The sequence below is a fragment of the Mesoplodon bidens genome (assembly GCF_964165515.1).
Source record: "Mesoplodon bidens genome assembly, chromosome: 5".
NCBI classification, from domain to species: domain Eukaryota; kingdom Metazoa; phylum Chordata; class Mammalia; order Artiodactyla; family Ziphiidae; genus Mesoplodon; species Mesoplodon bidens.
The window spans coordinates 144,909,946-145,054,124 of record NC_138161.1 but is presented as its reverse complement, the minus strand read 5'-3'; the positions used below and the strand labels follow the sequence as shown (position 1 = coordinate 145,054,124).

General features: G+C 39.6%; 1 protein-coding gene and 1 pseudogene across 3 annotated transcripts; both read right to left on the bottom strand.

Moving 5' to 3' along the window:
- Positions 1-36,604: 36,604 nt before the first annotated feature.
- On the bottom strand, positions 36,605-42,228 carry LOC308617344 (annotated as a pseudogene). The gene is made up of 3 exons (XR_014017880.1): positions 42,119-42,228; positions 41,208-41,258; positions 36,605-39,767 (listed from the first exon to the last, which is right to left on the bottom strand). The product of XR_014017880.1 is annotated as an uncharacterized misc_RNA (transcript).
- A 1,026-nt stretch (positions 42,229-43,254) lies between these two features.
- On the bottom strand, positions 43,255-133,805 carry RYK (receptor like tyrosine kinase). 2 transcript variants are annotated; one of them, XM_081234374.1, is made up of 15 exons: positions 133,400-133,805; positions 103,488-103,609; positions 92,528-92,627; positions 90,656-90,790; positions 87,415-87,468; positions 83,597-83,741; positions 77,728-77,828; positions 74,436-74,570; positions 73,068-73,154; positions 67,683-67,752; positions 61,895-62,027; positions 60,815-60,924; positions 60,495-60,654; positions 44,836-44,972; positions 43,255-43,687 (listed from the first exon to the last, which is right to left on the bottom strand). In XM_081234374.1, the coding sequence occupies exons 1-15, from the start codon at positions 133,626-133,628 to the stop codon at positions 43,576-43,578; spliced, it is 1,830 nt and encodes a 609-aa protein (XP_081090500.1). In that variant the 5' UTR covers positions 133,629-133,805; the 3' UTR covers positions 43,255-43,575. The 2 variants fall into 2 exon arrangements, with proteins under 2 accessions (XP_081090500.1, XP_081090501.1); XM_081234375.1 differs by having other exon boundaries at positions 74,436-74,561; positions 133,400-133,802.
- Between the last annotated feature and the right edge of the window lie 10,374 nt (positions 133,806-144,179).

Here is a 144,179-nt window from a genome sequence, read left to right as displayed (position 1 = left end):
TACAGAATCTACAATCTGTAGAATCTATCATCTATATTATTTCTGGGTCAGTTTCTAATGATTGATTCTTCTCTTCATTATGGATCATACATTTCTGCTTCATTGGATGTCTGGCAATCTTTGAATGTATGCCAGACATTTAAAATTTTACCTTGTTGTGTGCTATTTGTTTCCATATTCCTATAAATATGCTTGACTCTTGTTATGGGACATGATTAAGTTACTTAGATCCAGTTTAATTCTTTCAGATATTGCTTTTAAGCTTTTTTAGATAGGGCCAGAGTAGTGTTTAACTTAGTAGAGGGGCTAAATTTTCCCCACTACTGAGGCAAACTCACCTCATAACTTGTGAATTATGTACTTTTCCTCTGGATGTTGAAAACAGACATATGTCTGTCCCTGTGTGAGCTACAGGGATTTTTCCTCTGATCCTTTTTGGGCAATACTTTCTCCAGCCTTGTGAAATTTTCTCATATTCACGCACTGGCCAGTACTCAGGTGAATACTGCAGGAACCTTCTACAGATTTCTAGACTTCTCTCTCTGTGCAAGTCCTCCTCTCTGATGATTTGCCCTGCAAACTCAAACCACCTGGGTCTTCCAAATCCAACTTTTCAACCTAAGGAGACCACTAAGCTCTCCCTGGTTTCCTTTCTAAGAATTAAGCTGGGACCATCATAGGGTTCACATTTTCTTCCCATTTTTCAAGAATCACTGTTCTTCATTGCCTAATATCTAATGTCTTAACAATACTGTTTCATATATTTGTCCTGATTTTTAGTTATTTTGGGTGGAAGTAAATCTGGTCCATTAATCCATCTTGGTCAGGCTTGGAAGTTGTAAATGTTCACCTTTTGATAGTGAACATGTTTAGTCCATTGTGCTTGTTTCCTTGAAACTTGCTGCAAATACCTTGGCTGCTGACAGATGAGAGATGATCCCAGGATGTTCTGTACATGGAGGAATGTGGGGTCCAGGCTCACCTGTCACTGCACTGCCACTGCCATTCTGGTGATTGTTTTAAGTATTGAACAGTTAGAGCCAGTTTTTGTCCAGGCTGTTGTAGCTTACAAAATTTAATTCCTTCAAACACTGGGTTGCTAATCTACTTGCTTTCAGTTCCATTTATTAATCATAACTAGGGTTTTTTCCTGGTCATAGTTCTCAAATCCTGAAGTGCTTTCCCACCCCTCTCCCTTGCCTCTCTCTCAATGTAAAGGCAGCTACCTTGAGCCTATCCAGCTTGAACAAAAAAGACCAAAATTTAAAATTTTCCCTGAGGGCTTTATTCAACTGATAAGTTTTACTGAGCCTTTATTGCTCAAAGCTTTAAAAATACTATCTCTTACTATTTGGGGCTTCAAATTACTTGTCTTTCCCTCCTTTCAAGGTGCCAAATTTCTGGAATCTCCCAATTTCCTTTCATTTCAACATTTACACTGGCTGAGTCTTTCCTGAATGCACATCATCCTTGTAATACCCTGCCATCAAGGCCAATAATATCCACACATATTAATACTCTACTTCCCATCTTTTTCCTTGGTACTGATGAGTCATTAAGCATGGGATCTTCCTCTCACATTTCAAAAAATGATGATTTTATGAAATGTTTTTTCTCTAACAACATGGATCTCTATTTCTCCAGCCCCCGGCATAGCTTCCTCACTGCTTACCACCTACTGCTATGCTAATGTCACATACTGTAGGATTTAATTTCAGCAAGACTCCACTTCCTTTACCAACTTCTGTATCAGTCAGAATGGACTGACAACTATAACAAAACTAAATCTCAGTGGATTAATACAAAGACTTTTTCCTCCCTCATACAAACAAAGTGAATGTTCCTGGTTGGCTGTCCCTTCCATCTTATGGATCCTCCATCGTCTTGCAGCCTTCTTCTGGGTCCTTTGTATTCAGATAGCTGCCTTATAGATAATGAGAGCAGCCAAGAACCTCATGGTATATCGTAGGAGCTGGGCCAAGAAGTTGAATTCCATTGATCAGAACTAATTACATGGCCCCATCCAGAGGCAGGGGACACTGGGATATGTAGTCTTCCCGTGTGCCTACAAGAAAAAGTAAATGACTTCACAGCACTGTCCAAGTGCTTACCTTTACACCCACTCATCTACCATGAACACACCACGAACAAAATGAGAATATCAACAAAGAGAAAGAAAGTATTCAAAAAAAAAAAAAGAAACAGAAATTCTTGAACTGAAAAATACATTAACTGAACTGAAAACTAATGAGGGGTTCAACAGCAGACTTGATCAGGCAGAAAAAAAATCAGCTTGAAGAAAGGTCATTTAAAATCATCAAGTCAGAGGAGCAAAGGGAAAAAACTGAATGAAGAAAAATGAAGAGAGCTAAGGAACTTATGGGACACTATCAAATGGACCAAAATACACATTGTGAGAATCCCAGAGGGAAAAGACAAAGAGAAAGGGGCAGAGAGTTTACTTGAAGAAATAATAACTAAAAATTTCCCAACTCTAAGGAAAGAAATGGACACACAGATTCAAGAAACTCAAAAAACTCCAAAGAGAACCACAATGTGACATTATAATCAAACTGTCTAATGTCAAAGACACAGAGAGAATCTTAGATGCAGCAAAAGAGAATCACAAACAAGGGAACCTCCATAAGATTTTCAGTGAATTTCTCAACAGAAACTTTGCAGGTCAAAATGAAGTGGGATGATATATTCAAATTGCTGAAAGAAAAAACTGTTGGCTAAGGATACTATATCTGGCAAAACTGTCCTTCAAAAAATGAAGGAGAAATTAAGACTTTCCCAGATGAACAGAAGCTGAGAGAGCTTATTACCACTAGACCTGCTCCAGAAGAAATGCTAAAGAGAGTTCTTCAAGTTGAAATGAAAGAATGTTAGCAACATGAAGCCATTTTAAAATATAATAATCTTGCCTTTGCACAGCAAAGGAAACCATCAGCAAAATGAAAAGACAACCTAAAGAATAGGAGAAAATATTTGCTAATGATATGACCAATAAGCAGTTAATATCCAAAATATATAAACAGCTCATACAACTCAATATCAAAAAAATCCAAACAACCAGATTAAAAAATGGGCAGAAGACCAAAGAATGAGAGATGGTCAACAGGTACATGAAAAGATGTTCAACATCGTTAATCATCAGAGAAATGCAAATCAAAACTACAATGTGATATCACCTCACACCTGTCTACTTGATAGCTATCATCAAAAAGACCACAGACAACAAATGTTGGCAAGGTTGTGGAGAAAAGGGAAACAAATGTTCATAGCAGCATTATTCACAGTTGCCAAGATATGGAAACAACCTTAAGTGTCCATCAACAGATGAATGGATAAAGAAGATGTGGTATGTATATATACAATAGAATACTACTCAGCCATAAAAAGAATGAAAATTTGCCATTTGTAACAACATGGATGGACTGGGAGTGCATTATGCTAAGTGAAATAAGTCAGACGGAGAAAGACAAATACTGTATAATATCACTTATATGTGGAACCTAAAAAATACAACAAACTAGTGAATATAATAAAAAAGAATCAGACTCACATATATAGAGACCAAACTAGTGCTTATCAGTAGGGAGAGGGAAAGGGGAGGGGCAAGATAGAGGAGGGGGACTAAGAGGTACAAACTATTATTCATAAAATAAATAAGCTACAAGGATACATTATATAACACAGGGGATATAGTCAATATTTTATAATAACTATTAATGGAGTATAAACTTTAAAAATTATGAATCACTATACTGTACATCTGTAACTTATATAATACTGTAGTTCAACTGTATCTCAATTTTTTAAGTAAAAAAAGAAAGAAAAATGTAAAAAAAAATAATGATATCCAGTAATAGTAAATACATGAATAAATATAGTAACCTTGATGCATGGAACTTATATACACATGTGACAAAAAGCATTTTTTAAACCAGAAAACCTATGTTATGGGAATACAATGTAATTTGAGACATCAATAATATAAAATAGAGGAAGTGGAGAGCTGTAATGGAATAGAGATTTTTGTATGCAACTGAAGTAAAATTGTTATCAGTTTAAAATAGAATGTTATAGTTTTAGGAGGTTTTATGCAAAATTGCAATGGCATCCACAAAGAAAACATCCATAGAACATACACAAAGGGAAATGAGAAAGGAACCAAAGTATATTACTACAAGAGAAAAATAAAGAAATACAAAGGAAGAAAAGAAAGGAAGGACAAAAAAGCTACAAGACATACAGAAAACAGTTAACAAAATGGTAACAGTAAGTCCGTCCCTCTCATTAGTTACTTTAAATGTAAATAGTTAAACTCAACCAAAAGACATAGATTGGCTGAATGGATTTTAAAAACAAAATCAACAAAAGGGTGTCTCTAAGTGACTTACTTTAGATCTCAGGACACATTATAGGATGAAGGTGAAAGGTTGGAAAGATATTCTACAAATGGTAACCAAAAGACAGGAGGAGTACTAATATCAAAAATAAAAATATACTTTAAATCAAAAACTGTTACAAGAGATAATTCACCAAGAAGATATAACAATTATAAATATTTATGCACCAAACCTCAGAGCTCCTAAATATATGAAACAAACTGCAGAGTTGAAGGGAGAAATAGACAGCAACACGATAATAGCTGGAGACTTCAACACCCCTATTTTCAATAATGAATAGAACAAACAGACAGAAGATCAATAAGAAAACAGAGAACCTGAACTTGAACAATATAGCAATTGGACCTAATAGAGCACTCCACCTAATAACAACAGAATATACTTTCTTCTCAAGTGCACTTGGAACATTCTCTATGACAGACCATGTGTCAGGCCATAAAACAAGTCTTAACAAATTCAAGATTGAAATTATACAAAGTATCTTTTCTGATTACAAATGGAATGAAATTGGAAATCAAAAGCACATGGGAAACAGAAAAATTCATGAATATGTGAAAATTAAACAGCACACCCTTAAACTACCAATGCATCAAAGAATAAATCACAAGATAAATTAGAAATGAAAATTAAAATACAATATACCAGCACTTATGGGATACAATGAAAGCAGTGTTAGGAGGGAATTTTATAGCTGTAAATGTGTATATTAAAAAAGATCTCAATTTAACATCTTAAATTTACACCTACAGAAACTAGGGGTAAAAAACTAAACCCAAAGCTAGCAGAAGCAAGGAAATACAAAGATGAGAGAAGAGATAAATGAAATCGAGAATATAAAAACAATAGCAAAAAATCAATAAAATTGAGATAAATTTTTGAAAGATTGATAAAATTGACAAAATCTTAGCTAGATTAACTAAGAATAAAAGAGAACACTCAAGTAACTAAAATCAGAAATGAAAGAGGAGATATTACAAATGATGCCACAGAAATGAAAACAATTCATTTTTTATATAAAAAAAGAATACTATGAACAATTGTATACATAACTTGGAAGAAATGGATTAATTTCTTGAAACGCACAACATACCAAGTCTGAATCATGAAGAAGCAGAAAATTTGAGCAGACTAATAATGAGTAAGGAGATTGAATAAGTAATCAAAAAGCTGCCATTGCTGAGAAGAGGGAGAGGGTGTACCTATATGTAATGAAACCAGCTCAGACCTGACCCTCAGGGCTCCTCCTCCAGCATCTTGGGATCTGACACTGACCCAATAGGGCAGTGACAGACACTGAGAATAGGAGAACTAGACACTGATTCATATCTGGCTCTGGCTTTAGCCCCTCCATCTCCAGCCCCACCTCCCGCCATCACACTCTTTGACTTCAGACACAAAGCTATAAAACAACGGAACAGAATAGAGAGCCCATAAATAAATCCAAGCACTTATGGTCAATTAATCTATGACAAAGGAGGAAAGAATATACAATAGAGAAAAGACAGTCTCTTCAATAAGTGGTGCTGGGAAAACTGGACAGCTACATGTAAAAGAAAGAAATGAGAAAATTTTCTCATACCACATATAAAAATAAACTCAAAATGGATTAAAGATCTAAATGTAAGATCAGAAACCATAAAAATTCTAGAAGAAAACACAGGCAGAACACGCTTTGACATAGATTGTAGCAATATATTTTTGGATCTGTCTCCTCAGGCAAAGGAAACAAAAGAAAAAATGAACAAATGGGACCTAATTAAACTTAAAAGCTTTTGTACAGCAAAGGAAACCATCAACAAAATGAAAAGACAATCTACTGAAGGGGAGAAAATATTTGAAAATGATACGTCTGATAGGGGTTAATCCAAAATATATGAACAGCTTGTATAACTCAATATCAAAAAAACACCAAACAACCCCATTAAAAATTGAGCAGAAGACCTGAATAGACATTTTTCCAAAGAAGACAGACAGACGGTCAACAGGCATGTGAAAAGATGCTCAACATGGCTAATCACCATAGAAATGAAAATCAAAACCACAGTGTGATATCACCTCACACCTGTCTATTTGATGGCTGTCATCAAAAAGACCACATATAACAAATGTTGGCAAGGATGTGGAGGAAAAGGAACCCTAGTACACTGTTGGTGGGAAGGTTAATTGGTGTAGCTGCTATGGAAAACTGTATGCAGATTCCTCAAAAACGAAAAATAGAACTACCATATGACCAAGCAATTCCACTCAGGGATATATCCGAAGAAAATGAAAACACTAATTCAAAGAGACACATGCACCCCAATGTTTATAGCAGCTTATTTACCAGATCCAAGATAAGGAAGAAACCTAAGTGTCCATCAACAGAAGAATGGATACAGAAGAAGATATATATATTCCAATATATACATATATATGTATTCCATATGTATATATGTATATATCAGAATACTACTCAACCATAATAAAGAAAGTTTTGCTTTTTGCAACATGGAGGCTATTATGCTTAGTGAAATAAGTCAGGTGGAGAAAGACAATACCATACAATTTAACTTATATATGTAATATAAAAAATAAACAAATACATAAATATACTGAAACAGAAATAGATTCACAGATATAGCAAACAAACTAATAGTTACCAGTGGGAGAGGAAAGTAGGGAGAGAGAAGATAGGGGAAGGGAAATATGAGGTATAAACTACTAGGTATAAATAAGTTACAAGGATATATTGTACAACACGGGGAATATAGCCAATATTTTATAAAACCATTAAATGGAGTTTAATCTATAAAAATACTGAATCACTATGCTATACACCTGAAAATAATATAGTACTGTAAATCAACTATACTTCAATAAAAAAAGAAAATTAAGAAAACAAATCCATTTACAATGGCATCAAAAAGAATCATATCTAGTAATAAACCTAACCAGAGGGATGAAAGATTTGTACACTGTAAACTACAAAACATTGTGAAAAAAATTAAAAGAAGATACAAGTAAATGGAAAGGCATCCCATGTTCATGGATTGGAAATTGTTAAAATGTTTGTACTACTTAAAGTGATCTACAGATTCAAAATGATCACTATCAAATCTCAGTGACATTCTTTGTAGACTTAGAAAAATACATCCTAAAATTCATATGGTACCCCAAGAGACCCTGAAGAGCCAAACAATTTTGAAAAAGAGAAACAAATTTGGAGGTCTCATACTTCCTGATTTCAAAACATATTACAAAGGTAGACTAATCAAAACAGTGATATTGGCACAAAGACCAATACATAAATCAATGAATAGAATAGAAATCCCAGAAATAAATACTCACATATATGGTCAAGTTATCTTCAACAAGAATGTCAAGACCAGTGAGTAAGGAAAGTATAGTCTTTTCAACAGATAATAGCAGGAAAACTGAATATCCCCATACAAAAGAATGAAGTTGAACCCTTACTTTACACCATATACAAAAATTTACTCAAAGTGGATGAAAGACCTAAGTGTAAGACTTAAAGCTATAAAAGTCTCAGAAGAAAACATTAGGGAAAATCTTTATGATATTGGGCTGAATGTTTTCTTAGATATGACACCAAAAGCATAGGCAACAAAAGCAAAAATAGACATATGGGATTACCTCAAGGTTTAAAACTTTGGTGCATCAAAGAACATAATCAACAGAGTAAAAAGAGAACATAAAGAATGGAAGAAAACATTTGCAAGTCATATATATGATGAGGGTCTAGTGTTCAGAATATAAAAAGAAGTCCTACAACTCAACAAGAAAAAAATATAATGACCCAATTAAAAACGGGCAAAGAATTTGAATAGACATTTCTCCAAAGATGATATAACATGGCCAAAAGGATATGAAAAGATGCTCAACATCATTAATCATCATAAAAATGCAAAGCAAAACCACAGTGAAATACCACCTCAGAGCCATTAGGATGACAATTACTAAAAAAAAGAAAGAAGTAGAAAATAACAAGTATTAGCAAGGATGCATAGAAATTGGCACCCTTGTGCACCGTTAGTGGATTTGTAAAGTGGTATAACTGCTATGGAAAACAGTATGAAGTTTCTTCAAAAAATTAAAAATAGAACTGCCATACGATCTAGCAATCCCACTTCTGGGTATATATCCAAAATAATTGAAACCAGGGTGTTGAAGAGATTTTTTCACACCCATGTTTATAGAAGCACTATTCACAATAGTCAAGAAGTGGAAGCAATCCACATGTCCATTGATGGATGAATGGGAAAACAAAGTGTGGTGCATACATACAATATTATTCAGCCTTAAAAAGGAAGAAAGTCCTGTCAACATGTACAACATGGGTGAATCTTGAGGACATTATGCTAAGTGAAATAAGTCATCACAAAAAGACAAATACTGTATGATTCCACTTATATGAGGTATCTAAATTAGTCAAATTTATAGAAAAAAAAAGTAGAGTGGTGGTTACTAAAGGCTGAAGAGAGAGGGATAGAGGAGTTGTTTAATGGGTATAGAGTTTCAGATTTGCAACATGATAAAATTCTGGAGATCTATTTCACAATATGTTAATATACTTAACAGTACTGAAATGTACACTTAAAAATGGTTAAGAGGGCAAATTTTACGTTAAGTGGGTCTTTTAAAACCACTATTTAAAAAATGTGTGTAGGAATAAATAAAAATGAGACCACTAAATTTCAAACCCTGTGATTTGTAGCCAAACACACACTCAGAGAAAAACTTATAGCCTTAAATGCATTTATTAGAAAGGAAGGCTAAAAATTAATGAGGGCTTCCCTGGCGGTGCAGTGGTTGAGAGTCCACCTGCTGATGCAGGGGATGCGGGTTCATGCCCCAGTCCGGGAAGATCCCACATGCTGCAGAGCGGCTGGGCCCATGAGCCATGGCCGCTGAGCCTGCGTGTCCGGAGCCTGTGCTCCACAAGGGGAGAGGCCACAACAGTGAGAGGCCCACGTAACACACACACAAAAAAATAAAAAAAATTAAAAAAAATTAATGAAATAAGTTTTAAACTCAATAAATTCAACAAACAAACATATTAAAAACTATAGACCAAAGATAATACAAGAAACATGTCAAAGTCAATAAAAACAGAAAATAAAAATAAAAATTTTAAAAGAAGTGATCAATACAACTAAAAACTGGTTATTTGAAAACTTCAATAAAAAAGACAAATCTTTGGCAAGTGTGATCAAGAGAAAAAAATGACAAAAAAAAGTAAAAAAAAAAAAAACCCCAATATCGAGAACATGAAATAAGACATAATTTTTGGAGAAGAATATTTTTCAATTATGAAAGAATTTCCATATACCATATATTCTTTTCTCACAGGTTCTTACAAAATATTGGGTATAGTTCCCTGTGGTATACAATAGGTCATTGTTTGTTATCCATTTTATATATAATAGTGTGTATATGTTAATCCCAAACTCCTAATTTACCCCTCCCTCCTCTTTCCCCATTGGTAATCATAAATTTGTTTTCTATGTCTGTGGGTCTGTTTCTGTTTTGTATGTAAGTTCATTTGTATCATTTTTTTGTTTTAGATTCTGCATATAAGCAATATCATATGATATTTGTCTTTCTCTGTCTGGCTCAATTCACTTAGTATGATAACCTCTAGGTCTATCCATGTTGCTGCAAATGGCATTATTTCATTCTTTTTTATAGCTGAGTAATATTCCATTGTATACCACACCTTCTTTATCCATTCCTCTGTCGATAGACATTTAGGTTGCTTCCATGTCTTGGCTATTGTAAATAGTGCTGCAATGAACTTTGGGTGCATGTATCTTTTAGGATTATGATTTTCTCCAGATATACGCCCAGGTGTGGGATTGCAGGATCATATGGTAGCTCTATTTTAGTTTTTTAAGCAACCTCCATACTGTTCTCCATAGTGGCTGTACCGATTTACATTGCCATCAACAGTATAGGAGGGTTCCTTTTTCTCTACATCCTCTCCAGTATTTATTATTTGTAGACCTTTTGATGATGGCCATTCTGACCAGTGTGGCCACTGTAGTTTTGATTTGCATTTCTCTAATAATTAGCGATGTTGAGCATATTTTCATGTATCTCTTGGCCATCTATATGTCTTCTTTGGAGAAATGTCTATTTAGATCTTCTGCCCATTTTTTATTAGATTTTTGTTTGTTTTTTTTTTCTTTTTGCGGTATGCGGGCCTCTCACTCTTGTGGCCTCTCCCGTTGCAGAGCACAGGCTCCGGATGCGCAGGCCCAGCGGCCATGGCTCACGGGCCCAGCCGCTCCGCGGCATATGGGATCCTCCCAGACCGGGGCACGAACCCGTATCCCCTGCATCGGCAGGCGGACTCTCAACCACTGCGCCACCAGGGAGGCCCTAGATTTTTGTTTTTAATATTGAGCTGTATGAGTTGTTTGTACACTTTGGAGTTTAATTCCTCATCAGTCTCATCGTTGGCAAATATTTTCTCCCGTTCTATATGTTATCTTTTCATTTTGTTTATGGCTTCCTTTGCTGTGCAAAAGCTTTTAAGTTTAATTAGGCCCCATTTGTTTAATTTTGTTTTTATTTTCATTACTCTAGAAGATGGATCCAAAAGATACTGCTGCGATTTATGTCAAAGAGTGCTCTGACTATGTTTTCTTCTAGGAGTTATATAGTATCTGGTCTTCCATTTAGGTCTTTAATCCATTTTGAGTTTATTTTTGTGTGTGGTGTTAGAGAATGTTCTAATTTCATTCTTTTACATGTAGCTGTCCAGTTTTCCCAGCACCACTTATTGAAGAGACTGTCTTTTCTCTATTGTATACTCTCGCCTCCTTTGTCATAGATTAATTGACCATAGAGAGGTGCATGGGTTTATTTCTGGGGGAAACCTGAATTTATGGATGAGTTTCTTGGAAAATATTTGAGTGAGGATTACACAATATATATAATTGTCAAAATTCATTAAAATAAACACTTCAGACTTGTGCATTTTGTTGCATATAAATTATAACTTAATTTTAAACATAAATAATAAAACTTGTTTATCCTTCAATGATTTCCCTCTACATAAAGCACTAGGATCATATACTGTGCACAGGAAATCTATCAGACTTTCAAAGAACAGATGACAATAGCTATGAGCCTAAAAACTTGTAGACAGTTTCTCAATATAACTCTGAAACCAAAAAGTGGCAAGTGTAGTACAATGAAATGAGAGTATAGAATAGTTGCACTTATAAAGTTACATTTAACTTTTATAATTATTAGAAAATCAAATCTGGATCATATCAAAAGAACAATATGTTATAACCAAATAGAGTTACCTCAGAAATATACAGGTGGTTCAACATTAGATAATTTAAAAATAAACTTACTATATTAACAGATTAAGAAGAAAGGGAAAATGACCTTCTTAATTGATGCTATAAAAGCATTCTTTTAAAGTATCTCTCAGAAAGCTACAGAAGACATCAGAGTAAGTGAGGAAACACTGGAAGTATTTTCATTAATGTAAAATAACAAGGCAACTGCAAATATTGAAGATTGTCCTAAAGGCTTTTTCCAAGGGAGAAAAATACAAATAACATATAAACCCAGAAAAAATATAAACAGACAAAATTGTCTAACTGTTGGTAATATAATCAAATACAAAGAAAATTTTATAACATACCAATTGATAAATTGTCAGAACAAGTAAGAGAGTATAGCAAGTAACTTTCTTTTACCAGCAAAAATCATTTTAAAACTATAATAGAAAAATTCCCATTCATTTTTTCAAAAATCTGTAAAACTTCTATTTCTACTTTTCTAATGTGTAATAATAATAATAATAATTTTGAATTGTGAAAGACATATGAAGCAAATTATAAAATTTTGGAAGACATACAAATAATAGATTATAGTTGGAAAATATACTGTGATAGTGGATGGGATGACTGTTAACATGTCAGTTCACTAAGATGTAATTATTAACTGCAATTACAATAGAAACATTTAAAGGGATTTTATGAGAGATTCCAAAATTCATCTGAAAGAGAGAATCTCAAGAATATAGAAGATGATTTGAAAAGACAATAAAAAAGTGATAAGTGAGGAATGTGGCCTTTAATATAACAAAGCATACTGAAAAGCTATAATAATTATAACTGTATGGTGTTGATTCAGGTATAAACAAGTAGATAATTAAACAGAATAGAGAATACAGAATGAAACCTATGGATGCATAGGAATTAAATATATTGAAAGTTGCATTGCAAAAGAGTTTTTGAAAGTATAGACTATTCAATCAACAATTTGGAAACAATTAACTATATAATGTGGAAGTGGAAACAAAGTTGCCTTATCCCTTCACAAATATGAACTCATCTATAAAAGTACTAGGAGAAAATTTAGGCTAATATGTTTATTATAATTAGCAGATAAGAAGGAGTTCTTAAGACATAATTTTTAATTGCAAATGGAAAAAAACTAACGAATTTGATTATATAAAAACAAAGGAGAAAAAATTAGTGATAGACTGGGAGAAGATGTTTTCATAAAACATATCAGCTAATAAATAATATCCAGAATATATAATGAACTATAGTGAAAAGAAGAGACAAAAGAGACAAGCCACCTGTCTAGAAAAAGGGCAAAGGCTATAAATTGACAATTTCCAGGAAAGGATATACGGATGGGCCTAAAACTTTAAGGGAAGGACCCTTACTCTTTTATCAGAGTTATCTGTAGTCAAAAGAGCACCCCAAGAGAGTGAGGCAAACCCACTTTGCTGTTTTTTTCCCTCTATCTTTCTGCCACTTGGCCCAAGACGTGGGTGCAATTGTGGGAAGTGGGGTAACTAGAGCTCCAGCTTTAGTTTTCTAGCCAGAGGACCACAATGGGGAGCCACAGGGAAATAAAAAGTATGCGGGAGTTTGCAGAGAAGAGGGAGCTTGGTAGAACAAACCCATGAACTTGTTTATGAAATCCTGGGCTCACCTCTGAATTGTGCATGCATAGATCTAATTCTATACAGCATACCAAGGGTTTTGAGAACTAAACTAAGAGATAGACTGCTTTCCAGGACCCAGACTGACCACTAGGTGGCATACATGCAGGACAGATCTGAATAGCACTGCAAAGGCTTGAAAATCGAACTTATTTAAAACCACAAATGACAGAAGGCTGATTGGAGTTTGCAGCCAGAACTGAAGCGAGTCGACTGCCTCTACAAACAAAATTTCAACATTTTATATAGAATTTAAACAAGACCCAGTATCCCATAACATAATAAGCACAATGGCCAGGATGCAATCCAAAATTACCTGGCATACAAAAAACTAGGAAAACCTCAACTCTCATGGGAATAGACAATCAACAGATGCGAACATCAACATGACATTAATATTGGGATTATCTGATAAAGACTTTAAAGCAGCTCTTATAAAATAAGGATGAAACTGTTAAAATGAATGGAAAGATAGAAAGTCTCAACAAAGAAATAGAAGCTATAAGAAGAACCATGTGGAAATTTTAGAACTAATACAATAACTGAAACAAAAACCTCATTGGATGGACTTTTAGTAATAGAATGGAGATGACAGAGGAAAAAGTTGTGAATCTGAAGATAGATCAGAAGAAATTATCCAATCTAAACAACAGAGAGAAAAAGATTGGGGAAAACAAATGGACAGAGCCTAAGAAGCCTGTGGGACAATATGAAACTGTCAAACTTTTTTGTCAACACAGTTGCAGAAGGAGAAGAGAAAAAGTGTAGTGTAGAAAAAAAAATACATGAAGAAAAAAGGCTAAAAAACTTCCCAAATTTGGTGAAAAATATAAGCTTATAGAGTCAAGAAGTTAAATTAACCCCAAAGATAATAAACCCAGAGAAATTCATGCTAGACACTTCATAATTAAACTGCTGAAAAATAAAGAGAAGGGAAAAAATCTTGAAAGCAGGAATAATAATAAAAAAAAAAATGATGCATCGTTTATTCTAGAAGAACAAAGAGTCAAATGACTATGGATTTCTTATCAGAAACCGAAGAGGCCAGAAGGAAGTGGAACAACAGTTTGAAAGTGCTGGGGAAAGAAAAAAGTGTTCTGATTATGGTAGGTGGTTATAAAAATCTATACCTGTTTCAAAACTCATAGAACTATACACTAAAAACAGTCAAATTTTCATATGTTAAACAACAAAAACAAGTTGCAAAAAAAAATTACAGTTCAGGAGTAGACTTCATCAATTAAATCTTACTTCTACACAGAAGTAGTTTCTTTGCAGCTTCTTCATTTGCACTCTCAGCTACGCAGATGGTTAAAGTTACCAAGTGTGTTAGATGTTCTTAAAGCCACTAAAACAGCCTCTGCTTGCATTACAGTTAGGCACTTCTGCAGAATTTTTAGCTTTTTTTCTTAAGGTCTTCACATCACACTAAGGCTTTGTCTTTAATTATAAGAAAGCTTGCCTCTCATGGCTTCAAAACACTAACATGCTGGAGAAAATCACATGCAAATTAGCAGAGTTTCTGAGTTATGCTGACATCATTGTTTATCAATCATGTGTGAGCTAATCATTAAAGAAACATTGTAATGGAACAGACTGTATTTGATAACAATGGGAAAACATTACACGAAGTTAAAGTGTTCTAAGGTCATTTTTGCCCAAGAGGTAAGTAAAGGTATTGACTAATACTGATCTTTGGTAAATCAAAGATGAATGTTATAATTTTCTGAGTAAATACTAAAATAATGAAAATAGAGTGTATACTTAGTGTACTTAGAAGCTAATTGAGGGGAAATGAAATTATTAAAATAAATACCTACTCAAAAATAAGAAAAGAGAGAAAAGTATGAGACTTATGAGACAAACAGTAATCACATGGATTTGAATTAAATTGAAATATACTAGTAATTAATTATCTAACTACATAAAATCAAAACAAAAGTGATGTTATTTACAAGCTATATGTTATAAAGAAGCAGCAAGGTAAAAAGGAGGAAGGAAATATATCATGTAAATATTAACTAAAAGAAAGCTGGCTTAGTCAATTTAACATACCTCTATCTGTAACTGATAGAAAAAGTATACTAAAATCAGCAATATTTTTAGCTCATTTGAGCAATGCTATTAAGAAACTTGACCTACAGACACATTGTTGCACTGGACAACGTATAGATACATGTTCATTGCAAGCACATGTGGAGCATTTAGAAAAATTTACCATAAAGCTATAAAACAAATTTGAAAAGAATGAAAACACATAGAGCATGTTCTGTGACCACTATGCCATTACTGTAGAAACTGACAACAACAAAAAAGATAACTAGAAAATTTTTGTATATTTTGATATTAGTGAATACACTCCTAAATAACCAGTGGGTTAAGGAATCATAATGGAAATCAGAAGGTATTTTGAACTGAATAATAATTAAAATGGTAAATAACAAAACTCATGTGATCCAGGGACTTCCCTGGTGGTGCAGTGGTTGGGAATCTGCCTGCCAATGCAGGGTACATGAGTTTGATCCCTGGTCCAGGAAAATCCCACATGCCACACATCAACTAAGCCCATGTGCCACAACTGCTGAGCCTGCGCTCTAGAGCCCACGAGCCACAACTACTGAAGCCCACACGTCTACAGCCCGTGCTCCACAACAAGAGAAGCCACTGCAATGAGAAGCCCACACACCACAATGAAGAATAACTCCCGCTCGCTGCAACTAGAGAAAGCCCACCCACAGCAATAAAAACCCAACGCAGGGCTTCCCTGGTGGCGCAGTGGTTGAGAGTCCGCCTGCCGATGCAGGAGACACGGGTTCGTGCCCCGGTCCGGGAAGATCCCACATGCCGCGGAGCTGCTGGGCCCGTGAGCCATGGCCGCTGAGCCTGTGCGTCCAGAGCCTGTGCTCCACAACGGGAGAGTCCACAACAGTGAGAGGCCCGCGTACCACAAAAAAAAAAAAAGAAAGAAAGAAAAAAGAAAAAAAAAAACCCAACGCAGCCAAAAACATATTTTAAAAAAACTCATGTGATCCAGCTGAAGCAGTATTTAGAAGAAAAGGTAGTGGCTGCAATGCATATATTAGAAAAGAAAAAAAACACTTAAATATTTGAATGTAGAGAAAGTGCAAAACAAATCCAAATAAATCAGAGGAATAAAGGAATTTATGAAATAGAGATGCAATAGAGAGGATCAGCAAAGTTAGAAGTTTATTATTTGAAAAGATTTTGAAAATTGAACTCTGATAAGACCTGTCATTAAAAGAAGAAGGCACAGTATCCAATATCATGATTTAAAAAAGTGAAATAACTACAACACCATGGACATTAAAAGTATAACAAAATAATTTTTAAATATTATGTATAAATTTGAAATTTATAAGGAAGTTGCTAGGGAAAATATAACTCAAGGATGATAGAAAACTAAATATTCATAGGCTTCCAAAGAAATTGAATCAGTAGTCAAAGATCTTGTCACAAAGAGAACTCCAGATCCAAGTCACTTCAACAGTGTCCACAATTAATCAAGAAATAAATAATTGCAACCATACATGAACTCTCCCAGGGAATAGAAAAGAAGGAATATCCCCAATCCATTTTTCTTTTTGGGCGTTGGCATCAAAATCCTGATGCCATAATCTGACAAAGAAAGTATAAGAACAGAAAATTAGAAACTATTATCACTCATGAACATAGATTTTAGAAATCATTTTTTAAAATGCTATTATATCAGATACTGTACAGCAAGATATAAAAAGAATGCTACATCATCATTAAGTTGCATCATTCAAGTAATACAAGATTAGTATATTATTAGAAAATCAATCAGTTTGCCACATAACAGATTAAAGACTGTGAGGTCCATCAATACATTTTGTATTGTGTTGTTGTGATGGTTGCACAACAGTATAAGGTATTAGAATTAATAAGAGAGTTTAGTGCATTTGCTGGGTACAAATTCAATATAAAAAATCAATTATATTCCTTCAGCAAGGTTACTGGATACAACATCAACATACAAGAATCAACTGTATTTCTATATACTTGCAATAAACAATCTGAAAATGAAATTAAGAAAATTCAATATACAATACCATCAGAAAGAATAAATACTTAGGAATAAAGATACTTAAGAATAAATTTGACAAAATAAGTGCAAGACTTGTACACAGAAAACTACAAAACACTGTTGAAAGAAATTAAAGAAGCTTTGGAAAGTCATCCCATGTTCATGTATTGGAAGACTTATTGTTCAGATGGCAATACTCCCTAAATTGACCTACAGATTCAAAGCAATCCTAATCAAAATCCTAGCTGGGGTTTTTTCTTTCTTTTTTTTTTCAGAAATGACAAGCTGGTCCTAAAATTCATGTGGAAATATAAGGGACCCAGAATATCGAAAACAATCTCAAAAAAGAAGAACAAAGTTGGAGGACTTAAACTTTCTGATTCCAAAACTTACTACAAAGGTACAGTAATCAAGACAGTGTGGTGCTGGCATAAGGATAGGCATATGGATCAATGGAATAGACTTGAGAGTCCGAAATAAACCCTAACACTTATAGTCTCTACATATTTACCTATTCTGGACATTTCATATAAATGAAATCATATAACATGTGGTCTTCTGTGACTGGCTCCTGTCACTTAGCACAATGTTTTCATGGTTCATACTTGTTGTAGCATATATCAGTATTGCATTCCTTTTCATAGCTGAATAATATTTTGTTGTATGGATATACCACATTTTGTTTATCCAGTCATCATATGATGGACATTTGGGTTATTTGCACTTTGGGATATTATGTAGAGAGTTTAGAAGTCATCACCCTCATTCTCGCACAAGAAAAAAGCTAAATGAACTGGAAATCAACAACTCTTTTTAGATCCACAGAGAATTGACATCATAGGGCAACCTGTTTCCCTGAAAACTAGAGAAACAGATGGATACAGAGAACCATATCTTACCAGGAGAATCCCAGGACCAGAAGCTTGCAGCTGGAGCCAGTACTGATAGGAACACAAACTATAATTGACAAATTGCTGGAAGCTCAGCATAGACAAGCTTGAGAGCAAAAAACTCTGGAGGGGACAGTTGTGGGGATTCCCAACACTTTAATTACTTCCAGGAGCCCCTCTGCATCTCATGTGAAGATTGGAGGAGGTTCCCCTTTTGCTTCTGGCAGAGGAGGGAGAAAGTAACCAATTTAGAATATGCCCAGAGCTCCCTGTTCTCCTTAACACTGCCTGCCCTCAAGAGAAACTATTTTACCATAGCCTGACTGACTTGAGTTTTGCCCAAGACAAACCACCCTGAGGAAAGGAAAATATTCAACTCCAGTCCCCTATAGCCTTCTGTCTCACTTAAGGGGTGAGGGAGCTGAGAAGCACTTATGATGCTCAGGGACACAGACCTACTAAAAGATTGAGATCCAGTCATAGTACTATAGAGTGCGTCCCCTTCCCCACACCTCACCTACACATCTTCAGAACTCCTGTACAACAACAGGGGATTACTCATAGCTAAAAGGTTGCAAACCTCAGGTCCTATTTAAGAAGGAGTCTCTCAGGAAACTTAATGACAACAGGGCAGACAAAAACAAGAACACTAAAAGAAATTTTAGCCTCTGACACCACAGCTACAGCAAGTAGTAAACACATCCTAATTCCTAGATGGATAAATATAAACCCTCACACTAATGCCCTATTGATTCATTTTACACAATATATCATGTCCAGCTTTCAACAAAAAATTCCAAGGCATGCTAAAAGGCAAACAACAACAACAAACAAAACACCCAATCTGAAGAGACAAAGTATCAGAACCAGACTCAAATATGGCAGAGATTTTGGAATTATCAGACTAGGAATTTAAAATAACTATGATTAATACACTGGGGGCTTTAATGGGAAAAAAAATGGACAGCATATAGAAACATGGGTAGTGTAATCAGAGAGATAAAAACTCTGAGGTAGAATCAAAAGGAAATGCTAGAAATGAAAAACACTCTTAACAGAAATGAAAAATGCCTTTGATGGGCTTGTCAGTAGATTGGACATGACAGAGGAAAGAATTAATGAGCTTGAAAATATGTGAATATAAACTTCCTAATAAAGCAACTATACACCAATAAAAATTAATTTAAAAAAGAAACTTCCTAAATTGAAAAGCAAAGAGAAAAAGAAGGAAGGAAGGAAAGAAGGAAGGAAGGGAGGGAGGAAGGAAAGGAGGGAGGGAGGTAAGGAGAGAGAGAGAGAAAGAAAGACAGAAAGAAAGAAAAATAAGGGGTAAATTCATTAATCATTGTAATGAATTTACCCCTTACTTTGAACAAGGGGGACTACAGAGAGTATAAGCAGAAAATGCCCTTATTCCTGCCCCTGGGAAAATTTCCAGCAGGTTCCATGGCGTTCTGATCACTCTTGAATAATAAAAATCTTCCAGTCTCAAGAATCCTATAATTAATATGACTAGTCCAGTGCAACAGTCAAATCCTTCTCTCTTCACTGTCAGCTTCTCCTGCACTGCCTGGCAAACATTGCTGGTCTGGAAGTGCTTGTGGAATGGATTCTCTGAGCCTCAGTTTCCTGATCTGTAAGATAGAGGTATTTTACACTGCATTGCTTACCTCTCAGGGTTGAGGTGTACAATAAGGAGAATACAGTGGCAGAGCATGTCACTTCCTGAATGTGTGACCCTCTGGTGTGTCTCTAGGGCTCTGCATACATGCTCTTTCTGGCCAGGAAGACTCCTCCCAAATCCGCTTCTCCTGGCCAGCTCCACTCTTCCTCAAAACTTGGCTCCTGGGAAGCCTTCCTGACGCCCCCGGCTGAATTTGGGGCCCCTCCCTCACATTGCCCTCTCTTGGAGATTGACTGCACTGTTTGTGCTTGTGTGTTCTTACTGTCCTCTAAGACCCACCGGCACAGTCTGCAGTGGTGTTTGTTGAATAAACAGAAAGAGAGCAGAAGGGAGGAGTGTCATAGTCCTTGAGAAGCGGCGACGAGAACTTAGCAATGTGAGGTTGGTATTATTGGCAATAAATGAGAGAGGGGAGAGGCAGGCGAGGAACGAAAGCAAGAAGAGGGGAGAGGCGGGGTGGGAGAGAAAGCAGAGTGAGGACCAGAGACAGAACAGCTACCCAACTCACAGGCTTCTTGTGAGAGTGCAGGGGGCAAAGGGAGTGGGGCCAGCTCTTCCCAGTCTCCTACAGAGCAGCTGGAGGAAAGAGGAGGGAGCAGGGTTAGGAGGCTGGGCAGCTTCTCTCTCCCTGCTCCCCGCTCTCCCTCTTGTTCACTGTGGCCCAGCCCTTCTGTGGGTGGCCTATAGGCAGGTGGGGGGGATTTAGAATAAGACTGTCTACAAAGAAGTTCTCCCAATTTCTTCTCCCTTGCTCTTCCCTTGTTTTTTTTCGTTTTTTTTTTTTTTTGCGGTACGCGGGCCTCTCACTGTTGCGGCCTCTCCCGTTGCGGAGCACAGGCTCCGGACGCACAGGCTCAGCGGCCATGGCTCACAGGCCCAGCCGCGCCGCGGCATGTGGGATCCTCCCGGACCGGGGCATGAACCCGTGTCCCCTGCATCGGCAGGCGGACCCTCAACCACTGCGCCACCAGGGAAGCCCCCTTGTATTCTCGAAATGGAACATTCCTTGGACATTTTCTTTATAAGTTCTGCATGTGGTGGTCTGTCTCAGACTTGGTGGAATCTGATTGTCTATCCCATCGGTGACTCAGACAAAGTGAAGAGTCCCATTTTAACATTGCTTACGCTAGTTTAAAAAACGGCAAAAGGAAATAAAACGTACAGCACTAAGAATGGGAGAGGAGGCCACCAGAAGCATTTGAAGAAAATCACAGGGGACCATCCTGATGGGCAGAGCAGAGGAAGCAGCCACAGAGGTAGATGCCTAGCAAGTAAGAACCACTGCTCACGGGGACCTGGGAAGACTCTGTTGTCAGAAGGTACGGGCACAGAGGGCGGGAGACAGTGGGGAGGAGAAATCGTGGCGAGTCTTAGGCCCACCTGGAAAGAACTGCGTCCAAGAGAACGTCCACCTAAGCTTGCCGCTGTCTTGAGTAGGCACAACAGTAGGCCAAGATGACACCCACCCAGGCCAAACCAGAGGGTGCCCTATAAAAGAAACTAGACGGGATTTGGGGGGAAGCCTGGGGTTCCTCGGGCCAGTGCTGCCATCCCAAGAAAAGACTTCCCCATTTTGGTGGGGTGGGGGGGCTGGAAGAGAAGTAGTCCTGGTCATGACCTCTAAATGGAATCTTGCCAGTCAACCTGTTCAAGACTCCAACTTGGAGGAGAGGGCTGTTGAAAAAATAGATCCTATGCTGGTAGAGAAGACCAATAAGAGCCACCTATATTAAAACACAAATCCTTCATTCACAGATATAAATGGATAGCCAAGGATCCCCAGATCTTTGAGTAAAACCAACAACCCATAAAAAAGAACCAAGATAAACAAACAGAGCTATGAACCCAGGAGAAACGGGGATACTGTGGGGAATAGGAAATAACATTTAAAAAGATCTACTTAGTATCCTCAGTGAGGTTTTAGGAGGTTTTTCTTCCATAGACAAAGGAAAAAATCATCCAAAAAGAGAAAATTGAAAACAATAAAAATGTCCATGAAAGTTAAAAATGTAATTGTTAAACTAAAAAAATGCAAAGTGTAAGTAATACCTGAGAACAGTAGTTCTCAAAATGTGATAACCAGCCACCAGCACCAGTATCACCAGGGAACTTTTTAACATGAAAGTTTCTGGGTTCCAGTCCAGACTTACTAAATCAGAAACTGGGGGTGGGGCTCAGCAATCTGTGTTTTCACAAGCCTTCCAGGAGATTGGGGTGCACCTCAAGTTTGATAACCACTGAGACCTAAAACATAGAACAAAAAGATAAAGAGGTGAGAAACATGAGAGAAAAATTAAAAGATCTAGAGAATCAATGCAGGAAGAGTTAATAGAAAGGGAAAACAGACTTCTGGGGAGTACACAATCAAATACATAATTTCAGAAAATGTCCTCGAACTACAGAAAGATACAAATCTTTAGATTTAAGAGTTTCCAGGGTTTTATCCCCTCAGAATTGCTGGGAAGTTTAGAGCTAGTACATGTAAAGAATCTGTAAAGAATCATGTAAAGAATCTCATAGCACAAAGCAAACACTCAGTAACTGTTACTCCCTTCTCACTCCTTGGGTGCTTGGCATGTACCCTTCCAGACCTCTCTCTAGACCTTTATAGAGTCCTGCTTGTAGTTTATTTTTTTCATAAAGTTCATCTTACTGTACATAGTGTTTTGCAACTTTGTTTTTTGCATTTAACAAACAGGATGTTCTCCCAGGTCATTTTCTCCAGATTTACTTTAATTACTAGGCAGTATCCATACTTCACCTGCCTCTTGTTGATAAGTTTGTGTCTATTTTTGCTACAGTTATAAATAATGCTCTACTAAGTTTCAGGTCTACCAACAGTACGTGAAGGTACCGAATTCCTTCACCATCAACACTTGATATTAAAAGTGAGTTTAATTTTTGATAAATGTTATTAAAAAGAAAAGATCCCCTTGCTGCATTTCACTGCATCTCCCTGACTTCAGAGGTGATGACCTCTTTCTTGTGTTTGTTGAACATATTTATGTTCGCCTCCGTAAATTTTACATTCATATCCTTTGTCTAGTTTTTTTCATATCAGGTTATTTATCTTTTACTTATTGTTTTATATGTTCTGAAAATTAATTTTTTCCATTGTATATTTAACACATTTAAATTTGTAGCATAAGGTTGTTTAATATTAATTTTTGAGAAGGTTGTAAGATGACTTTCTAATTTAATTTTTCTCCAAATAGATAATTTTTCAAAACCAGCATTTGAATAGTTTTCTTTTCTTCTTTCTTCCCTCCTTCCTTCCTGCTTTCCTTCCCTTCCTCCCTCCCTCCCTCCCTTCTTCTCTTCCTTCCCTCCCTCCTTCCTTCCTTCCTCCCTCCCTTCCTTCATTTCCTTCTTTCTTTTTTGGCATTTATACTGCTTGATGTTCTCTGAGCTCCTTCCTAGATCTGTGGCTTGTCTGACACTAACTTAGAAAAATTTCCAGTAATTACTGTCTCAAGCGTTTCTATGTTCCTTTCTTTCTTCTCCTTCTGGTACTCCCATTACATGTATGCTACACATTTTGTGTTGTCTCACAGACCTTGAATATTCTGCTCTGTTTTGATTGTTTGTTTTGTCTTTTAGTCTTTGTTCTATTTGCTTTTCAGTTTTGGAGGTTTGTATTGAGATATCTTCTAGCTCAGATTCTTTCCTCAGCTGTTCCTGTCTACTAATAAACTCATCAAAGGAATTCTTCATTTCTGTCATGCTTCTGATCTCTAGCATTTCTTCCTCTGCTTACACTGCTCATCTGTTTTTGCATGCTGACTACTCTATCCATTAGTGCCCTTAGCATATTAATCACAGTTGTTTTAAATTTGTGGTCTGATAATTCCAATATCCCTCCCACGTCCAGTTCTGATGTTTGCACTGTCTTTTCAAATTGTTTTTTGCCTTTTAATACACCTTGTAATTTTTCTCTTGAAATACCCAGCTCTAGTCAGCTCTAGCCTTCCACCTGGCAGAAGGGAAATTCCCAACTCTAGCCCCCTCTAGCCATTCTGTCCCACTGGAATTCCTCCCAAGTTCATTTAAAAAGTGCTCATTTATAACTGAATTGAACCTATTAGCTAATTTGGGAAGAACTGACATGTTTATAATTTCGCATCTCTGTATCCAGGAACATGTCTGACATCTCCATTAATTCAGGGTTCCTTTTTAAAAAGTTCAATAACTTCAGTAATGTTTGATAGGTTTTTATATGTCTCTCACATTTTTTGACCTGTTTATTCCTAAGCATATTATATAGTTTTTTGTTTTTTGTTTTTTTTTTTGCGGTACGCGGGCCTCTCACTGTTGCGGCCTCTCCCGTTGCGGAGCACAGGCTCCGGACGCGCAGGCCCAGCGGCCATGGCTCACGGGCCCAGCCGCTCCGCGGCATGTGGGATCCTCCCGGACCGGGGCACGAACCCGTGTCCCCTGCATCGGCAGGCGGACTCTCAACCACTGCGCCACCAGGGAAGCCCTATATAGTTGTTTTTAAAGTTATTTTTTATAAAATCCTTTAAAAAAAATCAGGTACCCTTATTGGGTATTGTTGGCTTCTTGGAATGCTAATGGTTTTAGTAAGTTATTCTTTACTAGGCCTCTTTCCTTTGTTTTTTGTTGTTTTTGCTTTTTTATTAGTTCCAATAGTTTGTCTGATAGCTTTATTAGTTTTAATTGTCAGTTGAGTCTCCTGCATTTTCTAGGTACATAATGAAATAATCTGGAAATAATTACAATTTGTGTCATCCTTCCTGCACCACCACCCGCCCCCCTCCCTGTATTATTTCTTATTCATGTCTTACTGTCCCATGAGATTTTGACAAATAAGGCCAGGCAGAACATGAGGTCGCAGTCCAAATTTATGGACCACATGCAAAAAGAATCCACCGCGAATGAAAGTCAGCAAAAGCATGAACAGCTTCAAATTTTTAAGAACTTCAAGAAATGGAATTAATAGATTCAGATTATTAAAAAGGGATGTGTACAGTAATTAAAGAAACAAAAGGTGCAATGAAAAACATAAGCAACTACTTAGGTAAAAAGGGGTATATTTTTACAAGAAAAAAAAGAGAGCTTTTAGAAATGAAAAATACAGACACTGAACTTTAAAACCCAAATTCCAGGGCTTCCCTGGTGGCGCAGTGGTTGAGAGTCCGCCTGCCGATGCAGGGGACACGGGTTCGTGCCCCGGTCCGGGAAGATCCCACATGCCGCGGAGCGGCTGGGCCCGTGAGCCATGGCCGCTGGGCCTGCGCGTCCAGAGCCTGTGCTCCGCAACGGGAGAGGCCGCAACAGTGAGAGGCCCGTGTACCGCAAAAAAAAAAAAAAAAAAAAAAACCCAAATTCCATTAAAGAGCAGAAGAACCACAACCGAAAAAAAAAAAAAGAATTGGTGAATCAGAAGCTAGGTTACAAAAAGCTACCCAGAATGCAGTACAGAAAGTTAAAATGAGGAAAACTATTAAAGAGAGGTTAAGAGCCATGGAAGGTAGGAAGAGGCAACATTAGACTTCAAAATATTTGTTTCTCCCTCTTATTGTTAAAGATGAATTAACCCAACACTACACTCTACTCCTATATTCACACTTGGCATTTCCTCCCAGACAACAGGAAGTTAATCAAATGCTTACTGTAGCAAGTACACTTGCACAAAAATATATTTTCCTTAGATCTTCGAAAATAATTTCAAGGCTGCTTCCTGGTATTCTGTGCCTAGATGAGAAAGTATATTTGTAACAAATGTACTGTGCACTTTCTAACTTTGCTGCATAAAATTTTTTGAAAATAAATCAAGGAACCTGATTCTTGGGGCAAGAAGGAGTGAGGGAAGGCATTTGTCATGAAGTCACCGTGGCAGTTGCTGATGCCTCCCTTCCATGGTAGGTCAGCCAACAGTGTCAGCTCTCCAGAATGACATTCTAAGTGATGTTTGTGCTGGTGAATTAGAGCAGGGAGTCGATGATGTCTAGGTCATGGGTCATTTCCTTAGTGGCTCACGGCCACAGGCAGCAGCCCAACCCCAGTAGGCGCCTTGTGGTCTCAGGTCTGGGTCCAGAGGTCAGTGTTGTTGGGCTGACGTTGTTATCACTACTAGAAAAGCAACTCCAGGAACTCTAGCTGGATCATGTACATGCTTAAACACAGGTTGAGTGAATGCATAAACATATGAGCCAGCACTATGCTATGCTGTGGGAAAGGCACCCCATCAGTTGGTCTCATGGAAAAACTTCCTACATATGGACATCTCACCCGGTAGATCAGCATTAAGGATTAAGTCCATCCTTCTCTCTCTTTTTTTTCAGGAGTGTGTGTCTTAGAAACCAACCTTGTCTCCGGCATACCTTTCTCCAGGGCTTTTGAATACATTTAGATTTTTTTTCTGCCAGTAGGAACTCTTGGAATAATGAATTCCATATGTGTCTATTTCTCAGTGGGAAGTGGGACGATTACCTTTATTTGGTCAGTAAAATGACTCTTTGCTCCAAGAAATCATTATATTTCATAAGCCCTAAGTGCTAGAAGAACCTGCAGAGGAGAGGGTGGACTGGTCCTTCATTGCTTAGGGAGCTTACAATGTTAACAGACTCCAAAATACATGTCTTTGATGTTCACGTGAAGCTATGCATCCATACTTGTTGAAGGAAAACATTTCTCATACCAATTTTTCAGAATGCTTAAAATAAATGCTTGAGTGATTTTCAAAAAAGGAAAAAGAAGGTAACTCTGGTAACCAGGGTAGCACTGGGAAGAAAATGGGAACAGGAGACCCAAACAAGTTGTTATTTTCAAACACTGGAGGAGGAGAGGTTGGCCCACAGGCAAGACTCTCAGGAGGATGGGGGCTGGAGAGAGCTCGTCAGAGACCCAAACTTCTGCCCCTGGATGGCTCAGTAAGAACCACAGCAGATGGAGTGAAGGTAGCTCCCTGGGGAGGCCCTGATGGAGGACTGACAACGGAGAGGACGAGTTTTGTGTTGTCTGTGTTGGGTCTGAGGTAGCTGTGTGACATCCAGGTGGGGATGTCCAGGAAGAGATATTCAAAAGGCCTGGACCAGAGCCCCAGGTGTGGAGGTGCTGGGCACAGAGCAGGAATCTGAGCATAGATGGAACACCTTAGGGACATGATGGAGAACGAAGACTGGGGGAGGAGCCTCAGGAAGCCCTCACATTTGGGGGGATGGGGGAGAAAGAAGTCTGTGTAGAAGGTAAGAGGAAGAAAAGACCCAGGAGAGAAGCACTGAGGGAAGAGAGGGTCTCAAGCAGGGTGATGTGGTGGGTAGGGCCAGGAGGAGGAGGACTGAGGACACTGAATCTGGTCGCCTTGGGAGTCTTGGGACCTGCAGAGCAAGGCATCCCAGAGCGTAAGGACACTAGTCCCAGGTCAGGGTGCTGACACCCGAGGAAGCCAAGAGATGCCCCAGGGGTGCTTGAGCCCTCCTCTTCCAGGCAGTGCGATGGTACCAGGCAGGGAAGACTGAATGGAGAGTGGAGGGAAGTCCTGGATCGAGGAGGGACCACCAGAGATGGGAAAATCACAGGGAATGAAGACCACCCTGGGAGGGGACCCAGGGTGGGAGGGGACAGTAGTGTTGGCAAGAGGGAGAGATGAGAAAGGTCTTTTGAGAGAGGGGAGGGGGTGTCCCAGGAACACGAGGTGGACTTTTTCGAGAAAAAAAGGGGAGCCGCTGACTGGGGCTGAGTCAGGGAGCGGGTAGGGGAGGGAGGGGCCAGCAGCGGGGAGAGGGCTAAGATGAGGATGAGGGGGACAGGAAGGGCCAGAGTGAGGGAGAGGACAGTAAGGACAGTCTGTGGGATACCAGCTGGACAGACCACAGCACAAAGTGACTCGGGACAAAGAACAGCTGGGCTTCTGAGAGGGCCCCTGGCCTGGCCTGCAACTTAGAAAAGGAGCCCGAGGTCATGCTGGGGCCAGCCTTCCTTATTCCTGAGCCCCAGGGACCTCGAGGCCTCCAGGTGACCACCCAGTGGTGGCTTCTTTTCTGGGAACACTCCCCAGCCCAAGAAGTCCTCTGTCTAGTATAACCACCCTGGCCTTGCTCTGTTTCCTGTGGTTTCCTCCCTTCACCCACAGCTTCCAGAGGAGGGAGGGATACTTCCTGTGCAATTCCTTCTGGAATTCCTGCCCAGGCTTCTGGAGTCTGCAGCTGTTCTGGAGAATCAAGCTGTGCCACACTCATCCACTGTGATGATCCAGATGGGCCTTTGGTAGGGAGGGTCCCCCGTCACAGGATGGCTCAGGCAGCTGTGAGGAGAGTGGCCTGGAGATGGGAAGGCTGGAGGGTAGCTTGGTTAGGAAGGGCTTGAGGTGTCTGGGCAGGAGTGATGGGGGCCGGGACCAGAGGGCTGGTGACGCGGTGAAGAGAAGTGGAGGTGCAGGGACGCGTTTTAGGAGGGGATTGAGCAAGGGGCTGAGAGAAAGAGGGGAACCAAGGCTGGTCTCTCAGACCAAGGGACACTGAACGTCGTCACCTGAACAGCAGACTTCCCAGTAAGCCGTGTACTCAGTGAGCGTGGGACGGCCCAGAGGGTTTCCTCCAAGCCTGGGAAACCTCTGCAAAGACAGCAGGTGTCTGTTTTCCTGAGACGGGGCAGAGGGTGGGCAGGGCCTCCAGACGGGAGCATGAGAGGAGCCGCTTCTCCTGCCCAGCCCCTGCAGGAACCTCCCCGAAAGGTTCAGGGTCAAACCTGAAGCTCCTGGGGGAGGTCCAGCCTCATGGGACCACCTCAGGCCTGACCCCCCAACTTCTCCCAGCTCCTGCCCTGGGTGCAACCATGGTAGTGTGGGCTGGGTGGCCAGGCCAGACTGCTTTCACCATCCTGAGAAGAGAAGTCCCCCTTGACCTAATGTGATGCAGCTTCCCACAAGATGAACATTTTTGGTTTTTATCCCTGGGAAATGGAGTATTTGTTTTCCAACAAACAAATTCTTGGATAGGAAGAACTGGATTTGCAAATAAAGGTTTTAATAAAAATGGCGGGAGCACGGGACGAGGGCAGCCAGACGGTTTCCAGCTGATGCCACAAAGGATTTCCTTACTGTCAGGATGAGGCTCAGCCTCAGGGTGTGTGCAAAGCTGCAGCCATACCCTGGGACCAAAGTGGTCTGAGCCACTGGGTCTGGGGGGGCTGGGGGGGTGGGGAGCAGAAGTTCACAGACACAGGCTGTCCTCACACCAATTAGAAAACCAAACTCCAGGACAGAAGTGATGGCCACTCAGATGAACAAGGGCCGCGCGTGTGCACGTAATCCACACACAAACCCTAGCAGCATTCTGATCCCACAGACAGTGGCTCGAGCCACTCCCCCTTAGAATGGGGGCCACTGACCCTCCAGGGACGACGCCATGTCTCTGGAGATGCTGGAGATGCCCTCCACAAGTGTTTAGGCTTCGCAGGTTTTTACCGGGCCCTCGAGGAAGGCTCTCTGGGGCTGGAACCCTGGGGGCGCCCACAGTTTCAGAGCCTTTCCTCCCATACTCATTGCACCATAACTGGCTGGTTATATACCCTAAGCCCCCTCTTCTGTCCTCCCCTGCTACCCCCACTAGACTGTGAGAACAGGGCGGCTTCCTAGCCTTCTCCATTCCCAGGGCCTGGCAGAGCTTCTCAGTGTTCTAGTGGAATAAACAGACCAATGACCAAATACTCAACCAACTGATCGAATCCCTTTGGTACAATATAAATTTATTCCTGAGTGGTGAGGACAAACAGCCGAATTGTATCTCCCTAAAAACCCCTCCTATACCCAAGGCCTGGCAGGAAGATAAAGCCATGATGGGGTGCCTCATGCCCACACGTCACAGCCACAGCACTGAACACAGCATGGGAAGCAGCTGGGCAAGCTCTAGATCTGCTCATTCTGCTCTCCTGCACATGACTGATCGGCTGATAGTAGGTAATACACAGGTTAGCTATGCTCTGGTATGAAAGGATGAGATGAGCTGGGCCAGTGAGATGGCCTGTCTCAGAAATTTGATGTGAATACAAGCAAACAAACGGCCGGTTAGCTGCAGATACGTAGTGTGTACATACAGGATTAGGAAGGCCAAACTGGCCGTATGTAAGCTTCAGTTACAAACTATAAATAAGCAGAGAAAGAAGCTAGCTGGTACCCAGAGAGAAGCCAAGAGGAGGCTTTATAAGGCTAGGGATCAAGGACAGCCTCTTGAACAAGGGAAACAAAAGCAAAAATAAACAAATGGGACTACATCAAAAGAAAAGGCTTTTGCACAGCAAAGGAAACTATTAACAAAACAAAAAGGCAGCCTATGAATGGGAGAGGATATTTGTAAACCATATATAGGATAAGGGGTTAATATCCAAAATATATAAATAACTCATACAAGTCAACATCAAAAAAAACGACCCAATTACAAAATGGGCAGAGGACTTGAAAAGAGTTGACATTTTCCAAAGGCGTATAGATGGCCAACGTACACATGAAAAGATGTTCAACATCGCTCATCATCAGGGAAATGCAAATCAAAACCACAGTGAGATAGCACCTCACACCTGTCAGAATGGCCATCATCAAAAAGACCACAAAAAACAAGTTGGCAAGGATGTGGAGAAAAGGGAACCTGTCATGCACTACTGGGGGGAATGTAAATTGGTGTAGCAGTCACTATGTAAAAGAGTATGAAGGTTCCTCAAAAAGATTAAAAATAGAACTACCATCCAAACCAGCAATTCCACTTCTGGTATTTTTCCAAAGAAAAGGAAAACACTAATCTGAAAACATATATGCATCCCTATGTTCACTGCAGCATTATTCACAATAGCCACGATATGGAAGCAATTGAAATGTCCATCCATAGATGGACAGATAAAGAAGATGTGGTGTGTACACACGCGCACACACACACACAAACACGAATATTACTCGGCCATAAAAAAGAATGAAATCTTGCCATTTGCAACAATATAGATTATATTAAGTAAAATAATTCAGACAAAGACAAATGCTGTATAATTTCACTTACATGTGGAATCTAAAAAACAAAAGAACAAACAAAACAGAAACAGACTACAGAGAACAAACAGGTGGTTGCCAGAAGGGAGGGGGAGGGGGGATGGTGGGGAAAAAAAAAGGTAACTATGTGAGGTGATGAATGCTAACTGGCTTAACTGTAGTGATCATTTCAAAATGTATATTTACATGAAACCATCACATTGTACACCTTAAATACATACAACTTTTGTCAATTACACCTCAATAAAGCTGAACAAAGAGTTTAAAAATTAAATTTTAAAAGGACAGTCTCTTGGGGGAGACGACATGCGTGGTGGTTTCTGCAGGTGAGGGGTTACCTAGATGGATGGGAAGTGGGGGTATGGTGCAGCAGTTACAGGAAGGGAGATTACGTGTGAAGGCACAAAAGGGATGTGTGTCTAAGAACCACTGGCTTCGTGAGTGAGTAGAGAGCAAGGGAGGGGAAGAAGGTGCGTGTGAGGGGGACAGCACGGCCAGATGGTGGAGGGAACTGTGTGCTACGGTGGCAAGTCTGGCCCCTGCAGGGAACGTTGACGACGCTCCGGGAAGGCCTCACCTCTGGACACCCCCATCTCACCATGTCGCCCTCCCAAACCCACGGCTCCACCATCTCCCAGGACTAGGCCACCTCTAGACCCAACGCCAGATCACACTCTACCCACAAACCACTGACTCCTTTCATCTCACATCTACGCTGCAACCTCTTAGACACAAGGCTCCAGGCCTTCAATATTCCGGTCTAACTACCTTGCCCAGCTGGAGCTCACAGCTGACCATCTGAACTACATCTCACCAACACCCTAAACTCTCTTGCACTGCTGTCCTCACACCTGTCCAGAAAACCCACAATCCTCCATCAACCCCCCAGTCAGCCTTGTCTCCTGGGGCGGGCTCCTAGCTGGGCCCCAGATCTATTCTCCTCTTCTTCCACAACACTAGAGTTTTAGTTGGTGACATGGCTGCCCAGCTAGACCCATTTCCCAGACTTCTCTGCAGCCAGGTGCCTAAGTTCCCACCAATGGAATGTGAGCAGAAGCGATGTGTACAACTTCCCTCTCTCTTACCTAAGAGGAAATTATTTGCTTTCCACTTCTGCTCCTACCCCCTTTCAGGAGCTGGAACACTGATGTGTAGAGACCCAGCTCTGGCCATGCAGCCACATTAGCATAGTCTATGGAATGGTAGAACAAGATGGAAGGGACCGAGGACCCTGAGCGGTCCTGAAAAATGAGGCACTCGACCCTCCTCCCTTTGCACTGTAACATGAGAGAGAAATAAACATTTATCATATTTAACGCACTCCTTGTTACAGCAGATTCTACTACTGTCAAATGTGTGGAGAACAATGCCATAACCCATCAGGGCAGTCCCGTGTCCAGGCCTCAGCTGAGGTCCACCTGCACTTGATCCTGATCAGCTCCCTTGCAAATTTCCCCTCGTCAAAGCTTCCAACTTTCATGTTTATCAGGCCCCCATCCAACCTCTCACTCTCAACAATCCTGTCTTACGGCACAAATGTGGAGACCACCAAGCAGGGTCTCCCACCATGTTCTACACACCCCTGCAGTCCTCTCCTCTTATCTCAGTGGTTGGTGTCCTTTTCTCTGTGCTCTGATTAGACTCCCTGGATTAAATTCACAGCTCCACTACATGCTACCTGTGCAACCCACCTCAGCCTTCCTTCCCTCAACTGCAAAATGGAGGTGACAATACTACTTAACAGGACTGTGGGGACTAAATGAGATAATGCATGAAAAGCAACTAGCACAATACCTGACACATAGTCAGCAATGGGCACCTGCCACTAACATCAGTGAAACAAATGTGGCCACATCACTACCTGATGGAGGCCCTCCACTGAATCTCCGTCACCTACAGAACACAGTCTAAACCTCTCAGCATGTTAGGCCCTTCGTGACACATCTGCCGTTTACCCCTGGAATCTTCTCTCTTGCTACTCTCTGCCTTGAACACTATGTTCTAATACCAAACTGCCCACAGATCTAAAAAACAAAACAAAACAAAAACCCATTCACGGATTAGACACATATATATTAAAGTGCCCACTTTTGGAGCGTTAGTGACTACTCCAATACTCTACTACTAGTCCCCTTCCTGGAAAAAAAAACACCCGCCTCCCTAAAAATCACCATGAGAAAAAGCCTATTTTTCACCCTGTGTCTGGGAAATGATACTGAATTCAGTTTCCTAAAATAAAAGTTAGGTTACCCTTCTTTCAGCTTTAAAATGCGATGCTACGCTAAGATGGTTATGGGGAAAAAAGCAATCTTTATATCTACTTTTAAATCTTATTGTTTAATGCACATGAAATGTTGTATCCCATGGAAAGGGAAGGAGGTTCCTTTCAGAGGGACATTTGACACATGAGCCCGATGGTGAGGCCGGCAACAGGATGTTGAAGAGTAGGAAGACGGCCAAGGTGGCCAGCAAGGACAGTGGAGATGGGGGCAGGCCCTCAAGGCGGAGCCAGTCCCAGATTTCCACAAAGCGTGCAGCACCTGGCTGCGGCCTCCCGTCTCTTCCTCTTCCTGCCTTCCCAGAACAGGCAAGAGGGACCCTAGGGAGTACTTTCCACGAGACAGGAGTCTGCTTAGCCGACCAAGAATGCTTGGCAGGTCACATAAAGCTGCTCTCCTTTCAGTCAGGTCACCTGTGGGTCTTTCTAAGGGGAAAAAAAGAGCAAAGGCCAGAGGGACGCTGCCTAGAGATCCCAACACAACACTTAAACACAGGTTTATCAGGACACTGCACTTCCTGACGAAGAGATTACGGTCAAGTCAAACCCATTCTGGCCTCAGCAAGTCAGAGTTAGAGGAACTTTATTCAGAATATGAACTCTAGTACTTTTTTGGGGCCAGGGCCTATGACCAATTCCTCCTCAAGTCTACAAGAGTGTCCAGAATGTCCTGTTCTCTGAGTTATGTAGACAACATCTAAGGTGTTCTTTAGATATACAGTAAGTAATGCTATCACCAAATAGTTCCAATTCAAAATTAACAAACCTTATATAAATGCAAATAGTCTTTAAAAGGGCATATAAAATACAGTCCAATAGATTCATGTGATGTTTCATTAAATGAATAAACAAATGTTTAAGATCTTTTAATAAGAATTTTTATGGAGACAGATAGCTAATCTCTAGCTTACTTCCAAAGGCCCTAGGTAGTCAGACCATGAAGCTAGAGGAAAGGCACCTGGTGGGAGATACTGCAGGCCAAACACTGAGGAGAACAAAAATATCCCTGCAAGGCCAAATCTATAAAGTGGTGGCAGAATTATGGACTCGTGGAAAATAGTAGGGCCGAGGCCAAAGTAACAGCGATCACGATGGAATGGTAGGGTTTTCTGGACATAGAGGCTAAAATGTTACCTGGTAATCCCTACCAGGCTTTCTCCTCAAATAATGGCAGTACTTTCCAACCTGAAAACTAGCCGACTGGGCACTCTCTACATTGGCAAACACTCCATAACCACTGCACCTCCTCTCATACTGACAATACTCTGAAGCAGTGATATACTGCTAAAGGAGGCCAGATACCAGTCCCTTACCCCATTTCTGCACAGGGGAAGACATTGCTAGCTGCCAACCAACAGCCATCCCTACTTTCCTACCAACAGAAGCCAAATTTTGTTCAAGGTAAGAATGTGCTCAACTAAAAAGTTTCCTCAAATGTGCATAAACTGATGAATGAATAGTGTATATATATATATATATATATATATCCATTACAACGGAAAATTTGGCAATAAAAAGGAATGAAACGCTGATACATGCTACAATATGAATGAACCTCAAAAATGTTACGCTAAGTGAAAGCAGCTAGACATAAAAAAGTCACATATTTGTATGATACCATTTACATGAAAGGTCTAGGATAGGCAAATCTAGAGAGACAGAAAATGGATTTGTGGTTGCCGAGGGCAGGGGTGGGGATGGAATTAGGAGTGACTGCTAATGGGCATGGGGTTGCTTTCTTTTTGTGTTGGTAAAAATGAATTCAATTGTGGTGATTGCACAACTCTATGAATATACTGAAAATCAGAGTTGTACACTTTAAATGGGTGACACGTGAATCAAATCTCAATAAAGCTGTTGAAAACAATCCAACCAACCCTATCTCCCAAGATGCTGGACTGCTAGGGTGCCCATGTGCCCATGTTCTGTCCAGTAAGGTGCTGGTGGAGGTATACTATGGGAAAGTCGTCACCTCAAAAAAGACTCAAGTAACTCATGCCTTTTGCCTTTCACCTTTTTCTCATCTTCTTGCCTACTGAAAGTCTAGGCCCTGGGGGTTCCCTCAGAATAAAAACATGTTAAAGATGACAGGGCAGCAAAAATGGAGGTAGCGGGTAATGGATGATATCCTGGGATCACTGCACGAGCCCTAGTTTGTCTTTCTCTGGAATTGTTATGGGAGAGAAATAAACCTGTATTTCATTAAGTGATTATAGTTGTATTTCTATCACTTGCAGCCAAAGGCTATCCCTAATGATGCACGCCTATGTAACATCAGCCTGGGCTGATTCTTGGAGCCAAGAAGGAAAAGGAAAAAAAAAGTAGACTCAGAAAGACACAAAATAGTTGATTCCAAAGGTAACATTCAGACACCATGGAGTCGGCGTTAATTTTTTTGTTTAAAGGGTAAATAGTTATTTTATTTTCAAACTATACATGTTTTCCCCAATTTTTGTATACCCCCAAGGGAGTGCTTACCCCTCTCTAAAAACAAATCGCTAAAAAATGCTTTAGTTTTAAAATACTGATGAACCAAATACGAGCAAATGGCATATTATTATTATTATTGTTATTTTTGGAGGGCCTGGTTCTTTATTTCAAAAAGACATTTATCAATGTTCAGTATCCAAACAGTGACACTATTGGTTTTTCTTTCTCCCAGTCGGCCCCCAAAGAGACGACACCAAAGGAGAGTACATTTTAAGCCAATTTTGCTGTAGGATGCACAGCTAACTGACCTCACTGAAGCCTCACCAAAAAGGGGGGATCGGGTAGGGAAAGAAACTTTAAACGATCAGCACACTGCCGGCCCAGACTGTAGAGAGCTCTCATAGCCAGGTGGGGTGACCAGTGTGCCCCAAGCCCAAAGAAGCAAAGTTTCAAAATAATGTAAGGGGCTTCCCTGGTGGCGCAGTGGTTGAGAGTCCGCCTGCCGATGCAGGGGACGCGGGTTCGTGCCCCGGTCCGGGAGGATCCCACATGCCGCGGAGCGGCTGGGCCCCTGAGCTATGGCCGCTGAGCCTGCGCGTCCGGAGCCTGTGCTCCGCAACGGGAGAGGCCACAGCAGTGAGAGGCCCGCGTATCGCAAAAAATAATAATAATAATAATAATGTAAGATGTAAAAACACTTTTGTCCATAAGCTGTTCACGATTTCTCCAGCACTGACTGATACAACATACAGTGAGACGGCACTCGTAGAGACAGCAGCTTCAGACCCAGAAACGGGGGGTGAGCTTCATGTGGCTCGATCCGTGGTAGAACAGGAGAGCAAAGAAGTGGTCACCTCAAAATAAGGGGCACATGATCCATTCTGGGGGCGGTGGGGAAAGGGTTAGAGCTGGGACAAGGATTTGGTCTCAGAGGTCTCACCACCTTAATTTCGTTTGGTCACTTCTGATGGAAAAAAAAAAAAGTTGCCCCAAAATACCGTAAAGCTGAAAATCTGAACAGTGTTTGTTTTTGTTTTTGGCGAACTCCTTCTGGAATCACCTTTCTGGTTTGGCAGGGACTGTTTGCAGAGCAATGAGGTTTCCCAGAATGGAGCCCTTCTCTGGGCTGTTTGGCTCTCAGGAAGGCAAGCCCATACCTTTTCCCTCCTCTACGGAGAGGGCAATATGCATTAAGCTGAAAAGTTACCTTCCAGAAGTGAGAAAGGGATTAGACTGCTGCTTCAGAGCTATGGAAGTATCTGGAATGTTTTACCAATGGCTGCTACATCAATAACAAAAAAGGTAATTACAAAATGTGTACATCACAGCATGCTTTTGAAGACACTTAGCATTGTGCTCACATTCCCTTAAACGTTGTTCCCAAAGGTGCTCAGCCTCTAGCCCAAATGGAATCTCTGGGGACGGGCAGAGAGAGTTTGGCGAAAAGGACCCAGGATTGGGGGTGGGAGACGTGGCGAAAGGAGAAAGCAGCCTTCCAGTTAAAGATCAGCCCTCAGCTTAAAGGTCAGCTTCAGGCAGGCTGGCCTCAGAGGGGTCAGAGGGAGGGGCGGCACAGGGCGGGACTGGGGCGCTCTGCATCTCATCCAGGTCAAGCAGTCTGGTGCAGCACCCTTTGTGTACAGAGGTGCTCCTCCTTGGTGCATATCAGTTCATCTTCCAAATCACCAACTGTCTTTTCCAGCTTGGCTACCTATCTCTCGGCAAACGCAGCACAGGTCTCTGCCTCCTTGAGTTTATCAGTAAGAATCTTTCTCTCTTCCTCGTACGTCTTCTTTTTGAGAGCACTTTTCTTCAGCAGCGCTCAGACACTTCAGCTTCTGGTCCATCAGTCTGACCTGCTTATCTGTCTCTCGGCAACGGGACTCTGCCAGCTCAGCTCGCTCGTCTGTGCCTTCCAAGTCTCCCTCAATAACCACCAGCCTAAGAGCCACCTCTTCATACTTCCTATCTGCTCTTCTGCAGTGTGCTTAGCTTCTTTGAGTTGGAGCTCCTGGAGCTCCAATTTTTCTTCCTCTTTTAAGGCTCGGTTTTCAGTAACCTTCATGTCTCTCTCGCTGTCATCAGCAGCTTTCTCGGCGTCCTCCAGCGTATTCAGGGCAGCGGCCAGGCGTTCTTGAGCGCAGTCCAGCTCTTCAACCAGCTGGACCCTATGGTTCAAGGAGGCCGCCTCGGCCTGTTCCCGGGCCGCCTTTCTCCTCCACTTCCGCAGGAGGTGCTCGGCCCTCTCCCCCGCGTCCCTAGCCTGCTGCTGCTCAACCGGGGTCTTGTGCTTCACCGCCTCGGTGGTGGTGACCCCGACCATGGTGCCGCCCAGCCCCTGCTCGCCTTCAGGTTCCTGCCTCCTCTGCCCCGAGCTGCAGTAGCTTCTCCGCCAATGGCATATTATTATTTGCTCAAAGAAGAATCATTTAAACTATAATCGAGTCCCAATTTTTTTTTTAAAAACGTTTCTAACATCTGTTCTTTGAAGGTTAGAAGACATCTCCCATTAAACCCTTTAGGCCTGGTCAGCCTTAATCCTTAAAGAACAGCACTCTGAGAGAGAAAACAAAGGCCCAGAGTTTCAGTTTACTTATATATAAAATGTATGTTCTCAGTACACTTATGCATGATGTTCATGTGTCCCAGAGGATTAAGTTCAATGTTATTCTGAACTAATAAGGGCAAAAATAAACGTAGAAACAAAAATTATTAACAAGCAACTGTTTATGTTTTTCTTTTCTAGCACCATAAATTATATCACCTCCTTTTTATCGTATGGGTGGGGGTGCAGGGCATGGCAAAGTAACACCTGGAAAAGAATCTTCCACTCAAGTCAGTGAATTACTTCGAGATGATTATTTCATGTACAACTCCAAATAAAGTTGACCTTATAGAAGTATGAAACAGAATCTGCCATCAGGCTGTTTCTGTGACCAAAGAAAAAGAAGGGAAAATGAAGTATCAATGAAAAGGTGGCTGGGGTGGGGCTGGGGGGTACTTAAGCCAGCTCTGGGGTGCGATATGGTCTTCCCTACCAATCTGTCTCTTTTTATTTCATGCTTTATTGGTTTATATTGCATAAAACTTTAACCCTTTAAATTTGAATATATAAATATCACATTATAATAGAACACAGTATTTTAAATGAGATGTTTTACAGAGTTACCTTTTTTTTTTTTAAGCCTAACTGCTCTCATGTGCAAATTTAGGTGTTTTTACTTACCAGTTCACTAAATATTCAACCCTACCATGTGTCAAGCACTATGTAAGCTGTGGAGATTCAGACCTGAGTGAAACACAAGTTTCTATCCTCAAGAAATATAAACAGCCAAGTGATAAAAATAAGCCCCCATCTTAGCTTTGTCAGAATGTAAACCCAGGGAACAAGGCTGAAAAGCAACTGTGGCAGAGCCTGGAGGAGCGGGGTGAGGTGTCAGGGGAGTCTCTTGGGCACCGGGCAGTCTGGAGTAGAGTGTGGCACGGGCAAAGGAAAAGACACATGAAACAGCACCACGCTCAGGCAGGAAAATGGTAAGCTGGTGAAGCAGGAGGGGACACAGCAGAGACGAGTGGAGGCTGTGTACACCTAGGTGCTCTGAACTCCACTCTGAAGGCTCTGGGAAGGGGCTGAACGGTTCTGAGCAGGGACAGCTCAGTTTTAGGAAGCATTGCTCTGGCAGAGGCTGGTTGGGTGGGATACAGACCAAGGCCAGGCCAGCAGTTTCAGGGCAAGAGGCCAAAAGATGATGACGGTAAGCAGGACCATGGCAGGTCTCAGGTCCTAAGGAAGCAACCTCAACAAAGGCAGGTTTTCATATAATGGAAACGTTTAAAGCTCTGTGCACCACTTCCCTTCACCCTCGCATTTTCCCCCAATAAAAACATAACCTTTACCATGAGAGGCTGGTGGCTAGAGTGGAGAGGCTTTCATGCTGCAGATCAAATGACAAGAACGAAGAGTATTCCACACCCAAAGGGATGTTTTTCCCTCTGCTCGCTCATTCCCATCACCAGTGAAACATGTCCTGGAAAACAAACATGCCCCGTGCCTGCCCCCGCAACCCCCCACCCCAATACTTCTTTGATCTCCTCTAGCTCTGTTCCATTTCCCTTCACAGCAAAACTTTCAAGTAGGGTCTCCACTGTCCCCCCTAGTATTTACACTTCCACTTGCTCCAATCCCTACTGCTTCTGTCAATAAATGCATAATGCCAAATCCCACACAGGTTTCTTCTTCCACTTTGAAATACTTTTCCTTTTAGATCATTTAAAGTTGCAGTTACCAGGACCCTGTCCCAAGACCTCCTCTCCATCTACACTGGCTCCCGAAGCAAGTTCATCCAATATCATGGCTTTAAATATGGTCTGTATGTTACACTCCTACATTTATATGTTCAATGAGACCTCCTCCCTGAGCTGCAGGTTCTCATCTATCTACTCAAAATCTCCACTTAGATGACCAACTGGCATCTCGAACATGGCTTACAACAAATTACTGATTCCCCCTGCCAAAGCAAAATCCTGTTCCTCCTAGAGTTTTTTTTTTTCCATCTCAGTATATAGTTTGGCCATACAGCCAGACCATATGTTCAAGCTCCAAACCAACTAGTTATTCCTGATCACTCTTTCCTTCTCCACCCCACCCTCCAACAGCCAATGGATCCAGGTCCAATCTGCCCCTCCCAATCTCCTGCACTACTCAAATTAGTCCAAAACCACTATCTTTTCTCTCCTAAACTATGCAACAGTTTCTTATAGTCTCATTGCCTCCACCCTTGCCTTCCTACAATCTAATCTTCCAAAAAATGTTGGCATAATCTTCTGTAAACTGCAAATCAGATCACGTCACTCCCTTATTTAAAAACTCCTTGACAGCCGCATAGCACAGGGAGATCAGCTCCAGTGCTTTGTGTCCACCTAGAGGGGTGGGATAGGGAGGGTGGGAGGGAGATGCAAGAGGGAGGGGATATGGGGATATATGCATATGTATAGCTGATTCACTTTGTTATAAAGCAGAGACTAACACACCATTGTAAAGCAATTATACTCCAATAAAGATGTTAAAAAATAAAATTAAAAAAAACTTTAAAAACTCCTTGGATGAATCCCACTGTACTTAGAATATAAATGTGTCCCACAGCTTACAACCACCTCCAACCCTGCTCCAGTGTCTGTTCCTACATCTCCCAGACCTCTTCCCTAACTACATTCTAGCCACACTGGCCTCTGTTCTCTTCTTCCAGTGGCAGCAGCTGGTGGATGAACAGAAAGGGCTGACACTGGAGGCCAGCTCATTCCTGCTTTAATGCTTCTGCAATTATGTCCCTTCTGCCTGGATCTTCTCATAGGTGGCTTTTTGTTACTCAGATCTCAGCTCAAATGCCACCTGCTCAGAGAAGCCTGACTAAAGACATGTAAAGTTATTCTCTATGATACCACTCTGTATTTGTTTTTATAGCACTTACCAAAATCTTACGTATGTTCATTATCTGCTTCTTCTAACCAGAATGTGAGACCTAGAAAGGGAGGAACATCATGTCTTGTTCCCTGCATACCTTGAAGGCCCAGATATACAGTGGGCACTCAATAAATACATAATGAATGAATAACCCAATCCTCCTTACTTCTATAAGTAAAATTTTCTTACAATGGGGGTGTTACGAGAAAAGAGAGAATATATATAATAGAGCTCTTGGTCACTAGAGCCAGCTTATACCACATCAGTGCTTTGCTAATTTGCTTCTTTCCTATAAAAATTACATTTTCTACAAAATCTATTCAGTAATATTCACAAACCACTGGAACAAGAGCAGCCATGGAAATCTCGTAACTGCTCTTTTCACTGAAGTCAGTGACTCCAAGTAGTTCCGCAAGAAAAATCTATTTAAAGTCTTAAACCGCCTCTAAAACAAATATACATACATAAAAGAAAACAGCTTACAAACAGAGATATGGTTAAAGGCACCACACATCCAAGCAAACTGAGAGCACCTCTTACTGCATGCTAACTTGGGACAGAAGTCAGACAGCACTCTTCTCTTTGAACAGACCTTGTGCACAGAACTGTGATATATCAAAAATGCACGAACCTGAACACATTAAAAAATGCACTGCATGTTGGAAGGGATGCTAGAGCAGAACCACTCACTTTATGTGCATAATAATACATAATAAATGCCATAAATAAATATTTGTTGACTGAATGCCTTCTAAGATTGCAGCTTGTCAACCAAAACTTCTGTAACTTACAAAGTTCAAAGAGCTTTGAAAAAGCGGGCCCCTTAGGGGGCTGAGTATTTCATAAAACCAAAGAACCAGTGTTAATAAATGGCATACAGAAAGATCATGCTCTTGGCCTGTCTGACAGAGCACGTACCATGTGAGCTCTCTTCCCAGATGTGCTGCTGATTCATAAAGCTCCTTTAAGAACAGCCAAAGCCTCCAACTGCTACGCATTCTCTCCTGTGTACCTGTGAGAATGGGAGCAGAGGCAGGCCCGTGCACGCCCAGCTATTAAAGAGGTCCATTCAGCTCTACCTTAGGCCAACTCTAGCCAAGTATAAATACATACATACCCGGAATTTAACGGCTCTGGAGAAAAGTCTCAGTGCTGTAATATTTCCTTGTAATAATAATCTCAACTTTTTATTAGAACCTGGAGGCTGAGCAGAGTCAGCTGCACTTGTGTTAGGGCTTGGGAGTCTGCGTGAGACACCCATGAAATGAAACAGGGCTATCTAGCTGGTGTGTGTTCAAAGACTTACCAGACACAACCAATCATTCATTATGAACAATATTTTCAATACTGTCATAATATAAAACAAATCCTTTAATTTCTCAGGTGTTTTTAAAAAAAACATTTTATACTTAAGCCAGCCTCGAAGATAGGTACAAAATCTACCTGTTTACATTTTTTTACTCAAAACAACTCAAGCACCCATTCTGTGCATGGCACTATTCTAGGTGCAATAAAAGGAATTCCTAACCTTAGAAACAAGATTTCACTTTCTGGAATTGTGTTATCTCCTTTTCCAGAGAATAAAAATAAATAAGATGGCCACTGTTCACTACTGACCTGCCCCAAACCCACTTCTGGCTCACAGAAATGCTAGGTTCTGCCAAAATTAAGATGTTTCAATGAACTCAGCTCCTACTTCCCCCAAAATAAAAAGGAGAACTCCTTTTCATTAAAAAAATAAAAAACAATTCTCCATGGAAGGGCAGTTTCTGTTTCTAATAAGTATTTTTCTCTTTTTTTCCCCCTCTAGCTTTTCTTTAAGTTTTCTTCCTCCAATATTGCCTTTTCCTGTACAAGGCAAACCGACATCTTTTTCTGTTTTTCTTTTCCTAAGAAAAAGTACTGCATCTTGAAGAGAAACCATTCCCAAGACTAGTGATAAATATTAAAACAAACAAACAAACAAAACTTTAAAGGTGAATCACCTACATTACCTTGATGAAGTAAAAAAATAAAAAGCAGTTGCACTAAGGTAGCTATTCCAAATATCTGTGTTTAAACAATTTTAGAAACTGTTTATTTATTTTGTAAGAATGTACCCCCTAGTCCAAAGTTAACTATGTTTAAAAAAATTTTTGGCCAAAAAATTTACAAAAACATTTTCAGTTCAACCTAATGTAAGTGATATCTAGAAAATATTTGACATCATTAAGTCTGCCTTAGATAGTTCCGATTCTAAAGCATTCCTAAGGCACGGTGCTCTGGAAGACAAATGTGCTTCTGCGGCGCTGCATGGCGTATGCGGCATCCGTGACTGGCTGCAAGTGAGCCCTGGCAGGCTCCTTCCTCCTGATGCTGGGGGACTGTGAGAGGAGTCAGACGTAGGCCCCCAGGGCTGCATGGAACTCTGTAAGACACTGGACCAGCTGCTGGAACTTGGGCCTCTCCTCCGGATCTAAGGCCCAGCAACAAGCCATCACAGCAAATCTGCAGAGTGACAAGACCAGAAAATTTGGCTAGTGATGATATAGTACTCCTAACCTTTTGGTCAATATGATACCAGTTATGTTGTCTATCTAAATGTGGGCGTGGAGAGGACGATATATTAAAAAATCAATCAATATTACTATCTGTTGGCAGAGCTAAAATGAGTTATCTGGATGGTATCTGTGGATTTCAATTCTAAAACATGTCAAAATATATCAGCAAATAGAGATTGTATATAACTACCTAAAACACAGTCAAAATAATAACCTGTGTTATCCTGTACAGTTGACTCTTAAACAACACAGGGGTGAGGGGCGCCAACTCTCTGCATAAAAATCTGCACATAACTTATAGTTATCCCTCCATATCCCCAGTTCCCCCTCATCCGCATATTCAACCAGCCACGGACCATGTAGTACTGTAGTATTTATCACTGAAAAAAATCCACACATAAGTGGACCCACATAGTTCAAACCCGCATTGTTCAAGGGTCAACTGTATTTGAGTTCTGAAAGAAAGAACTTGGAAAAAGAGGAACCTTTAACTAAACTGTAAGAATCCTGGATCTATAGCAAAATCTGTGCAAAAGCTGCCACCTTGCCACAGTATAAAAACCTTCAGGGGATTCTGGAACTGAGACTCAATCACCCCTGAACAGCCTCCTGCCCACTCCGATCCCATTATATGGGAAGACTAGCTATGTGATAAAAGCAGGAAACAGGAACTATCCCACTCACCAGACCAGAACATCTTCCTTATACGTATATCAGTTCATACCAGCTGGCAAGGCACAACAGCAATGGGAAAGGCTCTTTATAACTAAGGATGTCCTTAAGGCTGTGTAGGTCCTCACTCTACACAGGAAAACCAACAGTGTTCAGTGTTTTCTCACTATGTACATAAGTCTCTTGGATTAGATTAATCACTACAAATATGAGATGCAAAAAGTCCTAATGTCAAATGCATTAAAAAGAATGAATGAGTCTGGCTGACTTTGTAGTTTCTGTACAGGAGTATAATTCAAGTCCAAAGAGGCATTATTCTCAAAAGGGAAGTCTCTGTATGAGTATGGACACCTGTTCTTTTTCTTTTATCCAAACATCGTAAATGGAATGAAATCCATGTCTTCAAGCTCAGAAAAAACTTACAGTTCATCAGGACAGTTGATTGGCTGGGCTATTCGGTAACCGTCTTTCAGGTATGCGGCCATCTCAAACGGGTCGATGTCCACATAGGGCGTTTGGCCCAGAGTCATGAGCTCCCACAGTGTCACTCCAAAGGCCCACTGAGAAGAAGAACAGCAACACCGTGAGGGGATATTTAAAACAGCTGTCAGCGTGCTGCTGCCTGTGGCCAGGTAGGGACCAAAAATAGCAGATTGATCAACTCTTTTTTTTTTTTGTGGCATGTGGGATCTTAGTTCCCAGACCAGGGATCAAACCCACACCCCCTGCATTGGAAGCGTGGAGTCCTAACCACTGGACCACCAGGGAAGTCCCAGCAGATCAATCAACTCTTAATGAAAGTAAAATGTTATTTATAAAAAGAAGTCTACCATACCCAGTTAGATTCTCTTGTTGGACAGAAAGGAACATTTTAATGAAAGCATCCTTCAATGTGAATATCATTATCGTATATTCTAAGGTAATCAGAGCCATTGGAATTATTTTTACTGTTGATTACAAGCCCCACCACCCAAAACTGTTAATTAGGTCTAAACTTTTCCTAATATGTAAATGTGTTACTTTAAATACCATAGCTAGTCTGCATAGTTGAAAAGTGGAAAATGCAAATCATGTAAAATATAATGTCATGGATTTTTACTATATTCAGATAATTTAAATTAACAGATGAAAGTATACTGAAAGAATATCTTCCAACCTTGCTTGGGTAAAATATCAGATTTATTTAAAATCAACGTGTAAACTATTGGTAGGAGCAGAAATCATAGGCAGTGGCAACAGTGCTCAGTCATGGTCCAGCCAGGGCTCCTCAGTTTGCCTGGGGCTTCTGGGCAGTGTGTGGACGGCAGGACTATGTCTCCACAGAGCAGCTGCCACGAGGCGGAGCAGGACTCAGACCGGGGGCTTCCACTGATGTGCTGCCATGCATGGGCCTTGAGGTCAGGAGAGCTGAAGGTGGATGAGGAGGAAGATACCTGTGTACCACGCTATCGTGTTTACGAATACCTTCAAGTTCTAGACATTTTTTTTTCATTTTTCTTTTTTTTTCTCTTTTAACTTTCACAATGAACCTATGAGAATCACCGGTAGCCCAATTTTACAGATGAGGAAACAGGTTCAGAGAAATAACTTGCCCCCAAAAACAAAGTGAAGGGGGGAAAAAAGGAAAGGGAAAAAGAGGAAAAAAACACACGAACAGGTCTGTTTATAAAATCTAAGCACAATGCATCAAATTTTAAGTTATTTTGTTCAATAATAATGAAATACTATCTAAAGTATACAGATCTTTTAAAGCCTTATATTTGTGAACAATAGTTTTCTTATTATAATCTAGGCAAATAAGGAAACAGTGGAATGATACCTTAGAATATTTTTTAAAACTGTCAGTGGAGAATTCTATACTAAGCCAAAATGTACTTGAAAAATGAAGACAAAATACAGTTTTTCAAACAAAAGCTGAGAGAATATGTCACTGGCAGACCTACACTTCAAGACACGTTAGAGCAGTTCTTTATGTGGAAAGAAAAAACACCAGTGGGAGTTTGGATCTATACAAAAAATGAAGAGTGCTAAAAATATATGAACAACAACTAGGTATTTTTTCCTCATTTAAAAATTTCCTTAATAGACTGTTTAAAGCAAAACCCCATGCACTATGGGGTTTATAATATAAATGGAAGTAAAATGTATGCCCGTAATAGCATAAAGGATGGAAGGGGATGAGTGGAAATACTGTATTGTAAGCTGCTTATATTAAACATGAAGTGGCATAGTATTCGAAAGTAGAAGGTGTACACTGTAAGCCCTAGAACAGGTTTCCCAACTTCAGCACTAGTGACACTGTGGACTGGATGAGTCTCTGTTGTGAGAGGCTGTCTTGTGCATGGCAGGATGTTTAGTTCAGCCGCATCCCTGGCCTCCACCCACTGGATGTCCCAAGTTGTAATAACTGAAAATGTCTCCAGGTATTGCCAAATGCCCCACACCCCCAGGAGGGAGGGTGCAAAACTGCCCCCAGTTGAGAAACCCTAAGCCAGACTGATGAAAGAAAATAAAAAGACACAAATAACCAATATGAGGAAGAGGGAACAGCACTGCAGATCCTACAGACATCAAAGAATATTATAAGCAGCTCAACTCCATGCCAATAGATTCAATAACTCAGATGAAATGAACAAAGTCCTTGATATACACAAGTTACAAAATAGATACAAGAACAAACAGAAAATCTACACAGCCCAATACTTCTTAGAGAAATTGAATTCATAATTTAAAATCTTTCCACAAAGAAAACTCTGCATCCAATTTCACTGGATGAATTCTATCAAACTTGAAAGAAAAAAATACAGTATCAGTTTCCTAATACAATGTTACTTTCCTAGGGCTGCCATAACAAAGTACCACAAACTGGGTGACTTAAACAATGGAATTTGCCTCACAGCTCTGGAGGCTAGAAGTCCCAAATCAGGGTGTTGGCAGGGCTACACTCACTCTGAAACCCACAGGGGAGAACCCTCCCTTGCCTAATCCTACCTTCTGGTGCCTTGCCAGCAATCCTTGGTGTTCCTTGGTTTGCAGCTGTAGTACTTCAATCTCTGCCTCTGTTTTCACACAACATTCTCCCCTTGCATGCCACTGTCTCTTCTTATAATGATATTGGTCATATTGGATTAAGGTCTGCCTTAATTATGACTTCATCTTAACATTATCTCTCTAATGACCCTGTTTCCAAAGAGGGTCACATTCTGAGGTATAGGGGTTAGAACTTCAACCTATCTTTTGGGGGAACACAATTCAAACCACAGTACAATCCTACACAAACTCAGAAAACAGGGGAGGATGGAACACTTCTCGACTCATTTTTAGGCCAGCATTATCCTAAATACCAAAGCCAAAGAGTTTAGCTTTTTGAAACTTAGTATCTTTTTATTAATTGTTACCATTAAGGGAGAACAACGGCCATCCTTGAGGTCTGTGCTCTGGGAGGAGGGAAGAGACAGGGATCAGATGCAGATGGATGTATATTTTTTAAATCTTCATAGAGACAGAATCTACTGGAATTTCCCTAAACCTATTGGCTTAAGGAGAATCTTCTGCTCTGCTTAAAAATGGAAAAACGATTTCAAATTAATAAAAGTTAAAGGAAGGTGCCTGCTGACATACAGGTGTTTGTCTTTAAACTTTATATGAACTTTTAATAATGACAGTAATTAGTCATTGTAATGCTTAATTTTTAAAATAGTGTCCAGGGCTTCCCTGGTGGCACAGTGGTTAAGTATCCGCCTGCCAATGCAGGGGACACGGGCTCGAGCCCTGGTCCGGAAAGATCCCACATGCCGCGGAGCAACTAAGCCCGTGTGGCACAACTACTGAGCTTGCGCTCTAGAGCCCGCGAGCCACAACTACTGAAGCCCGCCTGCCTAGAGCCCGTGCTCCGCAACAAGAGAAGTCACACAATGAGAAGCCCGTGCACCTCAATAAAGAGTAGCCCCCGGGGCTTCGCTGGTGGTGCAGTGATTGAGAGTCCGCCTGCCGATGCAGGGGACACGGGTTCGTGCCCCGGTCCGGGAAGATCCCACATGCCGCGGAGCGGCTGGGCCCGTAAGCCATGGCCGCTGAGCCTGCGCGTCCGGAGCCTGCGCTCCGCAACGGGAGAGGCCACGGCGGTGAGAGGCCCGCGTACCGCAAAAAAAAAAAAAAAAGAGTAGGCCCCGCTGGCCTGGAGAAAGCCCGCGTGCAGCAATGAAGAATAAATAAAATCTTTATTTATTTATAAAGCACCCAAAAAATAAAATAAAATAAAAAAATTTTAAATAAATAAATAAAAGTGTCCAATTGCCACAGGGAAGGTAGTTCACTACACAGATGGAACAGAGCCCAAAGAAGTGAAGCTAGTTGGAAGGGTGTTCCTACCCCTTATTTACAAGATGAGATGGGTCTGTTCTTATTCACTGATTGTGGTAGCAGCTTCGGGGAAGGAATCATCAATCCAAACTAGATTTTGAAGGAAGAAACAATAAGAATTGGTAAGAAGTGGATACTGCCACTTGATGAGTAACCCCATCCACTGACAAGGGATGTTCTAACAACTTCTGACTGCAAGACTTTCATGGTAATGCTGGTGGTATCTGAGACCTGGACTGTACACAGGTACCATAACAGTACAAAATATATAAGATGACTTTTAAAAAATACTTCTTTCACATTGTTGTATCCACATTATCACTAAGCACCCATCTCAGTTTCTTATGTTACATATTGCAGCACTAAGAAACACCAAAAAAAGAACAATAAAGCCAAAGGGAAAGTTGCAGTTTCATTTCCTTACAAGCCAACAACCAAAAAAAGTGATTAATTACATGTTGGCTCACCAACCCTCTAAAAAAAATCAAGACCAAATAGCACAAGGATAATTTGTGGAAAACTTGCTCTCTAAAGTCTCCTGATAACTGAACCATTTAAAATTTAGACAGACTTATTCTTATTCTCTTGTTTGACGTCTTTGGAAAGGGGGCAATGAGAAGGTCAGCCTGTTTCTTCCAGAGTTTTATAAAACTTTTATAAAAGGCTCTTGCTACATCCATTTAAAGAACATGTAGAGAATAACAGTGTTCTTCTATTCATCTTATTTCTCTTCTCCCAACTTGTGTTATTTTACAGCTTCTTAATATATAGGATACAAAAATTTTTTTTCACTAACAACATATACAGATGTGACTTGTCAAAAAGTATATAATACTCGGGACTTCCCTGGTGGTGCAGTGGTTAAGAATCCGCCTGCCAATGCAGGAGGCATGGGTTCGATCCCTGGTCCGAGAAGATCCCACATGCTGTGGAGCAGCTAAGCCTATGTACCACAACTACTGAGCCTGTGCTCTAGAGCCCGCATGCCACAACTACTGAGCCTGCGCACCTAGAGCCCCCCTGCTCTGCAGCAAGAGAAGCCACCACAATGAGAAGCCCACACACCGCAACGAAAAGTAGCCCCCCGCTCGCTGCAACTAGAGAAAGCCCATGTGCAGCAATGAAAGACTCAACGCAGCCGAAAATAAGTGAATGAAAATTTAAAAATAAATTTATTTTAAAAAAGTATACAATAATTATTTTTTACTCTTTGATGTAATGTTCACTAATGTTGGGACTATTCAGAGATTTCCATTCTGTTACTTCAGGCTGACCTCAATATATTACATATGATGAGAAAAAAATTTTGTCCAATTCTAAATGATCTCATCTGACCATAGCAAAAGCATAATCAAGTGTTTTATGGCTAGGCCTTTCTGTTAACACTAGAAACCTAACATCCCTTTCTCATATATGGAAAGGGGTTCAGATGACCAAAGTGGAATTAACTTAATGTGGGACAAGTGCTTTCCAAGCTTGAGTAATAAGAAAAATCACCTGGAGTGTTTGTTACAATTACAGATTCCTTAGCCCCATCCTAGTAATTCTGAGGCCTGGAACTCAATACTTTTAAGAGTCCTAGCTGGGTCTTAAGATCCTGCAAACGTAGGAACTAGTCTTAGATGTGTTAGCAGTGGTGGTCAGACAGCAAAGACAGAAGACAGTTTTTATGTATTTTTATTGTAGTATGGCCAACATACAATAAACTGTTCGATTTGATATATTCTCACATATGTATACAGCTCTGAAACAACTGCCACAATCAAGATAATGAACATATCACATATCCATCACTTCCCAAAGATTCTTACAGCTCTAATCCTTTCCTCCCAGTCCTCCCACCACCGCCCCACTATCTCCAAATAACCATTAATCTGCTCTCTGCCACTAACATTAGTTTGCATTTTCTAAAATTTCACATAAATGGAATTATTAAAACTGTACATTTTGTCTAGCTTCTTTCACTCAGAATAACGATTCTGAGATTCATCCACGATATATCGACAGTTCATCCCTTTTCACTGCTGAACAGTAGTTCATTGTATGAATACAGCAGTTTACCCACTTACCTGTTGATGGACATTGAATTATTTCCAGGTTTAGCTACTAAAAGTAAGGCTGCTATGAACATCTATGCCCAAGTATTGGTAACGACATACGCTTTCACTTACCTAGGAGCAAAATGACTGGATATGGTATGTACGTGTTTAATGTTTTAAGAAACTGCCACACTGGGAATGGTCCCTGGTGGTCCAGTGGTTAGGAATCTGCTTTCCAATGCAGGGGATGCAGGTTCGATCCCTGGTCAGGGAACTAAGATCCCACATGCATGGGGCAACTAAGCCCACGTGCCCCAACTGCTGAGCCCACAGGCCTCAACGCGTCACAACTTCAGAGCCCAGGTGCTGCAACGAAGAGCCCTCGTGCCACAACTAGAGAGAAGCCCATGGGCCACAATGAAGATCCTGCGTGCCACAACTAAGACCCAACGTAGCCAAAAATATATACATTTTAAAAAAATTATTAAGGATAAAATATCTCATACTTAAAAAAAAAAAAACTGCGAAACTGTTTTCCGAAGTGTATGTACCATATTACATTACCATCAGCAGTATAAGAGAGCTACCGTTCTTCCACATCCTTGCAAAGACTTCAGTCTTCAATTTTAGCCATAGTAATGGGTGGGGAATGGTATTCTGTTGTGGTTTTAGTTTGCATTTTCCTAATGATTAATGATGTTAATCATATTTTCATGTGCTTATTTGCCATTTATATATCTTCACTGGTGAAGTGTCTGTTCAAATATTTTGCCCATTTTTATATTGGGTTGCTTTTTTATTGCAGGTTTCCCCTGCTATCTAAAAGTAGAGCATTCCTATGAAAGCTTTTGTAAACAGAAGTGCCATAAAGTGAGGCAGCAATTACTTTAGAACACATCTTACTAACACATGCACAATATAAATCGAGATAAATCACAGATGCTCACAAGCACAGTTCAAAGCCATGGTGGCTTGATGCTGAGATGCTGAGTGTAGTGTCTGGGGAAGGAGCTTGGAGGGGCCACTCTCACTGCCTGGGGTGCAAGATGGTTCTATAATGGCTGCTACAAAACAAACACTTGAATGCTATTTTTTGCTTTTCACCTTTTTTTCTGTAAAACCAAACATCTTCTTTGGATTCCTCTTGGTTTGTGAAAACAGGTACTAACATAGGTCTTTTGTAAAAGCGAAGTGGCATAAAGCAAACTTTTGAAAAGTGGGGAATACCTGTACTGAATTTTTAGAGTTCTTTATATATTCTGCAAATATGTCCTTTACCAGATATATGATTTGCAAATATACCCTGAGTGTGACTTGTCTTCTCATTCTCTTAACACTATTTCAAAAAGTACAAGCTTCAAATTTTGATAAAGTCTAATTTGCTCTTTTACAGATCTTGAGTTGGTGTCCTGTCTAAGAAATCTTTGCTTAAGGCAAAGCTCCAAAGATTTTCTTCTATTATTCTCTTCTAGAAGTTTTATAGTTTTAGGTCGCACACTTAGATCTGTGATTAATTTTGAGTTAATTTTTGTACACGGAGCAAGGTATAAATTGAAGTTCATTTGTTTTGTAGCTGGATATCCAGCTGCTCCAGGACTATTTGTTTAAAAGAGAATCCCTTCTCCATTGACTTGCCTTTGCACTTTTGTTGCAAATTAGTTGTCCATACATATGTGGGTCAAATTTTACATACTCTATTCTGTTCCACTGATCTACCTATCTACCTTAAGGCCAATACCACAACTGTCTTGATTACTGTAATTTGAAATCAGACCCGTAACTTTCTTTTTTCAAAGCTGTTTTGGCTATGGTTCTTTGCCTTTCCATATCAATTCTATCAATCTGTCAACTTATACAAAAAAAAAAAAAAAAAAAAGAAAATTAAAAGCCTGCACAGATTTTCTTCAGAAATGTGTTGAATCTATAGGTCAACTTGGAGAGAACTAACATCTCAATATTGAGTTTTCTGGCCAACAAACAAGGTACACCACTCATGTAGGGCTTTAATTTCTCTCAACAGTGTCTCATAGTGTTCATCATATAGGTCTTTCACAATTTTTGTCATATTTATTCCTAAGAATTTCATATTTTATGATGCTTTTGTTTTTAAAAAACTTTAATTTCTGATTTTTATTAGTATGTAGAAATACAACTGACTTTTGTACATTGATCTTATATCCTGTAATCTTTCTAAACTCATTTATTAGTTCTAGTAGCTATTCCGTATATCACATTGGATTTTCTTCATAGACAATCAAGTTGCCCACAAATTAAGAGTTACTTTTTCCTATGCAATATTTTCTTGCCTTTTATTTCCTTTTCTTGCCTTAGTGTACTGGCTAGAACCTTGAGAACAATACTGATGAGAGTGGGTGCCTTTGTCTTGTTACTGTTATTAGGTAAAAAGAATTCAGCCTTTTAGCATTAAGTATGATAACAGCTATAGGGTTTTATTTTTGTTTTTGTAGATGCCCTTTATCAGACTGCTAGGAATTTTTACTAGAAATGAATTTTGGATTTTTTTCTAATACTTGTTCTGCATCTACTGAGATGATCATATGGTTTTTCTTTAATATGTAATACAGTAAACTGCACTGCTTGATTTTTCAAATGATTGAAAAAGCTTGTATTCTTGGGATAAAGCCTATGTGGTCATAATATCATCTTCAAATATATTCACGGGTTCTAAAGTTCTGTTTAATTTTTGCATCTGTGATCATGAGTGACAATGATTTGTACATCAGTTTCAAGGTAATGTTGACTTCACAGAATGAGTTAGAAAGTATTCTCTCCTCAACTTTCTGAAATTGTATAGAATTTTTATTATTTCTTCCTTAAATGTTTGAAGGCATTCAGCAGTGCCCTAGAGTTTAATCGAGACCTAAACTTTTCTTTTGGGGTAGGTTTTTAACTAAATATTAAATTCTGGGGGAATTACCTGGCGGTCCAGTGGTTAGGACTCCACACTTTCACTGCTGAGGGCCTGGCTTTAATCCCTGGTTGGGGAACTAAGATCCCACAAGCCACGCAGCAAGGCCAAAAAAAAAAAAAAAAAATTCAATTTTTATATGGCTCTTCAGAGTATCTACTTCTTGAGTGACCTTGGAAACTTCTTAAGAAGAACTTGTCCATCTCACCTAAGTGTCTCACTTTATTGGGAACCAGTTGTTCCTAATATTCTCTTACTATGAGTGCCTGTGAGAATCTTTAACACTATCATCTCTCGCATTCATTACATCGTTAATTTGCAACTGTTTTCCTGATTAGTCTGGCAAAAAATTCATCGACGATATTCTCTGAGTTAAGCATTGGTTTCACTTGATTTTCCTCTACTGTTTTTCTTTTTCACATTTCACTGACTTCCATCTAACCTTTATTATTTCCTTTCACCTACTTACCTGGGATTTAATCTGCTCTTGTTCTAGTTTCTTAAGGTGAAAACTAACGTCACTAATTTGAGACTTTTCTTCTTTTCTAATATTGATGTTTAATAGTATATATGTCGCCCTTGAGCAGCATCCCCCAAATTTTGAAACGTGTCTTTACTTTCATTCAATTCTAAGTACTTTATAATTTCCCTTTTGATTACTTCCTTGACACATGGGTTACCTGAATGTGTATTATTTAGTTTCTAAATATTTGAGGATTTTCTAGATTCCTTTTTGTTATTGTTGTTGTTTTAATTTATTTTTATTTTTGAGTGCACTGGGTCTTCGTTGCTGCTCGCGGGCTTTCTCTAGTTGTGGTGAGTGAGGGCTACTCTTCATTGCGGTGCACGGGCTTCTCACTGTGGTGGCTTCTCTTGTTGCAGAGCACGGGCTTCAGTAGTTGTGGCTCATGGGCTCTAGAGCACAGGCTCAGTAGTTGTGGCACACGGGCTTAGTTGCTCCATGGCATGTGGGATCTTCCCGGACCAGGGATTGAACCCGTGTCCCCTGCACTGGCAGGCGGATTCTTAACCACTCTGCCAGCAGGGAAGTCCTAGGTTCCTATTTTTGATTTCTAATTTAATTCCATTGTGTTCACAAAACACTACTTTGTGTGAATTAAATCCTTTTAAATCTATTGACTTGATCATGATCCAGAATGTGGTCTACCTTAGTAAATATTCCATGTGAACCTGCAGATATGCATTCTGCTGTTGTTGAAGTGTACAATGACTATATAGAAAGTGCATTTTGACTGCATTAGGTATTGAATTTAGTACATGTTGCTAACTCAACTTCAAAAATCAGCAATCTTTAGGCACAGAGTGTCCTACATGACTGAAAAGAGACCAAATCTGTCCTAGGATCTAATAGTGGATGCCTACCAAGCCATCACACCTATCTGCTATATATGGTACTTTCCTCCACTGTATCAGATGCTTAGACACTGCTCTATCAGAACACTGGGGCTATTTGAAGGGGATATTAAATAGAATGATAAGGACAAGGCAGGAAAGGAAAGGAAGGACATGGTCACAAGATCTCTTAAGGAAAATATCTATTCTCAAGGAGAGCCAAATACAGAAAATAAATTGAGAGCAACTACTTGATCACAAGACAGGAACTGGTCACTCTGAAAATATATTAACTGTTCCTAAAGTAAATCCATTTATTCCTCATTCCCAGGAAGTATTAGGACTATTTCATAACACTAAACAATATTTTCTTAATGTTAATAAAATTAAACTTTAAATCTTTATTTCCTAAAGTAATGTCTGAATGATTTTTTCACCTCTCCAGCTTTTTTCTAATGTTTTTTAATCAATTCATCTTAACATGAATATTTAATTAGTAAGTCTAAGATTGTTGATGTGTAAAATGTACAACCATAATGGAAACAAATTAAATAATGGGACTCTAAGTATTATTCTAAAATTAATAATGAAGAAATGGAGTAAAATAGAAAGTTTTCTATTCTTTTAAAAATAATAAGCATTCTCTGAAAACTATAGCTCTCTCTGATACCACAGTAGTTCAGAAGACCTCTCTTCATGGGCATATTATGAATGTGAGTTTCTCCTGCGCAAGTCTGTTCAGGGTTGTGGCAGTGACTTTCCATGGCACTGGGCAAAGAGGAGCAATAAGAAGCACTCTGCAGCAAACAGAGTATCTGCATAACTACAGATTTCTCTCCTTCTTCTGGAGATAATCTCTAATGTTCACAAAAGAAATAATGTCACAGAGCACACTTTCATATGCCCTGCACCCTAAAAACTGTTCAAATACCTTAAAGGATCTCCTCATTGCCATAAACCACGCTGATAAGACTAACATGGAAATCATTTCCTTGACTTGTTTTTTTCCCAAGAAAATGCTTTGTAAACACAATGTAATACCATAAAGGCAAGAAAACCACCAAGAAAAAACTCTTAATTGTGTATTCCTGATTGCATTCAGTCTCTTAATAGAAGGTAGCCTCTTACAGAATTATGTTAGCTACTATAACTAGCTAAATAATTCAAAGAAGACATAAATCAAGAAATCTATTTTCAAATAAAGGAAAAGAAAGTCACCAAGAAAGATCTATGGCAGTACCACATCTGATGAAAACAGAATAAAACAATATCCAGAAATTCTTAATAATGGCTATGATGATGTCATATCTTAGAATAATATGAGAGATTTATAACTAGTCAAATCTGGTTGTGCATATTTCCTAAGTTCAAGAGTTAAAAGCTGATATTAACATTATAATAATCTTGGCATAGTAAAATATTGAATCCTTCCAGTAAAAACTGTTAAAACACAACCCAGAAATGCAATGTATTATTTTTAAGACAGAAAACATTAATGTGTTTCCAAATAAATCAGGGAGAATGTTTAACTATAAAGGAATGCAAAAATGTTAAGGGTCTTTTAAAGGGCAGAGAAAATGTTCCCTCCAAGGCAGTAATATCATTTGTTAGATGCTACATTAGTAGCTAAAATATGTATTTTACATGTGTAGATATTCTGGGGGGAATGGGGTTACATTACTTATTTTGCATTTGACTCTGAATGAAGTTTTACAGCCCAAAAGTAGAATATTAAATGTAACTTTTTAAAACCCCAACTTAATCCACAAAGGAAAAGTGGAAACACAGCATAACGATTATGTATACACATTTCAATACAAATGTTAAAAAGCAATTTAACATGTGTGCTTCAACATAAGAATTCAAAAAATACTCAATCCCACAAAACAGAAAGGCAGGATTTTTACACTAAATAGCCCCATCACAGTCATAGGAAACAGAACAGTATTCCCATTCCTTTCAATCTCAATTATCCAAGGCAAAAGATATTTAGGGGAAAAGTACATTTTAAAGGAAATGAATTTATAAGAATCTAAAGAAGAAAAATCTGAACATTTTAGGAGTTGACCATGTTAAACGTGAATCAATGTGGGTATTCTCACCATCACATTCTAAGTACAGCTCAGAAGAACTTGGGTCACACAGACGTTTCAAGGAAGTTTATGCCAAGACATGCTAAAAGTGGTCATGATTTTAAAGTAATTCTCCTGTTCAGGCAAGTTCTTACACAAAATATGTGAACTGTTGCAAAGTTTGTAAAATATCATAATTGTAAGAATAACTAATTCTAAGTATGATTTTGAAATATTTGCTTAACCAATCCATATATCCTCTACATGGACTTTACCAACTAATACAGCACAGTGTACCCAGCTGAAGAGATGTAGATCACATTGCTTAGAAATGTATTATTAACTTTAGTCTCATTAGTTGAAGTGTATCATCTAATTTCCACTCTGGAGTTCCTGTGAAATATGCGATCATAAGTGTTATAAAAAAATTCCTAAAAAAAATTTCCTATTACTGTTTAAATATACAATGGAATACTTACACAGAAATAAGCAAATACATTAAATTAAGCATGCATAGATTGGGGGCTTCCACTGTGCAAGCTAACAGTACTACTGGCCATCTTGCATACCCCTCTGAAATATTACTTATCAATATTCCTTTTTCTAAGAGAATAATCAAACAATCCCCAATCTCCTTGAAGTTACATGGCATCTTTGTATTATCGACTGCCATCTAAGAAACATCTTCTATTTCCTGCCCGTTAGACTAGTTTTGGGTTCACCACAACTGCCACCTCATTTCTATAAGGCAACTATGCTATATTTCAATGAGTAACAAAATCATAAAATTTTTAAATCAACCATTAAAAAGAATATTAACATCCCAAAGAGATGAGTGAATTAATCTTTTGAATCAAATATGGAATTATATTTTCAAAGAAGATGTGAGGAAAGTGTCTTTTAGTTTTCTACATTCAAAAATGTTCAGATGCAGGCTTTTCTACTAAAGGGGTGGATTTGAAAACCATGTAGCTCTAATTCAACTGATATTATGTTTTAGAACTATGTTCTAAAACCAAAGTTAAACTCAATATTTTCCCCATGAAAACAGCTTTGCTTAATGTAGAAACTGGTAAAGAAACCCACCTACAATTCAGAACTTCTGAATAAGGATTTGGCAACCTGAAAAACAAGCACGTGAGTATAACTGGTCCTTACTGTCATTCAATACAGCAGCTGTTTGCTAGCCTAAATCAAGCTCTGCTTTCCTTTTTTTAAAACATCATTTGAGAAAAATAAACATCAAAAACAAAAAAAGCAACCCCTCCTTCCCCCAAAAGAAGTCCAGGTTCTCTTTAGATAACTATGAGAACTATGTAAGTTGCTTGGCGTATTTGTATTGCTTTACTTGGAATTTTAACTTCTTGACATTAATGTTAGAGAAGTTTTATTTTATTATCACAGCTCTGGAAGAACAGACTAGGCCTAGTTTCCCACTGCTATACAAGCTGAACCTTCAGGGCTCTGTGTCTAAGAATCAGGATTTATTCCTCCCACCTCCACCCATTCTCCAAAAGGCCCCATGCCTCTGGCTGGGAAAGACTGTGGCAACAAGTTTCCATCCACTATTAACTTTTGCAGCTGCTCCATGAAGCAGAAAACATCCTTCGCATCATCACTCATATCTATTCTGCCTATCTCACAAGTGTCAGATAAGCTTTTTTTTTTCTTTTCAGAGAGTAGTTGATTTTAAATTAAGTTAAAACAAAGTATTTTGAAGATATGCATAATGAAAGACCTTCACTTACAGGAAAAAAGTTTAAAAACTATATATGTAACTTGTTCATTCACATCAAGTGAGCACATTTCATCAAAACACTTGGTATGCAGAAAGGCACAATATATCAAATAGCTAACCTAGCTCCTGAAAAAGAAAAAAAATTTTAAATTAAAAGACTATAATAACAAGAGAGGGTTCCTCCCTTAACAAATCATTTCAAGGATTTTAAACTAGAAGATTAGTTTTTCAATAAGGTAATCTTAGGTAATTTCAATTACTGAGTGTAGTGGATTGAATGGTGGCCCCAAAGGTATGTCCACATTCTAATCCCCGAAACCTATAGATATTACTTTATATGACAAAAGATGTGATTAAGGACCTTGAGAGTAGAAACATATCCTGGATTATGAGATAAATCCTAAATGCAATCATATGTATCACTGTAAGAGAGAGGCAGAGGGAGTTTCGAGAGACAGACACATGGAGGATAAGGTGATATGAACATGGAGCAGAGAGATGCAGCCACAAGCCAAGGAGTGCCAAGAGCCACCAGAAGCTGGGAGAGGCAAGGACCGTTTCTCCCTTAAGGTCTCTGGAGGGAGCACGGCCCTGCCTACACCCTGATTTCAAACATGTGGCTTCCAGAATTCAACTGTGAGAGAATAAGCCTCTGCTGTTTTACCACCAAGGTTGTTGCAATCTGTTACAGCAGCCACAGAACACTAATACACTGAAGGAAATTGTGTATTAAAAGAGTAGTCCTTAACCCACACAAACTTAGTAAAAGGGAAACCCTATATTATAAATAAAATATATCACTGAGACACAAGATATAATGATATGGTAAGCCCAATTTTTATAGCTGAAACTTTGAAGCAAATTACTCTATAAAATTTTACATGTAACACTAACAGATATTGAGTGATACAGGGGGACCTTATAAGCAGAAGTTTTACCTAATCTCTAAATATTCAGCTATAATAATAAAGTGCATTAATCAAGAGATAGGGAAATACATTAATTTTCCAAATCAAACTAAAAAGTGGCAGAAATTAGAAACAATTAAAATGCCTACAAAATACACGTGAGTAACTGTGGCTTCTGAAACTATACATCACTAAGTGTAAAGGATCCCACTATATGATCTGCTTGAATAGACAGAACCACCCAGAAACTGACAAAAAGGAAGAGAGTGACATCTGGGGAACTGTAAGTTACACAGGCCACAAAACTTGGAAGAGGTCGTTTGAAAAAAAGAAAATAATAAATCTTTACTATCTGACAGCCAACTGGTCATTCTGAGACTTAAAAAACCTAACTTCAATATCATCACCTTTAAAACCGGGATAGTGTCTACCTATCTCATAGTGTTAATGGCCCCCTCACAGGTTATCATGAGGATGGAATGAGATCACACACAGTGATGGGCCATGGTTTGGGTCACAGCTTATCTCCACAAACTAGCTGACAGTTAGGAAGCTAACTATACTTGCTTTCTGAATAAAAAATTTCAGGCAACAGTTATCAGATTTAAAAAATTGAAAAACGTTTTAAAAGCATTTGGAGCCTCCTCCATTCTGCTGATATCTGGGGGTCCCAGCACTTACCACATCACTAGCACTGGAGAACTCGTTATTAACCAGACTTTCAAGAGCCATCCACCGAACCGGCCTGTTTTCGTTGTCTCCCAGACAATGATAGTCCATAGGGAACAAGTCTCTGGAGAGGGCATTGTCTGTGATCTTAACTTGAAGTGTGTCATCAATGCTGAAAAGTAGACATGAACATCAAATACAATTGAATACTGAAAAAATATGGACCACTATCACTCATAAATACAACACAGTTCCCACTGTGACTCCTGGAGAGATCCCAAATTCAGGGAACACTAAATATCAAATGACAGTGACAAGCTCATGGCACCTACACACAGTTCCTAGCAGCCAGGTCTTTGTGGATGACTTCCCTTCTGGCCAGATAGCTCATTCCACAGGCAATCTGAATAGCCATGTGGACCAGGTCTTGTTGAGAAATTGCCTGTGGTAACAGAAAATGACAATGTTTGCAGTTAGCACAAAAACTTTGATGATAGTTATTTTATTCCACAATCTTACTCCATCCCAAAATACACCTACACACTAAGTTTTAAAAAGCTACTTCTTGACCAAGAACATGTTCCCATAGCTTCCTATACTTATACCTACTACAGTACTTAACATTCTGTACTGTAATTTACCATTTACTTCACTCTCATCTGTTAGGTGTATCTCCCCAACATCCAGCATATACAGTAGCAGCTCAATAAACATCTGTTCAATGAATGCTGAATTCTAAGGGTAATATTTCAAATGTTTATTATTCAATAACTTGTTCTTTTCTTTTATAATACTAAGCTTTTATTAGGTTATGCCCCGGGGACCATTTTCAAACTAATGCTAGTTTACAGCTCTCTCTGATGTGCTCCTCTAGAGCTAGTGTGCCAGGACTGTAGGTTGAGGAATGAAATTCTTCCCCAGGTGATGCTGGTGGGCTATGGCTGCCAACCACTTGCTGGAAACCCTGGTTACCAAATTATCACCCACAATCTACACCTCCAGCTACCACCAGCTTTTTTTTTTTTTTTTTTTTTTTTTTTTTTTGTACAACATGGACCAAATGGCTCTGTAAGGTCTATTTCCATTCCTAGAAGGGAGTTCTAGTACAAGTACCTTCAAAGAGTTATGAGGAAAATGACTGAGATGGTGTCACAGAGGGTTTGAGGTGATTATGAATAATACACAATGGTTATACACGGAAAACCTTCAGCATCAGCAGAGTGTAAGCCTCAAGACAGGAATCAGAAACCATCTCCCTCTAAACCAACAGGTTAGCAGTATCTTCTGGTTCAACTTGAGTTTCTTTTTACAGACTTCTAAACAGTTTATATATAGGAATGTTAACATCTACCTTCAAAGATATTATTAGAAGCTACTGGTAAATAATTGGTATTTGGGCAAATATTTCTCACCTGTGGATTATTGGCCTCTACTAATTTGCACTGCCGTAAAAACAATTTAAGATTCCCCCAATTCATGTAAGGCAATATCACCATGGGCTTTTCTCCTTCTTCTATACAGACATGGGTAATAGGAAGAAGATTTCTATAAAATAATAAGAAATCAGGAGAAACACAAGTGAAATCTGAAACTTCAGGGGGTTATTTTTAATAAAAAGTAATAAAATAAAGATAACCTAAAACAAAACAAGAAAATCTCAAACTTATTTAAAAACATATAACCATTAAAAATGTAAAATTATAAATGCTCTTTTAGACTAGACTTTAATGTTTTCCACATATCCACTTTCTTGATAGGGAAAAATTATAAACTCAGAAGTTGTTTCCTGTGGACTAGATTCTCTTAAGACACACTCTACCCACACTAAATCTCTACCCTAAAGGGTAATCAAAGGGACCTAAAAAATGACTTGATCATGAGCATATGATAACAGCCCATTTGGTTCATTATCATGCTTTAAAAAAAAAAAAAGGCCCCAACGCAAGTCTGCAGAAAAGAATATGATAATCAAGAGCTTGAAACTGTCACAAAATGCCAAGAAGTTCTTAGCAGGTCACATGGGATTTCTAAATCCTAAATTTACCATTTACTGTCTGTGTGACCATCTCTCTTGGCCTTAGTTTCCATACCTCTAACATAGGGATCCCACCAGCCATACAATGTTGCTGTGATATACAAATAAGGCCAAGCACGCAGTAAAAAAAAATCTTGTTCCTTTTAAAACCTCCATGGCACACATAAATACTTTCATCCTATTGCCTAATGACACCTTTGCCATTGGTACCTGGAAATAACTTAATTTTTCCCCAGGCTATGTAACTTTTTACATAATTACCTCATTTCCCCCACTAAGCTGAAAATTCCTGGATGGCAAAAACTAAAGTGAACTCCTTTTTTACACCCAATGCTTTGTATTCTGTGCCACAGAAATAAGCATTTAATAAATATTTGATAAGTAACACCAAACAACAACCTGAAAAACGTTCTTCCTCCTTAACTTGGAAAATTCTGCCTCTAAGGATATTAATAAGGAAATATTATTAAACATATGAAAGCTATACGAACAAGGATAGTTAATGCAGTATTACTAGTAAAAGCTGCAAACAACAAGATTGTCCAAAAGTAAGGAAGTACAGCCAAATAATAGGATAGTATATAACAATTAAATAGTCACAAAGGGATGTTACAAGAATATGAGTAAAAGCTTACTTATAGGAACGCAAGATACAAAATTCACATATGTTTGCAGGATAATTACAAGTATGGGGGCAAATACAACTCTGCAGAGAAGTATGCCAAGAGCTGTTGTTTTTGAGTTGTGAGACTTTGGATCATTTCTACCTTGCTTTTCTGTATTTCCTAAATTGTCTCAATTGAGTATGTATCTCTTTTAAAACCACAGTCACACAATTCTGGCCTAACAGTGCAGAAGTGAAAGCTGTGGGCCCCCCTCCTGCTGTGCAGAAGTTACTAACAGGGAAAGCACTGACCCTGAGGAGCCAGGAAAATGAGGACTCAGAGATCAGTAAACCTGTATGCGGCAACTTCTCTGTAAGGCTTCTGCTTGCCTTACAGCCCAAGAGCGGCAGTGATGATTAGTCCCACTTTACAGATGAGGGAATCCATGAAGGGGGTAAGGGGTAAGGTAATCTGCCAAGGAGAAACAGCAAGCACATAGAGGGAAAAATTCAGTCTTCATCTGATTCTAAAAACCTTGTGCTTTCCACTGGATCACTGGACATTCCCTCCCAGGGGAGCAAGACAGAGCCTGTTTTCACACCAAGTCCCACACATACTAAAATGACTACAGCAGGAGGATGGAGGGAGGGGGAACTGGAGGAAGGCAGTCAAAGGTACAAACTTCCAGTTATAAATAAGTACTAGGGATGTACTGTACAACCTGACGACTATAGCTAACACTGTTGTGTGATATATAGGAGAGTGGGTAAGAGTAAATCCTAAGAGCTCTCATCACAAGGAGAAAATTTTCTTTCTTCTTTCTTTCCCTTTTATTGTATCTATATGAGAAGATGGATGTTAGCTGAACCTACTATGGTAATCATTTCACAATATATGTAAATCAAACCATCATGCTGTATGTTTTAAACTTATACAGTGAGGTATGTCAATTATTTCTCAATAAAAGTGGGAAAAGATGACTACAGCAGGTGTGCACTCAGGTTTAACTGAACCTACCATGATTTCAGGAGTAACGTGAAGAGCGGCCCCATCTCTTTAACCCTCCCAAAATTATTTCTCTGCACCTTTCCTCATGACTGAAATTCACTGAGCAAAGTTAAAGGAATATGACCCAAACACAGGAAGTTTGCTGGATGAGATCAAATCATTTATTCTATCACCAGAGGATTAAAAGCCCTCCGGGAGAAGTAACAAGCTGCATGAAAATGTTTCAAAGAACAAACGGCTGCTCTTCATTCTGCCCAGTTTATAAAGGAAAGGAAGATAAAGAGGAAGATCTGGGATCTATAGGAAGAGTGGATGAGGCAGAAGCAGGTGCTACAGAGGAAAGGCAGGTTCTGCAGGGACTTGAGGCAAGAACTGGTCCAGTTCTCAGTCTTGCCGAGCGTGCCTGCAGAGTGAGAGCCATGAGGCGTTCAGCAAAGTGCCCATCATCAGGCACCCTTGGGCCAATGGAGAGTCAAACTACAAGCAGAAATAGCTTGAGTATTTTTTTATAAAGCATGTCTGATGGAATTTAAATAGATCGACAGCTATCTTTTATTTATACAGCTATTTTAACTTATAATAAAAATTATTCTCAAAAATTCCAGTGGAAAAAGGAATGAAAAGAAAGAATTTCAAGATGCTTTAAAATATTACAACACTTTAAAACTCTTAATCATGGAATGTTAAAACATGAAGTAAACATGATGAATTACACACCAAAACTAGTTTTTTAAAAAAGGTAATATCAGAAACCAGGTGTCATTTCTTGCTGAGTGTATTGAGTTTGATAAATTCTATGATCACTGAAGATCATTATTTCATTTTTAACCCTCATGCCTAGCAGTGTTCGAAGTGCAAAATGGGCACTTAATGAATGAGAATGTATGCATACACAGAGCCATGGACAGTCTAGACATCAGGGGTCAAAAGAAATGTGTTATAGGCCCTAGTCCCCTTAAAAATGAAATAAGGGCCTCCCTGGTGGCGCAGTGGTTGAGAGTCCGCCTGCCGATGCAGGGGATACGGGTTCGTGCCCCGGTCTGGGAGGATCCCATATGCCGCGGAGCGGCTGGGCCCGTGAGCCATGGCCACTGAGCCTGCGCATCCGGAGCCTGTGCCCCGCAACGGGAGAGGCCACAACAGTGAGAGGCCCGCGTACCGCAAAAAAAAAAAAAAAAAAAAAAAAATGAAATAAATTGCTACAGTGAGTAGAAAGAACCATATACTTTCTACATATTGACAATGTGTTTTTGCTCATTAAAAACCAGGAGTCCTGGTATCACTTTATGATGAGGAAGAACAATTAACCAGGATCAAACCATAACTTGCCTTTAGAAGACATTCCCTATCACTGAATGTACAGTAACAAATAACCCTAATTCAGTATAGGTCATCCTATTCCACCACCTAAGTGTATCCTGGGGCTACTAATTCATCCTAGTTGGATGCTGGAAAATCCTACAGCTTAAAGTTGCCTGAGAAAATGCTGCAAATGCTTGCTCTGAACGTTTTTCAGCCAAAGCACCTTTGGGCTACTGTGGATATAAAACTGCTTCTTGAGAAAATCCTGGCTTTGTCTATATTTATCCCTGCCACCCACTTCTGTGCTGATGTGGTACAGACCTTTCATCAAGGTAAGAATACTAGCTAAGTACCTAAGTACTAGGTTAACATTACATACTAGTATTAAACACTCTGGTTCTTCCCGCTAGGGTCTGCATAATAAATCAAGTACTCCCAACATTGCCAAAAAGGACATTCCCAATTGATCATTACCCAGTTCTTGCTTTGTTACTCAGAGGAAACAAAATGTGTTTTTTTTTTTTTTTTAGAAAATATAGTCTAAAGGGTAAGTTATCTATCCATTCCTCTGCAAATGAGTTCTATTCTTGGAATGAATCAGTGAATCAGGTCAATGGAAGGTAACATTCTTAAACCACATGACTTTAACCCGTCAAAAGGACATCTTTAGTCCCTCATTACTGTGTGGTCAATTTTTTTCAAATGTCTCTGGCTTTTTTCTTTTCAATGAAACTAAAAAGTATATCTGTTCATTATCTTAATCAATGTCCCAAGTATATGATAAGGCTAATGACATCTGTCTCAGAATGTGAAGCCAGAAAAAGTTTTCTCCCCAAGAAACATGTACACTTCCTTCCCTTCTAATACTGAGATGTATCAAACTTTGTTTCCTTCAGCCTTGCTTGCCCAGAAGCTGAGTTGTTTTATGTTCAATCACAGTAAAAATAATTGCCTCCTTAATATTGGCTTATTTGTCTTCTTTTCCACCATCACAATGCCAAAAAACTCAATTTCATTTTCATTACCATTTTATTGATCTTACTATAGTTGCCTTCTTTTTAGGTTCTCAAATTCTTTTGACTATGAACCAAAGTATAAATAAAATTCAAAAATAAAACTCTGCATAGTCATCTTATTTTTTGGCAGAACTCAAGTAACTGCTCAAAGTACACAGAAAAGTACAATGCATAATGCCTTTTGCACACATCACTTTCTATCTTTTTCTCCCGGAAGTCCATAAATATCTTCCAACAATGACGGTCACCATTCTGTTTTTTAAACATATGTGATCAAATTTTCAGTAGGCACCCAAATTAAGCTGACTCTGTATAGTGCTTTAAAACAACAACAAAAACCTTGCCCAAACATTGATACTGCACATTTTGATACTATAATTACACCCTTTTTGGCTCAGAAGATAGAATCTCGTTATAGCTCTGTAAAAAGGACTGATATAAAGCTTTTAAAAAAAGTTCTTCATATACAGAACTGTAAGTATTTTTTAAAAATCAGACTGCAAACTAATGATAGGAGACTGGTTAAATAAAATGTGGTGCATCCATTCAATGAACTACTATGCAGTCTTTTTAAATGTGGATGTGAATTTATAGTTACTTACATGAAAAGTTAGATACATTGTTTTGCCATATCAAGAAGTGTGTTAACCTTGTTAAAGATAATGGTATTGTGATTATATAGAAAAGTGTCCTCAACTTTTTGGAAAATGCATGCTGGAAATGCCTTGAAAGTGCTGAGATACCCAATTTAGTTTAAAATATTTCCACACTTGCAAATATCTATCTATGTCTACCTAAATAGATGATAGATACATAAACATGCACAGCAAAAATGGCAAATGTTAACCACCAATGAATTCAGGAGGTGGGCTTACTGGTGTTTATTATTCTTTTCTTTGGTACTCTACATGTTCAACATTTCATAACAAATATTTTTTAGCATATGTATATCATTATCCTACTTTTTAAAGGGAAAGATGCACATAAATATAAACTCCTTCCTGAAAGCTCAGCTATAATTATCCAGATGTGGGCTTACATACTCTTCTTTATATTTTACTGTGTTTTTAAATTTTGTGCAATGAGCATCCATTTCGCTTTTATATGCAGGAAAAAATAAATTAAGCTATTCCAGAAATGCTTTCTATTAACAGCACATTACAACATTCTTAAAAATGTAGCATACAATGCTACCATGCTTAACACTTAAATGCTGGGTGGTTTCTCCTCTCACCTGTGATGAAGACCTCGTAGCTTACAACTTTCAGTGAGCATCATTGTCACCTGAATTTCAGAAGCTTGATCTACATAAAGAAAAGGACACTGTCATATATAGTATGATAATATTATACATATGACATCAATATTTTCTGGTATTAGTAAGTAACTATCTCAGACTGTATGGTAAATTTCATTAAAAGTTACAGGCAAATCTAAATAGGTCTAGCCTAAAATTCTATTGTAGTAGGTAGAGTCTCACTGACAAAGTCAACATTTACAGATGCCATTAAGGATAAGTTTGACTACATAAAAATCAGAAATTAGTAAGGTTCCAGAAACAAAGTAGACAAAGTAATAACAGACTGGAAAAATATCTGTAACACATAAGGCATACAAAGGGCTGATTTCGTCTTTTCCCCCCTTCTTTAAAGAACTCATACGATAAGAAAAAAAACTGAAAAAGAGGCAAAGGATATAAACATATAGTTTACTAAAAAAACAACACAAATGACCAGCAAAATTTTAAAAATGACTTTCTGCCTCATTCCTCAGTAAAGAAATGCAAATTAAACGAGGAGATGCCATTTTCCTCATCAGATTGGAAGAGACAAAAAAGTCAGCTACCTGTCAGTCTGGGCAAGAGTGTGAGGAAACAGGTTCATCCACAGTATCTTGGGTAGGTGGGGGAAACAACATCTAACAAAATTTTTAATACCTTTTACCATCATCAATCCCACTGCTAAGAGTCTACTCACAAAAGCTCATCTATATATAACATAACAAGAATACTGTTCAATTATAACAGCAAAAAAACTCAAAACAACCGAAGACCAAAGTGCCCATCACAGAGAACTAGTTAAATTAGCACATAAGAATAATATGTAGCTACCTTAAGAAAAAAAAGTCAGATTTACATGTACTGACAGAGGAAAATCTGCAAGACATATTAAATTTTAAAAGCAATGTGAAAAACTGTGTTTGTGTGATCAGTTATATTTCAAAATCGAATTTATTTGGAAAATTAGATATATTTGGCTGTGTTTTTCTTCTTACTCACAGAGGGAATCATAAGAAACTGTTTATGGTGGTTATTTTTAGAGATACGAGAATTTACCTTTTGCACCTTTCTGTCCTGTTTAAACTTTCTAACCTTACAAACATAAAATTAGAAAAAAATGACCACAGGAGTTCTGACTGGAGATTGTGGTGCATTTTATTGTTTTCTTCTTCTTACCTCTATGTGGTTAAACAAATAAAAAGTACTATTATATTAGTAGAAAAAGATTTAAATTTTCATATAATAGCCCAAATTAGCATGATTATTCCATTTTATTTTTAGCTTCTGAACTCATGGTTTTTGGTCCAGGTAACACACAGAACTAAAATTGGCTTTTAGTTCAATGTTTTTGAAATAAAACATGATAATGCAATTTACCAATATCTTTAGCCTGCACCTTCAAAAGAATGTGAAGCCATTAAATATCTGCACAAACCTACAAGGATGCCTCCTCTTATAGGGACCACTATTTTAATAAGTATAGAGGATTTTCTCCCCTGTCTGAAAAGAACATTTCCATTAAGTGAATAGTATATTTTCATTATAAAATTGAAAATGAGTTTTAATTTTTTTAAATGGTTTTTAAATATCAAAAACAAAATTAACAGTATACCCTTAAAAATACTTTCAAAGAAGCCAATAATAGACTTGTATGTCAACAATTAAAAAAATAGTAATAATAATTTATAGATCTTCTGATCAATGCAGTAAGAGGGAGAAGAAGATAGAAAGATGGGCAAAGCCAAGATCCACCTCCCAGCCCTACCTAATAAAATGCTAAACCAACAGTAAAATCCAGACCACTAAACTCAGGCACCATGATTATACACTCATTCCTTAAAAGTGGAGCTGTTAAAGCTGAGAAACAGTAAGTTTCATTTACTTCCAAGACTAACCCGTGGAATCACTCCCTCTCTCATTACGTGATATTAGTGTTCCCTTTCCAGACAGCTTCACTTAGTTAAAACTTTTCTAGGAATACAAAATGGGTAGACAAAAAGCCACGGACTTGGAATACTTGCTACTTCTTTGAAAAAGCACTTTACCTCAATGTCTGCTGAAATAAACTCTAGTTGTTTAAAAACTGCTTAAAATTTAGGAACATTTAGTAAATGGCAGAATATGCCTTTTTACTCTTTCTGTAATCTAAATAAGTGTTAATAAAATTATGGCCAGAACTATTTGGGGGCTGAAAGGATCTTTTTAGAACTGAAAACTAGTAATAGTTGGAGGTCTGTACCAATTTGGTAAGAGTTTACCTTCTTGTCAACTGGTACAGAGATCCAAGTAAAATGAAAGGTAATTTCAGGATGTGTCATTTTTTGCATAATTTTTTAAGTTTTTAACTTTGATAAGCATGTTCTATTAAGCAAGGGACACTTGAGCTGGATAATGAGCTAAGGAAACTTTGGAGAAAAAATAATTTTATACATTTAGTAAGAAAAAATCATTTTCCTGGATTCCTTACCCAGTCTGGTCCTAGTCTTATAATTTTAAATACTGAAAGGTCTATCTTTAAGACGTATATATTTGAAAAGAATACTATACAATAATTTACATTCTAAAGTTACAAGAACAAAATGATTTTTTAAAAACCCTACTTATTTCTAATTTGTAAAAAATTAGAAGCTATAAAAGAAAACAAGAACTTAATACAAATAACTTCAAATTAATTAATTTATTTCATGGAATTCAATTTCACAATATTCACTGTGTGAAATTCAGATTCCTAATTTCAATCTCTGGAAATTTATATTGGAATATCCATTAAGTCTCTGCAAAAAATGATAACTTTTAAGAAGCCAAACTCCAATTTCCTGCTTATGCCTAAAGGCAAAGGTAGGGACTTCCCTGGTGGTGCAGTGGTTAAGACTCCATGCTCCCAATGCACGGGGCCCAGGCTCGATCCCCGTCAGGGAACTAGATCCCACATGCATGCCACAACTAAGAGTTCACATGCCGTAACTCAGAGTTCGCATGCCGCAACTGAGGAGTTGGCGAGCTGCAACTAAGGAGCAGGTGAGCCGCAACTAAGGAGCCCACCTGCTGCATCTAAGACCTGGTGCAACCAAATAAATAAATTAAATAAATATAAAAATAAATAAATAAATAAATAAAGGTAAAGTAACTGATCTTTTAAAAGATTATTTTTGCATTTTTAGCTGTACTTCTAATTGTATAGCATGTAACAAAGCATACATATTTGTGAAAGAACTCTGTCAACTCTACGTAGCTTCAATTAAAAAATAAAAATAACATTCCAAAAGAATAAATCTCAGAGACACTCAATCATGTGGAGTTATCTAACAAGTTTAAAGCAAATACCGTGGTCAGTACACGTCCCCTGTGTTTCCCACTCAAATCATGACCATATCTTGGCTAAGGACTCACTATGCTTTCTCTTGTTTCCATCTAGCTCAGAGAGAACATTATAATTACAGTGGTAAGACACAGAAACAAGCAAGTGACTACAATTCAAAGGTACACGGAAAGAGAAATCTTATCTTGTGAAACAGTCCCAGTATCTGCATTGTGTTTTCTTATCACTATTATTTCCTTTCCCCCCCACTTCCAATCCTGAATCAACCCAATTCTATACAGAAACCTCTTTTGTTAATTCAACATTCCTTCAGAACAAATTAATAATACCCCAGTTCTAAATTATCCATAGAATATTTACAAACCACAGAAGAAATATTAGAATTAAGAATTAATTAGAATTAGAATTAATTAGAATTAAGGGGGAATGTTTCCTTTAAAAAATGGAGAAACTGTAACAAAAGGCAGACATTATTAAACTTAGGGCTCAAATTTTACATTTACAAAGAGTAATATGTAAAGTATCCTTCAAAACTAGTCAGAAAACCTAGTGGGACCAAACCTAAAATTCAATCTTTAGAAGTGTTTTGGGGTTAGGAGAAGTGAATGAATAAATTCATTTTATTAACTGTTAACTTACTCACTTAACAGTAAGTTACACCATCTGTTTAGAAAGAAGGAAGTGTGTGTTTGTAGCATCCTTAAACAAGCAATTTTGCTAAATTAAAAGAAATCAAATTCCGAAGTTTCTTCGTTAGATTAGTACAACCCAACTTTTTAGAAACAATAAACACAAACCTTTCATACTCCTAAGAATTCCTTTAACTAAATTTAGAAACATAAGTTCTTATAAATTAACTTTGTGAACTTCACAAAATTGTTACCTCCTACTCATAAAACTGAATTTAATTTTGCCCTTAATTTCTGCATTTGGAATGCTAAATTTGTTTTTCCAAAATTAATAACTAGTTATTTCAACTTACATCAGATACTGTCAGACATTAAGCACTCTTTAAATTACATTTTCTCTCTTAAAATGAGCAAATAGACTTACCTAAGAATTATTTAAGCTTTTACAAAGCTTAAATATACAAATCAATTATAAATCATTAAAATTCTAATATTATAAAAGGTCTTGCTAATTTACCAGTATTAGGCAATAAGCCATATAAAAACATATTCTAGTATATGTTGATAGGTGAATCTCTAAGTGAAAATTTTATATAAATCAGTAAGTGAAATCAGTAAGTGAAAAATTAAGCATCACATTTCTCCAAAAGGAGAATATGTGAAAATAGGTATTCTGTTCATGAAAATATAAACTATCACTACCTTTTAGAAAACAATCTGGCAACAACTATCAGTATTTTAAATGTAAACACCTTGTGGGGCAGCAATTCCAACTACAGCTATACCTGCAAAACTCTACCAAGAAATAACACATACACACACACACACACACAGAGAGAGAGAGAGAGAGACAGAGAGAGAGACAGAGAGAGAGAGAGACAGAGAGATTTTCTGCAAATTATATATAACAGCAAAAAAAAGGGAGGACAGGGAGTGAGAGAAAGGCAAATAGCAGCTATTCACATAAGGTTCAGTGGGTCTGGGGGTCATTTTTTTTCTTTATAAGTCCTCAGTATTGAGGGTGGGGGCGGGTGCTGAGATGGAGGGAAAACTACTATCAATGTTTTTTAAGAAGGAAAAACCAAAGAATTTTAACCTAGGAAAAACATAATATTAGATATAGCAAAAATGAAGTCAAGTGGATGCAGTTTAATTAGAAGCCTGAGTAATATCTGATAAATATATAATGTCTTAATTTATTAGTTTCTATTTTCTATACCTTAATGAAAACAACATAAATCTCCTAAAAGGTTAGACTGTATGAGCTAAATTAACACGGACTGATTAATGATTAAGGTCTGGCACACACTGAAAATCTGAAACAATTTCGCTGACATAAGCCACCTTAGACAGAAAAGCAGTATGGAAACAGAATGGGAAATAAAATCCTACCTTTAACTGTTTTTACAAATGCTTGTTTTTCCTTATTTGGATCTTTTTCATCTACTAAAATCCCATGGAAAATACGCCCAAAAGTACCTAAAAGGAAAAATAATAATTATTGAGATCATATGATAACATTCATAAAATTATAAGTACAAAACTTTCTGTCACAATACAACTTAAACATAACAAGGGAAAATGTGATCAACATTACTCCAGCCCTAGCATAAAAAGACTCAAATCTTTGTTTTTTAACGACTGTTAAAGGCTCTTTTTAACTACAAAATATCTTAACTTGCCTTTTGAAATACCAAATTTAAACTACATATGAGAATTCATTCTGAAATATCCTAAATAAACTAATGATATAGACAGGAGCACTGGAGCTCAGTAATGGGGTATCCGTAGAGACATTTATGAGTTTCTAGGCTTAGCCTCAGAGCAACGACAAAGGAGAAAAATGGACTCTCCTCACACATTCAAAAACACCAAAAAAATCTGCTTCCATTAATTACTATTTGCCACTGGAGACAGTTCAAGCCCCTCCCTTGGCTGTGACTGACCTACAAGCATCTCAACCAAACAGATGAATTCAGAATGACTCACACGCATCCAAAACATTCCAAACTGAGTTATGGAAGGGGGGAAAAAGTAATTATCTATTTAACACTTGAAGAGCTCAATAAAGTATTTTATTATTAATCTGTCTTCTTCTTTCAGCATTCTCCCCAGTCAATACCCTGAAACTCAAAAAAGAAAGCAAGGACCAGCAAGAGGGGAAGGGCAGGGTACTATCTCTCAAACGCCTACCATGTGTTAGTTCATTTAATGAACATCAGTTCATCTAATCTTCGTAACTGTCTAACAGTAGACAACGGAGTCCAAATTTAGAGTAGAGGAAACTGGACATGGAAGACAGGAAATGATTTCTCCAAGGTCACATAGGTAATAAATTGTGGGACTGGGATTGGAAGTTGGGCATAACTCCAATCCCCATGCATGCGCCTTCTGCTAGAACCCATACACTTTCCATCACAGAGAGAATTACTTAGAATGTTTCAAAGAGGCCTGCTAGGTAGTGATCATCTTCAGACAAGAACTAAACAGAAAATATACTTTAAAGGTGACAAACACTAATAATCATGCCTTAATATACTTGAAAACCAACAATTGCACCAAAGCTGTCCATATTAAGGCAAACTGAAAAATCTAAAGAAAGGGAAAATAAAAATCAGTGTTATAGAGGAAACAAATTGTGCACTGCTTTCTATCCTTAAACTCAAAATGAGATGAAATTCTTAAATTCTGAAACAAAAAAAGTTTTATACTACTAACATTAAATCTTCCTTGAAAACCTGATTTTGAGATAATAGATACCTTCTTGGAGTACATCTTTTAGAGTTATCCTCTCCCTGGATATTGCGATATCCTTCACCTTAGCCTTGGCCTCCAAAAGAGTGACACTTCTCAGGTCATTCTTCTCTATCCGCAAGGTAGGATAACCTGAGGAGCCAACAAAGCCAAACCAAGAAATATAAATACCCTTATTATGGCATCAGGGTCAACTAGTTCAGTTAGAACCTCAGGACTCAAGTCACAGGAATGAATGAATGCAAAAATCATAAATGGAAAAAGGCACACACACCAACAGGGAGAATTACTTATGAAGGCCATACTAAATTTTAAAGAAACACTTTCCCACCTATCCCAAAATCTTAAAATGCAGAATTAGAACAAGAAACACTAAAAATAATATTATATTACCACCACTTCAATTGCTTTTCAGCCAAATGAAACAAGCTTTGATTCATGGAATTTAATTTAATCCCTCATATGGACTGCTTTTCTCTCCAAAGATTTTCTAATATAGTCTCCTCACAAAAAAAACCTTTTCGAATGAAGAGGTGTTTGTAAAAATATCTTTTCTAAAAAAATATATATAATTGATTTAATCATTCTGGCATCCATACAGCCTAGTCATACCACTGTGAGATTCATATTTGTTTTTCGGTTCCCTTAATTCCCATTCATTCTTAATATGATGAGAGCAAAACAAAATTTCTGGCCATAAATTAAAATTCTCATTGCACACAAAAAAAAGTCAGAATAAAAGTTAGTGTTAGCAAGCAGAAATTGGAATGGTATCCCCACTGGAATAGTATTTTGGGGAAGAAAAATCCCTAAAGAATGGGTGGACTTGGACAATGGTCATCAGTGGCTGCTAGAAGAACTACATGGAAGGCTTTGGAAACCTTTATAATGGATGGATTAGGCTGACAAAACCTGATTCCACTAATCAGCACTTTGACCATGATATGTCTAGGTGTGTGTGCATATGTGAGCATTTGTGAGTGCATTTATGAGCGTTTCATCCTTCCTGGAGTTCTCTGAGTTTCCTCCATCTGTGGACTGCTGTGTTTTGTTATTTTGGAAAACTCTTAGCTATTCTGTCCTCAAGTATTTTTTGCGCTCCTTTCTTATTTATAGACAAACGTATTTCCATTGGGTTTTCTTAGAAGCGCTATTTGTTTTTACCATACATAAGGAATGAAGTATCTATCTCCTTAAGGTAATGTCTACAAAAGAAATAAACTTCTTATTGGCAGTAAATAAAGAAATCTGTCAACAAGTAAATGTATTTCCACTGACCTTTTTAAAGTGCGTTTTGCTTTTACTATCTACCTCTTTAAGGTTATATCCACAAGGAAGAATTGACTCTAGGGCCTCCCTGGTGGCGCAGCGGTTGAGAGTCCGCCTGCCGATGCAGGGGATACGGGTTCGTGCCCCGGTCTGGGAGGATCCCATATGCCGCGGAGCGGCTGGGCCCGTGAGCCATGGCCGCTGGGCCTGCGCATCCGGAGCCTGTGCTCCGCAACGGGAGAGGCCACAAGAGTGAGAGGCCCGCATACCGCAAAAAGAAAAAAAAAAAAAAAAAAAAGAATTGACTCTAATGAGCAAATCTTGGCAGCAGACATTAAAAGCAATGACTTTGGACTACTCCCACCTCTATCAGTCTGTTTCCTGAGGGCCGTACGTCTTTCTGTCCTTGGTGGAGATGTTAACTGCTGTTATGAGTCCTCTCAGAGTTCTTTTAAGCTAGAGTGCCCCCTCCTTCCCTTTCGCTTTTCTTGCCACATCTTATTAAAGGAACTGCGTCAATTATCCTGGAGAATGTCCAGCATCTGCCTCTTCTAGTGTCATCTAACTTGTTTCTCTATCCCTGTATTTCTTGTAAACTGCAAGTCAGTTTTACAGCCTTGATTAGATCCAGGTTAACGCTTGGAGGGGGAGGGGAGACAAGAATATTCCATCTGGGAGCACAAAATACGTAGCTGTCCTACTTTTAATGATGCTAAGTTTCAGTAGTGGATTCAGGCGGTGACACTCTGATCCCTCAAATGGTAAAGTTCCCTACCTCCCTTTGTTCGTATAGTTTAAAACACTGACGATCTTTTCCTGAATCAAATATTTTATTAGGGGATGCAAGTATGATTTTCTAATTCTGCCACTCCTTCCACATTTATTAGCTGGGATTCTTCTGTAAAAAAAACATTTTCCCTCATAAACCAGCACTATCTGGTTACTGTGAAATAGTCCAGATAGCCAGTTGTCAGAGTAAGGCATTATTGGTGCCTTAGTTAACTCCCATAATGACAGATTTTTCTAAAAAGTATCATTACGCACTTGTGGATATTTACACATTTTTACATTTCACATTTACATCAATCCACTGCAGTCATTATTCTTTCTGATGCTCAATGGTCCCATTTTGGGGAGCTCTTGTCTTTAGTAGCTTCCTGGATTTTTGGCTCAGCAAATGTCCCAGGTTTATCTTACACATTCCCGACCCAGTCCTGGAATCATCCGTTTCTCCAAAGAATCCTGGTACTTCTTAATGAGAAACAGTACTGAAAGACCACAAGAGGGCACTGGGTGAAGAACAGATACTCTTTAATTTTAGTTTACTAGAGAATAAATGTCAGCCCAGGGGAGATAATACTTAATTGCCTACAAGAACCTCATTAATCAATGGCACCACTGAGTTGAGCCCTGACTTGTGGTCCACTGTCTATCCTGATGATTGTGTAGTTTCTTATTTGTATGGTGACTGAGTCCTCATTATGTCTAAATTATACTCTAAGAATGATTATTTTCCCCCAAACATCTACATGTTACAGTATAAAAACTTTCATGAAAATCCTGTTCAAAAAAAGGAAATCAGACCCCATTCTCAACTCTAACGGCAGCTAGTTTCCCATCATGATCAGAAAACAATGTAAAGTCCTAACCACAGCCCATGAGACCATCAAATAATTCATTAAAATCCAAGTCTCTGCCTTCATAGAGATCAGTGGCTTATTCTATCTAACTACCTGAAAATCCTCCTTCTGAATTTGTATAGAAATGATTCAGCAGCCCTCTTAATACAATCTATAGAAACCTCTCCAAAACTAATTCTAGCAATTAAACCTAAAATTTTAATACTCCAATTTTGGAATGTTTCATTCAATGCTGTAGAAAGCAAAAGTTAAAGCCTAATTCTGTACATGTTAGATACTATGTACACAGCATGGCACACGTCCCACAAGTAACTAACCACACAGGACCAAAGAAAGACAGAACATAGACAATTTTAGTAAACCCTCTTTAGAATTAAATTAACTCTTACTGGTGATAGGAGTTGCATTGTTGGGTGTGTCGGCTCTCAGATACTGAGTCGTCTGGGTAGATGGCTGAGACAGCCCTTGGGAACTACTGCTGGCACTGATGCTGCAAACAATTTTTAAGAGAGAAATACTTGGCAAGTCAGCTTCATTGAGAAATTTCCTTTTTCCATACATACAAAACGCATGTAGCCATTATAACCAGCTTAAAACCCTAACGGAGATCACAATAATGCATGGATCTCTATCACAAATGTTCCATATTGAAATTTTAATCTGCCTCATAACGTAGAGCTCTACTTTTTTCCTTCCTTTCTATCTCCACGACCACCAGGCAGGTTCATCATATCATAGTCATTCACAAATGTGATATTCCTCAGACACCACGGATAGCAGTCCTGAACCTCACAAAATGTTATGCTAGTGAACCACCTCTTAGGTAAAGAGCTCATGCCACTCAATTAGATTGCTTTTAAGAAAAGGAGTATAAAGACAGGCCTCTTTTTAATGATGGTCCAAAATCAAATGGCCTACAGATGATGGAGTATGAAAGCAAATCAAACGTGCCAACGTGCTCAAAGCTTGGGAAGGGACTTCCTACCTGTTTCAAATCTGTTTAATCATATACATTTTGCTTCTTCTTCTTCCCCAATCCCACATTTTTAGAATTTACGGAACTTATTAGAAATCTCTAGCACGTGAAGCATTCTATTATGCCATACTCTTTAAGTAAAGAGGAGACCCAGAAAATGGTAGGCTCAAATAAATGTGAACCCCATGCTCAAGATTACTACAGATTAATGAATGTCCTTCTGTCTTGTCAGTGGATGATGACCTTATCCCAGGGTCACCCTTGCACACATTCCAATTTCACTGCCTCAGCCCTTGTACTTTTGCAGCAGTGGAGAAGTGAAGCATAGAAACTCAGCACGAAGAGTGAAATCACAGGCAGGATGTCATCCCCTCAGGAGGAAGGTCTACTTTTCCATGCCTCCCTTAGCTATAGGATGGGCAGAGTCCCATAAGAGGCTCCCAAATTTCCTAAATATGAAAATCCTTTAAATGACCACACCCCACAAAATAGTTCTGCATTTTCATAACCTGATGATTAAAAAAACACACAATGATAAGAAGCTGCTACTCAAAAATTGATCTATATAGGTCTACACATAGAGCGGGTATGGGACAGTACAGTGAAGAGATGTAGAGCATAACCTTGAAATCAAAACTGCCAGCACTACCATTTATTAACTAGCTGTATGACCTTAGGCAAAATGCTTCTGGAGCCTCAAATTCCTCGTGGATAAAATAACCATAATACTACCTCCTGAAAAGGTTGCTAAAAGGATTACATGAAAAATATAATCCTTTTAGGGCAATGCCCTGCCCTCAAACATACACTTACAAATTATTATTACTAATTATGCATATTATTACCAATATTATACATCCTTAATTCCTGGAACCACCAGGCACCTGTTTTTGGAGTTCTGAGTACATACTACTCAAAGACCATGTCGGAAATCAAATCTGTTAAAAGTCCAGGATTCAATAATGGGGAGAGAAGAGAAGCATTATCATCCCCAAAGAGGGGGGGAATAATAGAATACAATTTACTTACCCATAAAATGGGACTAAGAAAACCTACCTCCCAGGATTTTTGTGAGGCTCAAGTTGTATAATATACGTGAAAGTACAGTTCAAATATTACCTGCGACCAACGTACAGGTTGAATAAATATGCACAGACCCCAAATTATTTACTAGTTATTGTGTTTCTCTTCAGCAACTCAACAGCAGGTGGCACTCTTGTACCACCTCAGAATCCCTGAAAAGCCTGGGCATACAAAGACGTTATGCGCTCCTCCATATTTAGTGGTCCCTACAATGAGCACAGCACTAATGTTAAGCGATGAGGACAAACCTTTGAAAGCCCAGACTTACTGTTATGAGAGAAGCACGGAGCAGTTGGGGATCGACCCCTGATACCTATTAAGTTCAATATCTACATAGCTACATCACATGAGGTAAAAAATGAAATAAAAATGTACACTTGCTAGCACTTAATAGTTTAACACCAGTCTAAATAAATTATCTCATTTGACTTTCATAAGCAAGTAAGATTAGTTATGAAGACATTAACCCTGCTTTAGCGTTCAAGTTAGAACTTAGGGCAAAGATCATCATTTTCCTTCAGAGCGCTTATTATGATTTATATTTCTCTATTTTTCTGTGTAATTCATTTATTTAATTATTCATTCAAAAACTATTTACTAAGTGTATACTAGATGCTAGATACTGTGCCAGGTGCTGGGGATACAGCAGTGAGCATAAGAAACAAAGATCCCTACCCTCATGAAGCCTACATTCTAGCAGGGATTTCTGGTTTAATGTCTATCTTGCCCAAGCAGACTGTAAACTCCATGAGGGCAGGGAAAGTACCTATTTGTTCACTCCTCCCTTCCCAGCACTTAAGCCAGGGCCTGGCACAAGAGGCCTCAAGTGGGCCCAACTCTTAGTGAGAGCTCAATTAACACTGAATCAATCAATCAATAAACAGAGAGAAACACCCTTCCTTGGAATAGAAAGCTATAAGCCACACAGAAGAGTTGCTGCTGACATGAGCTATTGATATATACTGAAAGAGGGAAAGAATTACTGCTCTAACAGAATGGTTTCCTGTCTCTCTCTACTCATTCCTCATTCAACAAATTCTTCATGCAACATTCATTCAGTGATACCTGTTAGACACTGAATAAGGGGAATACAGAAATGAATAAGGGGAAATAAAAGGGACCGTGTCACCAGTAATGGCAAGGGTGATGGGGCAATGCAGATAATGGAAAATGAAGATATTGCCAAATAACAAGTTCAAGTATCCCACAAAGGAGTGAACTCTCCTATAGTTGCAAGCTAACAGGGAAAGACTACAGTACAGACAGGGTGCAGGCCAATCCCTCTGTGGAAGGACTTTACAAAAGCTCTGCATCTCCAGAATACACTCATCTGGTACGACACAGAGACTGAAAAGATGAGCTTACAGTGTCAGGAGAGGGAAAGTCACACACTTGGGCTCCAACTGCCCCTGGCATGAGCACACCTCAGGCAGTTTTATTCTCTGCCTCTAAATAAGCTCTGTGTATAAGAGGACTCTGGCTCCTGAGTGTCAGGAATGGAAGAACTCTCTACCATCTCTACCAGCCATGGGTTCCATCAAGCCTCACAGGGCTGCTGTGAGGATTAAGAGGATTAATGGATGTAAAAGCACATGGAACAGTGCCTGGCATATAACAAGTGCTTTATACAGTTACAATACTGAGCTATTACAATACAGCTATTACAACAAGTCCCTCCTGATGCTCGGCCCTGGTCCTAGCAGTGCAACCCTGAAAAAGTTATTTAATCTCTTCAAGCCTGTTTCTTTATCTTTAAAACAAGGACAGTACCATACCCATAAGTGGCTGTGAGTGTCAAATAAGATAATACATGTAAAGTGCTTGGTACAGTACTGGTAAATAGCACTCAATGAAATGGTAGCCATTGTTATCTCAGTGGCCCCAGCGCAGAGGGAAGAAGCGGTGTCTCTTAAGTGCTATTAGATTACTGGATGGGAACTTTCTAGTCACCACTATTAGCTTGCCTGGCATGTAATAAATAACAGCTACTAGAATAGGAAAGAGCTGAAGAAGAAATTAGTCCATCACTACCAACACACTGCAACTTTCTGAAAAGAAAAATCATAATAATGGCACTTACTGTATGCCGGGCTTGTTCTAAGAGCTTACACTTTTACTTCACTAAAACTTCGCAACATGCCTACAAAGTATGTGCCATAATCATCTCTGCTTTAGAGATGAGGAAAACTGAGACATAAAGCAGCTACAAAACTTCCTCTATCTGGGCCACAAAGCTAGTAAGTAGCACAGCTAGAATTCAGAGATGTGCTGGATCCAGTCCATGCTCTTAACCACTAGGCTGTACTCTGAAAACAAGCGATGAGGAAAGCTGCTTCTATTCAGGCAACGTCTGGAAACATCTGCCTGAAAACTAGAGAACTGGAACACCAATTCATGGGTGGTAACAAATTATTTCAGCAGCAAAGGTAATAAGCCCTATGGATTCTGAAGTTCTTGCACAACTCTGATCTCTGTGGGTTCAGAGCGCCCCCACACAAGCACGCATGCAAGGAGAATGTGTTCATCAAGACAGACTACTAAATGCCATGCCTTCCAGTGACCTCTAACTCTGCCACATCCCCTCTCAGAGTCCCATCAAAATGTTCCTGTTACTTCACTTCCCCCTCAGTTCTTTCTCTACAAAACCCGATTCTAACTAACACAACCATATATACAAACACCCCACCCGTGAATTTCCCTTCTCACTCTGACCTCCTCTCTCTTCTTTCTCTACTCAGATAAAGGAAGTGTAACAGAGGGGACAGAGAGTACTTAGGGGCAGGAATTAATCCAGCCAGGATCCCCATCCCCTTGTGCTTTTGTTTCTGCCACACATATGCTTACCCGCTGTATGTATGGCACCATGTAGGACTGGGGAGTCAGCAGTAAGACGCACTGCTCTCTAACTGGGAAAAGCTTACATTCTAGCAGGAGAGACAAGTACACAAAAACTGATTTTAGAAGGAAAAAGTAAAATAATTGCTACCAAAAAGAGAGAGAGACAGAGAAACGGAGAGGGAAGGAGAGAGAGACAAAGAGAGGAGGGAGAAATTGATGGTTGGGAGGCTTAAAAAAGAGTTCATGAAAGAGATGGCAATGGAGTTGAAATGTGAAGAATGGTTTGAACCAGTGGAAAATGCAGGGAGCCCTGTGGGCAAAGGAAGGCATGAACAGAAGTCCTGGAGGGCAAAGTGGAGGGCAAAAGTGGGGAACAAGTAATCATTTAACTGGAGCGTGAAGTAAGGATGAGAGACAAGGCAGGCTCATCTCCAGACTGTAAAGGAGGGTGGCCTTGAAAGCCAAGTCACGAAGCTGAGAATGTCTTCAGTCACCAACTGGGAATCACTGAGGAGGGAAACGAGAACTGTGCACTAGGAAAATAAACCTGTCTACGATTCCATCTTTACCTCTCACCCTATCCTGGCTATAATGTCCTCCTGGTCATCTGGACTCACCCAGGCTGGGATGAGCACTTGTTTTATTCCCACACTATAATACACATACCACAGTCATCAAATTTACAAACTTTTCTAACACGGGTTAATGCCAAAGATTAAATACTTGAAGCCATGAAGTGTATCATTATTTTTTTTTTATTCCGAGCACGTAGCATAACATCTAACCCAGTGTATCTCAAAGCCTACACATTAGACTCACCCAGAAAGCTCTAAGAAAAATACTGATGCTCAAACACCACCCTAGACCAATGACATCAGAATTTCTGGAAGGGGGTACCTAAGTGCTGATGTATTTTAAAAGCTTACCCATGACTCTTAATGTGTGACCAGGTTGAGAACTAATGATTTAAATCATAGCAGGTTCTCCATAAATGTTAATAAATTGGATGGATGGATGGATGGATAGAAGGATGGATAGCGATGGAGGGACAAACTAGGAGGAAGAAACAGGGCTATTTCAAAAAGGTACTAGGAGTCTAGAAGAGAGTCATGTCAAAGGGGATGGGGAAAGAATTGATCTCTACTACTTCTCCAGCAACTAATAAACTAATTTCTGACTTCACAGATTTTTAAAAATAAAACCAGAGAAACACAAAGACAGTATTTTTCCCCTTGGCTAGGGCTTAACCACCCTTCTTCCGCTGCACCACTGTGCACCAGTGGGCATGGGTGTGTGTGGGCTCCCATGTAAATGCAAACAACTGCTTTTATTTTTTTCCTTTCCCAAAATATATACAATACCTGTCATCCAGTTCAATCCTTTTCATACTATGAAGGTGCAAAACAGCTAATATTATTGCTACAAGAAATATTACTGCACAGCAAACCCCTACGCTGATATAAAATACACGTGTAGAAGTGGTTGGAGCTGCATGTACAGGATCATCTGAAATAAAAATGAACAGCACATTAAGCTTTTTAAACAAATATCATCAATTGCTTTGTGACCCAACATACACAATGAGTACCCTGTTCTTTGTAAAAGATTTTCATTTCATGTGTCCATTCTTTGATAAGATCCGTTACCAGTAGCATGTTGATGTAAATTCACACAATTTAAAAAGTGCTTTTGTTGCAGTAAAAAAGGGATTTTAAATACAACTTTTGGTTAATGAGTAAAATTTACAAGTGGTATACATATAATAAACCATCTATAGCAGTTCTGTGCAATAGGGGAATGCTCTATAGGGTGCATTCCAATACAGCAGCCACTGGCCACTTGTGGCTATTAAGCACTTGAAATGTAGCTAGTACAATGGGGGAACTGAAGTTTTAATTTTATTTCATTTCAATTAATTTAATGTTAAATAGCCACACATGGCTAGTAATTACCATACTGGACAGCAAGCTCTACAGACCCTTCCTCAACAGTGACACCTGGTACGGAGAGATCAGACATCTTTGTTGCCGATGACCACTAGCTCACAGGGGGAGGGATATACAGTAGAGCGACCCACAGGTAAAACAAACAAACAAACCTTTCATCTTTTTCACTTTTGAGAGTAACAGAAATTATTTTGCTTATCTGTTTTTAAAGATAAAAGCAGGAAAACAAGACTATACTCATGAAATAAAATAACAGTCACCTTAATATTACTCAAAAAGAAAGAAAGCCTCAGCAATATGGGAAATAATTCAAAGACACAGAGACACATGTATACACATACACACAGGAGCAACTGAGAAAGAGACACAGAAACAAAGATCCACATGGTAAGAGCAAGCAGAATGGAAGACAGAGAAATAGAAACAGAACTGGTGTAACTGGAGATTCATGTAAGTTTTGATGAGTATTCACATCAGAATTCTAGTGAAGAATTTGGGTTTGATCCTAAATGATATGGGAAGTCACTGCAAGGCTTCAACCAAAGGAATGATACACACGATCATACTTGAAAATAAAAGAAACAAAGATGACTCTGCATGCTGTATAAAGAATACTGTGGGGAGAAGCAAAAGCAGAAGCAGGAACAAATCAGGTTACTCCAGCAGTCCACGAAAGAGAGAGCAGTGGCCTGGACAAGAGTGTTATGGTGAAGGTGAGAAGTTCATGGATTGGGAAGCCGAGTCAACAGAGTTTGCTAATGGACTGAACCGGGGTAGAAAGAAAAAGAGGAAGCAAAGCTTTGGCTTAAAGAATTAGGTGGATAAGGTACCTTTACAAGGAGATAAAAGAAGCAGGCTGGGGAAACAGAGAATCAAGAGTTTTGTTTTGTCCAAGAGTACCTAGTACACATCTACGTGGAGATGTCAAATTGACAGAAATACAAATGTGGAGTTATGGGGATAGGTCAGGACAAAAGATAAAAGTCATAGCTTTCAAAAACTTAAAAATAAGATTGCTTTCTAAAAGTTAAACTCTGAATCAACAAATAATAAACCAGAACAGATCAATGCAGAGAGACCGAGTGGCTTCCAGGGCAGCTAGACTTGGCAGCAGGCTGCACGAAGGCATGACTTTCCTTAAGATGCCGCAGGCCGTTCAACCTTGAAGGGGTGGGAAAGGAAGGTCCCAAAGGCTGATGTTGGCAGTATCCGTCTCAGCACACTGCAAGGCAGAGGAGAGGGTACCGCTCTGCTGGGCAGGTCCCCAAATGAGCCCCACCTGACTACCTCCAAATCCCAAGGCTTGTGTATGCACTGTTCCCATTCCCTCACTTTGACATTTCACCTGCCACCACCTAGTAGTCACCCTTCAGGTCTCAGACGAGATGCCACCCTCCTCAGGAAGCTCACCCTCATTCCCAGAGGAGGTTACTTGCTCCTCTCCTCAGGATTTCCAAAGCCCCTTGTGCTGGCCTCGTCACAGCCTGCCATAAGATACTGTCGTCACTGGGACTGCAACTCCATTTCCTCTGCTACATTAGAAACCCGTGGGGGCGTACAGAGTCTGCTTTGCTCACAGTTTAATCCTCTGCCTCAATCATACCACCTGGCACATCACAGCCTCTCGGTAAACGTTAGATGGATGAATACACAGAAACGGAGGGGAGGAGAGAGGGAGCAAGGAAGAGACAGACAGAGACCAAGGATGCGCAATACTGGATTCTGCTTATCAGAAATAATAACCCTACTAGCATAAAAGAGACGGATAAAATCACCAGAATTTTACAAGTAAAGTTGGAGAGCAGCAATAGTTTAAAAAATAGTTTTATTTTCTTCCCAAAGACAAATCCGAATGAAATATTTCTAAAAGGCAGACAAATCTCATATTACTTTACCTTCAAAAATGGTCTACTTTGAGACAACCAGATGCTTTGTGCCTCTTGAGGCGACGAAAAAGATAAAATAGGAAGCACATACTACCATCTATGAACTATTCTAGCCAAAAGAGCTGCTTCTCAACCTAACGAAGTACAAAATCTAACTACCAGTTTAGAAGAGAGAAAAACATGTTAAATGACACCACAAAAATGCAGATGTGGAAAATTCTATGAGACAAATGACTCAATTTCTTCAACAAATAAATGACAGTGAAGGGAAGGGGGTGGTTTCTGATTAATATAAAATACATGTCAACCAAATACAGTGTGTGTAGGCTTCATTTGGATCCTTATTCAGGGAAGAAACTATACAAAGACAATTTTGAGACAATCAGGTTAATTTGAACATGGACTAGCTATCAGAAGATATTAGGAGTTAATTTTGTTACATGTGATAAATCAAATACAAGTGAATAGGTGTTGGGTGATTGTGGCTTATTTTTTTAATGGCCTTTTAAAAAGTTACCTACCCTGAAACATTTATGGGGTGAAATGATACGATGCCTAGGATGTGCTTTAAAGTACTACTCTATCCTTCCCCACCCACGCACCCAACTGAAAAAGGAGGAAGGAATCAACGGTACAGGACTGGCAAATGTTGATCATTACTGAAGCAGGGTGATGGCCACATGGGGGTTCATCAAAACATTCTCTTGACTTCTGCATACTTGAAATTCCCTCCCCCGATTTTGTTTTAGTTTACGTCCATAAAAACAATCTAGTAACATTTTAAGATACTGCTATTAAAATGATTTCAGGAAGAGTAAGAGTTAATGATGTATCCATGTCAGAAAAGGAAAAAGAAGTCTAAGTTATATGACCTGATACAACCATTATCAAAAAATAAAAATCTCCTTCAAGTTTCTGCTCTGTAGGTTTAAACAATGTGGGTATTTAAGCCTGTATTTTCACCTGGATGAAACTAGCTGAGGGTTACATCCAGGCCATGAATTAGATTTTCTGTCCTTCTGTTAAACAGATGAAGATCTTACACATATTTCACGTTCATACTTTAATTACGACCATTTGAAATGATGATATAAATTCTTGCTTATAAAAGTCTTTTAGATCACATGAAATATGTACGAATTTTGCTTTACAAAATTTTCAATATTCTAATAGTTTCATCTGAACATACCAATCTACAAAACATCAGTGAAATAAGCAGCATGGCGTCATCTAATCTTTTGACAAACTGGAAACCACAAAACATCCAAGCTACACAAAACCATGTTCATTTGCAATCCATCATTTTTCATCCCTAATGATGGAAAAAGATAATACAGCAACACTTACAAATAGTTCTGCTAGTGTTTTTGTCCAAGGATGAAGTTTTTACTTCTTCAAGTTCTGAATTAAAAAGGAGATAAAAGATGCTTTAGAAATTCTTTCTTTTCCATGAAAATCCTTAAATACCAAATTATATTTTCTGAATTTTTTCTCACATAGCTTTATGTTCTAACAGAAGTCCCTGAACTAAGTAACAAGGTATTTGTTGCAAGATAATAAATATATAGCTAGCTAGTGGGAAGAAGCTGCATAGCGCAGGGAGACCAGATCAGTGCTTTGTGACCACCTAGAGGGGTGGGATAGGGAGGGTGGGAGGAAGACGCAAGAGGGAGGGGATATGGGGATATATGTATGCATATAGCTGATTCAGTTTGTCATACAGCAGAAACTAACACAACATTGTAAAGCAAGTACACTCCAATAAAGATGTTAAAAAATATATATATAATAAATGCTACATTACTATTCTGATAATCATCACTATATTCATCAATCAGTAGTCTATGCCTGTATTAGCCAATGGGTATTACTTACAGATAGATGCTCAATGAAAAAGGGTTTCTGTGGTCAAGAAGTCTGGGGAAAGCTACATACTATAACCTCTGTGGAGGTTCACAGTGCACATTAGCAGAGTGCAAAGGCTCTGAGGAGTTTGAGAGTAACAAAACCTGTCTGATCCAATAATTTACACCCTCATAAAGGAAAATTTTCTTCCCAGTAACACCCATTAACATTCTATACAGTACATGTATGTTTTCTGTGGCAGACAGTTTTCAAAATGTAGTAAGCTGGAGAATCATATAAATATATTAGGATCACATATTAAAGAGTCATGAATGTAAACTGGATGATTAGGGCGGCCAGAAGTATGACCACCAAATAAAAAGGGTGGTACTATATTAAACTTAAGTCTAAAACAGAATAGAAAATTACATCAACTGTTAATTTTCATGTACATATTAAAGAACATGGAGAAGGTATGGGATTATTCTGAATATCGGCTGATCATTAACCTTAGTGGGCTCCACAGACCCCAACACACTTGTCCAACATTCTGCCTTTAAGCACTAACAGATGAAGCGCTGTGGTACAGGCAGCGCCACCTCCCTAGGGGCCAGGAACCACCTGTTCTGCATTCCTCACTGACTGCCTATGCACGCTTAGGTGACCACTCCAGGTCCCAGCCTCCTCATATTATATAACGACTAGGTTGAACTAGAGTCTCTAAAGTCTTCTTTGGCTTTAAAATTACATGAAGGTATAACTGGATATGCAAGAACTGACAAATGTATCAAAACACCAAAGCTAACAAGGGACTAACTTTTCATTATAAAAATGTCCATTCTGACGAGATCGCGCATTCAGGGTGGTGTGGCCATAGATTAAAAATGTCCATTCTGGATAAAGAAGTGCTGAAAATACACGTGCATGCACGCACACACCACACACATAATGGAATACCATTTCGCCATAAAAAATAAGGAAATCCTGCCATTTGCAACAACATGGATAGACTTTGAGGGTCTCATGCTAAGTGAAATAAGTCAGACAGAGAAAGACTATGAGATATTCTATGATCTCACTTATATGTATATAGAATCTAAAGAATCAATTTTTTTTAAATCGTTAAGAGATCAGATTTGTTATTATCAGAGGCAGGAGGGAGGAGGAACTGGAGGAGGTAGTCAAAAGGTACAAACTTCCAGTTATAAGATAAACACTAGGGATGTAACGTACAGCACGTTGTACTTTATATGTTATTTAACACAATATATTAGCTGTATGATATATGTGAGAGTTGTTAAGAAAGTAAATCCTAAGAGGTCTCATCACAAGGAAAAAATTTTTTTGTTTTTTTGCTCTCTCTTTCTATTGTATCCATATGAAATGATGGATGCTAAGTAAATTTACTGTGATAATCATTTCAAAATGTATGTAAATCAAACCATTATGCTGTACACCTTAAACTTATACAGTGATGTATGTCAATTATATCTCAATAAAACTGGGAAAAATATACATGGAGAGTAACTGTTTACTTTATATTTACTCTAATTAAAAGATTAAATTAGAGCTTAAAAAAATGCCCATTCTAATGCAGTACAGCTTTTTTACTGGCATGTTATCTGGACATTAGCCATTATAACTCATGTGCTGGCCTCAGGCGTTCTCATAACACTCAGCACTAACTTTGGCTAGGAAATGTGTTAAGAGACAGTTTGCCAAAGAAGCAAGAGCACGGGTTTGCAACCCATCTCCACCACTTAGCTGTCCGGCCTTGGCAAGTTGGTTGGATTCTCTGAGCCTCAGCTTCCTCCTCAGAAAACGGAGATAATGAGAGAACCTACTGCCTAGGGCTGCTATAAGCATTAAATGGGTTTAATGTGTGTAAAGCACTTGGAACACAGTAGGCACTCAGCAAGTTTAGAGGGGTTTTCTTTAGCTTTTTTTTCCCCTATCTTAGATACTAACCAGCTCTACCAATGTGACTTTGTAAATTCAGGTCACTTTAATCTCTCTGGAACTTAAAGTGAGTGGGTTGGACTAGATAACCTTTAAGGAGAATTCTAAAATTCTTTGATCTATGACCTAGTATGCTGAAGCTCTTTCATATCCACTGTAATTTCTTGAGTAACAGATTATTCAAAACCCAAAACTACCAACATGTATTAAGTACCCACATATGGTATTCCAAGTTTCAGGTTATTAGCTTCAATTAATCTAAAATCAACCAACCAACCAACCTCTTGAAACAGGTTACTATGCCACTTTACAGATGAAAAAAAAACTGAGACTTAGGTTAAGAAACCTGTTCCAATTATCCTGTCAAGAACAGAGCTGTAATTCTAACGCAGGTCTTTCTGGCTCCAGGGCAATTCTTCTACATAACGGTAATTCCATAAAGGAAACATAGTTAACACCCCATTACTCAGGGGTCCCTATCAAAATTACCTGATTTCTTTACCTCTTCAGCCACTAGTGCTATTTCACATTCCTAAAGGAAAACGTCCTTAGCAATTCTGATGAAAATTTTGAGAAAGCAGGAAATGAGTGGGGCCTGAATGAGATTCCTGGCTACAAGCTATTATCTCGGTGATTATTTCGGAATTTCATCAGTTAGTGCTTTCTTGTCTCACTTGCAACTATAATCAAGATTTGATCACAAATCTGTAAAAAGATGACAAAATCTATTTTTGACCTTCTCACATCTATATAAAACACATACTTTGGTAAATAAATTCCTTACTTTTGTAGCACATTTTCCTTCGTTTAAAATTTAAGACTGTGAAGTTTTTTGAAGAATTTACTGTCAAGTTGAGCTGCATTAGTATCATAACCTCAGAATCTACTTTGCCAGTACAGGAAAGCTCGACCCGAAACACTGTTTAAAAAAAGAAAAAAAATATTTTAATTTTCTAAAAATCAACATTAATGCCCATTGAATAATTTAGAATTTATTTTTGTTGCAATAAAACTAAAACTAATACATTTACCTCACATACTAAGCAGAAGCTTTCAGAGAACTTATCTTTAGACTACACCGCTTTGGACATTAAGGACTTCATTCACTACAGATATAAACGTTAGCATTAAAGGACACACCAAGACTTAACGGAAGAGAATTATTTTCAACTTTGCTCGTGATTTTTAATGTATCACTTTGCCTCGTACGTTCTCTTATTATAACGTAGTGAAGCTACAGAATCCTAAGGCGAAGCCTACTACCACGTCAGTCACAGTCAACAGGAACAACAAGAAGTACTGGATGCAGAAGGAAAGACAATTCACCACCAAAACGCAACGATGTATTATTCTTAATGAAGAGATTAAAAATAAACCTGTAGGTGAAACTGGTAAATTCTCAACTATGCATTAAAAAGAAAAAAAAAACCTTTCTAAACAGAAACTGGCTTTAATCAATGAAGGTAGCAAGGGGATAACAGACTTTGGTGCACATCTTTTTTTTTTTTTTTTTTTCAATCTTTCAGTTTAAGACTCTTTTTCTACAAATTTAGAATACATCATTCTACCATCTACATCAGCGTATGAACAACATGGGCATTTTTGAATTTCTTTACTGGCCCATAAAAATTAACCAGCCTTCCCATGTTTTCTTAAAGCTTAGATTAATGAATGTCACTAATAACAGTGAGTAAGACTGTCAAAAAAGTTCCATAACACGGGGGCTTATACTGTCAAGTTTTAAAATTTTTCATTTTCTTTAAATCTCACATCTTCAGAAGCCTCTCTCAAAAGGCTGGCTCAAAAGTAGTTAAATTGGTGTAAATATGACACTTAAATGATTTACTCAGACATGTCCTGAGTGCCTATACTGTTCCAGATGTTATGCTAGGCACCAAGGGTAGACAGCTGAAAAAGACAGCTCCTGCCCTCAGGGTGGCACACGCTAGAGGGAGAGACAAAGAATTACAAGATAATGTGATCAGTTCAAAACAGTTAAATACAGAAGAGTTAACAAATGGAGGGAGAGGAGGCAGGAAAAGGAGAGAACAGATTTTGAGTCTTGCAGGATATTTAGTATGAATAGAAATTCACAAGCAGGAAAGATGAAAAAATGGTTCTAAATACAGAGACCAGCTTGTGCAAAGGCACGGCTCCGAGAACTACATGTAGCATGGCATTGCTGGAACACTGGGGCAAATGCAGCAATAAGGTTTAGACAGGCAGGCAGGGGCAGATGGTAAACACAGCACGCTGGCTGGGGAGTCTGCAATGTACTCAGCTGACTGGGGTGGGGGCACTGAGGGGCTTGGTATGACACAGTCAGAAGTGAGTGTTCGGTGGTCATCAGGGCTGCAGTGTGGGAACTAACGGAAGAGAAACAAGACCAGACAAAGGGACCCAGCTGGGGGCCAACAATGCATAAAAGGAGACAGAGAAGAGTTGAGTGCAGACAGTTCTGGAAAGGATGGAAAAGAGGAAATGGTTTACACAGTCCAAATAACCCCTATTTAAAAAAATTACTTTTCAAAGTACTTACACGTCTGATACCTACGTGTGTGCGTAGAACACTACATTATCAGTAGTTTAACTGTTCTTTGAGAGTACATGGGACACAGTTAAAAACAGTATGTTAAACTCTGTCCCTGAGACTCACCTGATAAAGTGCGTGGAACTTCCCCCTGAGCAGAAATGTTGACCTGGGGCATGTCCATAGCCACGAAATTGTCTACTTGGAATCCCAGCTTATATTCAACCTGTAAAATGGAGAAATAAACAAACTGGATCCGTCATAACAGAAAAGGCACCAACAGCTTGACCTCACTGATCCAGGTCATTAACTAATGAATGCATGAGCCTTTCATAAGAACAAATAATCTAGCTATTTTTTAAAAAGTCCAAATTGTCAGAAACAGTGCTAGGAATGTTCCTTTTGTTTTAAACAGTTGAGGAAACCAAGCCAGGGAAGTTGAATATATGCAAATTAGCTAGAGTGGGAATCCAGCTCAGCTGCGTCTGATTCTAAGACTTTTCCCCACCAGACTGCATTGCCTCTTACATGACCCATTAGATTACTGTCTTGGGGGTGTGTTTATTTTTTTCTTCCAGTTTTATTGAGATGTAATTGACATATATCACTATATAAGTTTAAAAGGGTTACAGCATAATGATTTGACTTACATACATGATGAAATGCTTATCACCATAAGTTTAGGGAACATCTATCATCTCATATAGATACAAAATTAAAGAAATAGAAAAAAATTTTTCCTTGTGATAAGAACTCTTAGAATTTACTCTCTTAACAATGTTCATATATAACATACAGCAGTGTTAATTCTATTTATAAGGTTGTACATTATATCCCTAGCACTTATTTATCTTATAACTGGAAGTTTGTAGTACCTTTTCATTGCCTTCATCCAATTCCCCCTGCCCACCTCCTCTGGTAACCACATATCTGATCTCTTTTTCTATGTGTTTGTTTGTGTGTTTGTTTGTTTTTGAAGTATAAGTGACCTACAACGCTATATTAGTTCCGTTTATGCAACACAGTGATTTTTTTCTATACATTTCAAAATGATCACCAAAATAAATCTAGTTACGTCACCACAAAGATACTGTTTAGTTACTGACTATACTCCCCACGCTGTAAATTTCATATCCTTGACTCTTATTTTGCACCTGGAAGTCTGCACCTCTTAATCTCCCTCACCTATCTCTCTCCTCACCCTCTACCCTATCTCCTCTGGTAACCCTCTGCTTGTTCTCTGTATTTATGACTCGGTTTCTGTCCTGTTATGTTTGTTCATTTGATCCTAGGAATTTTCAATTGGATAAAAATTCAATCCAGTAAGCCACCCTCTATTTCATGCTCAGAACAGTACCACCACTCTCCTGTACAATCTGCCATCTAGGATTCAGAAATTCTCCTGAGGACCACAGCCACTGACAGAGAAGCCCTGGAGAGGCAGATAGATATGAAGAGCCAAGGGGCTGAGATGTATAATTTACAGACCATGACTAGTCACCAATGTCTTCTCTATCTGATAAAAGCCAAGCTCTGAGGGCCTGCATGTGACTGGTGGATGAAGGTCTGTTCTACAGACCCACTCACCTCACAAGCAGATTCCAAGGTACAAATTTCTCATAGAATATCTAAGCCACATTCTCTAGTCCAGCTTTCACCACTGAGAAAGTTTATGTTTGGATGCCCATCTAACCTCTGGATCTGTTTCTCAAGTGATTCAGAATCAGGAAAGGAAGAGGGGTGACTAGGAAGATGTCCTGGGAACACCACTATTCTCTATCAGTACCTGGCCTACATAGGTGGCTTAATAGGACCAATCAGCATCAATCAATAAATATAGTCCTGTGGCTAGAGAGATGTTCATGAAAGAAAGAGTTCAAACTGCAAAGCAATAGGTGAAATTCAGAATGGCTGCCACCTTCAAGACCTTCAATGAGGCCTTATATTTCACGTTACTCTTTGTCCTGCCCTTGGGGACTCAATAGGAATGGTACCCCTCTCCCATTCAGTGGTCACAAGGGCTTTTTGGTGCAGGCTGGGACTGGCAGAAGCCAAAGGGCAATGGGTTAGGAAAACAGTAGTAGGAAAGAGGTTCAAGAAACCATTCTCCAAGAAACTTAACTAGGAAGAATGTAATCAGGTAATGGTGGGGAGCAGGGCTGGGGGTGGGGGGTGGGGTAGATTTCAAAGCCTTTCTTCTTTTTTCAATGGAAGGTACTCAAACGTGTTTATAGGCTAATGAAAAAAACCAACAAAAAAAGGACTTAACAAAGAGGAAACAGGGAAAGAGTAACCTTCCAGATTATAAAAGAAAGGATGGACACCTGAGTATTAACTGGGTCAGGAGGTGTTTAAACCATGGATAAGAAGGGCTCAATCCAATGACTGTAACTCCCCCTCTAGGTTTCTCTTTTCACACTCTACTTGAAAGTCCCAGCACGCCGTAGGGGGTATGCAAATATTAAAGTATTGCTTTACAGTTAAGATAGGTATACAAACAATTGTTAAAGGCTGTATTTGGTAAGTGCCATGTTCACAACAAAGGGAATGTTCTTGCTGTTGCACATCAGTGACTTAGTGGCACCTTGGCTAGAAGTGCTCCCTCTCATCTTAGCATACCGAAACACCGTCACTGCCACCAGGGGGTGCGAGAGAGCTGCAGCCCAGCAAGTCTGGGCCAAGAATGGGCAGGCTTTCCCAGCAATACTCATTGACTAACATTAAGAGAACGCATTGACTATATCCCTATATCTATGCTACCTCTAAACAGGGCAATACATGAAGGGCAAGTGCATGAAAAAAAAAATCAAGCACAGTCAGCAAGAACTGGATTAGAACCATGAGACTGTGTGACCATTAGGTAAATTACTAACTTTTCCGAGTTTCAGTTTTTATAAAATGAGGCTAGTAGAACCATGTTATGAGGATCAAACAAAATAATTAAGATGACACACCTGTCAGTCTGGCACAGGTCCCCTCTAATAAACGCAGACCCCAGTGGCATCAGCAGTCATTCCAGGGTAGCTACCCTAGGCCCTGCTGCACTTCCCCGTAAGCACCAGCCTACTCCTGACCCCAGAGATTCTGACACAAGTTTTCCTATGCCCTGCCAAGAACAATACTGCAGCCCTTCTGTTTTGTCCCCCATCTTGGGAACACCGCTACTCTAAACAGCCTCCCATACTCTCAGCCTCTTCACAAGTGTCTTCCCCACCTTCTCCCCCAGCCTGGCTTTCCTAACCCTCAACCCTCAGGGCCTAGACAGTAGGGTCAGCATTCTTCCAGGATCATTAGGTCCTACACACCCCTTCCTCATGCAAAACCCCCTATACTCTGAAGCTCCCAACTTCTACTCCTAACGGCTACTTCTCACGCCAACATCATCAGTGACACACAGGGACTCTGCAGAGGCCTGGGCACTTGGCTCACTCTGTCTCCTGCCATCTTCCTGATGGCTTCAATATTAACATTCAGTATTCCTATGCACTGAAGAATTGCCCCATAATCAAAACAAATGCAAAAATCCCACTCTATCAAAGATCCCATCATAACATCTGATTCCTATAAAACCGGTTCTTTGTCTCCAACACTCTGATTCAACCAACATTCATGAAGCACATTTGTAAGCCAAGGGCTATGCTCAGAGTTGGGATGCAATAGCCAATAAAGCTATTTCCATCCTCTCCAGCCTAGCTAGTGACCTGGTTTCAGTTTCCCATAGACTGTGCCCCAAAGACTAGTTACCGACACAGTCATATTGCCCTCAGGACCCTGACCACCTCTCACTCTACTTCTGCTGCCCAGCACTGCTGGGGGAAATCACACCTGGAAGAGAAAGTTGCTCCTACACCAAGGTGACCCGCGGCTTCAGGGTAGGCCGTTAATCCTGCTCAGCAATCCCTTCCCCACTCACCCCTCTCTTCCTGGTCTTCTCACTCCAAATCTCACAGGATCCACAGCTTCACCACCTGCTGCCCTCCCCACTCCCTTCTCTCAGACAATGCTCGTCCCCTTCGGCTGGCACACAGGAGCCCCTTCTGCCTTTCTTTTCAGCTCCAGGCAGACCTGTGAGAACACTCCACCTCTGTGCACCGGTCCCAAGGAGAGACCTGTTCTCCCCTCCAAATGACAAACCCTTCTCTCCTCGTATACTAGTTCTAGCCCATTTTCTCCTCGTATACTAGTTCTAGCCCACTTCACCACTGATGGGATTTTGTATCATCAACTCATCTCTCTCACTCTCCTGTATCTTCATTTTCTCCCATATGCCCAATTACCTACTAGACATATCTACCTAATAATCTTACAGCTCTCAAATGTAGCAGATTCAAAAACCAAACTTATTATGCTTCCCCACACTTGCTGTCTCCTTTATTCTAGGTCTCAGTGATTGTAAGCAGAGGCACAGCTAGCCAGGGACCAGAACCCCTGGGGCAGCAGATAAAGCCAGCGGCAAACAGGGTCAAAGGCCTTAACTGCAGTGCTGAGGGCGGGAACAAGACTAGCTCTGGAGAGTCTCAGTGTGGCCAGGGGTTGGGGGCGGAGAAGGGCAGGAGGGAGAGAAGTAAGCTTGTGAGTGGAGCTGGGGAGAGTCAAGGGCACGGGGAGAGGTGGTGAAGGGCTGAGTAAGATTTCTGAAGAGCCCACACCTTTGGCCAAGAGCAGCCTGGAACACTAAGAAGTGTGAAAGCACCATGCCTGCCCTTTGCTTCCTCCCTTTTGGATGCACTGCCTAAACATGAAAGGCATTCCAAAGCAGTTCTCTTCTCCCTCTGGAACCTTCAGAGTATAAAATTTTAAGTTGCAGTTTCTGGGGTTAGAAACTGCCAATTATTAAAGGCCAGTTTTTTCCTATTTTGGCATGTATCGCTCTATATCGAATCTCACTTGCCAATGATCCTCTGAAGAAACAGATCTGCTCTAGAGCTAACATTTATAATCTACTGGAACAAAGGAAATCTGAACAGCAGTTGTTTATCAGAAAAAAGAATGAGCCAAAATACTTCAGAAAAGAAACTAGAGAAAATATAAATATTTGAATAAGCTAAGAAATAAACATTTTTGGTAATCTTCCCTTACTTGGAAACAAATGGCAATTGCAAAGAGGCAGCTGCTGAGTAAAGCCACTTCCTTTTGGAACACAGTACAAATTTAAAGTGAATACACTTGCCTACAGCCAAATAGGCTTTTCATTTCTCTGAAATTACCAGAGGTGCTGCATTTCTCATAGAAACCCCACTCTGCAGGCGATACAGCAGGCTGAGCCCCAGGGCTGCTGTAGGAACTCTGGACAAGTTCCCTGAAGACCCTCCTGACAATGATGAATTCCTGAAACCAGATAACAGCTATGGGATGGGAGTGAGTGCGGATTGTATTCTGCTACATTTTGGTATATTTTTGCCTTTCAGCTATCTAAAATATCTACTGACACTTAACAGATGCAGTTGCCTGTTTTTTCTGGATATTGGAGAATGTTCTGGAATACAGAAGAAACTAATTATTTGTTAAAGCCACCAGTAGTCTTTTTTTTTTTTTTTTTTTTTTGAGTGTGTGGCCTTGTGAAAGACAAGCAACACCAGAGTTCTCATCCCATCTGGAAATGCAATTAACCCATCATATTTACCAACCACTCACTAAGGCAGTGTGACACAATGTCATGAATAAGACACAGCTCCAGCCTCTGAGAAGACCACAACCTGTTTGGCACGATAAAAGAGAATCACGTATACACTGGAGAACGCTATTATCAAAAGCTTTGATGTGTTAAAACTAATGTTAAAATATCTACAATGTGAAGTGAAATACCAAGAGGCCTGGAGATCTCTGGAAGCAGATACCTCATCTTCTGGCAATTCTTAAAAAGCAAGAACTACAAAGTGTTGGAGCCTGGGAGCCATGGCCCTCCTTCTGAAAGTTCCTGATTGCATCCCAGAGCCAACATGATCAGGTGAAGAACTCTCCAACATGTCTCTCCTGGCCCCTTGCATGATTTTCCCATTTCAAAAAAATACACACACACACACACACACACACACACAGAGATGCTTGTCTACGCACAGACTATCTTTAGAAGGGGAGACTAGAATCAGGTAACAGTGGTTGCCAATGGAAGGGGAACTCGTGGCTAGATTGCTTGGGGATGGTACTAGGAAAGTGTAGGGGATTTATGTTTCACTGTATACCCCTGTGCCTTTTGCACTTCGTACCACATGCATAAATGAAATACTCAAAAGATTAACTTTTAAAACAGACAAACTTCAATTAAACAACTGTGCTAAATAAAATCACCCAAGAGATTATGACCTAAAACTGGAATTAGGAGCTGCAATGGAGGCCGAACCTGAAATTAGATTTAACGTACACACGTTCCTTAGTTTTTTACTATAAAACGTTTTAAGATATAACATGATTAGCACTTTCCTCTAAATTCTTGCACCTGCTACAGATGAACTGTGAAATAAGTTTAGCTATATATTCAAACTATGAATTCCATTCATTTTTCCAAATTTACAACTTTATTCAGACTAAAATATCTGGAAAATCCCAGGTGTGCAACTAGTTTGTCAACTAGCTTGTCAAGTGTACCCAACCTATGTTTTCACACTTCTAGATACAGGAATCCACCTCTCCTAAAGCAGCACATTCTAACTTTGAAAAGCCCTAACTGTTCAGAAGTTCCCCATTTGTTGAGCTGTGCCCTGTGGCTTCTACCTGTGCATCTCTTCCACAGTCGGTTAAGGAATACCTGTAACTAACTACCAGGTGCTACACCGGGCACAAGGGACACAGAGAAGGACAAAAAGAGGTTCCTACCCTTAACATGCTCAGCACCTTGGAGGGAGACAGACAAGAAAATCAACTACTAAAATATTCTTATAGTATGATAAGGGCTATGAGGGAGGAAAGAGAAGGTCACTGTGGGTACAGCAAAGGGCACCTGACATAGAAGAAATAGAGGTGACACCAAGTGTAAGTTTTGAGATAAAAAGAGTAATGAGGTAAAGAATGAGGAAACGGCATTTCCAGCAGAGCAAACAGCAGCAATGTAACAGGGCACAGGGCATTCCAGAAATTGCCAGACACCCCCCCCCCGAAAAAAATGGCAGTAAACAATTAGCAGGAGGGCAGGCAGGAAAAGAAAAGGCAGGGATGAGATCATGAAGGCTCCCTAAGAAATAGAACTTTATTCTGGTGGCAACCGAGAGCCCTAGGACAGCTTTGCGGGGGGTACAGCAAGAGGTCAGTCCAGAGGCAAGACCAGTTAGAAGACTATTTCTGTATCTAGTTAAGAGACAATGAAAGCCCAAACTAAGGATGAGGCATTAGTCTCGAGAGAGATAGGAAACGAATTTAAGGTGTAATTATGAGAGAGAATAATCTGGACTGGGAAGGTGAAGGAGGAGTCTAGGATCCCTTCTAGGCTTCTGGCCTCGACGTGTAAATAAATGTGATGGCCTCCAACAAGTCAGGGAGCTTCTGCCTTACGAGGACTATCATACCAGCAGGAGCAGTCCACATGTGCGCTAATGATGGTATTTAATACCCGCCACAGAAGTCGTTTAGAAATGACGCTCTACAAGATAATGTGAAGAACATGAACGTACAACAGAGCTATGCCAAGGCTCCTCCTAATCCACATGCGCCCACGCCAACACTGCTTCCCGTTCAAACATATACATTCATCTGAGCCCCTTCTTCTATCCACTCTCCTCCACTCCAATTTCCTCCTTGTGACAGGCTCCTAAAACTCCTCAGGCACCCACTATCAGCAGTCAGACCCCTGAAACTCACTCCAAATTAAAAAAAAAAAAAATTAGTGTATATTTTTAAAAACGGATGAAAAGAGAATGTTTAATTCTGTTCAATTCTAACTGCGACATCCCACACTGCCTTTTTATTCCTAAGTCACTACCCGTACACTTGCCCAGAAAATATTCTCATGGTATACCAGCATTGTTTTCCCAAGTGGGCCCAGAAACGATCACATCCTATTCAAAGTCAGCAGCTTACCCAGAATAGAATCTCTACTATTCCATTAGATTTTAAAATATATGTATTATTTGTTTTCATATTCATCAACATTAAAGATAGGAAAAGTAACAAAGGACTAACCATCAATTTTTTGGAGAATATAAAAAGCTTCTCTGCCTGAAAGATTCACAGAAACAATGGATCTCAGAGTTGCAAGGGAACTTAAGAGTCAAGACTGCCACTCCACAATATTTAAATTCCTTCTACAGCACTACCACCAAATGGCTACCCAGTGCAGATCACCTCTTCCAGTGAGAGGAAACAATCACACTGGCTAAAAGTGAAACCTAGTTCTAAACACAGGTGCAAAAATTAGTGGTTGAAAGGGTGTTGCGTTACAGGATTTTAATACATAATTTCAAATTATTTCCCCACGATTACCTGTTCATTATAAAGGAGAGAACTTTACAGTGGAGAAACCTGGTGAACTGTGTGATCACAGTTAACATCAACAGTAAGGGGACAAATTGACATCGTGTGCACTGTGGAGGACAGCAATGCTGTAGTGTCACCACCAAGGAGACATTCCGGAATCTAACCGTAAGGAAACCTCAGACAACTCAAACTGAGGGACAGTCCACTGGCCTGTATGTTCCTAAATGTCAAAGTCAAGAAACACAAAGAAAGGGCACAGGAGAAAAAAGGGCTCTAAAGAACATGATTGGGATAACGGATGAAATATGAGTTCTGTAGATTATAGTATTGTGTTAATATTAAGTTCCTAACCCTGTTCTTAGAAAATATACACTGACATAGTTAGGAGTAAAGGGACACAATGCATGCAATTCACTTGCACACAGTTCAACGGGAAAAAGTGTGTGTGCATGAGGGTGGGGAGAATGAGCGAATGAATGATAAAGTAAGTAAATGGAGCAAAAACCAGTGACAATTAGTGAACCTGGGTAAAGGATATTCTTTGAGAATTCTTTGTACTGTTCTTATAATTTTCTCTCTGTTTGAAATTATATCAAAATTAAAAGTTACCCGCCACAAATAATAACGTCACACAATGTCATATAAGAATACTGAAAACTGTATTAGCTGTTTCCTTGCAGAGCCCAGGTGCCACCCATTCAGACGAACAGACCTCAGCTTAACTGTCCCAGGTGAACCTCTTCTGAGTTACCTATACCATTGATGCTGGCACTTGAGTACATCCAAGTTACCACCTACTATATGTGCTTAGTTCACATGAAATTTCTCCCTCTGTCTTTGCAGATTTCACCCTAAAGAGATCTATCCACTCCTAAAAGAACACCCCCCAAAGCAATACTGTTGGACAGTTGAGGCGCTCTAGACAGCAAGGCACATGTGCTTTACCCAGGATCCAAGCTAATTCAACTTTAATCACAGAATTCCTGCAGCTATGTTTTAATGCATGTATGTGTAGATGGGAGTATATATAATAATGTGGATATATGCATATTTATACAATCATTTTTACTTATCTGACTGGCAAACAAATATACTTGAAATATCTCGCAGTAAATGGTGAATTGAAAGAAGCACTCTTAGTCACTTTGTGAGGACTGCTGGCTTATTGGTACCATCTTGGGAGACGGGAGGGAGAAAGAAGGTGACGATATCAATCAAAAGTTTCATCATGCACAGTCTCTGACCCAGTCATTTCACTTCCTGGTCACAACGTACTACTCAGAAATAATGCCAAAAGTACACAAAAATTTCTGAACAAATTAAGATGTTCTTAATGTATGTATACATACATACTCATAAACATTCACACACCCATATTTTTTGCTTCTATATTCATCAATAATAAAGTTAGAAACAGCAACAAAAGATGAACTATTAATTGTTTTTACCATCCTTTTACCATGGATTTTGCCTGCCAAATGAAGTGAAGAAACTATTTGTAGTAGTGAAAGGAAACATTGTTTGAAATAGTAAAACGCTATTAAAAATCCATGCATCAATGAGGCACTTAACAAATAACAATACATCGTACGTCCATATGATATCATATTATAAAGCCATTAAAGAGACTGAGTTAAATCTGAAAGTAGAGAAATAGAAAGATGCCAAGACACAGCATCAGGTGGGGGAAAAACACTGTACAACACGTGTTAGAAAATCCCCTTTTTGTTTAAAAAGGAAAAAGAAATGAGCTTTGAAGTATACCAAATTATAAACAATGATTACTTCTTGGCACAGAGGTACAAAGTCTTAACAGTTCTTAAAACAATTCTATAATAATTGATTTTCCCAATAACCATTATTGTTTTCTAAGTAGACAAAAAATGATCTATATTAAAGTGATCAAACTTAAATGACCTGCAACAAATATAAGGACAAATACCACTTTATAATAATTTTAAAATAAACTGTACACTAGGTATTCTTATTTGTTTTTAGTAGCAAGAACTATTTTTATTTCCCAAATAAAACCCTACTCAGAAGCTTATACATAATGCTGCCAAAAGAAACTGAAGTTGATCGGGGGAGGTGGGCTCTACATTCAGCCTCTCACTCTCTGACCTAAGAGAAAACTTATCATGTTAGAGGAGCCCAGACAGTCAGAAGACATGTGAAGAATTCAGCAACAAGCAAACCAGGCAAGAGGTTCGTCATAGTTACACACAGGTGCTTATGTGTGCTGTACCTGACTTTTACCATTTCTCCATAAATGGGAGAACTATATCCAATACCTCAAACGTGTCTGAAACACCTCACTTACAAATTCCCCCACCCCTCACTCATATCACTTCACCATAGCAGCACAGTCATTAACAGGTCCAACTGTCCCCTCTTCAAGCTAGAGCTACATCCCTATTTGAAAAGCTTGAAAAGATGTAAGTGTTCTGCCATAAGCTAGTCACATAAATGATGACTACCTTCATTTCCAAGGATTTGAGAAAGTCTAGAGGACTAGGCTCAAGATTTAAAACAGAAATCTGAAAAGATCCAGTACTGCTACAGCCCACCACCCACTGACCCCCTTGTGCGGTTGGCAGCCCATTCCTCAGATACAGTCCTTGCCTCAGCCTCTGGGCCTGGGTGGTCCTGTCTTGGCATCTTTGGTTGACCGCTCTCTTACCTTGGACTTTGCATGCCAAGTGAAGTGCAGGAAATTTGTCTCGCTGGGTACTAACAGGTTAAAGGATAGGGCGTAGTGACTAATAAGATCATTTCTCACATAATAAAGTTCTGCATCAAGACCTAGAAAAAAAATAGGGAAAAAAATTAAATGCCCATAATACCCTCAAAAGCATTAACCATCAGTATTTCAAATACTGATTATTATAAAAATAACATTGATGTACAAATGCACATCACAAACATATCCCACATGTGCTGCCTTACAAAGTAGGAAGAACACGGGATTTCATCATTGCCAACAAGGATTAAGAAACTGAGACTCAGGACAATTAAGTGGTCCTCCAGCTAAGCACAGGGGTGCTGGAGCCACAACTCTGGGAGCCACACTGTCTTCCGAGAACCACCAATGTGACACACTTCCTTTTGGAAACAGACCTTCTCAGAGAAATGCCTACAAACAAAAGCCCCTTAACCCCACAAAACTGATGAGGATTTAGGAAGAGAGATAGGCGCCTGGGTGAAAATATTAGTGTGAACCAAGGCCTCAAGACCCCAGCCAGAGATGACCTCGGCTTCTGTCAGTACGACATGCTGGCTGCTTGGACGGCATGTTACTAAGGTACACTCACACCACTGCCACACAGACACACGTTCTCTTCCCAATCTGAACTACAAGGTGGAGAACACCATATTTCTCGTATTCTGGGGACAGTCCTCTGCACAAAGCAGATGCTCAGTAAACACTTGTTAGACAAGTTAGCACTGCAGATAAAAAGAGAAATAATCGAGATGCCTGAGAAATGCTGGAGATTTCAAATCTCACTCACTGCCATACCACTTTCTTGCCCAAGGTCACATCCAACCTCAAACACACATCACATTTCTCAATTAGGTGATACCCCTTCTTAAAATAAAAATTTTAAAGGCAAAATTTAATCACCATCTTGAGTGGAAAACCAGTAATTACTGTGAAAAAATACAAGGTAACCGAAAAAAAAACAGTCAATTAACAGGAAAACAAAACATTACTAAATGCTAGCTAAATACTGTGGTCTACACCAAGGCAGTGAGCCTCAGCCCAGCTCATTGTTTACAAAAAGGGAGGAAGGGGATAATAGCAAGTGTTTGAGAGAGGTAAAGAATCAGAGGTTTTCTCTACGATAACCCAAAAGAACTGAAAGAATGAAAGCAGAGAGTAGCAGGGAGTAAGTTCTCTCAATTGATTGACTGTCATTTAAAGTTGGGACTAGGTGTCCCTCTAGTAATGCATGACACATATTCCACACATAGGAGGGAAAAAAGGTACAGGGGAGGCCAACTGAAATGCATATTTCATACTTACTGAGCCTTATACCATGAGTCTAAAACACCCTGTGGTATGCAAAGAGGTCAAGGTGAGGCTCTCACACCTCCTAAGACACAGATATAGAAATGAATAACTCTGCTACAGGCATTTCTCCTGTAAAGTTAGCTTTCTCATTTCTGAACCGAACCTAATACAATCATTAATTCAGAAATGAGGTTTGCGGCTTACCTAGGGGAAGGTTGCTGCACTGGTTGAGCAGCGCTTCCTTATTGATCCTATAGCGGAAACCAAATGCAATGAGAGAGAGTTAGAGGTCTTCTGCAAGAGGCTCTCCCTGCCAGCAGGCCAGGAAGTGCTAGCTGACAACTGGGGAGGGAGGGCTGGTGGGGCTGGAGCAAGGAGGGAAGGGGGAGAGGGCAAGAAGGTGGGAGAGGGGTGGGGGGGTGCAACAACAAAGCTGGGTACAAAGAAGGCCATCAGCAAACACGATGACTGCGAATAGCTGAAATGTTGCTTGTTTTTAAAAATGCTTTTTTGACTCTCGCCTAGATTGGTGCTGTTCACAAGAGATACACAATACCTAGAACAAAAGTTTAAAATATACATGCCAGGTTAAAAGGGGGAGAAAAACAAAGAAGTAAATATGGCAGTACTGACATGAGACAAATTAGAACTTAAGGTAGAAGGACTTTATATTAATAAATGCATTAATAAATATGAATGTATTAGTAAGAAAAAGTTCATATTCATAAAAACATAAGATACAGTAGTACAACTAACAAACGAGCTTCAAATATAGAAAGCCAAAAAAAAAAATCAAGAAGAAATAAATACACAATCATACTTGGAAACTAACATCCTTCAGAAAACAAAGGATCAAAACAGATAAAAATTTAGTGTGGACGTATAATCTGAACAATGTAATTATGGGACATGAAACAAGGGAGGTTAATCATGAATTAGACCCATAAACATTTTTACAAAAGGATTCTAACTTGAAATAATGCAGGCTACCTTCTCTGATCAAATACCACAATAAAGAAATTAACCATAAGGATAAAGTCAAAAGATGATTACTTTAAAAGATTAGTAGGGACTTCCCTGGTGGTCCAGTGGTTAAGAGTACGACACGGACTTCCAACGCAGGAGATTCGGGTTTGATCCCTGGCTGGGGAACTAAGATCCCACACACTGCACGGCAACTAAGTCCGAGCGCCACAACTACAGAGCCCACATTCCCCAACTGCACAGCCCACGTGCTCTGGAGCCCATGCGCCACAACGAGAGAGAAGCCCGCGCACCGCAACGAAGAGCCTGCACACTGCAACAAAGGATCCTGCGTGCCACAACTGAGACCTGACGCAGCCATAAATAAACAAACAAACAAACAAATAAATAAGAAAAAAAGGAGACACAGACTAACAATACTTAGGAAGAGGCAACGTTACTACAAATCCTATAGATGTTAAAAAAAAGAATATTATGAACAACCTAGTGACAATTCAGTAATTTAGATAAGATTAAAAAAATCTTTGTTTTTACCAAAACTGACAAGAAGAAATTAAAAATCCAAATAATTAAAAACCTTCCCTCAAAGCTCCAGGTCCAGATGAATTCTATCAAAACATTTAAGGAAGATATAACACCAATATTGCACAAACTTTCAGAAAATAGTCAAAGAAAGAACTTCCTAACTCATTTTATGTTACACTGATATTAAAACCTGACTAAAACATTGTAAGAAAATTAGACTGACTTCCCTCGTGAACATAGACACATTCTCTATCAAACATTAGCAAACTGAGTCCAGCAATACAGAAAAAGGTTAATACATCATGACCAAGTGCTTACAAAAGGTAAACCTTTAAAAATCAATATAATTAAACACATTAATGAATAAAAGGCAAAACCCCAGATCATCTCAATAGATGCAGAAAATGCATTTGGTAAAATTCAAAGCCTAATAATGATTTAAAAAAACTGGGCAAACTAGGAAGATAAATAAACCTTCTTAGTCTGGTAAACAGTATCTACAAAAACACTATAGCTAACATCATACTCAATGGTGAATTTAAATTCTTATTTCTAAGATCAGAAACAAGGCAAGGATGTCCACTTCCAACACTTCTATTCAACCTTGCGCTGGAGGTCATAGCCAATTTATAAGACAAAAAGTATAAAAGTTAGAGAGGATGAACTATAGCTCATTATTCACAGATGATAGGATTACATGTGCAGAGAAAACACTATGAAATATATTATTAATAAAATACTACTAAAACCAATTCATGAATTTAGCAAAGCCTCAGAATACAAGGCCGATATTCAAAAAATTACTTGTCTCTCTATATACTAGCAACAATTGGAAAATAAAATTTAAAAACCAATACCATAACATAAAAGAAAACAGTATCTAGAAATAATTCTAACTAAAGATAAGACCTCTTTACTTGGAAACTACAGAACATGACTAAGAAAAATTAGAGATGACCTAAGTAAGTGGAGAGATACCATTCTCTTAGATAAGCCTCAGCACTGTTAAGAGGTTGTTTCTTAAATTGATCTATAGCTTTAAAGTAATCCTAATCAAAATCCTAACAGATTTTCTGAAGAAACAAATTAACTTTAAAATGAAATTTAAATGCCAAAATAATCTTGAAGAAAAGAAAAGAAAAAGACAACGTTGGAAGACTCACACTACCTCATAGGTAATGTAAGGATTCCAGTTATCATCCTATTTCACAACAGGATGAAGAACTAGAGTAATCAAGACAGTGTGGTATTGGTATAAGGATAGATATATCAATGGAACAAAACAGAATCCAAAACTAAACCCACAAGGGTCAATGGAATTTCAACAAAGGCACAATGGCCATTCAATTAAAGTGATGCTAAATCAAATGGATAAAGGTATGGGGGAAAAAATTTTGAGCCCTATCTTACATATTACACAAAACCTGACCTGAGATTGATTACAGACCTAAATGTAAAGACTAAAACTATAAAGCTTCTAGAAGAAAATGATTATCTTCACAACCTGGGTTAAGCAAACATTTCTTGGACTGACCACATAAACCACGAACCCAAAGAGAAAAAACTGATGAATTGGTCATCATTAAAATTAAAAACTTCTGCTCCTTAAAAGATATTAAGAAAATGAAGTTCAAGTCACAAACTGGGAGAAAATATTCACAACTCATACACCTAAAAGGACTTGTTTCTAGAATAAAGATCTCTTATGAACCAAAAATAAAAGACAACCCAATTAAATAAAAGAGGCAAAAGATGTGAACATACATTTTGTAAGAAAAGATATGTAAATAGACAATGAGCATATGAAAAGGTGCTAAACATCATTAGTTATCAGCGAAATACAAATTAAAACCACAATGAGATACCATTTCCACTCACAAGAATGACTAAATGTTGGCAAGGATGTGGAGCAACTGCAACTCTCATACATTGCTGGGAAGGTAAAAATGTTCAACTACTTTGGAAAACAGGCAGTTTCTTATAAAGTTAAGCATATGCCTACTCAGACCCAGTAATTCCACTCCTAGGTAATTATCCAAAAGAAATGAAAACATATGATTCCACAAAAAAACTCGTATGTGAACACTGATAACACTTTTATTCAGAATAGCCAAAACTGGAAACAACACAAATGTCCATCAGCAGATGAATGAATAACCAATTGAGTATATTCATACAATGGAATACTACTCAGCAATGAAAATAAACTGTTGAGACTCTGTAACAAAAGGGATGAATCTCAGAGACAATGAGTCAAAGAAGCTGTACACAGAGTACATCCTATATAATTCCATTTATATAACGTTCTAGAGCAGGCAAAATTAATCTGTGGTGACAGAAATCAGATTAGTGTGGTTGCTTGGGAGGGGGTTGGGAGGGAGATTGTTGAACTGATTACAAAGGGAACCTCCTGGGGTGATGGAAATATTCTGCATCTAACGGGGGTGGTGGTTACATAGGTGTATGCATTTTTCAAAACTTGACCAACTGTATCTGCACGTTTCACTGTATGTAAAGTTTACCTAAATTTTTTTTAAGAGGGAAAAAAAGAGTCAACAAGTTTTTACCTCTCTTTTCCAGTCTCAAAAAGCTTACATACCATAGAATGTTACTATCACCAAGATAAAAAGTTTCAGAAAAAAAGAATTAATCTTAAGTGATCAACAACTTCCAAATTTAAATTTCAAACATCATTCACAGGGAAAGGAAGAATTCTGTTCCTAATAAATAACAGTTATAAGGTTATTACTGGTAATAACACCAATGTGTAAATATTTAAATTTTCCAGACAAAGTGTCAAGAACATCTAGGAGTTGCGTAAATCCAACTCCACATAAAGCTCCTTGCCAGTACCTTAGCTCCCTCATTCATTGAGGATTCTGGAACCAGTTTATGAAATTTCTACACACCCTTTTCCTGTGACTTATTATGGCAGACTCCCAATGTACCTGAGACCAACCCACTCTCAACCCAACTTCAATGATCCTTTTATTCCTCCACTCCAACAACCTTCATCCATACCAAAGCAACCCATTTCTACGGACAGTGACAACATAGAACTTGCTCTACCTCCAAAATCTTAAACTGTAATTGTCTCAGTAGTTAGTAGCTCCTCAGCTCCTTCCCTTTATTGTTACAACAGCTGTTCTGTGGGCTCATAATATCGCCAGTGTCCATAGTCCTCTTGTTTCTCCCATTTGATGACAGCAATTATTTCCTTATTTTCTTCTTACTGGCCTCAACACCAGTTACTGCAATTACTTTCTTACCAGTACCCTCAACTTTCTTCCACAGCCTATATCAAGACATGCATACCCTACCCTGAAAACAGCCAATCTTGAACTTGACTTGACACCCCTACTCCTTGTCTTCTCTGGTGCTATAACTGAATGCTGCGTAATCCTGAATGAAGTCATTCCCACAAATGAGTCACTGCAAAACCATGACTTCTATGCTCAACAAATAAAGTAATATACATAAGCTGTTGACAGTTTGGAGCCCTGTGATCCATATCTTAATGACCACCAAAATAAACTGAAAATTTTAAATTCACTACCCTAGATTGAGGTATTGAAACTGTAATACAACCGTTAAACAGAGTTGCTGTTTCCTGACTAGATTTTGAAAGCATTTATTTTGAAATAGCCATTCTTTATTAACTCGGGTAGTTATTCCTAGTTTGGAAGGGGTTGAATTTCTTCAAAGAAGCCATTAAATTTAGGTTCAAATTTTCACCTATCAAATTAGCAAATACAGTCTGTTCTGTCATAAGACAGGTTCCTGAACACCAATTAGCTTATAAGTGGTTAGTAAATAACAATACCAGTACAACACAGAAATTGTGTCAGTTTACATTTGAATTTTCCCAGGCAAGGAGAACTGGAATAGCAGGTAAAGAATTATAACTTTCAGTGGAAAAGGAAAAGACCCTCACTCAACTCAGCTACCGCCAGGCAGGAGCCCTCTCAGCCCTATTTTAAGAAAACTAAAAATAAGCACCTGCACGCAGGGCTCTCTCCTCAGAGGACCACCACCAGTCTCTGCATGGTTCCTGGACCTAGGAAGCTGCACTTTCTCTTGTGTCCAACTCTATGGCAGCCCCAATGGCTTAGAAAGCTGCTCTCATCTGCACTATCTCAAGAACATGCAAGCCAGCGATTTCCACCCTATTATGTTTTAACATCTTTAACTCTCCTCTGAAGCAGCCTCAGCCACCCTAAGTGATTTGACCAGGCTGTCCAAGTTATCTCATAAGGTATCAATTATGCTTTTGTTAGTAATTGGTTTGAAAACTGCAAAGGTCTTGAATGGTTTGCCCTTAACCTTATTCTTCCCGTAAGTCCTGTTATTTTCCGTGACTTGGAAACCTTAAAGGTTTTGTTTTGTTTTTTTGAATGTATTTGATGTTGTAACAGAAATGCTTATGTTCTTTAAATACAATACTGAATGTTAGGCAGGGTGGCAAGCAAGCAATTTGTGAACATATATCAATGTTTTATAAATATTTATACTCTGACCCACTAAGTCCAATTCGAAAAATTCATCCAAATATAGATCCAAATGTTTATGTATAAAGATATTAATCCAAATAAAACTTAAAATTGAAGAAAAGTAACAATATAAACTACCAGCAATAGAGCAGTAATCAATAAACTATAATATATCCATAACAGAGAACAATAGTTTTCAACAATTTACTCTAAGCCATTATACCCCTTCAGTCAAATCTCTCCTGTTCATCCATGTGACATATTGAGCTTCCCCTTTGAAAACAGGTTTTAATGACTAAAAAAACACTGAAAAAGACTATGAAGCCATAAACAGGACTGTTACAAATAAATTTTAATGAATTGAGTTTTGCTTAGAATGTTACATTCTAATGTTACATTCAATAAGAACAGGCAAGATACAAACTATATACAGCAAAATTTTAATAATGTCTGGCATCTAGAATAGTTCCCTTGCATAAAATAGGTGTTCAGTAAATGTCTGGTGAATTAAAGTTAAATGTACATGTATATGCACCCTCAGTGTTCATAGCAGCACTATTTACAACAGCCAAGACATGGAAGCAACCTAAATGTTCATCAACAGATGAATGGATAAAGAAGATGTGGTATATATATATACAATGGAATATTACCCAGCCATTAAAAAGAATGAAATAATGCCATTTGCAGCAACATGGATGGACCCAGAGATTATCATATTAAGTGAAGTAAGCCAGACAAAGATAAATATCGTATGATATCACTTATATGTGATACAAATGAGCTTATTTACAAAACAGAAATAGACTCACAGACATAGAAAACAAACTTATGGTTACCAAAGGGGATGGAGGGTGGAGATAAATTAGGAATTTGGGATTAACATATACACACTACTATATATAAGATAAATAAACAACAAGGACCTATTGTATAGCACAGCAAACTACATTCAATATCTTGTAATAACCTATAATGGAAAAAGAATCTAAAAAAGAATATATATACATTCAGAATATATATTCAGTTATATATATAACTGAATCAGTTTGCTATACACCTGAAACCAACACAACATTGTAAATTAACTATACTTCAATTTATAAAAAGGTTAAAAAAAAAAGAGGACCTGCATTAAAAAAAACTGTACATGTATATGCACAATGTGTGTGTTCCATTTCTCAAAAAAGAAAGGAAATACCAAAAAATATGAACAGTGACTGATTATAAATGGTGGATATGGGTTATGCTTTTATTCTTTTTCTTAAATTTCTTATGAAAGTTAAGTTAAACTGGGAAAAATAAAAGTTAGTTTTCAAAAACATGTTTAAAGAAATATGCATACAGCTACAGCAACTCACTAAACAAAAACCCAATTACTGCCTAGAATAATCCATGAAGGCCAGTAAAAGCTAGAGAGAAAGCCCTCAAACAAAATTCAATTTTAAAAAATCCCATTGGTAAAGATAATATCTTTGATATATCAAGATTAACACTAGTAATAATTTACTAATGACTAAAACACTTTCCTTCAACTTTCCCTTAAAATACCCAACCAAAAGGTAAAATTTGGCAAAGCACTATGAACTGAAAAGCTCATAGTGAAAAGTTCAAAGCTCAGAAAGAGCTTCACCATGCAACAGTGACAATGGGGCTGAAATGAGAAGAAAATCCCTGGACTACCCATGCTCACTGTCTGAATAAGGATAACATGGGAAATCCTGAAGATGACAGGGAAGGCGATAAAGCTATAGGTTTCAGGGAAATCAGAAGCGGGCCAAGAATTACATTCCCAGACAAATTCTCATCATACGTGAAGACAACAGATTCTCAAAAAATACACCGATTATGTATCCTTCCCCAAAAAAGTTACTCCAAAACATACTGAAAGGTTAATAACACTTTTATTTCTAACGTGAGGTAATCATTTTACACTGAGGTTTACATAATACATAATAATTCAAGTATAATCATCATGAATATAACTCTAAATGAAATGTAAGGAGTCCAAAAAATTCCCCAAATATTAGAAATGCAAAGAGAACCCAATGTAAGTACAATCTTCCCAAAATAATAGAAATATGAAGAGAACCCAATGTAAGTATAACCATGGTACAAAACTATCAGTCTATGACTGATCTTAGCATGTTGATATGTGTATCTCCATCCATAATTAATATGGCTGAGTGGACATGCAGACACACCACGACCATACTCTAAAGGAAATTCAATTCTTTCAAAGCATCAATAAGAGATTTAGAAAAAGTGATCTGCTATAATGAAAAGCACAGTCAGTTTCATAAAGTAGAAAATGTATAAGCCATAATCTGACCACAGGTAAGAAGACAGAGAGTGAGGGAAAACATAACATTATAGATTGTGAAGCACCATCTATATCAAAGAGTTACCTATGTTCTAAGATTTCAACTACATACAGAAAAATGAGAACATGGAAAAAATACTGGAAAGATATTTACCAAAGACTGCCAATGCATGGTTAAATAATATATACTTTTCTTCTTCTTTATGGTCCTGTACACTTTCCAAATGGCCTATCAGTATGTTTTTACTCCGATAATCAGGAAATAAAATTAATAAAATAAAAAGAATTTTAAACAAATTGATTTTCAGAAAAAGATGAAATCTGTAGAGACTATCATACATTTATTTCTGAACGTAATCTTTTTTCTTTCCTTCCCCATCACGCTCAAAACAATTTTTAAGTAAAAGTGAAAGACAATGAAGACAGAATCTAGATAATCTACTTCTTTCTAATTGCTTCTAATTATTAGTGTTTCAAATATGACAATAACAATTAAATGCAATCTCAAAGCAGGGTAGCAGACAGCAAGGCTTATCATTGTCTGGGAGTGGTGTGGTAGGCTCCGCAGAGGAGAAGTGGGCAGTGAGGAATGGTTAGAGAGGCAATGAGGGAAACAGTTTATTCAGTGATGCTTTATTGAGCCAGCTGGGCACAAGACAAGAAAAGGGTAACTCTTTACGAGATCAGGAAACAGAGCCTGGTTCTAGTAGAAGGGAGTGACTGAGAAAGTAGGCTGGGGTGTCCTGATCAGAACAAGGAAGTTCCGAGGGCTGAGAAAAGGACCAAGTCCAAAGTGGCCATTTCAATGAGTGCCTTATTTAGAAAAGAGACCTGAGAACTGGGACACCAGCATGGTCAAAGGAGTAACAGCTGAGAAAAAATAATAATAATAAATCACAGGGGCTTCCCTGGTGGCGCAGTGGTTGAGAGTCCACCTGTCGATGCAAGGGCCACGGGTTCGTGCCCTGGTCCGGGAAGATCCCACATGCCGCGGAGCGGCTGGACCCGTGAGCCACGGCCGCTGAGCCTGCGCGTCCGGAGCCTGTGCTCCGCAGCGGGAGAGGCCACAACAGTGTGAGGCCCACGCACCGCAAAAAAAAAAAAAAAAAAAAAAATCACAGTAGATTTTAATATCCTTTGGGATAAAGGGAGGGAAATAATGAAAGCAAGTCAGGGTATAGTCACTGAGGATCATCTTGCAACTGAGTGGCTGCAACAACCCTAATGGGTCAAAGGTCATACAAGTATCAATAAACCTCAATGATATCAAAAGAGACGAGGATGCTGAATCACTGTCCTGGGGCAAAACAATCAAAAATCAAAGTAAGAAAGAAAGGATATAATGCATGATAAAAGCTGGTCCCTTAATAAACAATCCAAAAAGGAAATTAAGAAAACAACTCCATTTATAATAGCACCCGAAAGAATAAAATACCTAACAATAAATTTAAACAAGGAGATAAAAGGTTTATCCACTGAAAACTACAAAACATTGCTAAAATTAAGGAAGACCTAAATAAATGGGAAGACATCCCATCTTCATGGATTGGAAGACTCACTATTACTACTGTTAAGGTCGAAATACTACCCAAAGGGATATATCAGTGCAATCCCTATCAAAATTCTAACCCCTTTTTTTGCAGAAATGGAAAGGCAGATTCTCAAATTAAAATGCAATTGTAAGTGGCCTCCAATAGCCAAAACAGTCTTGAAAAAGAACATAGTTGAGTCACACTTTCCAATTTCAAAACTTACCACAAAGCCACAGAAACCAAAACAGTGTGGTACTGGCATAGTGATAGCTAAATTGATGAAACAGAACTGAGAGTGCAGAAATAAGCCTATATATTCCTAGCCAATTGATTTTTTAAATTATTTATTTATTTTTTTATTTGGCTGTGCTGGGTTTTAGTTGTGGCACACAGGATCTTCGTTGCCACGTGCAGGATCTTTAGTTGCGGCATCTCTAGTTGAGCCGTGTGGGATTTTTTTTTTTTTTTTTTTTTTTAGTTGCAGCATGCGGACTCTTAGTTGCGGCATGAAGGATCTAGTTCCCTGACCAGGGATTGAACCCCTGCATTGGGAGCGTGGAGTCTTAACCACTGGACCACCAGGCAAGTCCCCAGCCAACTGATTTCTGACAAGAGCGCCAAGACCACTTAACGGGGAAAGAACAGCCTCTTCAACAAATGGTGCTGGTACAACTGGATATCCACATGAAAAAAGAATGAAAATTAGACCCCTACCTCACACCATATACAAAAACTAATTCAAAATATATCAACAGGGCTTCCCTGGTGGCGCAGTGGTTGAGAGTCTGCCTGCCGATGCAGGGGACATGGGTTCGTGCCCCGGTCCGGGAAGATCCCACATGCTGCGGAGCGGCTGGGCCCATGAGTCATGGTCGCTGAGCCTGCGCGTCCGGAGCCTGTGCTCCGCAACGGGAGAGGCCACAACAGTGAGAGGCCCGCGTATCGCCAAAAAACAAAACAAAACATATATATATATATATATATATATATATATATATATCAACAACATAAATATAAGACCTAAAACTATAAAACTCTTAGAAGAAAACATAGGGATAAATTTTCATGACCTTGGATTTAGCAGTGGATCCTTCGATATATCACTAAAAGCAAGAGCAACAGAAGAAAACTAGATAAACTGGACTTCATAAAATTAGAACACTCCCTAACACCATACACAAAAATAAACTCAAAATGGATTAAAGACCTAAGTAAGGCCAGACACTATAAAACTCTTAAAGGCAAGCACAGGAAGAACACTCTGTGACATAAATCACAGCAAGATCCTTTTTGACCCACCTCCTAGAGAAATGGAAATAAAAACAAAAATTAACAAATGGGACCTAATGAAACTTAAAAGCTTTTGCACAGCAAAAGAAAACATAAACAAGACGAAAAGACAACCTTCAGAATGGGAGAAAATATTTGTAAACAAAGCAACTGACAAAGGATTGATCTCCAAAATTTACAAGCAGCTCATGCTGCTCAATATCAAAAAAAAAAAAGAAATAACCCAATCCAAAAATGGGCAGAAGACCTAAATAGACATTTCTCCAAAGAAGATATACAGATTGCCAACAAACACATGAAAGGATGCTCAACATCACTAATCATTAGAGAAATTCAAATCTACAATGAGGTATCACCTCACACCAGTCAGAATGGCCATCATCAAAAAATCTACAAACAATAAATGCTGAAGAGAGTGTGGAGAAAAGGGAACCCTCTTGCCCTGTTGGTGGGAATGTAAATTGATACAGCCACTATGGAGAACAGTATAGAGGTTCCTTAAAAAACTAAAAATAGAACTACCATATGCCCCAGCAATCCCACTACTGGGCATATACCCTGAGAAAACCATAATTCAAAAAGAGTCATGTACAACAATGTTCATTGCAGCTCTATTTACAATAGCCAGGACATGGAAGCAACCTCAGTATCCATCAACAGATGAATGGATAAAGAACATGTGGCACATATATACAATGAAATATTACTCAGCCATAAAAAGAAACGAAACTGAGTTATTTGTAGTGAGGTGGATGGACCTAGAGTCTGTCATACGGAGTGAAGTAAGTTAGAAAGAAAAAAAACAAATACCACATGCTAAAATGTATATATGGAATGTAAAAAAAAAAAAAGAAAATGGTCATGAAGAACCTAGGGGCTGGACAGGAATAAAGACGCAGACCTACTAGAGAATGGACTTGAGGATACTAGAGAATGGACTTGAGGACATGGGGAGGGGGAAAGGTAAGCTGGGACAAAGTGAGAGAGTGGCATGGACATATATACACTACCAAATGTAAAACCGATAGCTACTGGGAAGCAGCCACATAGCACAGGGAGATCAGCTCGGTGCTTTGTGACCACCTAGAGGGGTGGGATAGGGAGGGTGGGAGGGAGGGAGATGCAAGAGGGAAGAGAGATGGGGATATATGTATACGTATAGATGATTCACTTTGTTATAAAGCAGAAACTAACACACCACTGTAAAGCAATTATACTCCAATAAAGATGTTAAAAAATAAAAAAAAACTGCGCATTGAAAATCATTGTCAAGGTGAAGACAACCTAGAAAATGGAGGAAAATATTGCAAGTTATGTATTTGACAAGGGTCTAGTATCCACAATATATAAAGAAGTCTTACAACTCAACAACAAAAAGACTATTTAAAAATGGGCAAGGGACCTGAAAAGACATTTCTCCAAAGACACACAAATAGCCAACAAACACATGAACACCAGCAGTCATTAGGGAAATACAAATCAAAACCACAATGAGGTAAAACTTTATACTCACTAGGATAGCATTAATTAAAAAACAAACAAACAAACAGAAAACAGCAAGTGTTAGCAAGGACATGGAAACATTGGAACTTCTGTACATTGCTGGTGGGACTGCAAAACGGCTCAGCCACTGTAAAAAAGTTTGGTGGTTCCTCAAAAAGTTAAACATGGAATTTCCACATGACCCACAATTCCCCTCCTAGGTATATATCCAAACCTGAAAACAGGCACTCAAGTACTTAACACACATGTTCACAGGAGCATTATTCACAATAGTGAAGCTGTGAAGACAGCCTCAATGTCCGTCAACAGAGGACTGAAGAAACAAACTGCGGTATATACATCGAAATGGGGTACTATTCAGTCACAGAAAGGAGTGACGTACTGACACATGCCACAATGTGAAGGAACCCCCAGAACATTATGCTAAATAAAAGACGCCAGAGAGGGAAGGTCTCGTATTGGAGTAGTCCACTTCTAGAAAATATCCAGGATAGATAAATCCACAGAAACAGAACACAAACTGGTGGTTGCCAGAGGCTGGGGGAAGAGGGAGGTGAGGAAAAAACTGCTTAACGGGTGAGGCGTTTTACTCTGGAGCAATGGAAATGTTTTGGAACTAGACAGGGTGGGTGGTCGCACAACATGGTATATGTACTAAATGGCACTGAATAATTTGTTCACTTTACAATGGTTAATTTTATGTCATGTGAATTTCACCCAGTGAATTATGATTTTTAAAAAAGAAAAGAAAAAAAGCTGACCCCTGCCCCATAAATGGGGAGGGAGTGTACTAAAACTGACTTCCAGTGACTAGAAAGTATTATGAGGAAAATACCACTCACAGGAAGAAAGCAGGTTTCAGTTAAGCTGAAGAGACAAAGCAGCGCCATGAAAGAGTCAGAGGAGACCTCCAAACAAAACCGGAGCCCTACAAGATAAAACTGAAAGGACCAGCAGGACAGAGGACAGAGCTGGCGAACCAGAGTGGGTGGGAGGTGGGAAGGGGCTCTGCGGGAAGGCGGGCAGGAACAAGGGCGAACAGCCCTGGACTGAAGAGGTAGCATTTTGTTATTAGAACGTATAGAGCTTCTCTCTTCGAACCGAAGATGAACAACATTTCAGTTCTTCGCCTATAATAATCAGACTTAAATTTCTCACTGCCAATTCCAGCAAAGTAGGAATGTTACTCTATTGTTAGAAAATATGACATTTGTTCACAAGTTACTTTTAAACAACCCAAATTCCAAGCTGAAAATCCAAAGTTATTTCTGCAAAACTCTCCACATCCATCAAGGAATATTCATTTTCCCCTAAACAATATTAAAAAAAGCTCAAGCTTAGTTCAAGGCCTGTGTTCTACATGACCTGGCCTGTGCAGCTCAAGCTCAAATGACACAATAGTCTAAAAATTATTCTAAACGATTTTAAAAGTTAACTATTGGATTCCTAAGGCCCTAACAATGGTCGATTAGTGTCAATGACCAAACCACCTCCCTTTAAAAAAGAGCCACCTTACAGCACATAACAAAATACATTCCAGGAGCTGTTCACATGTCTGTCTTCCCCACTACCTTGCACACCTCACAAGCAAGGCTGGGGTCTTAGGTTATTTGTAGGTACTCAAATGTTAGATGCATGAATGGCTGGCTGTAGATAAAAATCAACTACATCAAAGATAGATTTTAAGGGAGATGATGTTTTAAAGAAAACATCAGGAATCAGTTAAGGTAGAAAAACAAAAGTGATGTTGTAGAAACAGAACTAAAGCAGAGTTTTTGCTAATGAGCAGCTGAGTGACCCTTGGCAATCAATTATTTAACCACCTTCTCCAGGCATCAATTTTCTCAACTATGAAACAAGGGAGTTAAACCAGATAAAGCTAAAGTCCCTCCTCAGCCCCCAAATTCTATTATTCTATGATATCATCCATGGTTTCCAAATGTCAGCCAAAACTCTATTATTCTATGATATCATCAATGGTTTCCAAATGCTAGTCAAAGCTTAAGTTAAAAATTTATTTAGTCAAAAGAATCTTCTAGGTTCTGAGGACAGTGTGGTATACAAGCCAGAGGAAAAAAGCCAAAATCATTTACTATGTATGAAACCACTAAATACTCTGTATTTTAATCAATGCTGAAATTAAATAAATACAGAGCTCTTACTTCAAATTTTCCTGGTTTATGGAGACTAACAAACTGAAATAAATATAATAAAGTAACAATTTGTCCATCAAAATCTCATAAACCTAGCTATAGTCAAATTATACCTAGAAAATTAGCTGAGACCTAATATTTAACTACATCATAAGAAGGGAATTTACAAATGTTAGACTACAGGAAAGGGGCATCCTATCTTCATAATTAAAAATGGAAAAGCACGTAAATCTTCAATCCCCATAGCTGTTTAAACGATATTCTTGTAGATTCAATGAGATGTTTCATGTGATCTCTGCCCATTCAGATTTTCCTCCTACATTTCTCCTGCAACCATTAAGTGTCTGGATAGAAGTGGGCTGAGAGTACACATGTACACACAGAGAGTATAAAAAGAACTAAAGTGAGCTTTTAAGAGAAAGAAGACATCAACAATGGAAGACAAAGTAAACATGCCCCTTCCCTCCACCCCCTGCCTACAGGCTGCCTCCTCGTCCCACGCCTAAAACTGGCCTCTTCCAAGGAAAGGCAAGAGGTCCATCCTTTGGTCCCTAAGAAGTGGCTAGGGGGTCAGCGTCAAGGAAGGGAACCTCCTGATCCTCTCAAGGAGAAGCCAGCATCTGCAATCACTGAGCACCTCTCCTCACTCTGCCACTTTAGGAAGAGTACATGATGTGTGATCAAAATCAACAGCTCACTTAAAACAATCCACTGGAATGGCTATTAGTTGCCACTGCTTTAACAGATCAGGCTCCAGGATACAACTATTCCAGTACCAAGCATCTCCCCTCCCGTATCTTCCATTTCAGTACCTAACTTCGACTGTAATTCAGTGATCCCTGAAAATGGAAACCCAAAGCTCTCCATCACAAATGCTGTGCTCAGGTTTGCCTCCCTAGTACCTGTGATGATATGACCTTTGAGAGAAGTTGTGTGGAATCAAAGGGAGACTGTGGTCACTTTTTTTTCTCTTCACGAGTATTGTCACTTTTGATTTCAAATGGATGACTCAAATAATACCGTCACCTTCCCCCTCTGAAAATACTACAGCAGATGGATACGAAATTATCAAGAGGGCTGACACTAAAACACAGGATCAGGGAACAAGATTTCACATCCAACTTGTATAGCTGTCATCTTAAAAAAAAAAAAAATCCATAAAAGAATTCCCCCAAAGATGTGATTTGTACCACAACTGCAGAGATGTTAAAGATGCTCCCCAATTCCTATGTAAGAATAGTAAGTAACAAAAACATAACCCATAATCTCTAGCACTATAACATAAAATATGAAGCATGCCCTGCCATAGCGTGAGAATGTTCTAGCATCTGGTAAAATGATACTCTGGAAACTAATTTATCATTGGTTCCTGCACTATTTAAAGAAAAAAATGATCTCACCAAGCTCATGCATGTATTGCAAGTACAGCTCTAGTGTAGAGACGGAGTAATTTACTCACAGTTTGACATAACCACCATTCAATTTCTTTCAGAGCCAACTCCTAATAGGAGCACACACTCTCAGTCAGCTGTGGAGGCCATTAGTAACTTAGAGTTGGCTATTATGGCCAGGGGCTCAAAGCACAATGGAGAACTCACAAACATCGTTCCTCCCTCCCAGCAACTCCAAGTGCTAACTTGGAGTCCAGTTCCAAAGCTACCTGAATTCTTTTCTAAGGCAAGTCACTTAGCTCTCTGCTACAAGTTAGTGCCATGAGACCAGGGATCTATATCCGCTTTACTCACCAAAACATGTCAAACCCCTAAAATAAGGCCTAGTGTACATTCAATAAGTAATTGCTCAGCGAGGGATAAATGTTGCTACCCAAGGCAATCAACCAGGTGATGTCTAAGTGACCTCTCTTTCTAACATTCTATGATTTGAGTTTTTATCCAAAAACATAAAAATCCCCCACCAATAACTAAAATAAATTATTTTGAGGATTATGTAGCATTTTCATATACATTATGGCAATATGATAACAGACACCCTGTTATACATCTCATACATGAGGAAACCAACACTCAGAAACATTAATTACTTGCCTACCCACATATAACAGAAGGAGGAGATGGACTTAAAACTCAAATATGCAGATTCCAAATCCAGTATTTTCCCACACCATGTTATCTACTATAAACCCACATTTGTGCACATGTGCATGCATGCGTAGCTATACAACCTTAGAGCTTTTTCTTGAAATTAGACTAAATTCTCTCCTTTAACAAATAATCTAAGGAGTTAAACAACTTTAGAAAAGATGCAAACAATCAAAAAGATAATCCTTGGCCATTTCCACTTCTGGACAAGATAGAATAACAGGACAAGATTAACCCTCTCATCTGAAATAATCAAAAAACAGACAAAATATATGAGAGCTCAGAAAGACAAAGACAGCTAGAGTACGTAGGACAAAGTACCAGAGAACAGAGAGCTACACAGAGAGAGAATTTCCAAGATCTGCAGAGGGTTGCCCCTCGAGCCTTCAGCTGAGTACTGATCATGCATAAGGAAGCTACACAAGGGCAGAGAAAAAATAAAAGGTTAACAGTGCATAGCACTTCATACATTTTGGAATATCACCTATTCCCACCAGCCAGACTGGAAAACCTCGTGAGTCACAGGTCAATGGAGAAAGTACACGGAAGGGTCTTGACTCAGTAGTGGGGAATAATTGGACCTACACTGAGCACTGCTCCTGTCTTATCTAACAAGTCTTAAAAGCAAGACCTGAAAAGATCAAACTGCTTCCAAGTAACTTAACTGAGTCCCAGAACAAAATGTAAGAATAATTACAGGAATACAAAAATATCCAGCACCCAACAGGGTAAAATTCATAATGTCTGCCACCATCTAGTCAAAAACTACCAGGCATGTAAAAAAGCAAAATAAGTAGGTAGACAGATAGATGACAGATCAACTGAAACCAACCCAGAACTGGCAGATGTTAGAGTCAGCAGACATTAAAACAACTATTGTAACAGTACCCCACAAAAAGTTAAGTAGAGACATGGAAGATATAAAAAGACCCAAATCAAATTTCTAGACATGAAAACTACAATGTACGAGATGAAAAAATACACTGGCTAGGATTAACAGCAGGTTAGCATTTCAGAAGAAAGGATGAGAAATTCTGTTTTCCAGCTTTTAATTATTTCGCCAGAATCTCTCTTGAATATTTTATATCCTTCAACTGTAGTGTGGACCAGCAGTCTGCTGAGAGACAGCTATGTGCCAAGCCATGAGGTAGCCCTAATGCAGTAGGGAAACTATAGAACATGATGGGTACAGTGATACAGATGTGTTTGTACATGGTATAGAGCTATGGAAGCCAAGATGGGGGGCACCTTATCCAGAGGTGTTCAGGGGACAGAGACTTGGGAAAATTAGGCAACTTCAAAGGAAATAAGCTATTAAAACTAATTTATTTAAACTTACATTCATAAGTTCAGTCCAATCCCCTTTTGGATAATAACTTAGCGGGCAATGGGAAATGATCAAGAGAATGATGACCCCAGTAAGGCACAAGACAGTGAATCCAAAAAAACAAAAAGAAAATATGATTCATTCATTTATTCATTCACGGAACTTTTACTGAATATCCTACTATATGCCAGGTACTGATTTAGGTGCTGGGCATACAGAGTGGAACAATATAAAAGGTCTCTACTCAAACAGAATTAGCCTTCCTACAGAGGGAGATGGAAACAACAGAAGTATCAGGTACTTAAAAGAAAACAGGGTGGGGGCTTCCCTGGTGGCACAGTGGTTAAGAATCCGCCTGCCAATGCAGGGGACACGGGTTCAAGGCCTGGTCCGGGAAGATCTCACATGCCGCGCAGCAACTAAGCCCATGCGCCACAACTACTGAGCCTGCACTCTAGAGCCCACGAGCCACAACTACTGAGCCTGTGTGCCACAACTACTGAAGCCCGTGTGCCTAGAGCCCGTGCTCTGCAACAAGAGAAGCCACCTCAGTGAGCAGCCTGCGCACCGCAACGAAGAGTAGCCCGCGCACCGCAATGAAGAGTAGCCCCTGCTCGCCGCAACTAGAGAAAGGCCGCACGCAACAACGAAGACCAATGTAGCCACAAATTAATTAATTAAAAAAAAAAGAAAAGAAAACAGGGTGACAGAACAGAGTGGCACTGAGGGTCAACCCTAGGAAGGCAAGGCTCTCTGAGGAAGTAACATTAAGCTAAGATCTAGAAGGCTCCAGCCATGTAAAGATCCAGGAAAAGTACATAAGGCAGAGCAACCATCGAATGCAGATCCTAGGGTGAGAAAAGCTTGGCACCAAAGGAACTAAACGGTGGTATGGTGGGGAGCAGGGACAGGGAAGAAACAGGTGGCAGGCAAGAGTCTCTACATAAGCATTCATTTAGAAATCAGGAAGATCTAAGCCTAGATATTTGGTATTTATGAATTACTGTTAATTTCTTAGGTGTGATAATAGTTATTACAAAATTTTAAAGAATTCCTATCTTTTAGAGATACATACCAAAAGATTTTTTTACAAAATTTTATGTCTGAGTTTGCTTCAAAATAATCCAAGCAGAAGATGAGGGGGAGTAGGACCAGGGAGCAGACTGGGGAGTGGAGAGGTATAGACCAAACAAAACTGGCCATGAGCTGATAATTGCTGAAGCAGGATGATGGATACATAGAGGTTCATTATACTATTCTGTCTACTTTTGAATGTTTGAAATTTTACATAATAAATACGTTTTTAAAAGCAAACTTATTTAAAATATAAGGAAAGGTATTAATAAATATAAATGCCCCCCTTCACAGATGACTTATTAGGGTTGCAAAATTATTCTATATGATACTATACTGGATGCATTTGTCAAAACCCATATAACTACAACAGAATAAACCTTAATGTATGCAAATTTGTTTTTAATTCAGGCGGCAGGGGGAGTTGGATGAAGGTAATCAAAAAGTACAAACTTCCAGTTATAAGATAAATAAGTATAACTAGGGATATAATGTACATGATAAAGATAATTAACACTGCTGTATGTTATATATGAACACTATTAAGAGAGGAAATCTAAGAGTTCTCATCACAAGGAATGAAAATTTTTTTCTCTTTAATATTTTATCTATATGAGATGATGGTGTTCACTAAACCTACTGTGGTTAATTATTTCATGATGTGTGTAAGTCAAATCATTATGCCGGACACCTTAAACTTACACAGTGCTTTATGTCAATTAAATCTCAATAAAACTAGAAGGAAAGAAAATCACGTAGGAGGTCAAAGAATCCTAGGATGAAATACAGAATGTTAATAGATGCCCCCTTCCAGAACCAGCTTTTGAGGGATTCAGATGTACCCATAAGCTTTCATCAGGGGGCCCTGTAAGGTCCCCAAAGTCTGAGAACCCCCATCACAGTGTGCAAAACTTAACATGTGTGGGATCCACACCCTTGTCTAGGAAAAGGCCCTAAGGCTTTCACAAGGTTGAGAACCCCTGATATTTCTCTTGCCAGCAACTTCCTAGCTGAAAAGTGAGTTGCCATTGTTCTAAAACCTAACGGTAATATCTCACTGCCATCATCTGCCTACCCTGCAAGGACATTACTACACAGCCATTACCACAAGTAAATAATTTACCACCAGCGAATTTTACAACTCTGAAAGAAAGTTGTGACAGGTACCCAAAAAAAAGGAAAGGTGGCAAATTATGTCTGTCTCCTTCACAGTATCACCTTCTTGGGACTTCCCTGGTGGCGCAGTGGTTAAGAACCCTCCTGCCAATGCAGGGGACACAGGTTTGAGCCCTGGGCCGGGAAGATCCCACATGCCGCGGAGCAACTAAGCCCGTGCGCCACAACTACTGAGCCTGCTCTCTAGAGCACGCGAGCCACAACTAGTGAGCCCGCGTGCCACAACTACTGAAGCCCGTGCACCTAGAGCCCGTGCTCTGCAACAAGAGAAGCCACCGCAATGAGAAGCCTGCGCACCATAATGAAGAGTAGCCTCCGCTCGCCACAACTAGAGAAAGCCTGTGCGCGGCAACAAAGGCCCAACATGGCCAAAAATAAATAAATAAATTTATTTTAAAAAAATCACCGTGTTACAATACTGTATTTCATTTAATCTAAAATGCCCCATTATTTTTTTGTGCCACTAAGAAAGGAAAAAAGCTGTCAATTAACTGATGATTCACCATTGATTGTGAAATGGTTCCAATTTCAGAGATGTTCAAATGGGAAAAAGCCGTACATCTTACAATTCATGCAACATGCCATTCAAAACCCTCACTGGTGGGCCCCATCTCAGATCTCTTAAACAAATTGCTCAGAGTAGGTATAGGAGTCTGTACTTTGTTTAAGCCCCTCAGATGACCTGGTCGGATACAGACTGCACTGTTCACTTTCAGAGGCAGCAGAGAAGAGAAGGCATGCACTTCAGAGTCATATAGCCCTGGACACCTCTGTGACCTCCAGCAAACTCTGTAATTTCCCAGAGCCTCAGCTTTATCTATAGAAAAATGCCAATGCCCTCTATTTCCAGTGGTTGATAAAATAAAAGAAAATATGTGAAATAGTTGACACAGAGCAAGACATTTATATAAGAACATGTTCATTATTTATGAGCAAGACACAACATATCTTGTCTTATGAACAAGAATTGGACCTATTAAATTACTTTTCAGAAATATTCTACCACTCAGCACTGTCACTTGCTGGGCACAGTTAAGAAGAATCAATTAATAAGTGTTTATTAATTAATTCAGCAATACACACATTTGTTTTGGCACACCACATTTCTAGAGGTCCTACATAAATGAAAGCTGTTTAATAACATCTTGATTAGAAAACACTGTACTTGATGTACCTCGACAGTAACACAAAAAAGCGCACTTTTAAGCAGAATATAATTTCAGAGTAGCTAATGGCTCTACTTCATGTCAAGTTTTTGGTTTGTTTTGTTTTAGTATGTATAGCTGGCAAGTGTTTTCAGAACACTGGCATAACTGTGTTAAAACCCCAAAAGTAATGCTGTGGAACTTCTCAATGTGTGATGCTCAAAAAAATACCCACATGTTTCATTTGTTTCTAAAATGATCCTTAAAATCCAAACAGTGATTCAGGCAGCACCTTCAGAACTGACTAGTCAACTCAGGATATGACTCATAGGGGACAGGTTAGCCATAACTGGACAGAGTTCTCCCACACGTGTAGCATGAAGAAGGAAAAAAAAACCCTCAAAACCCACAATTGCACAATGTCTCAGTCTTGCTCTCCCAGTGAAGAACACATGGATTCAAATTCATGCTGCATCAATGCCACCAACCCTACCCGAAGGCCCAGGATTGAGTGTGCTGCAAGGTGCTAACCACCTCCACCAGCACCCACCTCCTCAAAGTCTGGGCAGTGGCAGGATATGCCAGACAGCAGCAGAGAGGACACCCCCACTGCCCTCCCCCAAACACTTGGCCTGAGGTTGAAGAGGAAGAGAGGCGCTGGGAGGAGAGGAACACGTGGCTCATCTCATCTTTCTTTTTCCTCGACCATTTCCCAAAAAGAGTCCTTCAGTTCAGCTGCCCAAATCTGAAACTCCGATTCCTCTGTGACTCCTCCCTCTTCTTTAGCCCTGAGGTGCCCTCTGCTAAGTCTTCTCCAAGCTCCCAGAAGATTCCTCACAAATCCATCCCACCCCCCCCTCAACTGCCCTAGTTGATTCCTCTTACCAGCACAAGGCTGACTCTGTGTCATTTCCCAGAGCCAGCCTTTCAGTCTTCAAGCCACCCTTTTCACTGGGGCCGAAGCTGTCTTTTCGAGAACCCAGTCCTATCTGTATACTCTCCTTTCCTAAGTTAAACAGCTCCTCGTTACCTATAAAATAAACTTCAAATTCCTAACCCAATTTCAACCTACCTCCCAGCTTTATATTCTGCCACTCCCTGGTTTTGCCAAATTTTCTCACCTTGGCCTACCCCTTGAATTCACACACATCTGCTTCCATACAGCTATGGCTTTGTCCGCGCTATTTTCTCTGCCTGACATGAAATGCTCCTCTTTTCTGTCTTTCAAGTTCATCCTTCAAGATGAGGCTCAAATGTCTCCTTTCCTGGAACACATTCCTGAAAGCCCCTAAGCCTCTCCACTCCCCCTCCTTCTACAGTCAAAAGTAATCATTCCCACAACAACTTATATCAGTCAGCAGTATAACTCTTATCTCAGTGTTATAGTTGTAGATACAACTGTTAGTCTCCCCTACGAAATTTTGAGTTCTTCAAGAAAAGGAATTCAGTAATTCTGAATTGCCATTTTCTACCACAATATATGGTACTTGGTTGGGCTTCAAAAATTTTTACTGGACTGATTTGGGGAGCAATGATCTCAACTAGTATTGAACTGATTTTTAAAAAGATGTGAACAACGCTTAACTCTTTCAGAGGATATTTATTTTAACGGAGAGGCAAGTTATCCAAAGTGAAGTTCTAATTGGTGTGAGGCGGAGTCTATTCTCAGAAGTCTCCCTGACTCCTACAGATTCCCTATCACCACCATCACCGCCGCCATGACCAGTTTATATCATACCCCCCACCCATCAGCATTTTGTTCCTACACCCCTAGTACTGCCCCAGCCACAGACTGATTTCACCAGCTCTGGACTTGCAGGGAACTCAGCTATTAGACTTATCAAGTAGAGAGAGAACAGGAGAGAATGCAGGTAATACTCAAGACCACAAATGAGCACATGTAGCAGCAGGCTTGCCGATTCTACTCCTCAAGCATTTTGGTCAATCACAGCTCCTCCAGAGCTGACAAAGAGGCAATATGGATTCCAGACTGAGTCAAGACCTGGCCCTCGACTCACTGCCCAAAGGGCCCCAGATCAGTCTTCACCAGTAAAATGGAGAAATGGATGCCTACCCTGCAGCCTAAGCAGGGCCTGGGGACACAGGGATGCCACATAAAGCTTCTGAGGCTTTTGGAGTCTCTATACCGATCGACTTCCATCAAGACTGCATGCCCTACTACCCAAGGAATGAGCTAGTTACATACTTCCTGCAAATCTGTTTCCTCATCTATATTATGGAAGTAACAAGACACACCCAGAACAGGGATTACCTTTGTACCTGACACAGGCAAAAGACTGCCACACATCAGCCACACTCTAAATTCAAGTGTCAACCATTTATTTCTGTGACCACCACCACTACTCTTCCTAGTACTGTTAGTACCAAAAAACTACACATCACCAGCTCTTCAACAGTCAAAGCCCAACCATTTACACATTGTAGAATGACCACTTGCCTTTACCCCCATCCTCCTAGGACTCCTCTAAAATGACAGTAATGAAGTCACAGACATTAAACCACAAACACAGACAGGGAAAGAAGACAACGCAACATATATTTCAACAAACTTTTGCAAGATGGGGAGCAGTTGAAGGAGTGGTCACTGCCTCGCAGGACCTCTGGAGGGACTCAGTCCTGGACGCAACAAGGGCCACCAAAGGCTGGCCTGAGGCTCTGGCCTGTCAAAGGGGGAGCCTCTGATGAGGGGCATTCAAAGCAGTTGGGCCCCCAGGTCCAGCAAGAGACCCGAAGTTTTTCTGAAGAAAATGAACCACAGAGGCTGGTGTACCACCAAGCACACCAGAGGCAGGAGACTGCAGGTGTCTTCTCTGCAGACACTGACCAGTCCCAAAGAAGATGTGAAGGTGTTGATATGTGTGTGCGCGGGGGGCTCCCAATGAAACGTTCACCCACATTCCAAGGGAGGCCAGTAGACCACCCACCTACCCACCCACAAGCTTGCCCTCCCCTAATCAACTTTACAGCATCTCACTCTTAATTATAGACAGCCAAGGATCAACAGATACTATCTAAATGAACAGAAAAAGAACTCTGAAATGAACAGGCACATTGGAGGAAGCAGAAGAAATATTTTTAAAATGTTAAACATACAGAAAAAATTAAAAACAACAAACACATGCCTCAAAGATAAGTGAAGATAATACATCCATAAAATTAGAATAAAATGAAATGGAAATGGAAACAGAGAACAAAAAGTTCTAAAATTTAAAATCATCATTAAAATTTTAAAAATAAAAGAGCTTGGAAGACAAAAATTGAGAAAATTTCCCCCTCTTCCCACCTCCAAACATAGAGATATAAATAAGAGGCAACATATGTTGAGTATCTGAAGATCAATTCCAGAAGATTCAATAACCAAACCAGTAGATATCTCAGAAACAAACAAACAAAAGTGATGGGTAGGAAATTATCAGAAGTAACAGACATTTTTGAAAACTGAAGGATATGAGTCTCTAGATTGAAAGGGCTCACTAAGACTAGAGGGACCACAAACAGAAGGAAGGACCCACACAGAAGCTGATAAAATTACAGAATTTTTTTAAAGACAAAGACCCTAAGTGCAAAAAACAGAAAACAAACAAACAACAACAACCAAAAACAACAACAACAACAACAAGGAATCAGAATGATTTTGGATTTTCATCAGAAACCCTTAAAGCCAAAAAACTGTGTAAAAATGCCACCGAAAATCGTGAAAAAATATATATTTTTTCTGTCTAATATTCTAAATTCAGCCAAATCACCTATAAAGCATGAGGATAGGATAGACACCTTCAGACATGTAAGGCTTCAAATTATTTACCTCCCATGCAACCCTTCTCAGTAAGCTACTGAGGATATACTTCAGCAAAATGAAGCAAACAAAGAAAAAGGAAGACAGAAGATCCAGGGAACTGAGGCTCCAAGACAGGAGAGAAGGGTACAGAATGTGCAGGAAAAATAATCCTACTGTCCAGATTGGAAGAAGAGGATGGAAGGCTCCAAAGCAGGGAGTCGCTAAGAGGAAACCAAGTGAAGGTGATAGATGATTTGATGTGTTACCTGGAAAAAAAATATCAAAAGGCATTTAATATATTTCTTGGAGTATATGAGAGAATGCAGCCATAGATACAGAAAAGACTCAAAAAGTTTATAAGTCACTTATTTGCTCCAGGAAAAACAATAACATACAGGAGAAGAAAACATAACCATGGGTCACTATTTAACTCACAAGTGAGTTTATATATGTGTGTGTGTGTATGTATATGTACATGTATACATATAATAATGTATAATAAAAATTTACAATATAAATATATACACAATAATCTAAATACAGACTGCTGGTTTTACCAAAAATGATGTAACGATATTGGGGGGTTTGGGCAAGAGAAGAGGGCAACTGCTCAGTTATGATACTAGGAAGTGAAATGCTTATTCTACATTGATTTCAAAATACGAAAAGTAAAAAAAAACAGGAAAAAAAGAGCTAGCTTGGGATAGTAGCTTCCACTGGAAACTAGGGCCTGGAGGATAAAAAAGGCCAAAGGCAGAAGACTGCTGTTTTTTCATTTGAGGTCTTTTAGCACTATTTGATTTCTTTTTTTAACTATGTGCATATATGAATTGGATTAAAACAACTTATTCTCATGTCAAGAACAATCGGTTCAATTTATAAAGATGTCACTACCAACTTCATTTATAAGTTTCATACTTGGAATTGCAAATTCATTGTCTTAGAAATATTATAAAGTGATGGTTAGTTTCCCAAGTCAGCTTTCAGAAGGCATTTAACCCATAATGATACAAAAACATGGTACAAAGTATTTCAAGTAGTCTTAAACACCATAAGCAGAAGAGTTCCTGTGGGAAACTGCATTCTGAGAAATCAGTATGCCTGGTATACATCTCAGCCCCACCCAACTGTTCTTCCCCAGACAGGGGCAGCCAAAAAATAAAGTCAGAATAGATGAGGAAGATGGAAGGAAGGAGAGGACCTGGATCTGGCAGGATGGAGAGTCAAGAGACCTACTGTAACAGGTCAACTCTGTTTGCATTAGAGAAAATACTGCTGAAGGCTCCCCTTGTCCCAGAGGTGGACGAAGGTTGATCAGTGAGGAACTCCTCCATCCCCTCTTCCCAACAGCTCATTCCTGGGCACAAACCGGATGCTCATCAATCAGGTAACAAATACATCATTTCAAGTATTAATTAGCAATGACCTCTTTTCCACCATGCCATAATCAAACTTCTAAATAAATACCTTTATTTCATTCAATGAAACTTGCAACTTGAAACTTGTTGTGGTCTGTGTCAACACTATGTTTGATTATTTTTTTAAAAAGATTATTAAATGTGTGACCTTGAGCAAATTAAAGTCTCACTTTCCTCATCTCTAAAAGAGGAATAATGATATCCACCTCACTGGGTCACAAGAAAATGAGAGGAAATAATGTGTATAAAACATGTAGGAGGAAGTATATGGCAGGCACTCAATCAATGTCAGCCTCTGGTTGTGCCATGTCCCCTACCTCAATTGGTTTCTTACATGTAAACAAAGTCACAAATTATATACACGCTTTTAACCAAAAAACCTTTACAAAACCATGCATAATACATTAATATTTTTTAAATTAAGGTTATGAGTCAATTTATAAGCATTCATTATTTTTCCTAACCTAGTCTTGTTTCAAGTACTAATCCAATTTGCTGCTTTAACTTAGCTAAGTTAAATTCAGCTAATTCCACTAGACTAAAAAGAAGATTATAGAACGGCAGGACATTACAAAAACAGCATTCTTTGGTTAAAGGGGACAAACCCGTATATATAACAATGTCTAAACAGCCTGCTTAAAAGCAGTTCCATTTTAACACTGAGTGGACTTCAGTAGACCTCAAGAAAGTCTTATAACAAAAAAAAATTGAATAAAATGACAGCTAATGGATGCTTAAAAGAATAATTTTTCCCCTCAAACACTTAGATGCACCACAAATCTGAGATGAAATAAAGATGAAAAAAATGTGGTTTTCTGGCCCATAATACACAAAAGAAAGTGAATGTCTAGCTATCTGCAACTACCAAAGACTTCCCATTTGGGGCCATTTCTATCATACCTTCCTCTAAGGGGTCATTTCCAGAATACACAAAGTCACATTTTTCAAATTAATTCCCCAATGACAAAGCTACTTAGGTAGCACAGAACCACCAACTGACCCAAAGCCAAGTTCTCCTTTTCTTACAAGGTATTCTAAGTAGAAGAGTGGCCCAGAAATTCAGAATCAGTCCAAACTCCAACATATCCAAGACAAGAACTAAAAAGGTACTGAAGAAGCTAAAAGGTCGGCTACCTGGAGATTCATTCACTATTGTAAACTACGCTTATCGGTCCCAAGATTTGGAGACTGCCACGAACATGAAGTGCCCTTATAACCAATCTCTGGCTCTCATTTAAAAACAAAACAAAACAAAAAACTAAGATAACCAGAAAGTATAAGCACCGTAGTGTGGCCCCTACTGGGGCATCAAAACCACAGCAGATTTAACCTAAATAAAACGTGGATTTCGAGTATCCAAAATCCAGGGCCCTAGAGTGACACGTTGAGGAAAGGTCAAAGAAACTTGGAGCGGCAGGGAAGAAGAGTCTGCCTCCAGGGAATAAGGCGAAAGGCTAAAGAGGCTGTAAGCAGGCTGGAATGGGGTGGATCGCCGGGGGCCGAGGGGTCCCCGGGTCTTTCCGCGGCGTGCGGGGGAGGCCGGAAGGCTGGCCCAGGGCGGGGGCCGGGCAGGGACCACACCTCCCGGCCAGCAAGGCAGGCAAAGGCCGGGGCCCAGAGGCGACCCGGGGCGCTGGGGCCTGCCCGCCCGCGGTCCAGGTCGCGCGGACTGGGCCGCCGGCGGCCGGAAGCACCGGGGCCCGACCCTACCTGCCCACCCCGGCGCAGGCGGCCCCACTCACCGATAAGCCGGCGCACCTCGTCCTCGCTCAGGTAGAGGCTCACGCTGGGCCCCGCGGACGCGGGAGGCAGCGCCGGTGGCCTCGGGGCAGGGGCGGCGGCGGCGCCTGGTGCGAGCAGCAGCGGCAGCAGCGCGAGCAGGAGCAGCAGCGGCGGCGGCGGGGCCCTCAGGCCGCGGGTCCAAGGGAGGCGGCCCCGGCCCGGCGGCCCCTGCCGCGCCGTCCTGCGCATGGCCACCGCCGCCGCCGCCGCCAAGGAGAAGCGTGGGCCGTCCGCCGCGCCGCCGCCGCCCACCCCCGGCCCCGAGCCCCTCACAGCCCCGAGCCGGGGGCGGCCGCCCAGCTCATCGCGCCGCCGGCCCGTGGCAGCTTGCCGCCGCTTCAGACCGCCGGAGCGCGCCGCCGCCGCCGCCGCCTCCTCGGCCGCATCTTCCGCTGCGGGAGGCGGGCCGCGGTGGCGCGCGCGCGCGCGCCGCCGCCGCCTCGAGAGCGCGCACGCACGCACCGCCTCCTCCGTGCGGGCCCGAACCCGGCGAGTAGCGCTTTGGGTTCCCAGGTCCTCTGAAGGCGAAGGGCTCCACGGTCACCCTGTAAAGGAGCCCGTCCCCGCCCCCACGTTGTCACCAGCCTGATGTTTGCTTGTCTATTGTCTGTAACACACACACCCCCGCCCGGGATGGAGGGTCCAGGCAGGCAGGCCCGGGCCGCGCCTGCAGCCGAGTAAGCTTCCAGATTCAGGGAAATGCCTGGATGCGGCCGCTCTGATGGCAAAAGAGAAACATGCTTTTTATTTGGAGAGAAAAAGAGAAAAGACCTTTTATCCTACCAACGGAGGTCAACATTAACATTTCTGTGTCTGTTTCGATGGATGTATACTATATACTTTTATTTTCCAAGATCTTGCTGAGCAAACTTTAACCTTATTCCTCCTACCCATTACAAATTTTTATTTTTTATAATCGTTTTGCGTCTCTATAATCAACCTGAATTTGGGGCTGTCAACCCGTGGTCCATGCTGGACTTTGACAGCTCCCCCCACAATATGAAGTTGTGTGCAAAAGTGTGTGTCTGTCTCTCAGTGTGTGCTGTGTGTAGGCTTGAGCACACACAGAGAAGTGATATGTATATCTCCTCATTTGTTCTAGGGAGTCCTTGTCCCTGAAAGACGTTAAGAATCACGGATACACCTCGTCTCTTTTAAAGGCCGACCAGCGAGCTGGTGCACCTCATGATGTATTTATTGACGTGTCGCGGTCGAACCTGCTCCAGGTGCCGCCTCTCTTCGTGAGGTTTCCAAGCATCCCGGCCAGGCCCGGGTCACCTAGCCCCTGTGGGCAGGTCCCTGCCCTGACCCTATGCCTCCCACCAGGCCTGTGCCTCTGGGAACAGCTGCTCCCGGCCAGGCCCAGCTTCAGTGCACAGTTGCCGCCAAGAGCAGTGAGGCCCTGGGAGGCTGTTATTTTTATCCTCTGGGGTGGGTGGCGGAAGAGCCGGGCTGATGAGGCGGGAAGTCCTGGAACTTGATTTCTCCTCTACTGAGAGTGATGGATTGCGTTTAGAGATAAACCGGCCTCGATTTGTCAAGCGACTCCCCAGCGCAGAATACTGTGCCCATCATTCTACAGGAGGAAGCTGAGAAGAGGGTGAGGGCTGAGGAAAAGTGCTCCACCTGAGAACGATAAAGCCACAAAGGTCAGCAAAAATACTTCTCTTGGTGCAGCCACTGCTACTTATTAGGGGACCAGGGCTCTGTCAAGAAGGGCTTGGGGGGCTTCCCTGGTGGCGCAGTGGTTGAGAGTCCGCCTGCCGATGCAGGGCACACGGGTTCGTGCCCAGGTCCGGGAGGATCCCTCATGCCGCAGAGCGGCTGGGCCCGTGAGCCGTGGCCGCTGAGCCTGCGCGTCTGGAGCCTGTGCTCCGCCACGGGAGAGGCCACAGCAGTGAGAGGCCCGCGTACCGCAAAAAAAAAAAAAAAAAAAGGGCTTGGGGCTGGTAATGTGCTGTGTCAACAGGGTTTCAATTCAGACAGTAGGAGTTTTTTTTAAAGGATGGCATCTTCCCGGCATTTTTAAAAATGACTCACAGTCCCCATGTAAGGAAGCCCCTGTCTCCAAGGCAATCTCCTCTTACCAGTGACTTCTTGAGGGAGAGTGTGGTGTCAGCAGAGCACAGAACTGTCTGGCAGTCAGGCCTGGCTGGGCTCTGGTACTTGTTAGTGGTGTGACCTTGGGAAAATTACTTAAACTCTCTGAGCCTCTGGTTTCCTCATTTATAAAATAAGGGGGATAATGCCAGATTCACAAGGCTTTTCCAGGATTTAATTGGAGAAGATGTCAGTAAAACACCTAGGCAGACACCGGAATGGGTGAGTGTCACATCCATTGTTGTTATTATAATTAACCTCTTCCCTCTAATGACCACTTCCTGGAAATTTCATCACCAGTTATCTCCAACCATTCAGACCAGGGATCCTCAAGACCTTCATTCCAGGTACCACCATGCCTGGCGCAGAGCCAAGCTCAAGACATTAATGCCAGGTATCATGGTTGGCCCTGGGACGCAGGGGTGACAAAGGAGCTTCCTTGAGGAGGTATGATAAACATCAATTGCACATTTTCATCAGTGCTAGGAAGAAAAAGCTAGTGGTTGTCAATGTTCCCAGACCGGTAGTAGTATCACCTGGGAACATGCAAAAATGCTAACTCCTAGGCCCCACCCCAGACTAACAGCAGTAACAACTTCAAGGGGTAGCAACACACAGAGAAGTGGTATGCACATTGCATCACTTGTTCTAAGGAGTCCCTGTCCCCCAAAGAGTATCACGGGCCCTCCAAGTGATGCCGGCCACTCTGTCAAGAAAATCTCAGCTCTACCATCTCTCTTTTGGACTACTTCAGTTGCCGCTTCACTGACCCCCTGCTTTCCCCTTATTCCTTTAGTCTGTTCTCAACACAGCAGCCAGGGCCATCCTGTTAAACCTTAGCTGGATCAAGTCACTCCCTGCCTCTTAGACTGCCAATGGCTCCCTAATTCATCTAGAATAAAAGGCAAAGTCCTTACCAGATGTCAAGGCAGTTCTCATTCTTCACCTTCCTCCCTTCCTGTCCACTCCAGTCTTCTTCTACTCTTCCCCTACTCACTTAGCTCCAGCCATAGTGGCTTCCTTGCTGTACTTCCAATGCATCAGACGTGATCCTACCTCAGGGCCTTTGCACTGCTGTTCCCTGTACCTGGAATGCTCTTCCTTCTGACATCCACATGGCTTCATCCTTCACCTGTTCAAATCTACACTCAAATGTTAACTTCTGAAGAAGATGAAAATTTTGACTTCCCAACAGTTTAACTCCCCAGAGGGGGAATCAGTTCCCAGTCTCTCCTATCTCTGCAGGGTACTTGGTCTAACACAACACCCAACCAATCTCTGAAGAAGGAGTCCCCTCTCCCTCCTGGGTCAGGGTACGGGTGGTAACTTTTGAAATATCCCAATAAGCCTCAGTGTGAAAATGCTGGGAAGCCCTGACCTCAGGCTTCTGAGGTTTCTTTGCCTGGAGGAAATGAAGGCCACAGTCGTCATCCTGCTCCACCCACTGCCCCCGCACTTGGTTTTGCTTGTCACTGTGGTTGACCTTACTCTCCTCCGGGAGACAAATTTCAGGCCCAGAAACTACCATCATCGGGACTTGTTTCACTACTCCTAAAAAAGGCCAGCCTTGGGTTTGAGATGCAGCAGGGTGGGTGGGTGGAAGCACTGGGCCATCGGGGTCCAGCGGGGAAGGGGTGAAACATCCTGGTTAAGGGAAATGACTGGGGTGTTCATGCGTGGAGTCTTATGCCCACTCAGAGCCTGGCTCACTCGTGTCCACAAGGATAGACGCCCAGTTCATAGAGCCCTGAGAACAACTCCCAACCCAGACTGCGCTAGGGGAGGGATCTAGAAAGGGGTGGCTCTAAGTTCTGAAAACACCCCCTTCCTTTGCAAGTGGCAGTTGGGAACACTGCTCTGTGTGCTATGGAACAGTTTACTTTTTAAACCTTCTCCCGCTACTTGCAGTGTGAGTCAGTCAAGCAGCACCAAAGTCCTGGAAGAAAATATGAACATCCTCTTTGACACAAGTCATCATCTCTCTCCACCACCTCCCAGATTGGCGTATGTTCTTATAGCCCTTTCTCTAGACATTTACCTACACGTATCACATACGTGCAACTGTATGTGTGTGGTTTCTTTCAGTTTTACAGAAATGGGTAATTGTTGACACGATTTGTTTTTCCCCTGATTAAAATGAATTGAGGTCTTGAGGATGCTTGCATGACAGGACACACAGAGGCATTTTGGTTGGGATGGACAGTGCTAGATTTCACAGTTCTGGTGATGGACCACACATCCTTTTACGTGCACGTACGTAGATATTCAGAAGGGCAGATTCTCAGAAGTGAAGTGCTGAGTTAAAGGGAGTTAACTTTTAATGTTGATGGATTCCACTGAATCGCCCTCTGAAAGACTTTACCAATGTACCCTTCCACCAGTGGCATAAATGAAAAAGACAAGGTAATATATCAGGGTTTTTTCATTTTGCTTTTGACAGTCTGATGAAAGAAAAAATAACTCTTTAATCTGGGTTTCCCTCATTACCAGTGAGGTTGAGAATCTTCTTGTAGGTATTTATTGCCCATTCAATGTACAGCTTTTGCCTATTTTTCTAGTGAGTGGTTCGCCTTTTTTTCTTGATTTGTATTTTCTTTTCTGTATCCCGTGTCATTTAACTTTGCTTATGATGTCCTTTACTTAATTTAAATTTTGGATTTTCATTTTAGATAAATCTCACAATCTATTCCTTTATGGCTTCTGCATTATGTGTCTTGCTTAAGAAAAACTCCACAATTAATAATTTTTGTGTTTTTATAATGCTTTTGTACCTTTAAAAAAATTAGCCCCTTAATCCATCTGGAATTTATGTTTATATATGGCATATGACACAATTTTATTTTTCCATATGGGGAGCCATTTGTCCCAAACGCTATTTTTTGTATTTATTGAATATTCCACTCTTAGTTAGTTACAGTTGTAACTAACTGTATTAGGGTTCTCCAGAAAAACAGAACCAATGGGATATAAATATAAATAAGTAAATAAATATATGTGGGGATGTATATACATATATATATGTAGAGAGAGAGAGAGAGAGAGAGACGGAGGGAGAGAGAGAGAGAGGAGAGATAAGAGGAGATTTATTAGGGGAATTGGCCGTCATGATTACAGAGGCTGAGAAGTCCCAGGATCTGCTGTCTGCAACCTGGAGACCCAGGAAAGCCTGCAGTATAATTCAGTCTGAATCCAAAGGCCTGAGAAGGGGGTGGGGACAATGGTGTAATTTAAATCCCAGTCTGAGGCCTGAGAACCAGGAGTAAGTCAGAGGGCAGCAGAGAGGGAATTAGCCCTTCCTCCACCTTTTTGTTCTTTACAAGCCCTCATTAGACTGGATGATGGCACCCTCATTGGTGAGGGTGATCTTCCTTACTCAGTCTACAGATTCGAATGCTAATCTCCTCCAGAGACACCCTCACAGACTTGTCCAAAATAATATGTTGCCAGCTCTCTGAGCCTCCCTTATCCCAGTCAAGCTGACACATAACATTGACCATCACAAGTCCACCCCTTGTGAACTTGGCACCCATATACATCTCCTTAAACTATATTTAATCTCTAAATGAAAACAATAATGAGATCATAACTCTGCCATCATGATACAACTCCCCTATGTACAACTGAAAACATGCTAATTTCTTCCCCAGAAGTGGAGGTAAAATCCTTGAGTGACGTTTATTCTTCTCCTGATATCCTACAGCTCAAATACTATGATGTGAAATTAATAATACTGATATAAAGTCAATACATCTTATGTTACATGATAAAAGGAAATAAGAGTGGAAAGAAGACAAAGATATTTGTGTAATGTATGTGTGTATACACACAACTGTATTCATAACAGAATTAGTTTTTTTCATAATAAAATAAGCTTTGGGGACAAATGGTTCCCATATGGAAAAAATGAACGTAACAAAATTCATGATAATTACAGGCATCATTTCTGTAGCTGGACCCATGACTGTAGCTGGTATTTACATTTTTTTTTTTTTTTTTTGCGGTACACGGGCCTCTCACTGTTGTGGCCTCTCCCGTTGCGGGGCACAGGCTCCGGACGCGCAGGCTCAGCGGCCATGGCTCACGGGCCCAGCCGCTCCACGGCATGTGGGATCTTCCCAGACCGGGGCACAAACCCGTGTCTCCTGCATCGGCAGGCGGACTCTCAACCACTGCACCACCAGGGAAGCCCAGCCCTTGTAGCTGGTATTTATAACTACCTTCTTCTACTACTCATTCTGTAGTATTCCTTTTGCCTTCGGCAAGCACTTCAGCTGGCCATGGTTCTTTATGTGGTAGGGTGACCCAAGACTTCATTCCTAAAGGGTCTGGCCATTACTAAGCCTGCCTGGATTGGATTGTCATAGTTTTCCATTGACCCTAATCATAGGGCAAGGTAAACTAAGGACATGCTCAGCGGTCTCCTGTATTCCTAACATACTCTTCCTTACTTATCTCTGGTTTCCATTATTGCTTTTGAAAAGTCAGTTGTAACTCTAACTGCCAGTTTGACACATTATTTGTCTTTTCTTTACGGCTGTTTAAGAGATCTTTTTTAGCGGTGTGCCAGTAGGTTATATGTAAATGTGGATATCTTTCCATTTACCTTGCTTGAAATTTATTGAGATTCCTGGATCTGGTGTCTTTAAAAAAAATTCCAGGAAATTCTCAGCTCCATTTCCTTTGTCACTCCTAGATGGATAGATTGAAATGCTTTTTTTTTCCTGAACTGTATGAGAATGGGTGGGAGACATCATGAGTACTTCATTGTACATTTCCCAACAAACACATTCTCTTTCATAACTAGAGTACAATTTTCAAAATATAGACACTTAACATTGATACAATACTATTTTTTAATCCACAGTCCATATTCAAGTTTTGTCAATTGTCTCAACAAAACCTTTATAACTGTTTTTTCCTGATCCAGGATCCAACCGGAATCACACATTGAGTTCACTTGTCATGTCTTTTTAGTCTCCTTAATCTGAAAGGTTCCTCAACCTTTCTTTTGCCTGAATTTCTTGTATTTTGTAGAACATTCTTCAATTGGTGTTGCCTGACATTTCCTCATGACTAGATTCAGGTTACATGTTTTTGGCAGGAATATCACTGAAATGATGTATTCTTCTCAGTGCATGGTATCGGAAGACACAGGATGTTGCTTTATTGAATATCCCATTCTTTTAAAAATATTTATTTATTTATTTGGTTGTGCTGGGTCTTAGTTGCGGCCGGTGGGCTCCTTAGTTGTGGCTCGCCAGCTCCTTCGTCCGGGCACATGGGCTCCTTAGTTGTGGCATGTGAACTCCTAGTTGCGGCATGTTTGTAAGATCTAGTTCCCTGACCAGGGATCAAATCCCGGCCCCCTGCATTGGGAGCGTGGAGTATTAACCACTGCGCCACCAGGGAAGACTCCTGAATATTCCATTCTTAAGTGTTGTAACCAATTATATTAGTCAGGGTTCTCCAGAGAAACAGAACAAATAGGAAATAAATATAAATAAATAAGTAAATATATACGTTAACTTTGATCACTTGGTTAATGTGTTGTCTGATACATTTCCTTTTAGTAAAGTTACTCTTTTTCCCTTTGTAATTAATAAAAAATTAGGGGTGGTGGCGGAGATACTTTGAGATTCTTTAAATCTCTGGTTCTTCATCAAACTTTTATACACTAATTTGATCATCCATTGATGATTTTTTAACTTTATTAGTCCTTCCATATTTAGTTGGCATTCAACCACAAGGGAGACTTTTTCCTTTTCTCCTATTTATATTTAAAATTTACTTATATCAGTGTGGATTCGTGAATTCTTGTTTTATTCAGTGGATTATAATCTATTACTATCATTATATATTTTTCAGTCTCAAGACATATTTGATGATATTTGAGATTTGGCCACTTCAGTTGGTTCCTATGTCCTTTGGTATGTCTCTGGCATTGGTTGAACATTTTCTTACTTTATGGAACAATGAAATATTCTTGTCTCCTCTTGTACTTTTCTGTCCCAACCCTGGGATCAACCCATTTTTCTTAGGAGCCCCAGTTCCTTTTAGTGGAGAATAGTATTCAGAAACCAAGATTGGGGAGCTAGGTATGCTTACTGCTACTGGGGTATAATTGGTTCTAGGCCCTCTGAGGAGACCGAGCAAGGAAATAAATGCATTTATGTATGTATATGCCTGTGTGTGTATATGCATGCATACGCACATGGATCTGTAAAATCCATGAGTTTGCATCAACACCTCTGGTTCCATTCTCACACCATTCCTTCCTCATCCCCTATTTGTAACTCCCTTCTATGACAGTAAGAAACCTGGCTCCATTATCCTCGCTGTATCTGCTTATTTGTTCAGTCCTTCCATAGTTAAGCAAACTCTTGGCCTTGCTTTCTAAAAACCTAGCCCAGGAACACCCATCTCCACCCCCACTCCCCACTCCAGGTGTGCCAGCCAAAGCTCTGCCACCATGAAGGGGAAGGAAGGGAGGCCAGTTAAAGACTGGGCCCTTGACATGCCATCTTGGGCACACTGGCCAGAATGTCAGTCACTGATCCCCTTTTTATCTGTGTCTATTGTATTTTTCAGTTCATCTTTTTCATTTAAAAAATTGCCATAAATTTGATTTTAATTTACAAATTCTCAAATGGTTGCTTTTCTACCACAGCCAGTTCTTGTTTTTTTCTAAATAATAATAATAATAATAAAAGAATATCTAATATTTATTGAGCACTTATTATTACCTGCTTAACCGAGTGTTTTTACATGGATTATCTCATTTAATTTTCACAATAATCCTATGATATTGGTATTATTTAAATCCCCTTTTTATAGATTAGGAAATCGAGGCACAAATTAATTACCTTGCCCAATGCCATCCACACATCTAGAAAGTGGTAGATCTAGGAATTGATTTCAGGTACTTTGATTCCTGAGCCCATGTGCTTAGCCATTCTGGAGCAATTACTCACATGCATTTAAACTCTTCTCTTTGTGCTCACTCTTTCCCCAGACATCAGTCTTTCTTGTTGAGTTTGCTACTCTCTTTTAGGATACTGGTTTTCCTCAGGTATCTCCTGACTCTTGACTGCCTTCTCCTCCTTGGGCTTGTGAACCATGTTGGTCTTTGAGGTGCAGGTTCTGGGGATGAGAGTGTGCCCCTGCCTCTCCCCCCGCCCAGAGTATGGGGGGCCTCTGCATGCATATCTTTTGCTATGAGGTCTTCATGTCTGTCCTGGGTGTCACTTGATGCCTAGACATCAATCTGCCCCTGCGGCCCCAGTGCCCAGGCACTGCTTTATCCTGGGGACAACGCCACTGGTAACCCCTGCTCAGCACAACAGGAGCTGAGAGAGGATTCCACCAGCCCTGTTGCTTCAAATCAAATATCCCCATGGTTGACCCAAGGAGCCCCCCCACCATTCCTCAGGTCCATGGACTCTGAGCTTTGATCCATTGAAGAACCATTCCCACCTCCAAAGCAGGACTTTTCTGGTTTTTCACTGTGGTTTTCTCTGATCTTGTTTCTCCTAATTTGATACCATCCAGTTTCTGTTTTCCAGGGGATTTCTCAATTTTTCTGATCCGCGCAAAAGAAATCAGTATTTCTGCATGACAAAACTACCATAAGCAAAATTAAAAAGCAAAAGATAAGTTGAGGAAAAATCTTTACAATTTTTATCCCAGTCAAAAAAGCGTGCTGTATGAAGAACTTTTGCCAGCTGATGTAAACACACACACACATATCTACAATTCAACAACAACAAAAGCAGGTAAAGAAATTGACAATTTTCAGAAAAATACAAATAGTTTGGAAATATATTAAAATGCTTAAGCTCAGTCATAAATAAGAAAAATGCGAGTTAAAACTACACTGAGATACTGTATTTTAACCTGTTAGATTGACCAGTCTCTAACAGTTTGTTAACATGTCATAGCTGATGGGAATGAAAATTACAAGTCTCCAAGGAAGGCATTTTGACAATTGTCTATCAAGTCTACAAATGCAGATATTCTCTGATCAGCATTTTCACTTCTAGTACTTTATCCTAAGGATATATTTGCATACTTAGGAAGTGATATGTGGACAAAGTTATTCACTGCATTATTTCATAATAGCAAACAATGGGAAACGTGCTCGTGGATAGTGCAGTGGTTCAGTAAGCTATGGTGGGTCCCCATGGTTATGTGGGTATAAAGAAAAATGAGAAGGCTCTTTATGTGTGTGTATGAGTAAGACCAGGTGCAAAGCAGTATGTGGAGCATGCTACTATTTGTACAAAAAAGGGGCAATGGAATATAATTTATATGCTTGTACGTGCCTAATATAGATATGGGAGATTACACACACACCACCGTCACCATCACCACCACCACCACACGCTGATATTGATTGCCTGGGGCAGCGATGGGAGGAAAACTTATTGTACATCCTTTGATACTTTTTAGAATTTTGAACTAGGTGAACATGCTCTCCTTTCCCTCAACAATTTGTTTTATAATTCTTCTCAAAAAACAATGTGGTTCAATGATTAGACTTATTCTCTGGTGGTATTGTGGATTCTCTTCCTCCTCCTCCCCTCCCCTCCTCCTCCCCTCCTCCCCTCCTCCCCTCCTCCTCCCCTCCTCCCCTCCTCCTCC

Coding starts and splice junctions, on each gene's coding strand:
- RYK (XM_081234374.1), bottom strand. CDS start 133,628: ATGCGCAGGACGGCGCGGCAGGGGCCGCCGGGCCGGGGCCGCCTCCCT. Junction 87,469..90,655: donor AAGGAAAATGTGCTACAAAA/GTAAGGAATTTA, acceptor TTTTTAATTCAG/AACTTGAAGAAGTAAAAACT. Junction 67,753..73,067: donor ATTTGTAAAAACAGTTAAAG/GTAGGATTTTAT, acceptor TTCTTTATGTAG/ATCAAGCTTCTGAAATTCAG.